The following is a 144179-nucleotide window of genomic DNA, read 5'->3' as shown; positions in this document are numbered from 1 at the left end:
ATTTCAGTTGGTGAAATAGCTCAATTATTAGCGCTACCGTTCTTTTTACCCGAGAGGTACCGGTTCAAAACCCGTATCGGAAGGTTTTTTCCTCTCCATTTTTAACCCAAACTTTTTTATATTCATTTGAAATGTACATATTGCAAGGGGAAATATATTTTGTTTCCTTTTTTCTGAAACGGTATGCGAAAAAACAAAAAAACAAAACAAAAAATATTTTCCGTTCAATACGGGCCGAGCATTGCAGCATGTCAGCATTCGTCATACGAACGGGAATTGTTGTTGTTGCATGCCTACCCAGAATGCAATTCACATATACAAGGTATTGGATTGCAAATTTGGCTATTTATTCACATTTACGCTGAAAATGCTCTCGTTTTTCACAAAGCAGCATAAAGGGGAGATATTTGATATTATTATGTAATTTTAAAGACAATCCATATCCAAAACCAATAGGGTTACCCCCCTTTAATGAAATTATGATGGTGCCATGCCAAAATAAAGACTATAATAAGAAATAGGTTCCTAAAACGTTCAAATTTTTTGTCAAGTTGTCCCGACAAAACAAGCCATAGCTCGAAAACCGGTTGGCCTTTTTGAAAAATTCAAAAAGCATTTTCATGCTGAATTTATGTTCTATCCAATAATGTACATGTACATTATTCTACATTATACCACTGTTTTAAATATTGCCTGAATTGCCTATTTCCATGTTTACTGTGCCATGCTCACTGTGCAATCAATGGATGACCTTGTCAACCAATTCAGTGAGCACACTGAACTACCTACTTTAAAGTGCAGCCTGCGTGTGTGCATGGTTAGGAACAACTTAAACATAAAATTGAAGACAGGTGCGAAATATACAGTGAAAAAAAAATTTAAATACTAGTATTTAGCTGTGACCGGCCCTGTAGGGCGCTGGCCGCAATGCTGCCTGTGCTTGTATTATCCAGGTATTGATTATAATGGTGTTGCCTCGGGGTGCTGCTGTGAATCATGGTCGGAATGCTTGAACTTTAACAATCAATTGACTAGATGTATCAGCATAATCCTCTATAAATCCAATCCAATAATAATAGGACGCAATGCTGTCTTCAACCGCTTGTCTTGATCTAGCTCGAATTCATTTGAAATATCAATCAGATTACAGCATAAGCCAGGGTTGGGACACTTAGACAATATCATATATGTCCCAATCGATATGGGATAAATTAAAATCACCTCCCAGCCATGTTCAAGTTGTCTCTGCTTTGCCTTTGTCAAATCGATTAGTCGGTCAACAAGGACCTCACTACTACCCGAGGCCGAGTCAGGTGGCCTATAAAAGGCTCCGACAAGGATAGACTTAGACCCACCAATTTCTAATTGAGCCCAAAGGATCTCACATTGATCGTCCAAAGTTTAAACTGTCGTCGACTCCAGATCCGGGTTTGTTTACTATAGTGAGTGCAGAATTCGGCAACCATGGACAATCAGCGTCTAGTCAAGGATTTGTAGACTTTTTTGGCTAACCTGGTTATTGATCTACCTACTTCGTTTATGCGCTGTGTTTTTACACCACTTATTTACCTTGTAAAGCATAATGCATCCCTCCGATACCGCTGTATAATTCTAAAACTTTCAGTACATTATTTTCCTGCACCTCCATGGACGCCGCCATTTTTCTTTCTTTCTTTCTTGTGGAAATTCCCCCGCTTGTGTAGGAGCACCTCCGTAATGCAAGGAAATAGTCTGGCCCGTACGCAGTGGTATTTTTCTCTGGGTATAAAATTGAGAAAACAGTGTTCCTGATAAAATGCAGTAGTTAAGCTCTAGGAAAACCTTCATTTATCTGAGACCCGGGATATGACACTTTAATTTGTCTAAAGAGCTAGACTGAGCATTTTTGGTGTAAAGTTGTTGTTTTTTTCTTCTTCTTTTTTTAAAACTATTTTTTGGGTGAAACTTAGTTATCTGAGAAAAACTAAGTTTTCAATTAATTACTGAAATTCTGGCTTTATCGGAAACCAATCTTTATCAGAAAATACATTATTTTTGGGATATTTTTTACACATCAATAGACAATGAAATGGAAAGGAGAAGCAAATTGTGTGTTTTGGAAATCCGAAAGAGGGATGATAGATGATGTATATGGTGACCTCGTGTGCTCTAGTTTTTTAATTTATTTGCATAATATTTTTGTTAGGTCATTTGCATACTTATGAATAATAATGAGCTTATTTGCATATTATATTTTTGTCTGAAATTCCAGTAATTCACTTTGCAGTCGTATTCTGTAAACTCAATAACCGATGACTTCATAGATTAACAGTACCGTATAGGCATACGTGGTGGTATATTATAATAGTGGGGATGTGGCTATCACTTTTTCGCTCATAACATTTAAAACAGAACATATTTCAGACCGTAAATGTTACTGGGAATCTGGGATTATGAGAGATATTAGATTTATATTTCTTTTTTGATGCCAAAATCTCCATTTTGATACGAAAAAGTGGGGGTGGGGTGGTCATGAGGCTGTCGATCTGGTGAAACATCTTTATAGTTCAGCTCATGTACACCATTTTGTTTAAAAATTATTCCCGTTTTCATTACTTTCTTTTAAATAAGAATGAGCTATATTCCTTTTGGGCCTACATGATGACATCATAGATATGGATATCGGAATGTCATTAGGTCTGTAGGTTATACCGTAGACATGGTAGACCAAGTGGGTGTCAGATCTGCCTTCCTGTTTCAAACCAAATAGTTGAACTGGTTATACAGAATTAGTTCCGGACCCGGGGATACCACCTTTAACATTTTTTTTTATAGCAAATGGCCCATTTTTTCTTACGGAACCCGAATTATAAATATATAGACCCTAAGCCACGATCATTTGCCCATCATAAATTTGAATCATGAGATGAACGTATTCCGTTGACCTCAAAATTTGACTGATGTTTATCAAAATTAAAGTGTTCAATAGTAAAATGGTCATAAAGAGTTTATATTTAATTAATGATAGTAAGTTAAGTATACGTAATTACAATGGCTCACGTTAATACTGAACAATACAATTCTGATTTTAGAATCTACAGGAAAGCCCGAGTGAAAAATCCACCCGAGAAGCTAACAAACAGAGGGAGTACGGTGACTGATAAGTTCAGTTGTGAAAATCTATCAATTGCACACAAATTAATACAAATCAGAGCTTTATGCTGAAATGCAATAACCAGAGTATGCAAAATGGGAGTGGACTTCGGAGAAGGCTAACTATACTGCGGAAACATTGAAAATAAATTATTACAGTCTATATTCTTTGCTAGCTTTCTGTTGCAGTTGTTTTCAGTTGATGACAAACGCATATCACATTTCTGCTAAAACAAAGAAACGAACAAATTTACAACATTATGAAATGCAAATGCCTTTCAGATAATTCTATATTTTGCGTTGTAAAATCGGACCTCTTATTCCTGTCCCATCCCGTGGCGTATACAGTAGCTTGGGCGGGACGACTAAGGGGCAGGTTGCCCACGAACATGATTAATTTTGCACCCCTTAATGCCCCCCTCTCCCCTGGCCCTGTGGGATACTAGCCATTTTGTTACCATTTTGATTATTTTCGGCGAATACCCCCCTTCCCCAAGTCACTTTGCCCCTCTTTGCGCCCCCTCCTGAAAAATCATGGCTACGCCACCAGTAGCTGAGTAGTAATTGTAATTTTAAAATATGTATTTATTTATTTATTTGTTTGTCTGCTTGAGGCACTTACACGCTTCCGTAGCCATGGTAGCTTGGATGTATTTCCTGGATGTTGTAGCTTGTTGTGGCTCCCCCTGATTAACAAATTTTCCGGTGTGGTGTCATGAACGGTGAAATACTTTTACGTGTAAGATAATGTTTTTGTATAGTCATCCAAACAGGGAATACAACATTTAACATAATTTTTCATGCGTACGAAAACAATATTAGGTCTAATTGTATTAATGTTGTGTGCTATATAGTATATAGCTGGATCATGGTTACTAAAGTTCCGCGGAAATTTATACTTCATGTCTAAGTTTTGTTTTGATCAAAATTATCTTACATACGCATTAACGTCTAGATGGTGGAAGTGCATTTAAGTATAAAAACAGTAGATTTGGAGACGGTGAAACCTAGCTGAAAACGGACTCAAGATATCATCAGTTTATTTCTATATTGGATAATAAATATCGAATAGTTTGTGGATTCGAACCAGTGACATGGAGTGCAAGAAACGTGTAGCATTATGGTGCAGTGTGGCTATTCTAATTTTTAGCATTGTTCTTCTTAGCCTTTATTTAAGCTGTATGAACGTGTGCGATTATCAACATAAATCTTATTTCGCTCCGATTTGGACAGCAGTATTGGTAAGAATAATATATTATAAACACATAAACAAAAAGTAATTTTAATTACTAGGCGGCCTATTTGTTACGATGCAATAAACTCAAAATATATGAGGGACAAGAATGGTGTTTTTTGGGGGGAGGGGATGAAGCATCAAAATTTGCACAAAAAACTGGGTTTGTTTTTGATATTTCAGTTTTAAAATTGGGATGCATAGATTTTGAGTTATTGTCGCATAAAAAAGGTGGTAATTACTTAGCTTATCCCAGGAAATACAAATGATTGTTCTTAAAATGTTTATTTAAAACGTTTTAATAACACTTAAATGTCGAGTTTACATCAAGGTCATGGAATACGTTTTTAAAACGATTTTGCTCCATATTTTGAGCAAACATTTTTGCAAAATTTTTTGACTACAGTTGAATAACATTCCTATTAGAATTTGTATGAATGTTATTAAAACGTTTTTATACCTTTTATAATAACCTGACATTTAAAAACATTTTCTTTAAAATGTTGAGTGTTTGCTGGGTAGTGTAATGTATATACAGTCGAGTTAGCTCAATCGCTAAGGCGCTATGCTCTTGGCGATAGCAGGGGTATAAGCTTTCTTGGTGTGCAGGGGGGGGGGGGGCAAATAAAAATTTAGGGGGAAAAGACGAAAAAGACCCAGTATCACCAGTGATGAGGAACTTACTGATAATTGTTCCGTTCGATCCACGTACGAAACTCGGGGAGCTGATCATGGTTGCGATGGTTATTGTACGTGTATGTATGATGATTAGGGTTCTGCGCCTGTATAGCGCTACGTTCCTAAATGGTATTGCTAAAAGGCTACATGGTGTTATCTTTGCTTCCCACTTTAATAAGACCATCAACTGAATTCAAGCAATCATTATTCGAAGGCTAGACTAATGTAATTCACAATCTGTCCTTGTTTATTTATCTACAGGGAATATCGTTGGCCAGTTTTGGTTTCATTGTCTCCGCAAGGAAATTAGACACTTTATGGGTAAGTTGGTCAAATTATTTGAGCCCACAAGGCTTCAGCATACTGTATATCATTATGTTGTTGCTGATCACGTTCATGTTCCAAAATAGCTATTTACTCTAGAACTTCTTTATAGTCAAAATGGGGTAAACACTGATATTCGAATCAAGTTATAAAAATATCGGTTCTGGAATCGGTTGCTTTAAATGTACAGCCGTATTTAGATATAGGCCCAGCAGCTTTGAAGTTATACATAATTATTTAAAGAGGTTTAATTTCCAGAAATTGTATCACCCGAATTCCATCTGAAATTCCCAGCTTTGAGGAAAATACCTCATTTTTGCGAAATGATACAATTTTGCAACTGAAAGACCTTAGCCTACTTTCATGATTTTGTAGGCCTATTCAATGGTCTGAAATCCATACACCCCTTATATAGAAGACATGACTTTAATCTCCCACACAAGGGGTGTAAATTTCAAATGGTGTCACCCATTCAGATAACCCCATTTGAAATTCCCTCTCCCTATGTGGAACTTGTGTGTGGAAGATTTAGGTAATGTCTTATACATGTATAGGGGTTATAGTCCGGCTGCCAAACGCAATTATACCACAGAAGCTTGTTTTATTGTCCATGTGTTTGTTTTTGATGGAGATTGTTTCTCAAGGTCAAAACCTGAATAATGCTCCTATCTTCACCATATTAGTCTCAAATTGTTCATCATAGAAAATCCATGCAGAAAAAGAATAGTTTGTATTGTGTACATGGCTAACAGCTGCTAACCATGACAACATAGCAAAAAAGGGCTAGGTATTATGTGATTCAATGAACATTGACCTTTGTCACCACATTACCATAGTAACGAAACACATAGCTATGGCAAACAATTCTTTTTTTTTTTAATCGTTAATAAAAGACGAAGAACTTGAGACTATTTTCATAAAAATCGGAGTATTTTCAGGTTTTGACCCAAGGAGGTCGAATGGTGACCTTTGACCTTTCTGCTTATAACTCTAGAAGGGAATGTCACAGATAGGTAAATGTATACTTTTTCTGGATCGCCATGATATTAAAGAGGAATAATTTGGGGGAACTTTTCAACAGCATTTGAGCAGTTTGAATTTTGACCTCTGTGTGAACTTTGACCCACCATATCTCAAAATGATCAATGCTGACAGAGATCCAGTAAACCTATTTTTGAGGTTGGTGGTCTTGAGAAGCAATATCCATCAAAGACAAAACTATGGACACCAAAACAACGTCATACCCAAGCACTGGCAGCCAGACGAGACTACTATGATTTTCAACTGGAACAGGCCAAATGCGATGGCTTTGTTACCATCAGTGGCGTACCGTGGCCGCCCCAACCCCGGGGGGGCTGAAGAAGAAACAATTTTGCCGCCCCTTTCTTAACAGCCCGAAAAGGTTGACCCAATTTTTTCACGGTCGTTTGAAAAGTGAAGAGCAAAAAAAAAAAAAAAAAAAACCATTTTAGGCGCTAGCGTCCCAAAAGCAACACTTTTTCAAAATTTATTATGCTTTTTCAATTTTTGGCGCCCTTTTTTATTTGCTAATTCGTTTTGCCGCCCCTTCCTTTTTGTCGCCCCTGTTTTTGCCGCCCCTTCTTCTTCCGCCGCCCCTTCGTTTTTGCCGCCCCCTACTTTGACCCCGGGGGCTGGCGCCCCCAAAGCCCCCCCAAAATACGCGCATGACCATGGTTGCAGTATGCTATATAGGCCTACCCCAAAACCCCAATACTGGTCGGAGAATGATGGACCTATTAATTTGATCAAAATTTTTATATCATTTCTAGAGCACTCTGTACGCAGCAGCAAGTGTCATCTTTATGATCTGTGTCTTGATATGTATCTACCTGATCATTGGTGCATTGATTGCTGAAATCAGACACAAGTCGGGGAATAACAACTATATGACTGCCATGTTCTTATGGATTGCGATGAGCGCTGATACAGGAGTCTTGCTTTGTTTTACGATTGCTATAACGTGTGGATTTGTGTGCTGTGGTCATAAAAATCGAGACAAAAACGTAAGTGCTAAAGATATCCAAGTAATTTAGTTACCAATTCAGTGGAAGAGCATAAAAAACGGAATATTGTTTATAAGCATAGGCCTATACTTCCAGAGCTTCAACTTTCAAAGAATCCACACAATTGACAACCACTTTGTACCTATTTGTGAATATTCTTTGGACTAATTGGAAATGACAAACACACAACTATCCACCCCTACCCATGGGCCCAACGCACCCCCACACACACACCTACGCCCCGCCCCAAAACAAACCTCATCCTCGATATTTTAAATTATCCATTCTCTACGATTGTCCACCACATTCAGGGAAAGCTTTTCTGAATCCACCTTTTTCGTAATTTATCACTTCGTTGCCGTTGGCAGCGTTTGGCTCTGCTAACTCCAATTAGGCTGGAGTTAGTGAAGCGGAAAACTGAAAGCGAGGCTAAAGATGTAATTTACATACGCCCAATTATGCAAAGTTAATGATTGTTAATCGTCAAACTTTTCCAAACATATTGTCAAACTTGAACATGGAATGACGAGCAGAAGGTATTTTGGATGTGCTTTGGTTGATTTTATATCTATTTTCACGACGTTTCATTTGAAAAATATTTAACGGTCTTTCTTTTTTTTTACCATTTTATACAGGCAAATATTAATACTCTTGCAGTAAACGCCTGGACGACGCGATCTCCACAAAGTGCCGATTACAAACGGGATTCACATCCACCCAATTCGCCTACAAAACCCGAAGAATCAAACCAAGTTGCCCCGACTGCTCCACCTCTTTTTCTCAGTCCCACTCTTCAAAGAGAACATATGGGCATGCCTACTCCGTCGTCAGATCGCAGAAGTTTTTCGGCCAATCTTGTGGAAATTTCAGAAGGTTTATCCCGAGGTTTATCCGTTGAAGCTCTCACTGCCGAATTGAATGAATACACTGAGCTGCCGACGACATTTTCCGGAAAGCTCGGAAATGTCGAAGTTGATAACCATGACAACGCAAGAGAAGTTGAAGAGACTCAAGCTGAAGCCGTAAAGGAAAACGACATTAAAAATGGCTCAGGATGCGAAGAAACTGGTTTTAATGCCGAAGAAACATCTGTTGCCGAAGAAACATCTGTTGCCGAAGAAACATCTGTTGCCGAAGAAACACCAGTTTCCGAAGAAACGTCTGTTTCTACATCATACGTACAAACATCAGGAACAGTTGAAAGTTCTGCAGAACAGCACTATCATGACTATTCAGAGATCGTGGAAAACCAGGTGGGAAACCCAACTGGAGATCCTGGCCATACTGCAGATAACGCTGAAGATGAAGATGAGTCAGATAATGAAGACAATGACTATCATGACTATGTAGATGTGCCTGACCAGAAAGATATTAAAGCAGATGATTATGACAATGGAGATAAGAAGACAACAAATGCAGACGACAGTGAATATGCCTATGCCACAACTGAACTAAGATTGGTGACGTTGACATCCTTAGATGAAGACAATCCTCCATACGTTAATGACACTAGAGCTTCATCGCCAAGTACATAAGCATGTACATAAGCATGTACAGGGTGTCCCAGAAAAAAATACCGAGCAAATACAATTGAACGTAAGTCGAAAAATAGACCTCAGAATTAAAAAAAAATTAAAATGTAGCGCATAGCTTATTTTGTTGTGCACTACATACGAAAATTTTATTTGATTCGGTTGACTGGTTGCGAAGAAATGAACGATTACATAATGTGTGCATCAATTCAGTTCATTCCAAGTTTGATCAACAAACACTTTTTTCATGCTCGCTCACCGCTGCCTAAAGTGTCTGTATCTCATTAAATTTAGTCCATATTACTTATTTTATAATCGGACGGTGTTATGTCATTCATGCTTTCACTGAAGATGAATAACAGTTTGTCCGTAATACTTTGATTTCTGCTATTGGAAGCTTTCCAACTTCAATTCTTCATGTTGTGCAAATATGTTATATTTTAACTTTCCAAAGAACATTTGAGACAAGAATAACAATGATCAAGTGCTTACAGCTTTACATGTGATTTTTGATACCATGCAACATCATTACTGTTAAAGTTTTAAAATATTTAAACTTTGCATTACAATTTCTTGAAATATTCCAAAAACATTAATGTGTGTGAGAAATTTTTAAGCCAGCTGGAATTCTTTATGCAATAATTCTTTATGCAACATTAACGAAAAATATATATTTACAAGTACCGAGCATCATCTTACATGCAAGCTTTCATTTTCAATATCGTGCAGGTTTTCAAATTTGAACAAAACCTAATTAAATGTTTTGCAAGAAACAGATTTTTAAAAAAAAAGAACGACGATTTCACAGAAGAAAATATGAAGCCCATTGACAGTTAACAACTAGTGTGCATTATGTTAAATAATCGTTCTTTCAAACTTGGAATGAAGTGAATTGACACATGCGTTATGTTATCGCTCTTTTCTTCGCGATCAGTCAACCGATTCCAGCGAAATTGGCGTATAAGATGCAGAATAAGATGGGCTACACGCTGATGTTTAAATTTTTGGATTTTGATGTCTATTTCTCGACTTACGTTCAAATGTGTTCGCCCGGTAATTTTTTCTGGGACACCCTGTATATACACCGGGTATATACAATACCGTAAAACCCCGTCTACAAGCATATAGAGTACTTTTAATGAAAGCTACATTTATCCAGGCGCCATTATGGAGTTTGAACAAATAAATTACGGATCCAAGCATACAAACAAGTATTATTTTAAGACCAATCTATTGTATTGGTATATTTACGCTTGCTTCGAATTAATTTAGCTTTCATAAAAAACACTATATATGCTTGTAGACGGGGTTTACGGTATACATGGGTCAAAAAGATTGATACTGATCAATTTTCAGTGTTAATCTGAAAAATACTGCTTTATAATGTGAAATGGGATCCAACGACATGACCAGGGTTGTAGTTTAAGATTTCTTGCCAATTTGCTAAAGATTATAGGTTGACGACTGTATATACCCGGTATAATTGCATTATGAACACTGGAAACCGGCATGGGCACTATCTTGATAGCCGCATTATGAACACTGGAAACCGGCATGGGCGCTATCTTGATAGCCATGATAGCTGAGTCAAAGTTAACGGCCTTCATTGACCCATCTGCACATTGGGCCATTTATGTGATCCTTTCGGTTGCGTCGGATTTTGCCTCCAAATGAAACGAATCCGTCTAGGCCGCTCATCTCCTCAACAAAGGGTTTCCACACTTCCGGGTTAATCAATAAGACTTGCCAACCAAATATTGGAAGTTACAAAATAAACTCTGAAAACTTAAAAGGGAAAGTGTTGTTATGCAATACGGAAACATTAAAAGATCGAAAGATTCGAGGACAAAAAACAAGATAAAACTAATGCAGTATGATGTAAACCATGGTGGTGTACACTGACACTGCACTAGTAAAAATCAAAAACCACAAGGATAGTAGACAAAAGTAAACAAAAATACAAAAATTAAAAGATCCACGGGCTCGGTTCAAATGTTTCGTATTACATAACTAAGCACTATTATAATACTGTCATGCCGCTTGCCGCTGAGAGGCGTGAAGCACGCGCATTGCAGACACCCTGACCGAATCAAGGCCTGTCATTGTCCATGTTGTCTGATACGTCAAGCTGCTTGCTGCAGCGGCAAGCGGCAGGAATCCTGACTCCACTTCTGCGATGCTTTTCAAACATCGCAGCATCACGCGAACAAATTAAAATGTACATTCAAATTTCATCGCGCGATGTAGCGATGTTTTAAAAGCATGTGGGGTCTGCATCTCCTTTTAAGGTCATTCTACCGACCTTGATTTTCCAGCAGCCAATCAGAAGCGTGCACGGCTGCGATATCGCAGCGCGATGCGAAAAAGTTGAACATTGTTCAATTCCATCGCGGAATGAGAATTTTCACCGCTGAGCTCATAAAAACCTGGCTTATATTACAGTTTTTATAGCATCGCAGCATCGCATCGCGCTGCGATATCGCAGCCGTGCACGTTTGTGATTGGCTGCTGGAAAATCAAGGTTGGTAGAATGACCTTAAAAAGTTAAAAGGAGATGCAGACCCCACGTGCTTTTAAAACATCGCAACATCGCGCGATGAAATTAAAATAATAATAATAATAATAATAATAATAATAATAATAAGAGAGACTTAATATGTACATTTTAATTTCATCGCGGGATGCTGAGATGTTTGAAAAGCATCGCAGCATCGCATCGCTCTGCGAAGTGGAGTCAGGATCGGGCTTTACGCCCATATCCAGGATTGGTAAACCATTTGGACCAAGGACCCACTGCGAAGTTCAGTGGGCTGCATACGTACTATTAGATACTAGTATGTTGATATTAGATTCTAGTATTCAAAAAGTTATGTTTGTAAAAATAGGGTTTTTTTAAATCACATATCATGACCACACCGTCGAGGGCTGCATGTGGCCCACGAATCGAAGGTTGGAAAGTGGCCACCCCGAGTCGTATCCACATTTGTTTTGGCTTTCTGAGTGTATCGTTCTTGGCCATCCTTGGCTGTCACTATATTTTTTATTTTTGGGTTTTTTTGGAAGAAAAAGATGATAATCGAGCGATTCTCCAAAGTTATATAACTATTAAATGAACAACCACAAATCACCTATAAGCATGTTAACAGCTATTTGGTATTTTCATAAACTTTATAGGATTACAATGAAACGCAACCAACTTGCTTTAATAATATGATTTAATTCAAATAAAGAGTGTTTTATATTTTTGTGTGACATGTGATAATGTAAGAGATACAATTGCATTAAAACGTGCTGAGTAAAATATTGCGTTTAAAAAGATTGCAATAATTTTACGATTTCAGTATAGATGGTATATTGTTCTGAATACTCTCAATCATAAAGGAATCGTAAAGGCATGATGCAGTCATGTCTACAGTAGAATTCATCTCGACCTTTGCAGGACTTAAACCCCATTAAAAGCTATTAAACCAAGATAACACTCACTGAAACAGCTCAACTGATTAAATCGGATCTTCTCTGGTTGTGCACATGTGTCTGTTTTCATGTGCGATATCGCAATAAAGCTGGTATTATAGCTTCAGTTGGGTAACCGATTATAAAGGAAACGAAAGGAAACAATGGTATGTGGACCTTTGTTCACGAAATGAGACAATGGTCTGCTTTTGTAAACCAGCATTCTTGAAAATGAGCAACATAATGATTGTTGACTTAACACGGTTTGGAAATAATTTCTTCATATTTTTGGTGTTATCTGTCGTTTACATATCCTTCCTAAAACACAAAAGTGCGACCCTCTCCAAACACCTAAATTAGCTAAAAATTTAGGACATGTTACAAAACTATATTGTCTAGAATTTTAGAAGAGTACTTTTAATATTGGCCGGTTATTTTTCACACAGCGACGTTAACTAGGCAATGTACTATTACCTATAACATTAACTAAAACACCAAAGTACGCATATTTCCAAACATCTAAATTAGCTAAAATTTAGGACATGTTAAAAACTATATTTTCTAGAACTTTAGAAGAGTACTTTAAATATTGGCCGGTTATTTTTCACACAGCGACGTTAACTAGTCATATCCCCATACTTTTAACGTAGGGCTATTTGTAGAGGTCACGCGTCAATGGGAAAGAGCACTTTGTATTGTGTATAGGAAAACGGACAGTAACTGCAGTATGGAAGGAATGAATCAACCAGATTGATTCCATATACCTTGGAGCAACCAATGTTGCGGTCAGTACCACTGACCTTCAGCTGGGTTGTGATGTTAAACGTCAAGGGAACATCAGGAAGTTACCATGAACCAATTTGGTATTTGATATCACAGCTCAGCTGAAGGTCGGTGGTACTGACCGCAACGTTGGTTGCTCCAAGGTATGTGGAACCACAGTATCTGTGGTGGAACCAATTTGGTTGACAAAAATGACAAGCATTAACTTGATTCATTCTTTCGTATTAAATATACTTGCTATAGTCGGTCATTAATTTAGTTAGCTTGAAATTCCCCTGACAAGGTAGCTGACAAGGAACTTACTGCTACTTTGTCTCGTTGCAACCCGTACGAAACTCGGGGAGCTGATCCTGGTTGCGAAGGTTATTTGTGGAATGTCTAGGGCGTGCGCTCTTAACTGAAGCAGCAAAGTCCCTTAATTGTTGTTTAATGGTTTATGGAATGATGTGGGGCCGTAGTGGTCAGCGACAACCTGTAAAGTGTGCTGAGGCTGATGATCAACGTCTAGGCGTTGTGCCTGTGCGTAGCGCACTATAAATCACTAATTTTGGAATCTGAGTATGATAGAGAACCTATTGAACATAATTTTAATGTTACATAAAAATTTTCTGGAGTTTGAGCTCTGAAATAAGAGATTTCTTAATCTTGCATGTTTAAGAAATTCACTCTGTGAGCCTGAAAATAGTATGTATAAAACGAGAATGATGCATTTTGGGTTTAACCATTTAAATAATCTGTGATTTAACCCAACAACATGCGTACAACTTGGCATGGTAAAAATATTAAGTTGTAAATTCTGAGTATTCTAGTACGTTTATTTCATTACTACTTCACCAAAACTTGTAGATTACTATTAAAGCCATAATGTACGATCTTATAATATGAAATTAGTTTTTTTTTTTTTTAAACCTGATTTTTGGCATATTTGTAATGTTTACACATGTCCCAACTTACACCTAAATGGAATCAGCCAAATGTGATGTGTTTGTAGGTCAACAGAGCAATTTTGATAGAACTCCATGTAAAACGACCAAAATAGCCAGTGTGTTTTCTTTCACTTTCCCTTGTTATTGAAGCTTATAATGGACAGAAGGCCTTCCCGGTGGTTATTACTAATAGTATTTCAGCAATTTGGGTAAATAACAAAATTAAAATTTGACAGAAATCGTACATTAAGGCTTTAAAAGTCCATGATGCCACAAATCTTCTCAATGTGTGATTGAAATACACACACACATCTAATCATATTTTAGTCCGTAGAGGAGGCCCTAAATACAATTTGATTCTTACACGTGTTATGTGAAAGTGTGAAGTCAATTTGATGGGATTCAAAAGGTCCGACTGGTTATGATAATTTACAGCGGTTGGACGTTGAAGTGACATGACGTCAAACGTTCACGTACCGCGTCCACGAGCGAAAATCTAACCAAATCTCGGCAGTGCTTGAACGTGTCAATGATGTCATACGGACGTCAACCGTCGCTTACCGTACAGCTTGTGAAATATCCAGAAAATAGTAAAAAAAAATCCAGAAAAACAGCGTGAAATTGGGCAAAAATAACCTAAAATGGGCTGAACATCAATAAAATTGCGTAAAATTTGGCCACAAAAAATCCAGACAAATCACACCCCTGTCGTACACAATCGGCATGTCGACTATACAAGCTCCGAATAAACGTATGAACGTTTAATCCTATTATTTCTGGCCACTGCACATTCCTTCTGTATACTATCTTTAATATTTCCAGACAATTATGCAATTATTAGCCGTCATATAAGATGCGTATCGGCAGGTCTTCCCCGGTGTCTAACAAAACCCCGACATTTGTCGCATGTCCACATTTTGGAATACGCGCAGTAAACGTACCGTTCAGAGTCGAGCCGTGAACGCTCGATGATCGCTGTGATAGTGTGATTGGTTACTGATCCATAACAATCTGACATCTAAATTCCTCGTTCGGGTAACCTAGATCATCTGTGTCCCACATGGACTCTTATTTCACTCTGAGGCCTTTGCTCGAGGAATGAATGAGGATTAGGGATCGGCAATGATTTTACAAAGAAGTGTGGTCAGATGATCTTCTTTCTCAGGGGTAGGGGCGTAGCAAGAGCATCATATCGGGGCCATGGACAAGGAAAACGTGCAGAGCCCTTTTAACATCTCCTTTACCATCCCTATCTCTAATGTCACTTTTGCTTTGGGCCCTTGAACCCTCGGAGCCCATGGACTTCGTCCACCCTGTCAGGGATGTAAATAACAAGTGAAATTATTTTCATCTAGGTGGGCAGCTCCATTGTTACTGCCCACGCAGCTGAAAAGATCTCAAGTGCAATATACCTGCCTGCACCCTGTCCAAACGCTTTCTACGCCCGGTCTTTCCGTATCCTAATTCCATGGTCAAGTTTAAACCGAACACGCTAAAGCTGCTACTCATAATTCCCCGGGCATAATTCATGACTGTGATGAGCACGCATGCGTAAAGATTGATCGCGATGTGATGATTATGTTTATAGTCTTCATAGTCTTCGTGAAGCCAAGGCTTACAAATGCCAAACACCTAAATTAGCTAAAATTTAGGACATGTTACAAAACTATATTGTCTAGAATTTTAGAAGAGTACTTTTAATATTGGCCGGTTATTTTTCACACAGCGACGTTAACTAGGCAATGTACTATTACCTATAACATTAACTAAAACACCAAAGTACGCATATTTCCAAACATCTAAATTAGCTAAAAATTTAGGACATGTTAAAAACTATATTTTCTAGAACTTTAGAAGAGTACTTTAAATATTGGCCGGTTATTTTTAACACAGCGACGTTAACTAGTCATATCCCCATACTTTTAACGTAGGGCTATTTGTAGAGGTCACGCGTCAATGGGAAAGAGCACTTTGTATTGTGTATAGGAAAACGGACAGTAACTGCAGTATGGAAGGAATGAATCAACCAGATTGATTCCATATACCTTGGAGCAACCAATGTTGCGGTCAGTACCACTGACCTTCATCTGGGTTGTGATGTTAAACATCAAGGGAACATCAGGAAGTTACCATGAACCAATTTGGTATTTGATATCACAGCTCAGCTGAAGGTCGGTGGTACTGACCGCAACGTTGGTTGCTCCAAGGTATGTGGAACCACAGTATCTGTGGTGGAACCAATTTGGTTGACAAAAAATGACAAGCATTAACTTGATTCATTCTTTCGTATTAAATATACTTGCTATAGTCGGTCATTAATTTAGTTAGCTTGAAATTCCCCTGACAAGGAACTTACTGCTACTTTGTCTCGTTGCAACCCGTACGAAACTCGGGGAGCTGATCCTGGTTGCGAAGGTTATTTGTGGAATGTCTAGGGCGTGCGCTCTTAACTGAAGCAGCAAAGTCCCTTAATTGTTGTTTAATGGTTTATGGAATGATGTGGGGTCGTAGTGGTCAGCGACAACCTGTAAAGTGTGCTGAGGCTGATGATCAACGTGCCTGTGCGTAGCGCACTATAAATCACTAATTTTGGAATCTGAGTATGATAGAGAACCTATTGAACATAATTTTAATGTTACATAAAAATTTTCTGGAGTTTGAGCTCTGAAATAAGAGATAGATGATTTCTTAATCTTGCATGTTTAAGAAATTCACTCTGTGAGCCTGAAAATAGTATGTATAAAACGAGAATGATGCATTTTGGGTTTAACCATTTAAATAATCTGTGATTTAACCCAACAACATGCGTACAACTTGGCATGGTAAAAATATTAAGTTGTAAATTCTGAGTATTCTAGTACGTTTATTTCATTACTTCACCAAAACTTGTAGATTACTATTAAAGCCATAATGTACGATCTTGCAATATGAAATTAGTTCATTTTTTAAACCTGATTTTGACATTTGTAATGTTTGCACATGTCCCAACTTACACCTAAATGGAATCAGCCAAATGTGATGTGTTTGTAGATCAACAGAGCAATTTTGATAGAACTCCATGTAAAACGACCAAAATAGCCAGTGTGTTTTCTTTCACTTTCCCTTGTTATTTAAGCTTATAATGGACAGAAAGCCTTCCCGGTGGTTATTACTAATAGTATTTCAGCAATTTGGGTAAATAACAAAATTAAAATTTGACAGAAATCGTACATTAAGGCTTTAAAAGTCCATGATGCCACAAATCTTCTCAATGTGTGATTGAAATACACACACATCTGGTCATATTTTAGTCCGTAGAGGAGGCCCTAGATACAATTTGATTCTTACACGTGTTATGTGAAAGTGTGACGTCAATTTGATGTGATTCAAAAGGTCCGACTGGTTATGATAATTTACAGCGGTTGAAGTGACATGACGTCAAACGTTCACGTACCGCATCCACGAGCGAAAATCTAACCAAATCTCGGCAGTGCTTGAACGTGTCAATGATGTCATACGGACGTCAACCGTCGCTTACCGTACAGCTTGTGAAATATCCAGAAAATAGTTTTAAAAATCCAGAAAAACAGCGTGAAATTGGGCAAAAATAACCTAAAATGGGCTGAACATCAATAAAATTGCGTAAAATTTGGCCACAAAAAATCCAGACAAATCACACCCCTGTCGTACACAATCGGCATGCCGACTATAAGCTACTATACAAGCTCCGAATAAACGTATGAACGTTTAATCCTATTATTTCTGGCCACTGCACATTCCTTCTGTATATCTTTAATATTTCCAGACAATTATGCAATTATTAGCCGTCATATAAGATGCGTATCGGCAGGTCTTCCTGGTGTCTAACAAAACCCCGACATTTGTCGCATGTCCACATTTTGGTATACGCGCAGTAAACGTACCGTTCAGAGTCGAGCCGTGAACGCTCGTTGATCGCTGTGATAGTGTGATTGGTTAGTGATCCATAACACTCTGACATCTAAATTCCTCGTTCGGGTACCCTAGATCATCTGTGTCCCACATGGACTCTTATTTCACTCTGAGGCCTTTGTTCGAGGAATGAATGAGGATTGAGGGATCGGCAATGATTATACAAAGAAGTGCGATCAGAAGCTATCAGATGATCTTCTTTCTCAGGGGTAGGGGCGTAGCAAGAGCATCATATCGGGGGCCATAAGTGCAGAGCCCTTTTAACATCTCCTTTACCAGCCCTAACGTCACTTTTGCTCTGGGCCCTTGAACCCTCGGAGCCCATGGACTTCGTCCAGCCTGACAGGTGTGTAAATAACAAGTGAAATTATTTTCATCTAGGTGGGCAGCTCCATTGTTACTGCCGCGCCCACGCAGCTGAAAAGATCTCAAGTGTAATTTACCTGCCTACACCCTGTCCAAACGCTTGCTACGCCCGGTCTTTCCGTATCCTAATTCCATGGTCAAGTTTAAACCGAACATGCTAAACCTGCTACTCTTAATTCATGTGATGAGCACGCATGCGTACAGATTGATCGCGATGTGATGATTATGTTTATAGTCTTCATTGTCTTCATGAAGCCAAGGCTTACAATGCGGAAAACAGGCGCTATTGTGACTCATGATGTCATACGCTTGAGGATATGGAAAGACACTAACCGGCACTTGTTTAAAAGTAGTTCACTTCAGCGGCGTTATTGTCAACAGTTGGGATCACATAGTTTAATGCCGCATTGTTTTGGGTACGGGCATTGTTGTCTAAATTACCACGTGCCAAAGAATTGATATCGTGATCATATGCATAATTATATTCACTCGCGTTGTTATCGGCTATTGGCTCAATATACTGTGATGGGTCTGCATTTGGACGAAGGTATTCAGCGTCAGGCCTCTGCGTCTGTGTTATTCTCTCACGATCTGTTGGATTAGGCTCAACGTAGTCAGGGGGATTAGGTTGGAGGTAATCGCCCGGATTAGCATTCGGACTTTGCGTCCGGATTATTCTTTCGCGATCTGCTGGATTAGGGTCAACGTAATCAGGGGGATTAGGTTGCAGATAATCGCCCGGATTAGCATTCGGATTCTGCGTCCGGATTATTCTTTCACGGTCTGATTGATTAGGCTCAACATAGTCAGGGGATTAGGTTGGAGATAATCGCCCGGAATCGCATTCAGATTCTGCGTCCGGATTATTCTTTCACGATCTGATTGATTAGATTCAACGTAGTCAGGGGGATTTGGTTGAAGGTATTGGTCCGGATTAGCATTCGGACTCCGGGTGATCCTCTCTCGATCTGGTTGATTAGGCTCAATATAGTCGGTGGGTATAGGTTGGAGGTATTCACCCGGAGTGGTATCTAAGTCATTTCGCACTTCGTCAAATGCAGTTGTCAAATGCAGCTCAAGTTCCCGCTGTAAATTAGGGAGACGTCTGCTGGTTGTTATCCATACGAGGAATACTTGGTCTCGGCGTAATCGGTACTTCAGGTGGATTATTATCAGCTTGTCGATTGAGCGTACTTGGTCGTGGCGATGTCGGTACATCTGGCGGATAATCAGCAGGGTTAGCCGCTCTATTTAGTGTGCTTGGTCGCGGTGACGTTGGTAAGTCTGGAGGGGAATCTGGATCCATATTTTGCTGTGATGAACCGCTCCATCCCCCTCGTTCTCTGGCAAGGTCCCGCTGAAGAGTCGCACTGTCGGTGAAATGTGGAGCCGAAGCATGGCCAAAAAGGGTTGCGTCACCGGCAATGTTCCCGGTGACTGACGGTGCATAGGGTGGAGGCCTGGCTTCACTAATTCCTATTGGGGAAGTGATGCCGCGAATGTGATCCATTTGAACAGTCACAGCCGTGGTAGAAGGGTTTGGATTTCCCGCCGGCGCTCTAGCTCTCTGTGTTGAAAGAAACGGATAAAGATATGAAGTTAAATGAGTTTAAATTAAAAAACAACCTGCACGAACAATCTCGAGGCAGATTGTACCTTGCAAGTGTTGTGCATGCTACAATGTGATTACAGTAGGCTAAGTGCTCTTAAAGAAGAGCATTCGCAAACCGAATATTGTGTTGTGTAGCAAAGGTACTACTACTAGTTCGGCCACTGAACCAAGAAAATTTAGGATTACGCCAAACATGCCAAAAGTGCGCACCTTTCTCCAAAATGGAATTGAAGACCGAATTAAAAAGACGTTTGTGTCTGACGTCAATGCAAGGGCGCGGCGTGATTGGTTGCTGACCTGCGCAGTACGGCATTTTGGTCTGATTGACAGGACGTCATACACAAACTAGTCTTTTTAATTCTGTTTTCAATAATATTGGTCTTCTTTCGACGTGCTGAACTTTATGAAACGGCACGTCATTCAATGTTAGTAGAACTTTCGTATTGAACATTTTTGCCCCAAAATTATATCTACAATACGAAAGGTCAAAATTTGCAAATGATGGACGGCTTTTCCTCCCAGCTACATATACTTTAAGTACATATCATTAGATTTATAAAGTTTACTTCGAGGACTGTTTTAACAGTCTATTATCAATTTATATTTTTTAAAGTGTCAAAAATATAAATTGTTAACAATTTGCCATAAAATGTGTATTATATGGCCCGAATTTCAAAAACAATCCAAATTATTTGAAATCAGAAGGACATGCCTCGTATTCAGAATGAATTTGGTGTGTCTGATGTGCTCTCATGTCTCACAAAAATACTGTACAAACGTTGCTATCCGATTCCTTAAGTGAAGTAAAATTTGGGATCAACTTGAGATCTTACATCAAATAGAGTGCACACCAGTAAATGACGTTTTCCGGATCCTGTTTGTACAGAAAGTAAATGGGGGCTATTTACTGGTGTGCAACCCTTACATGGATTTAATTGGATTGGATTCGGACCAGACTCTGGTTTGAGTCCAAATCCTTTTTTGTCCGAGTCTCTTAGTTCGACCCCTGGTATATACATACTGAGCGACGAGCGATTGGTTTCATAATAAGGTAGCGCTTTTTGTTGTTGTTGCGTTGGGAAAAAGCGCGCTATCTCACTGGTCAAATACCAATCGCTTGTCGCTCAGCGATGGCATATAAATTCAGCTTTCTATGCAGAATGGTGATTGTCTGTCACTTCAATGTCATCTTCGCTTAAATTTCACCTTTTTATTTACCTGTTCTGGCTGTCGATTGGGCTGTCGCTCCTGCTTCTTCTTCTTCTGTTTCCTTTGTCGTGGTCGGGGCACAGCCTCATACGGATCTTGCGCTTCTTGGCAGCAGCAACAAAACATACAGCACATTATCAACGAAACCAACGCCAAACAAACAGCTATGCCTGCCATAGCTCCCCAGTGGATGAGAGAATTGCTCCTGAAATCCTCATCTATTGAGGTAAGATTATTATGCATTAAGTCTAATATGAATGGTATTTTAGTTTGGTTGTTTAAATTCAAGTCGAAATGACCAAGGATGGGTCGTGCAGCGAATATTGCACAGACTAGTGAGACTAATAGGAACAGGAACATGAATATGCAGAAGCAGCGTCCCTCCTGTTTGAGAAAAGAGAAGAAAAACGTCAATGAACTATTGATGGTTTACTCACTATAACACACACACAAATAGCTAAATCCTTAAGGGATCTGGAATGAGCGTTTTAAGCGTTTCGACAGTATTTTTTGTGGGACATGAGAGCACATCAGACATATCGAATTACATTCTGAATACGCAGAATGTCTTTCTGATATCAAATAATTTTCATTTTTTGAAATTCATGATATAATACAAATTTTACGACAAATTATTAAAATTTGATATTTTTCATATTTTTGATATATAACAGTCCTCGAAGTAAATTTTGTAAATCTAATGATATATTCTTAAAGTGTATGTAGCTGGGAGGAAAAGCCGACGATTAATTGACAATTTTGACCTTTCATATTGAAGATATGGATTTTTTCCCAAAAAGACCTAATTTTTTTGGTGTTTTGGTAAAAAATCCATTTCTTCAATACGAAAGGTCAAAATTTTCAATTGATTGTCGGCTTTTCATCCCACCTACATACACTTCAAGTATAAATCATCAGATTTATAAAGTTTATTTCGAGTATTGTTAAATATCAAAAATATCAATTTTAATGATTTGCCATAAAATGTGTATTACATTGCGAATTTCAAAAATCTAAATTATTTGATATCAGAAGGACATTCTTCGTATTCAGAATGCAATTCGATATGTCTGATGTGCTCTAATGTCCCACAATAAATACTGTCCAAACGTTCATACCCCACCCTTAAAGCCTGAGAAATACTAGTTTATAATTAATTTTTAACTCATTTGGGGATTTTTACAAAGACACATTTGTAGATGAGCCGGTGGCAGTTTTTAAAAGATTGGTTCAAAGTGTTTGTGCACTAAGAAACTCGGTATCGATGTGTATCCGATTCCTACTCTGTATAGTGATTATTCACTATTAAATTTCTATTTGGTATCAAAAACTGTCTGATATGATATTCATATAATTGATCAAAGTGTTACATCATACATAATTATCAAATGTTTAACATTTTAAATTCAATCCATACCTAATTGATTTTAATTGATTCTAATTGATGTTAAAACAAATTAATTGAAAATATTGTATTTTCGTTGTGCACTTCCCTTGATTAAAATCGGTAAAACTATCTTATGGATGTTCAATTTGTCAACTATAAATCAAGATCTCTGTAAATTGGGCCAAGGTCTATGTAAATTGGAGTTTTGATACCTAAAATATGGGGGGTGGGGGAGATTTTTAAAGGGGGGGGGGGGGGCAAAATCAACCAATCATTGTGCACAATTGTCGCAAGAAAGTGGAAATGTTCGTAATTTTAGGTTTTTACTGATGGACAACTGTGGGCAAGAGTCCTGATTGGAGGCATTTGCCCCCATGCCTCCTGGCGCCGCCACTAGGGACAGTACAGCTTCTACAGAATGAAAGGCAGAGCCGGGGAAATAAAGAAATCAAACTTACGCAATTTCTTTGCCCTCTTGAGCCTTTCGAACACGACAGACCGAGCCCGAGACATGCCGAAAATATCCCCTGTAAAAACAAGCAGTAAAAACGATATTTTAAACAATACGACGGGTAGTATAGTCATACCCCTAAATAATCGCAAACACCGGCACACCCCTCTGAGAAAACACCATACAACCGGGGACACACACACATTTAATTTTTGTGTCAGTTCCTGCAGAACTGACACCTTTAGTACAGGTTTGACGATCACGTGACAAATCGAATCTGTGACGTCAATATTAATATCGATATCAATTTAAGGCTGTTCTAGTTAAATTACATACCCATTGGCATTTTGGCTGTTCCATTTAATTTACATACTCAACATTTCCCTGTGCACTTAGTCCATGAATTGATCCTGATTTGCATTGTCGTATAGAGTCATATTTTTGCACACAACAGGGATGTTACTATTGTTTTAACTAAATGAACATACTTTTGCTAATCTTTCTTGGCCTTTATTAATTATAAATTAGGTGATTTAATTAATATAATTCTTTGTTTCAGCGACCCAGGGTAAACAGACAAACAAAAACATAGGTCAAAATCCTTCAATTTCTGTGAAAATTGATCAAAAAGTACCCAAATCCCTACATTTTATATCTCTCCGTGTTATAGACAAATTGTTTACGTCACATTTAAAATCATTTAAAATGACTTATAAATTGCCTTATGCTATAATGGGGTCTTATACAGGGTGTCCCAGAATGATCTATACCGGAAAAGATGGAATTTTTTAGGTATGAAGGGCATCTTTATTGGTTATATTGTTTTGCATTTTAAGTTCTACATATATTTAGCTTTCTCAGATTTTTTAGATTTTAAAGATTGGACGTTTTTAGTAGAAGTTATAGAAGATTGCGTAAAAATGGTGAATTCTAAGTTTTGACAATGCAACCTATTTTGAAAATCTGTAAAATTACTAAGCGTTCAGCACAAAGTTATTTGGAAAAAGTTATGCAGGTATTTTAGTTGTGCCCCGTTCATATTTCCACTAAATATCCGATATCCATCTAGGCCTATTATTTATGACGTTACGAATCAGTTAAAGAATGAAAGTTGTTTGATTGACATTAAATGTACATAAAAAGATCCATGAGTTGATCAAGTGTGTTGTGCCATTTTTCAAGGGTATGCGAGTCGTTTGCGCTGAAAATGAACAGCAGGTTTTTCATCGATTTTACGTTATTCCATGCCACGCCAAAACAAATAAAGGTAGCGTGCTGAAATTAACAGAATAAGTAGGAGACATGTCCAAGATTATAATACAGGTATCAAAAATAGATACACTGCCCGTCTTCTATTTTTAGTTATTTTTGCAAACACGGTACAAATCATTCTGGGACACCCTGTACATTTGTATTGTGTGAACTTTGTTTTTAAATGCCTTTGGCTTCCAGGTTAGTTTCTCGGAGCTGGTGAGGTGTATCTGGGTGTAACTTGGTAGGGTGGTGGTAAGTGGCTGCCCTAAGACTTGATGCATTTTTGGCGCAAAATATGCAAATTAAGTAGATAATTTGCATATTTAACTTAAAAAATTGTTTTTGGTGGTTTTTTGCCATTTCGAAGAACTGGTGAGGCGTAAGGGATATAACTTAGGTTGTGGTAAGCGGCAGTTTCACCGAGCTGGTGAGGTGTATTGGGGTATAACTTGGTAGGGTGGTGGTAAGTGACTGCCCAAAGACTTGATGCAATTTTTGGCGCAAATTAGGTAGCTAATTTGCATATTTAACTTAAAAATTGTTTTGGGGTGTTTTTTTTGCCATTTCGAAGAACTGGTGAGGCGTATAGGGATGTAACTTGATGAGGTTGTGGTAAGCGGCAGTCGTAAGATCCGATGCAATTTTTGTCGCAAGATATGCAAATTAGTCACCACATTTGCCTATTTTTTTTATTTGTCGAATTGCTTTTGGCCATTTTTCGGAACCATCTTTAACATTACATTCAAATAATAATTACATTGTAAATTGGAACTGGCACCAATTTTTTTCAGGAATATCTTGTTTATTATCCAACCGGAACACATTTGAGAAATTATTAACTATATATATAGTCGTGTTTATGCTTTAACGTGCAATTTGGGCAACCGGGGACGTCCGCAGTTCGATCGGGGGATATGGGTCCGCATTTCAACGGTGGGTTTTCATGAGTGTATCCCTAGTTAGGGGTGGCTACAAACGTAAACGCCAATCATGTCATTGAACCCCCATACACATGATACATACGGTACCCCCAGCAAAATACAAAAATGTTTTAAACGTTATAAAACATGTTATAAGTAGGCTACACGTTTTGGTTTTGGTCAAAACGTTTTAATAACATTTAGCCTAAATGTCGGGTTATGATATCTTGAAGGTCATGAAAACATTTTAAAAACGTATGATGAAAAAACACAACAACCATATTTACCAAAATGTTATCAAAATGTTATTGCAAAATATTTTGTTAACACTTCATAACATTATGTCAGAATGTTCGCGATGTTTTCTGAAGTTTTCAAAAATGTTTTCTGAATGCCGTTCCCTACGTATCGTGACACACCGTTGACGTAACCAGGCAGCTTTCCCCTGTGCCCCCTCCCACATCTTTGTGATGCTGGCTGCCGTGATATGTATATATTTACAGGGCTTCTGTATTTAGACCTTTTTGACCCCCCGTAACAATGTGATAACATGACAGATAAGATTTATACAGAACAGAATATCGTTACACCCATACACCCCCTGAAACTGGTCACATTAGGCCTACTCAAACTCTGAACATTGCAGTTTAGAGAAAACCCAAACACGTATTATTAAGGTAAGGTAAAGGAGGCGATCCTGTAAACAGTGGTAGGAGTGACTGTCCATCCCCCACACCTGCATGTAATGTTGCTACAGAGGGATCGCTACACCTCCTCCACAGTGAGTCTGTTACCTTCCCAGAATTTAAGAAAATGCCAGTACCCATACACCTGGGTGGAGAGGAGTAATCGAGATAAAGTGCCTTACTCAAGGGCACAACACGATGGAGTCTCGAACTCGGGGCTCGAACTCGCAACCTTCCGATTATGAGTCGGAGCCCGTTCCGTTCGGCCACCATGCTCCCTATTACTTATTTTATATTATACCATTCAAAATAAGCAAAAAGAAGGGTCTTTTTTGTACCATATAGGCCCTAAAAAGGAATGACTTTAAATATGATGCATACTACCAGAATCGTCTAAGGAAAATCATCTTGTCAATGATAGGGCGTAAAATTTGGAAACCATTATAATTATTTTCTCATTTTTGTGACGAATAACAAAATTAAAATGGGACAGAAAGCATTGGCCTATATACTTGTTTTTCCAAACCCGATCTTTCATAATCATGATAATGTTTTCTTATGCCTACATAATTAGTAATTGCACTTACCAGTATCGCTGTCCAAAATGATATCCAGTAATGGTCTTGAAAACTATAAAATAAGCAATGATCTTTGCATGATAAGAATACAGCAAACAATGAAACGCTGAAGAAGAGGAGAACGATGCTGGCTTTGGCGGTTGTTCTGGGTTGGTAACCCGCCATGGTGTTTTTTTACAACTGGAATGAAGTAATGCTGATATTGAACACAAATCAAGTTTGTTTTTACAAAATGGAGCTTGTCTAACTGTTCTGATAATCTGTTATCATGACGGATTCAGAAATTGGTGGCCATAATGTCCAATTCCGTTCACAATATTCCGAAGCTTGTCAAAGCTTAACTATGAGATTCGGTCGTCTTTATTCTGTCATGACCAAGAATATTAATGTTATTCCAGAATGAAAACAACTTCCACGTGTTGTAATGACGATTGTCTCCTATAAGTTGAAAGTCGACACTAAACGATGAATCTCGGTTTATATCTATACATAGCTGAGATAATTAATACATGTAATATGATGTCCGATTTTTCCAAATAGCCTAATGTCAAATTAATTTAGGCCAAAATAAAGTTGGCCCTTTAGGCCAAAATAAAGTTGGCCCTTAGTCCTGGACTATGAAGTTTAATAGTGCAGGTTTGTGACGACCATAGTTTCTTCTATATTGGTAGCCCAAAATTGGTAACACGTTCTCTGGTTTTGACACTCATCCAAATATGCAGCAGTAAACAATACCATGAATACCGTCACTTTCACGAAATGAAGTCGGGAATGAAGTCATACAAATGTCCATGATAACAGGATGTTCTCGACTGCAAGGTACTTAATAAACAGGAAAGACGTATGTAACCAAACACTGAATATACTCAGGTATTATAACACGGTTATAAGAAGGAAATACAGGTAAAATACTGATTTTCCCACCATCATACTGCAACCATATTGGTACAATGTATATAGCAGGAAGTGAAATTGCTATTATTTAAACGTATTATATTCTATAGTGTAAATTTCACTGTTTTGTTTCCGATCAAGGTTATTCAAGTTAATTTTATTATTTCAGAAAGAACAAACTCTTACTACAATTACTAGCATTTCCTCCTAGATCTCTCTAGGTTTTGATTTCGTTACTAACCTGGGCATGTAGTATTGATACAAAAAAGTATATTCGTGAATATTATATCGACATAAAAAATATTTAACCAATGACTAAACTTACGATTTACCCGAACAAGGTCAAAAATAAAATCACGCTTGAATGGTTTTATTCAACATTTGTATAACTTAGTTAAGTAGTTAAAAAAGTATTCAAGTTCCTCAATTTTCATTGAACTCTAGACTATGACCTTAACCATGCAGTGGTTCAACATTTCGATATGAGTAATTCTATTGAATAACCAGATTTTTTAGCTTGTTATGACGAGGCACATTTTTATTCTTACAATTGTACTTATTTGTCCGGCTTTATGGTTGCAGTCAAAGCCTGCCTTAGTTAGAAGTCTAGCCCCTTCTTGCCTCCTCTGTGGGATGCTAGCCGCCCTGATATTTTATTTTTCAAGTTTTTTTTGTTTGTACTTTGTTTTTAGCCTATTTAAACAATTTTCGTCAAATTTATTTCCTCCCTACTCGTCCCCTTTTCCCCCTCACCACCCCCTGAAATAGGTCCTGGTCATGCCACTGATTGCAGTTGGCCGAACATCATGATCAAGATCAAAAATATTATAAGCTCTGGTGACCCATATTTATAGAACTTTCACAACTCTAGAATTGTTACTGTCACAATTCTGGAATTGTGACAGCTCAAAAACTTGGAATAATCACCGGGTTCATGCTATTTTCTTATTAAGCAAAGTTTAAAGGGATATTCGGGTGGGAAAAAGCCCCGAGGGGGGACTCAACACAAATGACCATACGGGTAGGCCTATGTTCCCCGGAAAGACCCCCCCTTTTTGGATTTCGCAGCTCCGAAAGACCCCCTATATTTGATCAAAATAGAGCTCCGAAAGACCCTTGATAGCTCTTGATTTTGATAATTTCAGCTCTAAAAGATAAAAAAATTTCTCATTCCTCATATTTCTGTTTTTAGGCAATTTTCAACCAAAAAGCCAAGAAAGACCCTTGATTTTGACTATTCGCGCCGCAGCTCCACAACACCCCATTTTACTTGTTCGCAGCCCGGTTCGCAACTACAAAAGACCCCATTTTACCGGTACGGCGTCAGCTCCCAAAGACCCACCACCTCAAAATTATGGTGGAACATACCCACCAAAATTTGTTGATGTGCCCCCCCCCCGGAGAAAAAGCCCATCTAGTTGCATAAAATGTTACAGGCGCACTGACAAGCTACTTTCAAACCTTTGTTCAAAAGATTTGTTCACCAAACATTAGCACTGCTCTCTTACTATAGGCCCAGGCCTACATGTCGTCCCCACTCATTTGCAAAATTTCTTTGTGTTTTTAATTGAGGATAAATTCTAACACGTTGCACAGGGTATATCGCCTCCCTATGTGGATCTTTGGCTTTCTATTTATATAGGTTGAAATGATTGCATCTGACTGCACACGATATACCCCTATAGCAGGTAAACGTGCAGGTCATGGTTTGATATCTACTGCATGCGATAAACCCTGCTATCTACTGAAGATAACCCTGCCTCTGCAGTAATTCACTTCAAGTGGCTAAATTGGTGATAAACTTATCACAAAGTTCGATCATAAATATAAATATCGCATTTAAAAAAAATCAAATTGTACACAATTTAAACATATATTTCCAATGAAACTGATTTCTTTTTAACATTTAATATCAAAATGTGGTCTTTTATCATAAATAAACTACCTAACATTCAAAAAGCCTACAAAAAATGAAATCTATTAAATCTTTCTAAATTGGCAGGCAAAACACTCTTCAAAGTAGAACAGTTTTCACATAACAGGTTTACATGGTCTTCTTGACGCTTATCCTGAGGCTCTATGTCACAGGGTCAATTGTCCAAAGTTGACCGAAATAGTTAAAAGTTACAAACATTTGCAAAATCGGCAAAAATTGTGTATAAGTGCGCAAAGTTGACATTCGACTTTTTGCCGAACTTTATTTAGGAAAAGGGAGACACTGCTGCAGTGTCGGGGAGCTGAAAATTACCTTTGCCAATTACCTTTGCGAACACCTGCAACCCCGGTTGCAAAGAATCAGTGATGTTTCTGGTGTTGGATTTCCCTTTTGGGTGCTCCTTTGGAGGAGTCATGTTTAGTGCTGAATATTGTATAAAGAGCATAGGAGGAGTTTCATGGCTTTGATATAGGTTAGGGTTAATACTGGTCTCTCAAGAGCACCTTGTGAGTTATGTTATGCTGGAGTTGTTCCTTAAACTGCTGGAGAACAGTGCGGTTAGACCATGTGCTGTATTCTGGTAGGTTTAGTCTTAGTTCCAAGGTATTCTGCCATCATGTCTCATTTTACTATAGCCTTTATCCATTCAGTGTCCATTCAGTATCCTTCATCTAATCCAGCTATGGTTCAAATAGTTTGGAAGTAATTGGAACCACCTATTCCAATGGCGGATGAAGAGAACAACCCTCAACGGCTAATGAGCGGATGAGAATGATTATGTTATTCCAACGGTCAACAGGAAGGGGTTGAACATGTCATCATTGGTCAAATATCTTCACTGGCCACCATGTTCCGGGCTAGGGGCGTGCCACGAAATATGTGGATTTCGGCTGCTGTTGCCTCCGGAAATATGCTGTTCAGGGCTGATCACCCGCTCAGTTGCCAGACACGGACTAAAATAAGTCTGGCAAACTAATGATTACGAAAACTACAAACAAATATCCAAATACTAGATCGAAGTTAGCTGGGCAGACGTCTTCTTCTGACTCTATGACAGGCCAGCGGGAACCTGGCACACCATCACAGACTGTTGGTCCTGATATGTCTCGTCCGGGGTCTCGTCTACCTACCTTCAAACCACTTGTAGTATCCACCTACAATGTGCGTACACTACACCGACAAGGAAAACCCCATCAACTATTTACGGGTTGTAGCGATGCAGGCGCGGCGTCGACATTGTCGGTGTGCAAGAACACCGTCTTATCACATCATCCCCCACTGACGAATTATGGTCAGACGACAAGAATTGGGTACTTATTTACAGTTCTGCCACAGACCAGAGGCAGGGAGGTGTTGGACTTCTGATGTCAAGGCACATCCATAGGTGTCTACAGAGTGTGCAGTCCATCAATCAACGAATATTAACAGCTTCTTTTAACGGGGAACCCCAGCTTACGGTTACAATTATTTATGCGCCAACGGAATCAGCAACCTCAGGAGAAAAGGACAGTTTCTATAATCCACTAGAAGACCATCTTGAAAAGGTGAAGAGGCACAATATCCAACTCCCCATTGGTGATTTCAATGCCAGAATTGGCCAAGATAGCCATGTATCTCATCCAGCTGTGGTTGGTCCTCATTGTTTTTACGACACAACAAATGACAATGGAGAGAGACTAGTGAATTTATGTCAGAAATTCAAGCTCCGTCCTTCACAATCAAGATTTCCCCAACCCAAAAGTCGTCTCTGGACATGGATGCACCCAATGGGCTCAAAACACCAACTGGACCACATCCTTGTCAACAGCAAGTCCGGGCAGCAAGTGCTTTAATTCCCTGCGCAATTGCAGAGCTTGTAACTCTGTAGAGCTGGATTCAGACCATCGAATACTCAGTATACGACTACACACCAGTCTCCGAACCACCAAAGGTAAACCTTGTAAGAGGCCTTAGTACAACTGGAAGAAGCTGCAACATGCTCCTACTAAGAACCGTTTCCAGATTGAACTTTCAAACAGATTCCAGGTCCTCCAGTGTGACGACAACAACCAGTCACCAATTTCTGAGAGGTATGAAATGTTTGAGAAAGTAGTAGAAGAAGTTGCAGAAAAGGTTGTTGGAAAATGTAGCCCTTGTGGAATGCCAAGCTGGGTGACAGACAAGACCCTCAAGTTGAGATCAGAAAGAGATGCGGCCAAGAAGACATATCTACTTGTTAGAACTCACCACGCCAGAGAAGTGCGGAGAAAGCTCAACACCCAGCTCAACGAGTCATATAGGGCTGATGAACTTGCCTCTATACACAGGCAGATGCATGGAAGACCTGCAAGTTGGAAATGAAAATGGCAATTACAACACCACATGGAAAATAATCCATGACATCTCGGGGAAGAAGAAGAGATCAAATCCCAAAGTGAAGAAGAGAGATGGGACAGATGGGCTGATCCCCCTACCCTGGAAGAAACAAGAAAAGCCATTCAAGCAATGAAAACAAACAAAGCTGCTGGACTGGACTGTGTGATGACCACTGAGGCACTCCAGGGTGGTGGTGAAGCTATGGTAGACATCATCCATAAATTCTGCGTAGAAGTTTTTACAAAGCTTACGCCACCGGAACAGTGGATTACAAATGTTATTGTCCCCCTTCCAAAGAAAGGAGACCTCAGCCTCATGAACAACTACAGAGGAATCACACTGATGTCAGTTGCAGCTAAGGTGTATTATAGGATCCTACTGAATAGAATTAGGGACCATGTTGATCCTGTAATAAGAAGTAACCAGGCCGGATTTAGACCAGGCAGAAGCTGTGCACAGCAAACGCATATCCTCCGTAGAATCACGGAGGCTTTCCATAGTTACCAACTTTCACTAACTATAACATTCATTGACTTCAAGAAAGCCTTTGCAGCTTTGATTCAATCAACAGGAAGATGATGGTTTTCTGTTTTGCGGCACTATATGGTATCCCAGAGAGCATGGTAAACATGGTAAAGGCAATACGTGTACTGTATACTAATTCGCAAAGTGCCGTATTGGTAGATGGCAACATCTCGGATCCCTTCCTAGTGACTACTGGAGTATTGCAGGGGGATGTTCTAGCCCCATTCTTATTCATTGTTCTCATCGACTATTTGATGAAGATGGCTACTGAGGGGACTGACAGTGGCGTTGAAACACACCGCGGCCGCGTCGCTCCAAGCGTTATCTTGAGCTTGCCAAGATTTTGAACGACTTGGATTTCGCTGATGATATTTCCTTACTTGAATCTTCCATCCCGCGGGCACAGGCACAGCTGACCAGAACAGCGGCTGCAGCAGAAAGCCTGGCTCTCATCATCAGTGTTCCCAAAACCGAGTACATGACCATCAACTGCAATCTTCAGCCACCACTCCAAGTATACGGAGAACCCATCAAGTATGTCACCAATTTTAAATATCTTGGTTCCATGATGAGCTCTAGCACTAGTGACCTCTCCCGACGGAAGGCGCTTGCTTAAATGCATTTTGGAAACTGGAGCATCTGTGGAGAAGTCCAACAATCACTGTTGCAACAAAAGTCACCGTCGCTGTTTCACACCACTTGTGTTACAGTATTGCTCTATGGTTGCGAGTCCTGGGTGATATCTACTGACATGGAAAATAAGATCAACGCTTTTGGTACATCATGTTACAGGATAATGCTGAACATCAAGCGCACTGACCATGTTAGTAATGAAAGGGTCTATACCATTACCAACACCGTGCCTCTTACCAACTCTGTCAAATCACGACAACTACGATTCCTGGGACATATCCTGAGGATGCAGGAAGATGAACCATGCAGACGATATGCTCTTTATACCCCATTACATGGTAAAAGAAGACCTGGAAGGCAAAGAACATCCTAGAGGTAACTTAAACTTATAAGCGAACCTGGTGAAAAATGTTTATTTAATATATTTCAGTCGATCATGCCACTGTTTTTCTATGTTAAATTATCCATGGGAGGATGGCACTTTGCATTTAAGGCCCAATGATATATCTAGTATGGGTTATTTGCGGGGAGGAGATAAGTTGAAGTGAGCGCGTATGGGTTCGAATTTCAACCAGATTAATCATGAAACTTCCGTGCATAAAAGCACCGATTTTCTAAACCTGAGGTCGTGGGTTCAATTCATGGGCTGATCACTTTTTCTAATTGCCTGAAAATTGTGTATTTTTTTCATGAATCGGACATTCTCATCAAAATGGACAGTATTTATTTTGGGACATTAGAGCACACCAGACATATCGAATTGCATTCTGAATACGAAGAATGTCATTCTGATATCAAATAATTTTGATTTTTTGAAATTTGCAATTTAATACGCATTTTATGGCAAATCATTAAAAATTGATATTTTTGATATTAACCAGTACTTGAAGTAAACTTTATAAATCTGATGATTTATACTTAAAATTATGTAGGTGGGATGAAAAGCCGACGATCAATTGAAAATTTTGACCTTTCGTATTGAAGATATGGATTTTTTCCCCAAAACACCAAAAAAAATTAGGTCTTTTGGGAAAAAATCCATATCTTCAATATGAAAGGTCAAAATTTTCAATTGACTGTCGGCTTTTTCTCCCTGCCATACACTTTAAGAGTATATCATTAGATTTATATAATTTACTTCGAGGACTGTTATATATCAAAAATTTGAAAATATCAAATTTTTATAATTTGTCATAAAATTTGTATTATATTGTGATTTTCAAAAATGAAAATTATTTGGTATCAGAAAGACATGCTTCGTATTCAGAATGCAATTCGATAGGTCTGAGGTGCTCTCATGTCCCACAAAAAATACTGTCGAAACTAATAAACGCTCATTTTAGATCCCTTAAAGGACCTAAAACTTTAGTGACCCCCCACACACAATAGGTTCGAAACTATTTTGACCCCTAATGTACGTACCTTCTAGTAGGCCTACATCAAAGGATATACGTAAAATGGGGGTAACTTTGGGCAGTTTTCAGAGTTTTTAAACCACTGCTTCCAAACAAAACCAATAATATTTCTAATTATCTCTTTTTTTTATGACATTAGGGTTCCATTCTACACTTTTAAGTTGAAAAAGATTTTTAATAATTTTGTAAGAGTGCCCTAGTGGTTAAAAATAGCCTGACCAAAGTTACCCCGCATTTGGGGCAATTTTGATCAGAGTATATACATTCCATGAAGAAAAAAAATCAAAAAAATTAATCTTCGCTATGGGCAAGTTGTTGTTTTTTTTGTGACATTTGACCCCTTGCAAAATTAATCAAGCACACATCCTTGCTCACAAATACCGATTTTTATTTTTTCTGAAACATGTAAAAAAATGCTCATTTTTGGTCCAAAATCCCGATTTTTCGTAAATTTTGAGGAAATTGGACATGAGCGACTATGATTTCATCCAAATATATTTCTTAACTAATTGATACCAAATATGACTAAAAACAATATTGCTGTATGAAAATATGACCATTTCAAAAAATATATTTGACCGACCAAAGTTACCCCGCTGACCGAAGTACAAGTTACCCCATTTTACGGTAGGAAACCTATTAATGATACTAAAATTTGTATTTTATGTGCAATGAAATTGTACCCATGTCATTAAATATAAAATAGGCCTATTAGGCATAATGTAGTATTCCCGGGGTAGTATTGTGGAAATGTTTTATTATTTTAGTAGCTCATTATAAGTATGTTTATGCACGACCATCCATTTATGATTGGAAGTGGCGCGACCCCCTTTTTCATTTTGTTTGTACCCAATGACCCCCCATTTTCCATTTTAAGACAACGTTTTGTACCGATAGGCCTCTACTTCGCGACGCCGGTAGGCACACTATGATACTTGATTGCCCCCTCCCCCCCCCCCGGAGAAATGAATACTGAGAGTGAGAGTAAACTTTTACTGCAGTGCCATCATCCTGTCGTATTGCCTGAACTTTTACAAAATAAATTTATAATTTTTTTTATAGAGGGCGGTTAATGAGCTACGAGCTTGATATACCAATCAACAAACTGAAGCTCGTAGTCTGACCTCGCCAAGGCCAGGGCCAAGATCAGACCAACGTGAAGTAAGCCCAGCCCACTGATCAAAATACACGGTTATCAATATTTTCCTATAATTGGGTGTAAAATTGGGCGCACAACTAATTGAGGGCGTAATCACCTTGAAGATCACCCCAGTCTGACCCCAATAGCTCCCAATAACTGAAGATAATCTTCATAGTCTAAATCAAGGGATCGTCATCAATATAAAAGCCGAATATAATAATGTTGTACGGCTCATAGCACGTAATTCACCTATATAGAGTAGGGGGGCCTTTAAAGGCCTTTTCCCCGCTATTAGATAACCCAATGAGCCTCCAATGAGCTGAAATTCAAACTATTGTGGACAGAATAAGATTAAGAAAAATTTGGGGGTCACCCCAATAACTGAAGATAATCTTCATAGTCTAAATCAAGGGATCGTCTTCAATATAAAAGCCGAATATAATAATGTTGTACGGCTCAAAACACGTAATTCACCTATATAGGGTAGGGGGTCTTTAAAAGCCCTTTCCCCCACTATTATACAGCCCGATGTTTTGAAATTCAAATAGGCATATGTGAACAGAATAAGATTAAGAGAAAATTTGGGGGTTCCCCCCAATAACTGAAGATAATCTTCATAGTCTAAATCAAGGGATCATCTTCATATAAAAGCCGAATATATCGAATGTTGTACGGCTCATAGCACGTAAACCTATATGGGGTAGGGGATCTTTAAAAGCCCTTTCCCCCACTATTAGATAACCCGATGTGTTGAAATTCAAATATTGTGAACAGAATAAGATTAAGAAAAAATTTGGGGGGTCCCCCAATAACTGAAGATAATCTTCATAGTCTAAATCAAGGGATCGTCTTCAATATAAAAGCCGAATATAATAATGTTGAACGGCTCATAGCACGTAATTCACCTATATAGAGTAGGGGGTCTTTAAAAGCCCTTTCCCCGCTATTATACAGCCCGATGTGTTGAAATTCAAATATTGTGAACAGAATAAGATTAAGAAAAGAAAATTTGGCGGGGGGGGGGGGTCCCCGAATAACTGAAGATAATCTTCATAGTCTAAATCAAGGGATCATCTTCATACAGGGTGTATCAAAATGATTGGTACCCATCAATTTTCATGTTTATTGAAAGGCCTGCCTCTAAGTCTTAGAACATTGGATATTTTTGAAATGTCCAGAAGTCGCTGAATGTATAGTTTATGACATGTTTTACAATTAATCTACAAACTATTTGGATCTTATGTTGAATTTAGTTGTGTCAGGCTCATCGATTAAAAATGATGGGTACCAGTCATTTTGATACAGCTTGAATATATCGAATGTTGTACGGCTCATAGCACGTAAACCTATATGGGATAGGGGATCTTTAAAAGCCCTTTCCCCCGCTATTAGATAACCCGATGTGTTGAAATTCAAATATTGTGAACAGAATAAGATTAAGAAAAAATTTGGGGGGGTCCCCCCAATAACTGAAGATAATCTTCATAGTCTAAATCAAGGGATCGTCTTCAATATAAAAGCCGAATATAATAATGTTGAACGGCTCATAGCACGTAATTCACCTACATAGAGTAGGGGTCTTTAAAGCCCTTTCCCGCTATTATACAGCCCGATGTGTTGAAATTCAAATATTGTGAACAGAATAAGATTAAGAGAAAATTTGGCGGGGGGGGTCCCCGAATAACTGAAGATAATCTTCATAGTCTAAATCAAGGGATCATCTTCTTACAGGGTGTATCAAAATGATTGGTACCCATCAATTTTCATGTTTATTGAAAAGCCTGCCTCTAAGTCTTAGAACATTGGATATTTTTGAAATGTCCAGAAGTCGCTGAATGTATAGTTTATGACATGTTTTACAATTAATCTACAAACTATTTGGATCTTATGTTGAATTTAGTTGTGTCAGGCTCATCGATTAAAAATGATGGGTACCAGTCATTTTGATACAGCTTGAATATATCGAATGTTGTACGGCTCATAGCACGTAAACCTATATGGGATAGGGGATCTTTAAAAAGCCCTTTCCCCGCTATTAGATAACCCGATGTGTTGAAATTCAAATATTGTGAACAGAATAAGATTAAGAAAAAAAAATTTCGGGGGGGTCCCCCCAATAACTGAAGATAATCTTCATAGTCTAAATCAAGGGATCGTCTTCAATATATAAGCCGAATATAATAATGTTGAACGGCTCATAGCACGTATAATTCACCTACATAGAGTAGGGGTCTTTAAAAGCCCTTTCCGCTATTATACAGCCCGATGTGTTGAAATTCAAATATTGTGAACAGAATAAGATTAAGAGAAAATTTGGGGGTCCCCCCAATAACTGAAGATAATCTTCATAGTCTAAATCAAGGATCATCTTCATATAAAAGCCGAATATATCGAATGTTGTACGGCTCATAGCACGTAAACCTATATGGGGAGATAACCCGATGTGTTGAAATTCAAATATTGTGGACAGAATAAGATTAAGAGAAAATTTGGGGGTCCCCCAATAACTGAAGATAATCTTCATAGTCTAAATCAAGGGATCATCTTCATATAAAGCCGAATATATCGAATGTTGTACGGCTCATAGCACGTAAACCTATATGGGGTAGGGGATCTTTAAAAGCCCTTTCCCCCGCTATTAGATAACCCAATGAGCTGAAATTCAAATATTGTGGACAGAATAAGATCAAGAAAAAATTTGGGAGGGGGGGTCCCCCCAATAACTGAAGATAAGCTTCATAATCTAAATCAAGGGATCGTGTTCAATATAAAAGCCGAATATAATAATGTTGTACGGCTCATAGCACGTAATTCACCTATATAGGGTAGGGGGTCTTTAAAAGCCCTTTCCCCCGCTATTAGATAACCCAATGAGCTGAAATTCAAATATTGTGGACAGAATAAGATCAAGAAAAAATTTGGGAGGGGAGGTCCCCCCAATAACTGAAGATAATCTTCATAGTCTAAATCAAGGGATCGTGTTCAATATAAAAGCCGAATATAATAATGTTGTACGGCTCATAGCACGTAATTCACCTATATAGGGTAGAGAGGTCTTTAAAAGTCCTTTCCCCCGCTATTATACAGCCCGATGTTTTGAAATTCAAATATTGTGAACAGACTAAGATTAAGAGAAAATTTGGGGGGTCCCCAATAACTGAAGATAATCTTCATAGTCTAAATCAAGGGATCATCTTCATATAAAAGCCGAATATATCGAATGTTGTACGGCTCATATCACGTAAACCTATATGGGATAGGGGATCTTTAAAAGCCCTTTCCCCCGCTATTAGATAACTCGATGTGTTGAAATTCAAATATTGTGAACAGAATAAGATTAAGAAAAAAATTGGGGGGTCCCCCCAATAACTGAAGATAATCTTCATAGTCTAAATCAAGGGATCGTCTTCAATATAAAAGCCGAATATAATAATGTTGTACGGCTCATAGCACGTAATTCACCTATATAGGGTAGGGGGTCTTTAAAAGCCCTTTCCCATGCTATTAGATAACCCGATGTGTTGAAATTCAAATATTGTGAACAGAATAAGATTAAGAGAAAATTTGGGGGGTCCCCCCACTAACTGAAGATAATCTTCATAGTCTAAATCAAGGGATCATCTTCATATAAAAAGCCGAATATATCGAATGTTGTACGGCTCATAGCACGTAAACCTATATGGGGTAGGGGATCTTAAAAAGCCCTTTCCCCCGCAATTAGATAACCCAATGAGCTGAAATTCAAATATTGTGGACAGAATAAGATTAAGAAAAAATTCGGAGGGTCCCCCCAATAACTGAAGATAATCTTCATAGTCTAAATCAAGGGATCGTCTTCAATATCAAAGCCGAATATAATAATGTTGTACGGCTCATAGCACGTAATTCACCTATATATGGTAGGGGGTCTTTAAAAGCCCTTTCCCCCGCTATTATACAGCCCGATGTTTTGAAATTCAAATATTGTGAACAGAATAAGATTAAGAGAAAATTTTGGGGGTCCCCCAATAACTGAAGATAATCTTCATAGTCTAAATCAAGGGATCATCTTCATATAAAAGCCGAATATATCGAATGTTGTACGGCTCATAGGACGTAAACCTATTCGGGGTAGGGGATCTTTAAAAGCCATTTCCCCCGCTATTAGATAACCCGATGTGTTGAAATTCAAATATTGTGAACAGAATAAGATTAAGAAAAAATTTGGGGGTCCCCAATAACTGAAGATAATCTTCATAGTCTAAATCAAGGATCGTCTTCAATATAAAAGCCGAATATAATAATGTTGTACGGTTCATAGCACGTAATTCACCTATAAAGAGTAGGGGGTCTTTAAAAGCCCTTTCCCCGCTATTAGATAACCCGATGTGTTGAAATTCAAATATTGTGAACAGAATAAGATTAAGAGAAAATTTGGGGGGTCCCCTGATAACTGAAGATAATCTTCATAGTCTAAATCAAGGGATCATCTTCATATAAAAGCCGAATATATCGAATGTTGTACGGCTCATAGCACGTAAACCTATATGGGATAGGGGATCTTTAAAAGCCCTTTCCCCCGCTATTAGATAACCCAATGTGTTGAAATTCAAATATTGTGAACAGAATAAGATTAAGAACAAATTTGGGGGGTCCCCCCAATAACTGAAGATAATCTTCATGGTCTAAATCAAGGGATCGTCTTCAATATAAAAGCCGAATATAATAATGTTGTACGGCTCATACCGCGTAATTTACCTATATAGAGTAGGGGGTCTTTAAAAGCCCTTTCCCCGCTATTATACAGCCCGATGTTTTGAAATTCAAATATTGTGAACAGAATAAGATTAAAAGAAAGTTTGGGGGTCCCCCAATAACTGAAGATAATCTTCATAGTCTAAATCAAGGATCGTCTTCAATATAAAAGCCGAATATAATAATGTTGTACGGTTCATAGCACGTAATTCACCTATATAGGGTGGGGGGTCTTTAAAAGCTATTTAAAAGTCTTTCCCCGCTATTAGATAACCCGATGTGTTGAAATTCAAATATTGTGAACAGAATAAGATTAAGAGAAAATTGGGGGGGGGGTCCCCCCAATAACTGAAGATAATCTTCATAGTCTAAATCAAGGGATCGTCTTCATATAAAAGCCGAATATATCGAATGTTGTACGGCTCATAGCACGTAAACCTATATGGGGTAGGGGGTCTTTAAAAGCCCTTTCCCCCGCTATTAGATAACCCGATGTGTTGAAAGTCAAATATTGTGAACAGAATAAGATTAAGAGAAAATTTGGGGGGTCCCCAATAACTGAAGATAATCTTCATAGTCTAAATCAAGGGATCATCTTCATATAAAAGCCGAATATGTCGAATGTTGTACGGCTCATAGCACGTAAACCTATATGGGGTAGGGGATCTTTAAAAGCACTTTCCCCCGCTATTAGATAACCCAATGAGCTGAAATTCAAATATTGTGGACAGAATAAGATTAAGAAAAAATGGGGGGGGGTCCCCAATAACTGAAGATAATCTTCATAGTCTAAATCAAGGGATCGTCTTCAATATCAAAGCCGAATATAATAATGTTGTACGGCTCATAGCACGTAATTCACCTATATAGGGTAGGGGGTCTTTAAAAGCCCTTTCCCCCGCTATTATACAGCCCGATGTTTTGAAATTCAAATATTGTGAACAGAATAAGATTAAGAGAAAATTTTGGGGGTCCCCCAATAACTGAAGATAATCTTCATAGTCTAAATCAAGGATCATCTTCATATAAAAGCCGAATATATCGAATGTTGTACGGCTCATAGGACGTAAACCTATTCGGGGTAGGGGATCTTTAAAAGCCATTTCCCCATATTAGATAACCTGATGTGTTGAAATTCAAATATTGTGAACAGAATAAGATAAAGAAAAAAAATTTGGGGGGGGTCCCCCCAATAACTGAAGATAATCTTCATAGTCTAAATCAAGGGATCGTGTTCAATATAAAAGCCGAATATAATAATGTTGTACGGCTCATAGCACGTAATTCACCTATAAAGAGTAGGGGTCTTTAAAAGCCCTTTCCCCGCTATTAGATAACCCGATGTGTTGAAATTCAAATATTGTGAACAGAATAAGATTAAGAGAAAATTTGGGGGGCCCCAATAACTGAAGATAATCTTCATAGTCTAAATCAAGGGATCATCTTCATATAAAAGCCGAATATATCGAATGTTGTACGGCTCATAGCACGTAAACCTATATGGGATAGGGGATCTTTAAAGCCCTTTCCCCGCTATTAGATAACCCAATGTGTTGAAATTCAAATATTGTGAACAGAATAAGATTAAGAACAAATTTGGGGGGTCCCCCAATAACTGAAGATAATCTTCATGGTCTAAATCAAGGGATCGTCTTCAATATAAAAGCCGAATATAATAATGTTGTACGGCTCATACCGCGTAATTCACCTATATAGAGTAGGGGGGTCTTTAAAAGCCCTTTCCCCGCTATTATACAGCCCGATGTTTTGAAATTCAAATATTGTGAACAGAATAAGATTAAAAGAAAGTTTGGGGGGTCCCCCAATAACTGAAGATAATCTTCATAGTCTAAATCAAGGGATCGTCTTCAATATAAAAGCCGAATATAATAATGTTGTACGGTTCATAGCACGTAATTCACCTATATAGGGTGGGGGGGTCTTTAAAAGCTATTTAAAAGTCTTTCCCCCGCTATTAGATAACCCGATGTGTTGAAATTCAAATATTGTGAACAGAATAAGATTAAGAAAAAATTTGGGGGGGTCCCCCAATAACTGAAGATAATCTTCATAGTCTAAATCAAGGGATCGTCTTCAATATAAAAGCCGAATATAATAATGTTGTACGGCTCATAGCACGTAATTCACCTATAAAGAGTAGGGGGTCTTTAAATGCCCTTTCCCCGCTATTAGATAACCCGATGTGTTGAAATTCAAATATTGTGAACAGAATAAGATTAAGAGAAAATTTGGGGGGGGGGGGGTCCCCCCAATAACTGAAGATAATCTTCATAGTCTAAATCAAGGGATCATCTTCATATAAAAGCCGAATATATCGAATGTTGTACGGCTCATAGCACGTAAACCTATATGGGATAGGGGATCTTTAAAGCCCTTTCCCCGCTATTAGATAACCCAATGTGTTGAAATTCAAATATTGTGAACAGAATAAGATTAAGAACAAATTTGGGGGTCCCCCAATAACTGAAGATAATCTTCATGGTCTAAATCAAGGATCGTCTTCAATATAAAAGCCGAATATAATAATGATGTACGGCTAATACCGAGTAATTTACCTATATAGAGTAGGGGGTCTTTAAAAGCCCTTTCCCGCTATTATACAGCCCGATGTTTTGAAATTCAAATATTGTGAACAGAATAAGATTAAAAGAAAGTTTGGGGGGTCCCCCAATAACTGAAGATAATCTTCATAGTCTAAATCAAGGGATCGTCTTCAATATAAAAGCCGAATATAATAATGTTGTACGGTTCATAGCACGTAATTCACCTATATAGGGTGGGGGGGGGGGGGGGGCTTTAAAAGCTATTTAAAAGTCTTTCCCCCGCTATTAGATAACCCCATGTTTTGAAATTCAAATATTGTGAACAGAATAAGATTAAGAGAAAATTTGGGGGGGTCCCCCAATAACTGAAGATAATCTTCATAGTCTAAATCAAGGATCATCTTCATATAAAAGCCGAATATATCGAATGTTGTACGGCTCATAGCACGTAAACCTATATGGGGTAGGGGGTCTTTAAAAGCCCTTTCCCCCGCTATTAGATAACCCGATGTGTTGAAAGTCAAATATTGTGAACAGAATAAGATTAAGAGAAAATTTGGGGGGTCCCCCAATAACTGAAGATAATCTTCATAGTCTAAATCAAGGGATCATCTTCATATAAAAGCCGAATATGTCGAATGTTGTACGGCTCATAGCACGTAAACCTATATGGGGTAGGGGATCTTTAAAAGCACTTTCCCCCGCTATTAGATAACCCAATGAGCTGAAATTCAAATATTGTGGACAGAATAAGATTAAGAAAAAATGGGGGGGGGGGTCCCCCCAATAACTGAAGATAATCTTCATAGTCTAAATCAAGGGATCGTCTTCAATATCAAAGCCGAATATAATAATGTTGTACGGCTCATAGCACGTAATTCACCTATATAGGGTAGAGAGGTCTTTAAAAGTCATTTCCCCCGCTATTATACAGCCCGATGTTTTGAAATTCAAATATTGTGAACAGAATAAGATTAAGAGAAAATTTTGGGGGTCCCCCCAATAACTGAAGATAATCTTCATAGTCTAAATCAAGGGATCATCTTCATATAAAAGCCGAATATATCGAATGTTGTACGGCTCATAGGACGTAAACCTATTCGGGGTAGGGATCTTTAAAGCCATTTCCCCGCTATTAGATAACCCGATGTGTTGAAATTCAAATATTGTGAACAGAATAAGATTAAGAAAAAATTTGGGGGTCCCCAATAACTGAAGATAATCTTCATAGTCTAAATCAAGGATCGTCTTCAATATAAAAGCCGAATATAATAATGTTGTACGGCTCATAGCACGTAATTCACCTATAAAGAGTAGGGGGTCTTTAAAAGCCCTTTCCTCCGCTATTAGATAACCCGATGTGTTGAAATTCAAATATTGTGAACAGAATAAGATTAAGAGAAAATTTGGGGGGGCCCCCCCAAAAACTGAAGATAATATTCATAGTCTAAATCAAGGGATCATCTTCATATAAAAGCCGAATATATCGAATGTTGTACGGCTCATAGCACGTAAACCTATATGGGATAGGGGATCTTTAAAGCCCTTTCCCCGCTATTAGATAACCCAATGTGTTGAAATTCAAATATTGTGAACAGAATAAGATTAAGAACAAATTTGGGGGGTCCCCCAATAACTGAAGATAATCTTCATGGTCTAAATCAAGGGATCGTCTTCAATATAAAAGCCGAATATAATAATGTTGTACGGCTCATACCGCGTAATTTACCTATATAGAGTAGGGGGGTCTTTAAAAGCCCTTTCCCCGCTATTATACAGCCCGATGTTTTGAAATTCAAATATTGTGAACAGAATAAGATTAAAAGAAAGTTTGGGGGGTCCCCCAATAACTGAAGATAATCTTCATAGTCTAAATCAAGGGATCGTCTTCAATATAAAAGCCGAATATAATAATGTTGTACGGTTCATAGCACGTAATTCACCTATATAGGGTGGGGGGGTCTTTAAAAGCTATTTAAAAGTCTTTCCCCCGCTATTAGATAACCCGATGTGTTGAAATTCAAATATTGTGAACAGAATAAGATTAAGAGAAAATTGGGGGGGGGGGGGTCCCCCAATAACTGAAGATAATCTTCATAGTCTAAATCAAGGGATCATCTTCATATAAAAGCCGAATATATCGAATGTTGTACGGCTCATAGCACGTAAACCTATATGGGGTAGGGGGTCTTTAAAAGCCCTTTCCCCCGCTATTAGATAACCCGATGTGTTGAAAGTCAAATATTGTGAACAGAATAAGATTAAGAGAAAATTTGGGGGGTCCCCCAATAACTGAAGATAATCTTCATAGTCTAAATCAAGGGATCATCTTCATATAAAAGCCGAATATGTCGAATGTTGTACGGCTCATAGCACGTAAACCTATATGGGGTAGGGGATCTTTAAAAGCACTTTCCCCCGCTATTAGATAACCCAATGAGCTGAAATTCAAATATTGTGGACAGAATAAGATTAAGAAAAAATGGGGGGGTCCCCCAATAACTGAAGATAATCTTCATAGTCTAAATCAAGGGATCGTCTTCAATATCAAAGCCGAATATAATAATGTTGTACGGCTCATAGCACGTAATTCACCTATATAGGGTAGGGGGTCTTTAAAAGCCCTTTCCCCCGCTATTATACAGCCCGATGTTTTGAAATTCAAATATTGTGAACAGAATAAGATTAAGAGAAAATGTTGGGGGTCCCCCCAATAACTGAAGATAATCTTCATAGTCTAAATCAAGGGATCATCTTCATATAAAAGCCGAATATATCGAATGTTGTACGGCTCATAGGACGTAAACCTATTCGGGGTAGGGGATCTTTAAAAGCCATTTCCCCCGCTATTAGATAACCTGATGTGTTGAAATTCAAATATTGTGAACAGAATAAGATTAAGAAAAAATTTGGGGGGGTCCCCCAATAACTGAAGATAATCTTCATAGTCTAAATCAAGGGATCGTCTTCAATATAAAAGCCGAATATAATAATGTTGTACGGCTCATAGCACGTAATTCACCTATAAAGAGTAGGGGGTCTTTAAAAGCCCTTTCCCCCGCTATTAGATAACCCGATGTGTTGAAATTCAAATATTGTGAACAGAATAAGATTAAGAGAAAATTTGGGGGGTCCCCCCAATAACTGAAGATAATCTTCATAGTCTAAATCAAGGGATCATCTTCATATAAAAGCCGAATATATCGAATGTTGTACGGCTCATAGCACGTAAACCTATATGGGATAGGGGATCTTTAAAAGCCCTTTCCCCCGCTATTAGATAACCCAATGTGTTGAAATTCAAATATTGTGAACAGAATAAGATTAAGAACAAATTTGGGGGGTCCCCCCAATAACTGAAGATAATCTTCATGGTCTAAATCAAGGGATCGTCTTCAATATAAAAGCCGAATATAATAATGTTGTACGGCTCATACCGCGTAATTCACCTATATAGAGTAGGGGGTCTTTAAAGCCCTTTCCCCGCTATTATACAGCCCGATGTTTTGAAATTCAAATATTGTGAACAGAATAAGATTAAAAGAAAGTTTGGGGGGTCCCCAATAACTGAAGATAATCTTCATAGTCTAAATCAAGGGATCGTCTTCAATATAAAAGCCGAATATAATAATGTTGTACGGTTCATAGCACGTAATTCACCTATATAGGGTGGGGGGGGGTCTTTAAAAGCTATTTAAAAGTCTTTCCCCCGCTATTAGATAACCCGATGTGTTGAAATTCAAATATTGTGAACAGAATAAGATTAAGAAAAAAATTTGGGGGTCCCCCAATAACTGAAGATAATCTTCATAGTCTAAATCAAGGATCGTCTTCAATATAAAAGCCGAATATAATAATGTTGTACGGCTCATAGCACGTAATTCACCTATAAAGAGTAGGGGGTCTTTAAAAGCCCTTTCCCCCTATTAGATAACCCGATGTGTTGAAATTCAAATATTGTGAACAGAATAAGATTAAGAGAAAATTTGGGGGGTCCCCCCAATAACTGAAGATAATCTTCATAGTCTAAATCAAGGGATCATCTTCATATAAAAGCCGAATATATCGAATGTTGTACGGCTCATAGCACGTAAACCTATATGGGATAGGGGATCTTTAAATACCAGAGCTTTCCCCGCTATTAGATAACCCAATGTGTTGAAATTCAAATATTGTGAACAGAATAAGATTAAGAACAAATTTGGGGGGTCCCCCAATAACTGAAGATAATCTTCATGGTCTAAATCAAGGGATCGTCTTCAATATAAAAGCCGAATATAATAATGTTGTACGGCTCATACCGCGTAATTTACCTATATAGAGTAGGGGGTCTTTAAAAGCCCTTTCCCGCTATTATACAGCCCGATGTTTTGAAATTCAAATATTGTGAACAGAATAAGATTAAAAGAAAGTTTGGGGTCCCCAATAACTGAAGATAATCTTCATAGTCTAAATCAAGGGATCGTCTTCAATATAAAAGCAGAATATAATAATGTTGTACGGTTCATAGCACGTAATTCACCTATATAGGGTGGGGGGTCTTTAAAAGCTATTTAAAAGTCTTTCCCCCGCTATTAGATAACCCGATGTGTTGAAATTCAAATATTGTGAACAGAATAAGATTAAGAGAAAATTTGGGGGGGGGGTCCCCCAATAACTGAAGATAATCTTCATAGTCTAAATCAAGGATCATCTTCATATAAAAGCCGAATATATCGAATGTTGTACGGCTCATAGCACGTAAACCTATATGGGGTAGGGGGTCTTTAAAAGCCCTTTCCCCCGCTATTAGATAACCCGATGTGTTGAAAGTCAAATATTGTGAACAGAATAAGATTAAGAGAAAATTTGGGGGGTCCCCCAATAACTGAAGATAATCTTCATAGTCTAAATCAAGGGATCATCTTCATATAAAAGCCGAATATGTCGAATGTTGTACGGCTCATAGCACGTAAACCTATATGGGGTAGGGGATCTTTAAAAGCACTTTCCCCCGCTATTAGATAACCCAATGAGCTGAAATTCAAATATTGTGGACAGAATAAGATTAAGAAAAAATGGGGGGTCCCCCAATAACTGAAGATAATCTTCATAGTCTAAATCAAGGGATCGTCTTCAATATCAAAGCCGAATATAATAATGTTGTACGGCTCATAGCACGTAATTCACCTATATAGGGTAGGGGGTCTTTAAAAGCCCTTTCCCCCGCTATTATACAGCCCGATGTTTTGAAATTCAAATATTGTGAACAGAATAAGATTAAGAGAAAATTTTGGGGGTCCCCAATAACTGAAGATAATCTTCATAGTCTAAATCAAGGGATCATCTTCATATAAAAGCCGAATATATCGAATGTTGTACGGCTCATAGGACGTAAACCTATTCGGGGTAGGGGATCTTTAAAAGCCATTTCCCCCGCTATTAGATAACCCGATGTGTTGAAATTCAAATATTGTGAACAGAATAAGATTAAGAAAAAATTTGGGGGGTCCCCCAATAACTGAAGATAATCTTCATAGTCTAAATCAAGGGATCGTCTTCAATATAAAAGCCGAATATAATAATGTTGTACGGCTCATAGCACGTAATTCACCTATAAAGAGTAGGTGGTCTCTAAAAGCCCTCTCCCCGCTATTAGATAACCCGATGTGTTGAAATTCAAATATTGTGAACAGAATAAGATTAAGAGAAAATTTGGGGGGTCCCCCCAATAACTGAAGATAATCTTCATAGTCTAAATCAAGGGATCATCTTCATATAAAAGCCGAATATATCGAATGTTGTACGGCTCATAGCACGTAAACCTATATGGGATAGGGGATCTTTAAAAGCCCTTTCCCCCGCTATTAGATAACCCAATGTGTTGAAATTCAAATATTGTGAACAGAATAAGATTAAGAACAAATTTGGGGGGTCCCCCCAATAACTGAAGATAATCTTCATGGTCTAAATCAAGGGATCGTCTTCAATATAAAAGCCGAATATAATAATGTTGTACGGCTCATACCGCGTAATTCACCTATATAGAGTAGGGGGTCTTTAAAGCCCTTTCCCCGCTATTATACAGCCCGATGTTTTGAAATTCAAATATTGTGAACAGAATAAGATTAAAAGAAAGTTTGGGGGGTCCCCAATAACTGAAGATAATCTTCATAGTCTAAATCAAGGGATCGTCTTCAATATAAAAGCCGAATATAATAATGTTGTACGGTTCATAGCACGTAATTCACCTATATAGGGTGGGGGGGTCTTTAAAAGCTATTTAAAAGTCTTTCCCCGCTATTAGATAACCCGATGTGTTGAAATTCAAATATTGTGAACAGAATAAGATTAAGAGAAAATTTGGGGGGGTCCCCCAATAACTGAAGATAATCTTCATAGTCTAAATCAAGGGATCATCTTCATATAAAAGCCGAATATATCGAATGTTGTACGGCTCATAGCACGTAAACCTATATGGGGTAGGGGGTCTTTAAAGCCCTTTCCCCGCTATTAGATAACCCGATGTGTTGAAAGTCAAATATTGTGAACAGAATAAGATTAAGAGAAAATTTGGGGGGTCCCCCAATAACTGAAGATAATCTTCATAGTCTAAATCAAGGGATCATCTTCATATAAAAGCCGAATATGTCGAATGTTGTACGGCTCATAGCACGTAAACCTATATGGGGTAGGGGATCTTTAAAAGCACTTTCCCCCGCTATTAGATAACCCAATGAGCTGAAATTCAAATATTGTGGACAGAATAAGATTAAGAAAAAATGGGGGGTCCCCAATAACTGAAGATAATCTTCATAGTCTAAATCAAGGATCGTCTTCAATATCAAAGCCGAATATAATAATGTTGTACGGCTCATAGCACGTAATTCACCTATATAGGGTAGGGGGTCTTTAAAAGCCCTTTCCCCCGCTATTATACAGCCCGATGTTTTGAAATTCAAATATTGTGAACAGAATAAGATTAAGAGAAAATTTTGGGGTCCCCAATAACTGAAGATAATCTTCATAGTCTAAATCAAGGGATCATCTTCATATAAAAGCCGAATATATCGAATGTTGTACGGCTCATAGGACGTAAACCTATTCGGGGTAGGGGATATTTAAAAGCCATTTCCCCCGCTATTAGATAACCCGATGTGTTGAAATTCAAATATTGTGAACAGAATAAGATTAAGAGAAAATTTGGGGGTCCCCCAATAACTGAAGATAATCTTCATAGTCTAAATCAAGGGATCATCTTCATATAAAAGCCGAATATATCGAATGTTGTACGGCTCATAGCACGTAAACCTATATGGGGTAGGGGGTCTTTAAAAGCCCTTTCCCCCGCTATTAGATAACCCGATGTGTTGAAAGTCAAATATTGTGAACAGAATAAGATTAAGAGAAAATTTGGGGGGTCCCCCAATAACTGAAGATAATCTTCATAGTCTAAATCAAGGGATCATCTTCATATAAAAGCCGAATATGTCGAATGTTGTACGGCTCATAGCACGTAAACCTATATGGAGTAGGGGATCTTTAAAAGCCTTTTCCCCCGCTATTAGATAACCCAATGAGCTGAAATTCAAATATTGTGGACAGAATAAGATTAAGAAAAAAATTGGGGGGTCCCCCCAATAACTGAAGATAATCTTCATAGTCTAAATCAAGGGATCGTCTTCAAAATAAAAGCCGAATATAATAATGTTGTACGGCTCATAGCACGTAATTCACCTATAAAGGGTAGGGGGTCTTTAAAAGCCCTTTCCCCCGCTATTAGATAACCCGATGTGTTGAAATTCAAATATTGTGAACAGAATAAGATTAAGAGAAAATTTGGGGGGTCCCCCTAATAACTGAAGATAATCTTCATAGTCTAAATCAAGGGATCGTCTTCAATATAAAAGCCGAATATAATAATGTTGTACGGCTCATAGCACGTAATTCACCTATATAGGGTAGGGGGTCTTTAAAAGCCCTTTCCCCCGCTATTATACAGCCCGATGTTTTGAAATTCAAATATTGTGAACAGAATAAGATTAAGAGAAAATTTGGGGGTCCCCAATAACTGAAGATAATCTTCATAGTCTAAATCAAGGGATCATCTTCATATAAAAGCCGAATATATCGAATGTTGTACGGCTCATAGCACGTAAACCTATATGGGGTAGGGGATCTTTAAAGCCCTTTCCCCGCTATTAGATAACCCGATGTGTTGAAATTCAAATATTGTGAACAGAATAAGATTAAGAAAAAATTTGGGTGGTCCCCCCAATAACTGAAGATAATCTTCATAGTCTAAATCAAGGGATCGTCTTCAATATAAAAGCCGAATATAATAATGTTGTACGGCTCATACCGCGTAATTCACCTATATAGAGTAGGGGGGTCTTTAAAAGCCCTTTCCCCGCTATTATACAGCCCGATGTTTTGAAATTCAAATATTGTGAACAGAATAAGATTAAAAAAAAGTTTGGGGGGTCCCTCAATAACTGAAGATAATCTTCATAGTCTAAATCAAGGGATCGTCTTCAATATAAAAGCCGAATATAATAATGTTGTACGGTTCATAGCACGTAATTCACCTATATAGGGTGGGGGGTCTTTAAAAGCTATTTAAAAGTCTTTCCCCGCTATTAGATAACCCGATGTGTTGAAATTCAAATATTGTGAACAGAATAAGATTAAGAGAAAATTTGGGGGGTCCCCCCAATAACTGAAGATAATCTTCATAGTCTAAATCAAGGGATCATCTTCATATAAAAGCCGAATATATCGAATGTTGTACGGCTCATAGCACGTAAACCTATATGGGGTAGGGGGTCTTTAAAAGCCCTTTCCCCCGCTATTAGATAACCCGATGTGTTGAAAGTCAAATATTGTGAACAGAATAAGATTAAGAGAAAATTTGGGGGGTCCCCAATAACTGAAGATAATCTTCATAGTCTAAATCAAGGGATCATCTTCATATAAAAGCCGAATATGTCGAATGTTGTACGGCTCATAGCACGTAAACCTATATGGGGTAGGGGATCTTTAAAAGCACTTTCCCCCGCTATTAGATAACCCAATGAGCTGAAATTCAAATATTGTGGACAGAATAAGATTAAGAAAAAATGGGGGGTCCCCAATAACTGAAGATAATCTTCATAGTCTAAATCAAGGGATCGTCTTCAATATCAAAGCCGAATATAATAATGTTGTACGGCTCATAGCACGTAATTCACCTATATAGGGTAGGGGGTCTTTAAAAGCCCTTTCCCCCGCTATTATACAGCCCGATGTTTTGAAATTCAAATATTGTGAACAGAATAAGATTAAGAGAAAATTTTGGGGGTCCCCCCAATAACTGAAGATAATCTTCATAGTCTAAATCAAGGGATCATCTTCATATAAAAGCCGAATATATCGAATGTTGTACGGCTCATAGGACGTAAACCTATTCGGGGTAGGGGATATTTAAAAGCCATTTCCCCCGCTATTAGATAACCCGATGTGTTGAAATTCAAATATTGTGAACAGAATAAGATTAAGAGAAAATTTGGGGGTTCCCCAATAACTGAAGATAATCTTCATAGTCTAAATCAAGGGATCATCTTCATATAAAAGCCGAATATATCGAATGTTGTACGGCTCATAGCACGTAAACCTATATGGGGTAGGGGGTCTTTAAAGCACGTTCCCCGCTATTAGATAACCCGATGTGTTGAAAGTCAAATATTGTGAACAGAATAAGATTAAGAGAAAATTGGGGGGTCCCCCAATAACTGAAGATAATCTTCATAGTCTAAATCAAGGGTTCATCTTCATATAAAAGCCGAATATGTCGAATGTTGTACGGCTCATAGCACGTAAACCTATATGGAGTAGGGGATCTTTAAAAGCCTTTTCCCCCGCTATTAGATAACCCAATGAGCTGAAATTCAAATATTGTGGACAGAATAAGATTAAGAAAAAAATTGGGGGGTCCCCAATAACTGAAGATAATCTTCATAGTCTAAATCAAGGGATCGTCTTCAAAATAAAAGCCGAATATAATAATGTTGTACGGCTCATAGCACGTAATTCACCTATAAAGGGTAGGGGGTCTTTAAAAGCCCTTTCCCCCGCTATTAGATAACCCGATGTGTTGAAATTCAAATATTGTGAACAGAATAAGATTAAGAGAAAATTTGGGGGGTCCCCCCAATAACTGAAGATAATCTTCATAGTCTAAATCAAGGGATCGTCTTCAATATAAAAGCCGAATATAATAATGTTGTACGGCTCATAGCACGTAATTCACCTATATAGGGTAGGGGGTCTTTAAAGCCCTTTCCCCGCTATTATACAGCCCGATGTTTTGAAATTCAAATATTGTGAACAGAATAAGATTAAGAGAAAATTTGGGGGTTCCCCCCAATAACTGAAGATAATCTTCATAGTCTAAATCAAGGGATCATCTTCATATAAAAGCCGAATATATCGAATGTTGTACGGCTCATAGCACGTAAACCTATATGGGGTAGGGGATCTTTAAAAGCCCTTTCCCCCGCTATTAGATAACCCGATGTGTTGAAATTCAAATATTGTGAACAGAATAAGATTAAGAGAAAATTTGGGGGGTCCCCCAATAACTGAAGATAATCTTCATAGTCTAAATCAAGGGATCGTCTTCAATATAAAAGCCGAATATAATAATGTTGTACGGCTCATAGCACGGAATTCACCTATATAGAGTAGGGGGTCTTTAAAAGCCCTTTCCCCCGCTATTATACAGCCCGATGTTTTGAAATTCAAATATTGTGAACAGAATAAGATTAAGAGAAAATTTGGGGGTCCCCCCCATAACTGAAGATAATCTTCATAGTCTAAATCAAGGGATCATCTTCATATAAAAGCCGAATATATCGAATGTTGTACGGCTCATAGCGCGTAAACCTATATGGGGTAGGGGATCTTTAAAAGCACTTTCCCCCGCTATTAGATAACCCAATAAGCTGAAATTCAAATATTGTGGACAGAATAATATTAAGAAAACATTTGGTGGGGTCACCCTAATAACTGAATATAATCTTCATGGTCTAAATCAAGGATCGTCTTCAATATAAAAGCCGAATATATGATGTTGTACGGCTCATAGCACGTAAAGCTATATAGGGTAGGGGGTCTTTAAAGCCCTTTCCCCGCTATTAGATAGCCCAATGAGCTGAAATTCAAATATTGTGGACAGAATAAGATTAAGAAAAAATTGGGGGGGGGGGGGGGAGGGGGTCTTCAAAAGCCCTTTCCCCCGCTATTATACAGCCCGATGTGTTGAAATTCATATATTGTGAACAGGATGAGATTACGAAAAAAATATGGGGGGTCCCCCCAATAACTGAAGATAATCTTCATAGTCTAAATCAAGGGATCATCTTCAATAAAAGCCGAATATATCGAATGTTTTACGGCTCATAGCACGTAAACCTATATGGTTAGGCCCGGGGTTAGGTGGTCTTTAAAAGCCCTTTCACCCGCAAACATTGTGATCAGAATAAGATAAATAACGAAATTGCGGGGTCCTTCAATAACTGGAGATGATCTTCATGGTCTAAATCACTGAAGGACCATCTTCAATATAAAAGCCGTAAAGCACGTAAACCTATATGAGGTAGGGGGTCTTTAAAAGCCCTTTCCGCACTTTATCATACAGCCCAATGAGCTGAAATTCAAATATTGTGATCAGAATAAGATACAGAAATAAATAGGGGGTCCCCCAATAACTGGAGATGATCTTCATGGTCTAAATCAAGGGACTGTCTTGATAAAGATGGCATTCAATAAAATTTCAGCAGAGTAATTCTTAAGAGATCTTATTTTGATGACGTTATGTTGTCTAATCTGCTTTTTTACAACCTTGCGGGAGCAGTAAAGTCAGAATGTGATCACTCATACAAATACATATTGTACCAATACATAAAGACCTTATATATCAGTATGTTCATAGCACATAAACTTATGGGGGTGGGTCTTTCCCCGTTATTAGATAGCCCAATGAGCTGAAATTCAATTATTGTGAACAGGATAAGATAAAGAAAAAAAATTGGGAGGTCTAAATCAAGGGATCATCTGCAATAAAAGCCCTTTCATGAATGTCAGTATGTTCATAGCACATAAACCTATATAGGGTAGGGGGGTCTTTACGTGATATGAGCCGTACAACATTCGATATATTCGGCTTTTATATTGAAGATGCTCCCTTGACTTAGACCATAAAGATCATCTACAGTTATTGAGGGACCCCCCCCCCCCACTTTTTTTCTTTATCTTATTCTGATCACAATATTTGAATTTCAGCTGATTGGGCTGTATGATAACGGCGGAAAGGACTTTCAAAGACCCCCCGATTAGTTTATGTGCTATGAACATACTACATTAAGGGCTTTTATTGCAGATGATCCCTTGATTTAGACAATGAAGATCATCTTCAGGTACTGGGGGGACCCCCCAATTTTTTTCTTTATCTTATTCTGATCACAATATTTGAATTTCAGCTCATTGGGCTATATAATAGCGGGGGAAAGGGCTTTCAAAGACCCCCTACCCCATATAGGTTTACGTGCTATGAGCCGTACAACATTTCAATATATTCGGCTTTTATATTGAAGATGGTCCCTTGATTTAGACCATGACGATTTTTTCAGGGACCCCAATATTTTTGTTTATCTTATTCTGATCACAATATTTGAATTTCAGCTCATTGGGCTATATAATAGCGGGGGAATAGGCTTTTAAAGACCGGCCCTACACCAATTAGGTTTACGTGCTATGAGCCGTATACAACATTCGATATATTCGGCTTTTATATTGAAGATGGTCCCGTGATTTAGACCATGAAGATCATCTCCAGTTATTGGGGACCCCCCCCAATTTTTTTTCTTTATCTTATTCTGATCACAATGTTTGAATTTCAGCTCATTGGGCTATCTAATAGCGGGGAAAGGGCTTTTAAAAAGACACCCCCATAAGTTTATGTGCTATGAACATACTGATATAATAAGGGGTTAAATTGCAGATGATCCCTTGATTTAGACAATATTCGGCTTTTATATTGAAGACGATCCCTTGATTTAGACTATGAAGATTATCTTCAGTATTATTTTCTTTATCTTATTCTGATCACAATATTTGAATTTCAGCTCATTGGGCTATATAATAGCGAGGGAAAAGGCTTTTAAAGACCCCCTACCCCAATTAGGTTTACGTGCTATGAGCCGTACAACATTCGATATATATTCGGCTTTTATATTGAAGATGGTGCCTTGATTTAGACCATGAAGATCATCTCCAGTTATTGGGGGCCCCCTCACTTTTTTTTTTATCTGATTCTGATCACAATATTCGAATTTCAGCTCATTGGGCTGTATGATAAAGGCGGAAAGGGCTTTTAAAGACCCCCTACCCCATATAGGTTTACGTGCTGTGAACAGTACAACATTCGATATATTCGGCTTTTATATTGAAGATGGTCCCTTGATTTAGACCATAAATATCATTTTCAGTTATTAGGCCCCCCCCCCAATTTTTTTATTATCTTATTCTGATCACAATGTTTGAATTTCAGCTCATTGGGCTATCTAATAGCGGGGAAAGGGCTTTTAAAATGACCCCCCATAAGTTTATGTGCTATGAACATACTGACGTAATAAGGGGTTTAATTGCAGATGATCCCTTGATTTAGACAATGAAGATCATTTTCAGTTATTGGGACCCCCCCAATTTATTTTTTTATCTTATTCTGATCACAATATTTGAATTTCAGCTCATTAGGCTATATAATAGCGGGGGAAAGGGCTTTTAAAGACCCCCTACCCTATAGGTTTACGTGCTATTAGCCGTACAACATTCGATATATTCGGCTTTTATATTGATGATGATCCTTTGATTTAACCATGACGATCATCTTCAGTTATTGGGGGGACCCCCATTTCAGCTCATTGGGACCCCACCCATTTCAGCTCAATTTCAGCTCATTGCCGTCCTTTCATCTTTTCTGTTTCGGTTTCGGTTTCCGGTTTCGGTTTCGGTTAGTATGGTACGTGTGAACAATCCTTTTATTCTAGTCTTATGTTGACTACAGAAAAGTTGAACGAAGATAACTTCTGTTTCGGTTTCGGGAGTTATGTTAATTTCTGACATGAAAAAAAGTGAGGATGAGAGGGTTGATGCTAATCTAGACAAAAGAAGTGTCTAAATTTTAATTCGCAATAAATTGTACGGCTTCAATTGACTTGCGTTGGGTGTATAGGTACTCCAGCCTAAGCGGGAGTAGATTGTGAAAATAGCCCAGCGTAGAAATATACATTAACATGATTAATATAAATTAATCAATAATAATCAGTATTGCCAAGAATACTTGTTCGTGCAATCGCGCAAAAAATCGGTCATATTATGATTATGTAGCGATTAAACGGGGAATTATTTTCGTCCCAAATACACCTTAAAACTTGGTAATATGCAACACCAGAGAAGTGCGTTGAAGTGAAAATAATAGGATTTGTTTCATTGGGATTGGTAATCTGATAATTGCTTCAGGCAAAATTGTCAGACTCGAGGATCGGGTGGAGGAGAGGGAGGAGAGGAGAGGAGAGGAGAGGGGAGGGGAGGGGAGGGGAGGGGAGGGGAGGGGAGGGGAAGGGAGGGGGAGGGGAGGGGAGGGAGGGAGGGGAGGGGAGGGGAGGGGAGGGAGGGGAGGAGAGGGGAGGGGAGGGGAGGAGGAGGGAGGAGGGAGAGGAGAGGAGAGGAGAGGAGAGGAGAGGAGAGGAGAGGAGAGGAGAGGAGAGGGGAAGGGAAGGGAAGGGAAGGGAGGGGAGGAGGGGAGAGGAGAGGAGAGGAGAGGAGAGGAGTGGAGAGGAGAGGAGATCGAGAGAAGAGAGGTGGCGAGCAGAGCAGGGAGGAGTTTATTCCGTTTATTTTGATTTTTCCACGTTGATCATAGGCCTACTGCTAAAACAGTTAGAGGGGGAGAAAGGTGATATCCACGTAATTCAAAAGATGGCACAGGTGAGAGGTGGGGAGGGGGAGAGACAGACAGACTAGAAAGAAAAGAAAGCGAGAGGAGAAGAGGTAGGGGTCCTTTTTTTTTTTTTTTTAGTCATATGGACCATAATGACACCAAATTTGCGTTCGGACCTGATGTAGGCCTATCAAATGACTGACATGAGTAAGATTGCCCACTTGAGATGCCAGTGTTGCATATAATTGACTTATCCAACCTTTATTGCCAGACATAAGTGTGATTGACAGCACCTATTATTACCTCTTCAAATGAGAAGCATGATGCCCCAAACGTAACAATGAAGTCAACTTACACACCATCCTACTTAATCCCTTCCGTTTTCGTTTCTGAACAATAGAGCTCCCGAAACAGAAAAGATGAAACGAGGGTTGGGCTATCTAATAGCGGAGGAAAGGGATTTTAAAGACCCCTACCCCATATAAGTTTATGTGCTATGAGCCGTACAACATTCAATATAATCTGCTTTGATTATGAAGATGATCCCTTGATTTAACCATGACGACCATCTTCTATTATTGGGGGGGGGGGGGACCCTCCAATTGTTTTGTTTATCTTATTCTGTTCACAATATTTGAATTTCAGCTCATTGGGCTATCTAATAGCGGGGAAAGGGCTTTCAAAGTCCTCCTCATATAGGTTTACGTACGTGCTACTGAGCCGTACAACATTCGATATATTCGGCTTTTATGAAGATGATCCCTTGATTTAACCATGACGATCATCTTCAGTTATTGGGCGGACCCCCCATTTCAGCTCATTGGGAACCCCCCTATTTCAGCTCAATTTCAGCTCATTGGGCTATCTAATAGCGGAGGAAAGGGATTTTAAAGACCCCCTACCCCATATAGGTTTATGTGCTATGAGCCGTACAACATTCGATATATTATATTCTGCTTTTATTATGAAGATGATCCCTTGATTTAACCATGACGATCATCTTTAGTTATTGGGGGACCCCCCCTCCCCATTTCAGCTCATTGGGACCCCCAATTTCAGCTCATTGGGCTATCTAATAGCGGTGGAAAGGGCTTCTAAAGACCCCCTACCCCATATAGGTTTACGTGCTATGAGCCGTACAACATTCGATATATTCGGCTTTTATATTGAAGATGGTCCCTTGATTTAGACCATAAATATCATCTCCAGTTATTAGTTAACCATGACGATCATCTTCAGTTATTGGGGGACCCCCCATTTCAGCTCATTGGGACCCCCCCCCCACCCAGCTCAATGGGCTATCTAATAGCGGAGGAAAGGGATTTTAAAGACCCCCTACCCCATAGGTTTATGTGCTATGAGCCGTACAACATTCAATATATTCTGCTTTTATTATGAAGATGATCCCTTGATTTAACCATGACGATCATCTTCTATTATTGGCTGGACCCTCCAATTGTTTTGTTTATCTTATTCTGTTCACAATATTTGAATTTCAGCTCATTGGGCTATCTAATAGCGGGGAAAGGGCTTTCAAAGACCTCCTTCCCCATATAGGTTTACGTGCTATGGGCCGTACAACATTCGATATATTCGGCTTTTATGAAGATGATCCCTTGATTTAACCATGACGATCTTCTTCAGTTATTGGGGGGACCCCTCATTTCAGCTCATTGGGAACCCCCTCCCCATTTCAGCTCATTGGGCTATCTAATAGCGGGGGAAAGGGCTTTTAAAGACCCCCTACCTCATATAGGTTTACGTGCTATATATGAGCCGTACAACATTCGATATATTCGGCTTTTAGTCCAGTTGACACCCCCATAGGCCCTGTACACTAACCTTGCAATGGTTGGTACTATCATAGGTACTATGATGTTTTTTTCTTGATTTGTGGTCTCAAAGGGTCCCTGAGCAAATTTAGCTTAGTTGTCAAATTGGCAACTTTGGGCAACTCTCGTAATTTGCATAAATCCATTATGGCTGCCATCGGCCATCTTGAAAATACAACTTTTGGGCCCCTTGCCCAAAATTAATGTGCAATATATCATTTTAAGGGTTTTTTTGTGCGAAGAATCCATTTCTGGAGTTACTATTCTCTTAAAAGGTCGGGATCAGCTCAAATCCAAGATGGCCGCCATCCGCCATCTTTAACTTTTGAACCCCTTGGTCAAAACTAATGTGCAATACATCATTTAGTGGGTTTTCTAATATGAACAATCCATTTCTGGGGTTAATACTTTCATCAAAGGATGGCATTAGCTCAAATCCAAGATGGTGGGATCAGCTCAAATCCAAGATGGCTGCCAGATGTCATTCAAAATTTCTCGTAAATAACCATAGTATGAAATACATTTTCCATTTTTATTTTTGTTGTCACTAGTATTTATTCCTGTACTTCGCCTGGTGGGGTAACATCTAGATAACCACCAGACCTCTGCTCTTATTACATGTATAACGTCACTTTAATTCAATAGCTGCATCCGTTCTAGAACTGCTGCAACTTTTATCATTACCTTTTATTTCATAATTTCGGGCCAAATTACAAAGATAGTCATAGTAATATCCTATCAATTCCCTAAATATCTGTGAGCTTTAAGAATTGTCCATAGTCCATACACATAAATTGAAGTTGTCTATTTGTTATATAGTGTAATAAAACCCTTACCCCGTAACTTGATACTAGTATATGTTATGAGTTATAAATATATACCATGGCGTTTACTGTACATTACCACCATTTGTCACTCCCACTCATCATCCAAGTCCATGCCATCGTCATCTTGATCAAAATACTGTCTGTCTCATCATTCTCCTCTTCGGTCTCGTCTTCATCATTCTCCTCTTCAGTTTCGTCCTCGTCGTTCTCCTCTTCAGTTTCGTCCTCATCATTCTCCTCTTCAGTCTCGTCCTTATCATTCTCCTCTTCAGTCTTGTCCTTATCATTTCCATCATTCGTAGCGTCTTCAGTCACTCTTTTGGTGTAATGATTGCAGCACACGTCTTCATCACAGTTGCAAAATGAGGTACATGTATGTGAGATGCTCCTTATGACAGCTGCACGCCTCGGTCATGCACTTTCTCTCTCGTGCTCTACAGTGACACCGGACGACGTCCATCAGCTCAGTTGGTGCTGGATCCACTTGAGCAATGACAGGCACAGGGAGCTACAGGGATGTCATCCTTGATATGTCAGTCAAACTTTGTGATATCTGATGACTTCTCAGGAGGGGCTTGTGATTTGCAGACTTCCACAGCATCACCTGCAGATGAGCACCAGTTACATGAAGTGCAAAACCGTAATTTTGGGTGTTGTCTTCTTCTTGGTAAAGAGCGTGAAGCAAACATGTTCCATGCATGTTCCTTGTGGTTGATGACCATACCATGCCAAGTAGTAGGTTTGGCGGCCTCTTCGACATATTCTGTGGTGGAGCTAACTTCACCAAGCGCCAAGTTCGCCAAACCTGGGAAGTCTCTGGCCAGTAAAGTATTCAGCGCACTTGTCTTGCCTTTGAAAAATTGTGTCACAACCACTAAGACATGCATTCCAAGCAGCTGGGGTGGCACATGTTGCATTGATATTCAAGATTGTTCCATCCCATCGTTCCATATGCACCTTGCATTGTAGCTTTACCCCAATACACGCAGTAGACCAGTAGGACAAATACATCTGTATCATCACAGAGGATCCTTATTGTGTTCTGTCCAGAGGTGGCAGCATCAAGCGCATAGGACACAATGGTAATGTCTGCCTCGCCATGCTCATATTCTCCATCATAATTTGTGACTCTCCATTATCACATTCTCTCCCATGTTAAAGGAACTTAACACACTTCCCAACTTCTTCATGTTGTTTGTGCTCTTCATTACAGCTTCTCTCTTTGGTAGATTACTAGTAATAGCGATTTCATACTCTATGATCCCAGCAAACACAAAACGTTTTCGACGTCGTTCGCAAAAGGTTATAAAAGGTTGTCAGAAAACGTTTAAATGTCGGGTTATATAAAGGGTATATTAAGAGTATAAAACGGTTTCATATCCTTAAAACAACATTTTTTGATAATCTACTGCTCAGCAAGCAAAAATGTTTTACAGAAAACGTTTAAATGTCGGGTTATATAAAGGGTATAAAAACGTTTTGATAACATTGCAAAAACATTCTTGAAAACTTGATACAAAACATTCTAAACAGAATGTTATTTTGGGGTTGATAAAATATTTTGCGAAAAATGTTTGCCCAAAATATTTGCAATAACGTTTTAAAAACGTTTTCATGACCTTTATATAATCCGACATTTAAATGTTATTAAAATGTTTTGAAAAAACATTTTAAGAACATTTCTGTGTTTGCTGGGTTCAAATATTTTAACATAATGTTATTTAAGTATTGACAAAATATTTGGCAAAAATGTTTGCAAAATAGTTGCAAGACTTTTGACAATATTTGACTTGGTTTTTTGCAACCGAATTCATCAATTAGGGGTGAAGGCACAGTGCAGAGCTCATAGTTGAACATAGACCGAAGATCCACCTGACGCCGTTGACTAACCATTATCAACCGGATTCCCAGAAGAAAATTGTCTCTGGCTTGATCTTGTTTCCTCTTGCTTTCTTTTTGAGTTTGTGCATGGTTTTGATCAGACTACTGATAGCATTGTAGAATCCAACTGGAAGACTAGCAATGAATTCCGCTTCCATCTGTTCTCCAATTGTGAGAGAATCTGCTACATTCACATCAGTAGTACATGTAGCAATGTGTCCACTGACAGGATTATACAGATGAGGACGAGTGTCTTCTAGTGGATGAGGGTACTTTCCTACTTCTGCAACTATGCGAGCTCGACCTTTGACATCCAGTTTACGTCGGTGATCCAACTCCTCTTTGTGCTTCTGAGCAGGATGGACTGTTGTAGTATCAGAATAAATAACTGTGTCTACCCTCTCTGAAACATGGACAGTAATAGGAAAGGCATCGATCCATTCCAAGACTAACTCTGGGGATAACGTCATGCCTTTAAGAGCTCCTTTACCAATCTTGATAGCAGTTTGTTCTCCAAAATGATCAGCAGAGACAGCATTCCAATATCCATTATGGTGTCGGCAAACGAGGTCAGCTATGTCCTCAGCATTAAGTGTGCGCATCTCCAGCATGTACTGAGTGAGATACCGGGCATACTGCATATGGCCAGCAAGGAAGAAGTACTTCATCATGCGCTTCATGGTAACGAGCTTCAAGTGGACATCACCCTCTCTCTCTCTGCACGTTCAAACTGGTGGACAAGGAGTATTGGGAGAAAAAGGTTATCCACCCAATGCCGTCCAGTTGGATGAGCATCAAATGCCTTAGTTCGGTTGATAGAAACCATGTCAAGCATGCTACTGATACACTTCAAAAAGCTCGCATTGCTTTCATTACACAAGATGGCGGATGGCAGACATCTTGGATTTGAATTGATCGCGACCTTTGAGGAGAACAGCAACCCAGATATGGATTCCTCATACCAGAAAACCCTTGAAATGACATATTGTACATCAGTTTTGGCCAAGGGATTCAAAAGTGATAGTTTCAAGATGGCGGATGGCAGCCATCTTGGATTTTAATTAATCCCGTCCTTTGAGGAAAACAGAAACCTCAGAAATGGATTCCTCATACCAGAAAACCCTTAAAATGATATATTGTACATTAGTTTTGTCCAAGGGGTTCAAAAATGATATTTTCAAGATGGCGGATGGCAGCCATCTTGGATTTAAGCTGATCCCAACCTTTGAGGAGAACAACAACCCCCAAAATGAATTCCTCGTACCAAATAACTCTTAAAATGATGTATCACACATTCATTTTGATCAGGGGGTTCAAAAGTTATATATTCAAAATGGCCGACGGCGGCCATTTTGGATTTATGCAAATTACAAGAGTTGCCCAAAGTTGCCAATTTGGCAACTAAGCTAATTTTGCTCAGGGACCCCTTGGGACCACAAATCAAGAAAAAAAATTCATAGTACCAACTATTGCAAGGTTTAAGGGCTCATATTGAAATACCCTACCACGCTTTCACACAGAAAGAAGGCAGGATTTCCCTCGCTATGCGTGTGCCTCAGGAAAGCTCGATCATAAAACGGATGGATTATATGCATCAGTGATACATCCTGCCTTTTGAAGTGGTCCATGATGAATAGGATGAAAACAAACTGACTATGGCTCATCGCACAACCCAGGAAAGCGCGCTCCTAATTTCAGTGGCTAATTGCAGTGTTATATAATCACACAGGATTTCAACAAAAGAAGGCTAGCACCGAAAAGATGCAGGATGGCGCACACCTTCCTGTGTAAGGGAATTTCAATATGAGCCCTAAGAAATGTCAACTGGACTATTTTATATTGAAGATGTTCCATTAATTTAGACCATGAAGATCATCTCCAGTTATTGGGGGGACCCCTCAATTTATTTCTTTATCTTATTCTGATCACAATATTTGAATTTCAGCTCATTGGGCTGTATGATAACGGCGGAAAGGGCTTTTAAAGACACCCCAATAAGTTTATGTGCTATACTGACATATATTATAGGGGTTATTGCAGATGATCCCTTGATTTAGACAATGAAGATCATCTTCAGTTATTGGGGGGACCCCCAATTTTTTTCTTAATCTTATTCTGTCCACAATATTTGAATTTCAGCTCATTGGGTTATCTAATAGCGGGGGAAAGGGCTTTCAAAGACCTCCTACCCCATATAGGTTTACGTGCTATATGAGTCGTACAACATTCGATATTCGGCTTTTATTATGAAGATGATCCCTTGATCTAACCATGACGATCATCTTCAGATATTGGGGGACCCCCAATTTTTTCTTTATCTTATTCTGTTCACAATATTTGAATTTCAGCTCATTGGGCTATCTAATAGCGGGGGAAAGGGCTTTTAAAGACCCCCTACCCATTTAGGTTTACGTGCTATGAGTCGTACAACATTCGATATATTCGGCTTTTATATTGAAGATGATCCATTGATTTAACCATAAAGATCATCTTCAGTTATTTTTCCTTTGTCTTATACTGACATTTGTATAAGAGCTTTTATTGCAGATGATCCCTTGATATAGATCATGAAGATCATCCTCAGTTATTTGCGCCCCCCCGCCCCATTTGTTTCTTTATCTTTTCAATTCACAATATTTGAATTTCCGCTTATTGGGTTATCTATTAGCGGAGGAAAGTGCTTAGACCCCTATCCCATATGTTTACGCCCCCCCATTTTTCTTCTTCTCTTTACAATATTTGAATTTCAGCTCAATAGCGGAGGAAAGTGATTTCAAAGTTTCCCTATGCCATTATGTGCTATGAGCATAGGCCAACACAATTTGATAAAGGTTTGTTTTGAAGATCCTTGATTTAGACCGTGGGCACAATCGGGAAAAACTACGTTGTATGGACGTTGTAATAAGATCGGACGTCGGGCAACCAAATTCCAACGTTAACACAAGTAATAATCTAGGACGTCAGTACACCTATTAGTGACGACGTCGCACAAACGTTGTGGTAATGTCGGCCGTAAGACGATCGTCGGACGACTTCAATACAATGTTGAGGCAACACTTCATTGCCGACATCAGTACAACTGACAATAAAGATGTTGCATTAACGTCACCTGTTGACTACCCTGCGACAGTTGTCGTACGACTTCAACATAACGTTGAGGCAACACTTTATTGCCGACATCAGTACAACTGACAATAAAGATGTTACATTAACGTCACCTGTTGACTACCCTGCGACAGTTGTCGTACGACTTCAATACAACGTTGAGGTAACACTTCATTGACGACATCGGTACACCAATGATTGAAGACGTCGCAACAACGTCTGCCGTATGATGGTTGTCGTATGACCTCAATACTAACGTTGAAGCAACACTTTATTGACGACATCGGTACAACTGCGATAAAGACGTTGTATTAAGGTCACATAATGACTGCCGTGCAATGGTTGTTGTACGATCTCAATATAACGTTGAGGTAACACTTCATTGACAACATCGTCTGCCATACGCTGGTTGTCGTATGACCTCAATACTAACGTTGAAGTAACACTTCATTGACGACATCGGTACGACCGACGATAAATATGTTGCATTTGGCTTATATATTGTCTTAAAATGACAGTTTCTTACGCCGAGATTGGGGAAACGTCGTCGCACAAACCTTAATATGACGGTCAGAATGCCGTCCGCGATATCGGACCAACGTTGGTAAACAGCATGACAGTTGACAGGCCTACTGTTTCCAAGTCATCGGAATGGTCAAGTTGGTCCAAAATTTTCTATTTACTAGGCGCATTAAAGTGTAACATTAAATAAAGACTATAAAAGCCCACTAGATAAACTAATAATAATAATAATAATAATAATGAGGATGATGATGATGTTGCAACTCATGATGATGATGATGATGATGATGATGATGATGATGATGATGATGATGATGATGATGGTGATGAATATAATGCTTAGTGATAATGTAATATATAAACCTAATGAATATATAATTATATTTATACTAACAATAAAATTTTGGAATTCAATCGTCAGTAAGATTTTTTATTTTAAAAAAAGAAAAAAATCAACAAATTTAGTAAATGTTATCAATATTTACAGTAAATTTGATCAATATCCTTTAAATAATGCACTTTAGCAGGTTTAGCCATCAAAATATTGCTTATATTAACTTAAAACACTTCATAGAATATGTAAACCCCGTTAGCTCAGTCAGTAGGGCATCAGTCTCATAATCCAAAGGTCATGGGTTCGAATCCCGGCAGGTACATCAAGGTAAGTGTTATGTATAAAATTAAGCTAGGAAATTTGCTTACGTTGTAATATAGACAGTATTAAGTGTAAGACTCTGTGTAAGCAGAGTATATGCTACTAAGTAATATTCTTCTTTCTTTTTTTCATGATTTTTCGTCTCTTTGGGGTTACTTGCCAATGGTTGGATCAACGTTGGATTAATGGTTGGTTTAACGTTGGTCAATGGATGGATTAATAACATTGGCCCAACATCAACGATATTATGTTAGCCCAACGTCACAAATTACATCTTTATTAGGGTTGGGTCAATGTTGGATCGACGTTGGCTAACGTCTGCACAACGCTGAATGTGGACGTCGCACCAACGTTCTATTTTGTCGTCAAAAAAACTTTCATATCCATCCTCCAGGCAACCGTCGTCCAACGTTAGATATTGACGTTGACACAACATAGTAGCAACCAATTGTGCCCACTGGGTGAAGATCATCTTCAATTATTGGCGGGACTCCCCCCCCCCCCCATCTTTTTAATCTTATTCTTTTCACAATATTTAAATTTCAGCTCATTTTTGGGCTATCAGAAATCGAGGGAAAGGGCTTTCAAAGATCCCTTACCAACACCGAATTCAATGAAGTTTTATGAAAACGAGTATTAACACGTTTAAATATGCAACATTTCCTGCTCATTGCCAGCTCGCAGGGAATAATCACAATACGTCAGGGGTAAGGTGCTTTTTAGGGGGGATGCGACATTTTTTGATTGACTTGAGGAGAGGGACATGAAATATTGACCTTAATAGGGGGACATAAAATTATTGGAATGGAGAATTCAAGGTGGGGGGGGGGGCATGACATTTTCCCTTGGGGGGGGTTGCGAAATTTGTGTGCGAAATATAGTATGTTTTTCATGATTTGTTTTCGTATTTTGTTGGTTGTTGGTAACAAAACCAATGATTTTCGATTTTTAGCCTCAAAATCAACTATCAAGTCATTCAATATTCAGTATCAATATTTGAGCTTGTTGGCAACATTAGGTCCTATAATTATGCAATTTAACATAGGCCTATATAAGGCCTAATTTAATTTTGTTTTAGTTTAGTTTTTGTTTCTATCAACAACACATTTAAAGAACCACCGCCCCACTTAACCCAAGTGGATTTGTTTGGGCAGGGGATAGGCCTATATTGGCTCACAGTTTACATTATCAATTTGCATAGGCCTATTTTCATCATGGTTTTCTGCTATCAGGCTTGTAAAAAGCATTCTTTTTAACAATAAATAATTAAAATATAGGCCTACTTATATTATCTCTCAATTTGTTCATAATTCTCAACAAAGATCTTCAAATATTTGTAGCACTTCCACAAACGTGTACATCAACTCCAAAACTGTTTTAGTGTTTAGCCTATTGAACTAGCCTGAATCCATCTGGCCTCTAATGGCGGCGCCTTTTATTTACCCACAATCCTTCACGTTGCCTTATTCGAGGCCTGAATTCCAAACACGAAAAAAAAGGAGCGCTCCAAGCCCAGATTTTGGGCTTGAGTTTGCGCAGTATGCACTTGTTTATATGACGTAGTCTCTAACGCCGCCAGTTTTATCCCGCTCATGGCGCTAAATTACATGGCGGCTAAGGAGACTATATCATGAATAAGTAATGAGCTTGCGTCATGGCTTGCATATTGTCGAAGTCTGGACAATCATGACATTGTTATCATCTGCCAGCGGGTAGCGGTACTGAGACAGTAGGCCTAGGCTAGGCCTACTTTATAGATTTTTGGAAAGCAACAGCCGAGTTTGAATGGTTTCGTTATTTATTCACTTTCATTGCCAGAATCATTATTATTCCAAGTTATTCTTTAATATTCTTCTTCGTATCATTATTATTAGGCCTATTAATGTTTTGGCACAGAAACACGTTTTTCATTTATAAACATATATTTTTCTTACTTTTAACTTTTTGGTTAAAAATAAAAGACTCGATCACAAAAAGCCATGACTCTCGACTTTAACTGATTGGGTATCATGTCCCCAAAAACCAAGAACAAAAAATCACGCTGTCCTACTTTCAACAAAAGAATTTTGCCCCCCCCCCCTCCTTCGTGCCTGACAAGATCTTTCTTTTAAAGCAACCGCTAAAAGTGAGACAGAATGTCGGGTTTATAATGGGCATTGAACGTTTTAATAAAATCAATAATTTACAAAAAATATTTTGACATTTAAAAAGTGTTTATAGGCCTATTGTGGAGTTTTTAATAAATTTAACACATTTTCATGACCTTTATAGGCCTATATTAAATCAGACATTTGAATGTTCTTAGGAAGTGTTCATAAATACCTTGGGGCGGAAATAGGGGATCAAAAACATTTTGGGTCCGAAAAAGGGGGAACAAAAATTCAGTTCTTAATAGGGGGATCAAAATATCAAGAAAGTTTGCGCACTTCACACTTTGGGTGTAAAACACTAACGGTAATTTTTGGCTAATGAGTTCTTTTTTAGGACATGAAGGGGGTGGGTGGAATAAAAAAGTTTAGACCATGAAAGGGAAATAAAAATAAATAAATCCACGCTTTTTTAGGGTATCAAAATTTTTGATGTCCGAGGTTCCAACACCCCCGCCCACCAAAGTATTTATGAATCCTCCCTTTTAACGGTTTTCTTTTCTGTAGGCTTGCAATTTGACCGTTTTTGAAATGCAAAGAAAAATTAATGAGTCGAGTAAAAAGTATAGAAGTATCATCATGCAAGCAGGACTCATAATAAAGTAAAGTGGAAATAAAATAATACATAAAAGACACAAAAACAGAAAAAAACATGCACCTCACGATATAAATTAAATTGTGGCCCAGAGTAATGCAAAAAAACCCTGAAATTCACCCTAAATCTTGGGGCCCCAAACCCGTGCGGACACTCACTAAAATGCTTGATGGGGATGTGTGGCCACATTTTTCAATTCCCTCTCACCCAATGAACCCTTTTTGTTTGCCTGTCACCAAAAGACCCTCTTTTTTCAAGAATTTTGGACAACTTTCTGATAATCTCTCACCGAATGACCCCGTTTTTTCATTATTCTTATACTTTGACCAAAAGAAAAATTTGAACAAATTTTGTGTCTAAGTTGTTTAGGTTTGGGAATTCCCAACAATTTTGTCAAAAATTCGCCTGTCTTCTTTAGGGACACTGGGAATTCCCAGTTTTATTAAGCATATTTTTCTGGCAGTGGGAATTGCCAAAAATAAAAGGTCATTATATTGATGAAACCCTAAAGAAGACATGGGAATTCCCAAGAAAAAGACCCTTTTTTTGGCTTGGGAATTCCCAAAAATGTTGGTGAAAATTTGCCTGTCTTCTTTAGGGACACTGGGAATTCCCAATTTTTAAGCGTATTTTTCTGGCAGCGGGAATTCCCAAAATAAAGGGCAGCATACTGATGAAACTCTAAAGAAGACATGGTAATTCCCCAGAAAGATACCCCTTGGGAAATCTTCGTTAGGGTCACTGGGAATTCCCAAATTGTTTAAGCATTTTCTGATCAAAATGGGAATTCCCAATTTTTTTGGACAAAATTTTGGCCAAAATTTGCATGTCTTCTTTAGGGTCACTGGGAATTCCTAATATTTTTAAGCATTTTTTTTTTATCAAAATGGGAATTCCTTTTTTTTTTGGATTATTTTGGTCTGGGAATTCCCAAAAATATATGGTACAAATTCACATGTCTTCTTTAGGGGGGGGGGTGCCATTAATTTCTGGAATAGCCCAATACTAGTCTTGCATCAAGTTGTGTACGGTGTAAGCCCAAGCACAAGACCGCCGGTCTAGGCTAGTCTTCGCGATAGTATCATTGTGATAATAAGACGGTAACCGTGTTAGTACGGTAAACCGTGAAGGACAACAGCTTATGCACATCTACCTCCAACTCCCTATAGAATTAAGTCGCTGGTAGAAAGGGACGAGGTTGTCAAGCGTTAAGCCTGCAAGGCCACTAAGACCAGGTTGAATTTGCGTTCAAGAAATCCGGCTACAGTTAAGACTCCGGGTTCGAGAGCGGGCTGTGCTTAGTAGCCTCAAGGCCAACTTAAGCCTAAGGCTTACTAAGACTCCTATCGAGAAATTCGCCCTAAAGGACAAAACAAAAAAAGAAAACAAGCACACAGATACTGGTACATGATACTTCTTTTCATTTTATTTTTTTATCACATGACTGACATGGTGCACAAAGCACACACAAAAAAAGGATTACAACTTGATATGGTCAATATGATTCAAACAAGCATCAGTTTATTTTAATTGGAAAAATACACTAAGAAAATTTGCATTTTAAATAAAAATCAATAAAAAACCTGCTTTTAACATGAAATAACTGGTATTCAGATTACTCAGTTAACTTATTTTTGAGAGACGCTAGTAAATACATAATTGAATTTATTGATACAGGAGATAATTTTTTGAGACAGGCTGTAGAACAAAATTAAAACAAATAATGTCTAAGGCCATCTTAATTACATCCGTGTCTCAAAGCTACCGCGTTAGTAAAATCGTCTTGCGTAGTCCTCTTTGAAAATCAAAAAATTAATTTTTTTTATCTCTTTATTTTTTTTAACAAAAAGGCGAAAATAAAACTCAAAATTCGTATTTGATTTCAAGTTTTTGATTTTTTGAACACAAATATATTCAATTCAATTCAAGAAACATTCATTTCACAATTCACAACTTCAATAATACATGATATACATTGTACTGACTGATATACATTGTACTGACAAATGTACAAATATAATAAAAGAGAAGAATAATAGTTTGTAGCAGTTACTTTTTTGTCTGTTATTCCAACATTTGCAACATTGGATATACTGTATTTGCACAAAATGCTTGTCCGAAATCCTGTACTGACACATAAAAATACAGTAAAAACACAGCATTCCGCATTAGGTTTTCAATTTCTCACAAGCTTTGAGACACAGGATTTAATTAAGATAGCCTTAGCTTCAGTGTCGTACACAAAATCATGCATACCTCACAAATGCAAAATTGGAATCAACTGAAATTTTGGGAATAAACCTCTTTTGTGGATATCTACTTAAGGGATCTAAAATGAGCGTTTATTGGGTTTCGACAGTATTTTTTTGTGGGACATGAGAGCACCTCAGACCTATCGAATTGCATTCTGAATACTGAAGCATGTCTTTCTGATATCAAATAATTTTCATTTTTGAAAATCACAATATAATACAAATTTTATGACAAATTATAAAAATTTGATATTTTTCAAATTTTGATATATAACAGTCCTCGAAGTAAATTATATAAATCTAATGATATATTCTTAAAGTGTATGTAGCAGGAAGGAAAAGCCGACGGTCAATTGAAAATTTTGACCTTTCATATTGAAGATATGGATTTTTTTCCCAAAAAGACCTAATTTTTTTGGTGTTTTGGGAAAAAAATCCATATCTTCAATACTGAAAGGTCATAATTTTCAATGATCGTCGATTTTCATCCCACCTACATACACTTTAAAGTATAAATCATCAGATTTATAAAGTTTACTTCAAGTACTGTTAAATATCAAAAATATCAATTTTAATGATTGATTTGCCATAAAATGTGTATTAAATTGCAATTTCAAAAATCAAAATTATTTGATATCAGAATGACATTCTTCCTATTCAGAGTGCAATTCGATATGTCTGATGTGCTCTGATGTCCCAAAATAAATACTGTCCAAACGTTCATATTCATACCCCAGCCCTTAAAAATGATATAAAAAGAGTATGCTAGGATCACTAAAATTAACATTGTCTAATTATTGTCCACTGTTTAATACATACAGGTACATGTCTAACCTACAAGGTTATTATTATTAATTATTTATTTATTATTATAATTCAGTCTGTAAAATGGGCACATACAAAAGTCATGTAGCCTACCAGGGTAAGGGACTGTTCACAAACACTTGTAAGGGGGGGCCTGATGCAAAAAAAATTATCGCAAAATTTTTTCGGGGCCCCACCTTTAGACCTCGAAAATTTCAGGGCCCCCTTTTTGACATGAAAATTATGGGTCAACCCCATAGAAAAGCATATAAACTCAATTTTTCCAGGAAAATTTGTGGTCATTTTTTCAGGGCCCCCTAAGGAGGGTTAAAAAAATTCAGGCCCCCCCTTTTGCCCCTTACAAGTGTTTGTGAACGGTCCCTAAGGGGACAGCTAATTAATGGCAAGTTAAAAATGGGCGAGTTAGATTGAAAGAAAATGGCGTGTTAGATAAGTTACTCCCCTGGCCCCTGCAGAGAATACGGGAAGTCCCATCGATGAGTTAAAATTTACGGCAAGTCCCATCAGCGAGTTATGGCAAGTCTTATCAGCAAGTTAAGATTACAATCTGATTTAGGGTAAAATGGATTTTTTCTCACCATCATGAACCTCAACTAGTGAAAGCAATTTCCCTGTCATAGTGTCATCATATAACGGCATTGCTGTAACTATCTTGATAATGTTGTCATAACTCAGCGACTTGATTGTGTTGTTGTAACTCGCCGTTCGGACTTCATGGCTTTGTCGTAACTCGCCTTTAGCTTACTTTATGGGAGTAATTGAAAAAATCCCTAATCTCTGTGGGGGGTAACTTGCCTTTTCTTTAAGTCGCCTTTCTTTTTAACTCGCCTTTTTTAACTTGCCTAGTTACCACTGTGTCCAGGATTTGTTGACTTAATTGTAGTCCACATTAGCATAATTATAAATTATGAGTTCCACTGTGGTAAAATATCAAATTATCAGTAAGCGATGGCTACCAGCTAGCTAGTCCACCAAACCTAATTAATAGGTAGGCGTAGGCCTACATGTAGGCTGTAACAGCCATTATGTTGACAATGTCTTTTTCTGTCAATAGTTAAAGTCACTTGAACTTAGTTGAAGCGCCGACATTCTATATGGCACAGGTGATTGCTATGGAGCATTTACTTAACACATCATCACTATATCTTCATCTCGATCTGTCTCTTGCTTTAGCTTGTTGCTGCAAGTGGTTCCTTCCAATAAGTTCAAATTTCATCTGTAAAGAAATAACCAAAATATCAATTGAAAATATTTAGATGTTTTTCTTATCAAGATTTTAAAATTAACAACCTACAGATCCCCCAAAAGTGACATGGAAAGAAAAAAATATCTTGGGACCTGACTTAATAGCTCAGGCCTGACTATAAATTAGGGGCCTGTGCCACTAAGTCAGATACTATCTTGGGGCTTGAACTTGAAGTTACTATCTTGGGGGCCTGAGTTACTTAGTCGGGTCCCAAGTTACCAAGTCTGGGACCCAAATTACCAGATTGGACCCAAGTTACCAAGTCAGGGATAGTATGTAGGGCCCAATGATTATTTTTTTCTTTCCATGTCACTTCGAGAGGTTCCTTCCGGAGGGGGGAGGGGCTGAAGAAAATTCAATTTTGCCGTCCCTTCCTCAGTTTTTTTTTCGGTGGTTTGAAAAAGTGAAAAAAAAAAAAAAAAAGGATTATAAGCACTAGCACCCTAAATAGCAACACATTTTGATGTATAGTACTTGCCGGGGTCACTCCCATTGTGGCCTGTACATCATCCACGATAATCAACTTTTGAAAAGCACCCTAAACAAGGATCTAACCCTTGGCTAAAACGATACCCTAAACAGGTAACACGCACCTCACACCATAAATTAGGCGGGCCTAAACAGGGATTTTATTCATTGCATCAAATTTCATACCCTTAAATTTCATTTCAACGTATCAGCAATTGCAATTTTGCTACCATTTTTTCCAATTTTTCATGTTTTTGACACCCTAAACACGATACGCGCCTACTCATGAAAAACTACCCTTTTTACACATTTTTATTACCGCGGATGGTGTACAGGCCACAATGGAAGTGACCCCCGAGTACTTGTAATTTTTCTAATTATTTATACTTTTTAAATTTTTTCCGCCTTTTTTCTTTACCAATTCTTTTTGCGCCCTTCTTTCGCTGCCCTTGACCCCTTGATTTGGCCGCCCAAAGCCCCCCAATACACGCATGAAAATCAAACATCACTCTCTTATATCAGATTTAAGGAGAGCAGTAGAGAGCAATGCTCTTACTCTCCTCAAAAGGCAGTCCCTGGTTAATCATAGTACATACCAGCTTGTCCAGTGCTGTTGAGTTCATCACTATACATTCTGATTAAAAGCCACCATCTCCTGAAAGCAGTTGCTGCACCTGTACAGTTCACATCAAGTTGACATCACTGGTATCACCTAGTTGGGAAAATTCAAGAAACAATATCTTAATTTGGAGAAACGTTTTACAAGAACAAACATGCTTTGCCTCCTGGTTTCTGAACTTGGGCTTCTCCATGCTGCAATCCTAGCCCCAGAGTTACATGGGAGGCCTAAGTACCAATTCAAAATATATTTTTGGAAATTGTTTTACCATACCATTTATTTGCACACAAAAGTAAACTGCGGATTTACTGCGCACCTTTTAAATAAAAGTGCCGCAAATTATTTGATCATTGCATCCATATGTGATGTGTATAGCATGTGAGTTGTGTTGAAGAGATCAATGGTGGTGCATTTGAAGTGTAACACACATATTGTAATTTGGCATTTTGCCCATTCATGCTTTAAAGGCTAAACTATGATCAGCTGGTCATCATGTGTGAGATGGGAGTCAGGACTAACTACATGTATAAAAAAAAAGCCCAAAATTTTCCGCTTTACAAAATGTCAAATTCGCTTTTTCCCGCTTCAGAAATTTTATGATAAAAAATTTTCACAAAAAACCCTTACGATCAAATATAGGGCCTATCTTGGCTAAATGATGGTTTATTAACAATTTATTATGTTGAATTTTGAAACTGTTTTTATTACCGGTATTTAAGGTTGGTCTGAACCCTGGAATTATGGAAACTTTCGGGCCTCATAAAGTTCTGCTAAATTGTTGGTCTAAAGACTAAAGTATATAAAAGTACCGGTATACATATTTAGAATTTGGCAAAGACTTGATAAGTTCATCTGTGAGGTCAAATTTGGGCCAAAATGCTCATTTTTGGCCCAAAATCCCAAAAACCTGTTTTTTTGGCCCACTTCTTTTTCGTGCATCCTACCAAAAAAAATTCTTGGGCCAAAAAAATGGCTCCTAGATATTTTTATCTAGTTTTTAAAAATTAATAAAAAAAAATTTGGCCCAAGAATTATTTTGGTAGGATCAGATGCACGAAAAAGAAGTGGGCCAAAAAACAGTTTGAGCATTTTGGCCCAAATTTGACCTCACAGATGAACTTATCAAGTCTTTGCCATTCAAAATATGTATACTTTTATATACTTTAGACCAACAATTTAGCAGTTATGAGGCCCAAAAGTTTCCATAATTCCAGGGTTCAGACCAACCTTTATAAAGGAAGTCTCCAGTAATCACAATGCCTTTGTAAGAAAAATTATTATCAAGCACGAATCACATGGTTTTCAACAAATTCATAGTGACCATGACCATAACCATAAAAACGAATAAAAACATCCGTCTCTCAACACGCGATATTCAAAATTCCCGGGCGCTGAATTTGTCGAGTGCAATGACGTCCCAGACAATGAAGGCTGACAACAATTGAGCACAAATAACCATTACGCCATTGGACTTAGACAATTTCGGTGCGGGAATTTTGAATATCGCGTGTTCAGAGCCGACAGTTTTTATTTGTTTTTATGGTCAATATGAGTTTGTTTTAAATAAAACCATGTGATTCGTAAAAGGCATAATGTTATGATTGCCGGAGACTCCTTTTTTTTTCAATTTTCTTTTTTAAGCTTTTTCAGTTCATTTTTTCTTTTTTAGCAAAACTACTTTTTCCGTTTTTTTTTTTTTTTTATGAGATTGTCGCGGAAAATCCGCAATGCAGAAAAAACTTCTGTCTTTTTATAGTCAGGAGCAGGACTCATCATGGTCTATCGTGGATTATGCATACACAGCTGGGCGCAGCGCCTTTTTAGGCGGAAATTATTCGGCTTTTGTTACTGCGCTCGTCAATAACGTCCAAACTCAGTCACTCTCACATAAATTCACATTTAAGCGTGCGACGCGTGCGCCAGTCACGCATTACGCAACTCACAACTAGCATTTGATTTAAGCATTGCTTACGCCCACGATTGCGCTCAACTGCGTGGGCTCGTGGCAGTGCGTGCATGCCATTCTACATGTAACTAGTTTATTGTATTTAATCAATACAGCACATTGACATTGGTCGTTGTTACGAGTCATTTTTTTCAGCCTTAACCAAAAAAACTTAAAGTGCCTTCAAACATCATGTTGTCCGCCCGGGGTTGTCCGTGTCCGAGAAAACATTCACAACACATCACACATGATGAAAAGCAGGAGGATTGTATTTGTTATTTTGTAAATCATGTACCGGTACCAGTAAATCTAAATTAATGTCATGCATGCCGTGTCTGTATACAAAAAACATTTACAATATTGAATCAGTCATGAGTCACGACACTGCTCTTGTTTTAGTGTAAAAGATGCATATTCTACGTGAAAATAATTGAAATAACTTCAGCTTTTATACTTACATTGCTTTATTATACCATGCATGCATAAAAAAAAAAAGCATGACCACCGTGAATACCGAAGCTGTGCTGTGCATATAGTCGGTGCATGTCACTACTGCATGACTGTGTGGTCCCGGTGTGTGCTCTGAGCGGGGTTAGTGTGACGATCTTTCCTTCTCAAAATCAAGTTGAATATTGCGATCTGTCGGTGTGCAATGGCCTCAATGTGTTACAAATCCACATAAGTTTCACCATGATGACTAAAAATCGTGCAAAGTTCAATATTTTGGTATAAAAATAGGAAAAATTGTAGAAACCACTAATGGCGGACGCAACAGATTTTTTTTTTTAAACATCAGCTACCAAATTGCAAGCAAGAAAGGTTTATTCCCTGCGTCGGTACTCAGCTGTTTGTTTTCAAGCTCGCTTTATGTATAGCGAACGAAAGCTAGCCAAATCAGCCAAATGTCGGGTTTCAAAAGTGTCAGATCAGGGCTCCGTTTGTCTTTATATTCCCATAGTAGCATGATATGAGATACATAGTCGCTGAAACAGTGACGTAATCAAATTCTACTAAATATTCATTTTTTTTGCTCCTGATTTGGAACGCAGAACAGTTCAGTCTTCACCAACAGCACAACCCGATGACCGTGCGTAGTTGTTGAAAGACTGAAGGATCCAGTCTACTATTGAACCATGGAAATAATTATACCCATTGTAAAACACAGACCCAAGCCTAGGTATGAACTCCCCTCGAACTCCCATCGCGTACGCGGTGTGTGGAAGTTTATGCCGGAGCTTGCCGATCATAATCAAATGTGGCATTGTTCGAACGGAATAAGTGCACCCAATAGTTTTCCTATAAATTGATTATCGCAAGTGATCACTGGGCTGGGCTTACTTCACACGGGTAAGATCAGTGAGCCAGAAAATACACGTAGATCAGGTAATTTTGAAGAAGTTTTTTGTGTTTTTAGAAACGTGTGACACAAGTTTACCAATTTCCAAAGTCAAGTTTACACTTCAAAGTAAGTATGGGGTTGAGTTGAGTGTAATTTAACGGAAGATGTGGTAGCAGCTGTTTGACAAAAAAGTTGCGTCAAAAAATGAGAAGAAAAAAAATCGCAGTTGCACATTGCACACGTCACTCATTAATAAATATGAGCTGACTGCACTGACTGTGAACTCCCGGAATGAACTGCATGCAGCAGGAACAACAGTTTCAACTTCATCATGTTCATAAAAAGTTCATTACCAGTCAAGTCTCATGATCGTCTTTGGTTGCATATATTAGGTAACCCAGGCAAACCTTAGACTGTTAACACATTTGCTAGTCAGCCAAATTCGCCGATAATGTCAATGCATTTTTACATAGAAATTTAAAACAACTGCCCGAAGAAAGAAACCTACATAAATATGTTTTCTATACTTCACTTGACCCAAATATATGATTTTTATGGTGATAAGTCACCCGCACATGGAATTTTAGAGGGATTTTGATAGCAGTTCCATTAAAAAAAGCTGCTATCATAATGAGACTAAGATCTAGAAACACCCCCGAAATGCCGTTTTGGGGAATTTTGCTAGCTGAAACTTTTTGATGAAAGTCAATCTTTGACAAGATGTAACTTTGCTACGGAAAGTGCTATGAAAAAATGGTTTTCAGTTTTGGCTTTATTTACTCAAGGGCTTTAATTTGATATATAAAATGATGCAGTTTGATGGCAAATTTGAATTCACCTAGCATACCTACATATATTGCATGTGGTTCCGAGCGTTGCGGAGTAACGTCAAAGAAGAAGAAGAAGAAAACTTGATGTATCATGTTACCGGTAGCTTCCTATCTATCTATGACACCCTATTTTTAAAATGTTAACAAAATAAATAGGTCGAATTATATATCAAATTAAAGCTCTTGATGAGACAAATACATTGTTGAAGAAAAAAAATGTATCTTGTTTCATCTCGGAGAAATTTGCAGTTAAATAATGGAAAATTGCAGTTTTTGCTTTTTTTGTGTCTCACATTTTTACGCTTCGGTGATTTACAGCCTACCAAAAATAGCGAGATCAACACAATTTCGCCATCTAGACATCGTATCTGAAAGCGTGTGAAAAGTACGGAGAAGTACTTGCCATTAAAAGTATTTTTTGAGAGTCAAATTGAATACTTTAAAAAAACCTTTGGTAAGAGGAATAATGTATCTTCCTAGCGACATACTTTTTTCCGCATAAAAAGCAAGTTAAAGTCGGACACATAGCCGGACAGACAGACACACACACAACCACACCCCCACACACACATCCACACCCCCACACACACTTCGCTCGTTATTTTAGTATATAGTAGAAATATTCCTGGCGATAACCCCATGTTGACAATGGCTAAATATGCTGTATTAAGTCTGGAAAGGGTCCGGCGACGGTCCGCCATTTTTTTTCTTCAGATTTTGAGGCCATTTAGTAGACTTGCTTACCAGTCGTTTTCATTATCCTAACTGCAGTTTGCACAAGTGAACTTTGATGTACGTGATGCGAAAAATTCTTGCTGTACCTTTTTTGGTTCATTTTTCAGCTGGGACGGTTACGTTTGCGGCCACGCATCAGTATACAGATAACCAGTTGAACAGTTCTTGTGTATATTAGAATTCTGTGCCCTGGGTCCTATTTCATAAAGCTTCTATTTAAGATGATCTTAAGTATTCATCTTAACTGCAATTCATCTTAAGTCAAGACATATAATTCATCTTAGGATAAGATTAATCTTATCTCAATTCCTCTTAAATAGTTTAACAGTATACCATGTATTTCTTGAAGAAGCTAATTTGCATATTCATGAGTTTGGTCATCCAGGATGATCCAGAGAAGAAAACCAAGATGGCCGCTTTTTCAATGTCACACAAAAGTGAAAATGGTGAGTAAATTGCCTCAAATCATGGCTTATATGTATGAATTGAGGATTTTTCTTCATTTTTCTGTAAGTAAATGACATTATTTTACCTAGGTGCTTTTGTCTGCTCATAAAAATGTCAGTAAAGATGAAATTTTAAGGCATTAAAATCGCGTCAGTGGAGGCACAAGAAACCCTATGTAAATGTATAGGGATGCATGCAAGCTTAATGGAATTGTCTTTTTTAGTGTTTTCACAGCAGAGTATTTTATTGAATAAGCCTATATTTTTGCCTAAACAGTTTACCGTTCTCACCAAAATGTTAGGGACTGTGAAGTTTTTAAGCAATTAATTGCGAGAGTAAAATATAGCCTTTTTTAAGTTTTTAATAGGCATGCCGACTGGCCCTGGCTGTACTCATGAACTGCCAATGCCAATGAGTGCCATGTCCATGAATATTGTTCCACCGATCAGACCGATAGCTTTCACACATGATACAGCAAGAACTGTCTGCTAGCCGTTTCTTTTCAAGTTATGCTCGTATTGATGTTTCAGGCTTTGCCGTTTGAGCTGTTTCGCGTTTGAGGAGAGAATGATTGCTCCTCATCACTCCCCTCAAATAAAGCTGAAATTTGAGCTTTTAATCGCTCTCCTTGAGTGCTACAGGAGAGCGAGTTACGTAAGCTATCCACCAGTGGATCTTCTGCGACCCCTACGTAGAACTTCCGATAACTGCGCATACGATGGACGCAAGGAATCCACATGCGCTGAAACAACACTCCATGTATAGGCGCCAGGGTAATTCTGCGCGACGATCGCAGGGAATCCACTCACAGATTTTCGGGCACATGCACAGAAACTCCCCTCTGTATATAGGCGCCCGGTGGACTAATTCTGCCCACGGTCGCAGGGAATCCACTGACAGATTTCCGGCGCACATGCGCAGAAACTCCTCTCCATATAGCGCCCGGTGGAGTGTTTCTGCGCCACGGAATCCACCGACTGATTTTCGTCGCACGATGTGACTCTCTTGAATTACTACTCTTTCTAGGGTATATTTTCTATATTTGGGCCTATTGTGTTTACATCGTGAGCCGAAAATCCGTCAGTGGATTCCCTGCGACCATGCGCAGAAATAATCCACCAGCACTAATATGCACAAATGGAAAAAAATGCAGATATTCAGCGTACCGTGCGTACGTTAGCCGTACGTGCGCCGAAAGTAATATTTTAATTCTAGGGTAGGCCTATATAAATTATTCGTCTCAGATTATATCGTGGCGCTGAAAATCCGTCAGAGGATTCCCTGCGACTGTGCGCAGAAATATACTCCACCGGGCCCCGGCGCTCTAACCCATTCATGATTTTGTACACCTCTATCAGGTCACCGCGCAATCTTCTCGTCTCCAGTGTAAATAGACCCAGTGCCTCTAATCTCTCTTCATATTGAAGATCTTTCAGTTCTGGAACTAATTTGGTGGCTCTTCTTTGCACTTTTTCGAGAGTAGTAATATCTTTTTTCAATCCTGGATTCCATACTGGAACACAATATTCAAGATGAGGCCGTATGTATGATCTATAGAGAATCTGGAAGGCATCTTGGTCAAAGTGCTTGAATGTCCTTTTAATCACTCGGAGAGAATTCATGGCTTTCTGAGCTGCTTTTGAACATTGGGTGCTGGGCTTGCAGTCATTCGTGATGTACACTCCCAAATCCTTTTCACTCTCAATTTCTTCAAGTGCTGACCCATTCATCTTGTAGCTTCCACCTGGGTTATTGTATCCCATATGCATCACCTTACACTTTGCTGTGTTAAATTTCAGGAGCCATGTTCTAGACCATTCAAGGAGGTTGTCTATGTCTTTCTGCATCGCTTGTACATCATCATTTGAGTTCACACTACTAAATACCTTGGTATCATCTGCAAACATCTGCGCCTCTGATTCAATAACTTCAGGAAGGTCATTTATGTATACTATGAAAAGGAGTGGCCCTAGCACGGATCCTCGAACTCCACTTGTAACTTCTGCTTCTGCTGACTTGCCTTTCCTTACAGCTACATACTGTGATCTCCCACTGAGAAAGCCTTGGATCCAATTCAGTATATTTCCTCTGACTCCATATGAACTTAGTTTACTCAAAAGTCTCTTGTGTGGCACCGAATCAAAGGCATTCTGACAATCAAGAAAAACAACGTCTACTCCATTTCCTCTATCAAGGTTGTCTGTTATGTCTTCCAGAGTCTCCAATAAATTTGTAAGGCACGATTTCCCTTTGAGAAGCCATGTTGTTTTTCTGAAAGTGCACTGTGTTCATCAAGATGCTTTTGAATCTTGTCTTTGATGATCGATTCCATGACCTTGCAAGGGATGCAAGTTAAACTCACAGGTCTGTAATTGCCGGGTTTTGTTCTCGATCCCCATTTGAAGATGGGTGCAACCCTTGCTGTTTTCCAGTCTGCTGGCAAAATTCCTGTGTCAAGTGTTTTCCTGAAGATGAGGTACAAAGGAGTTGCTAATTCTCTGCTACACTCTTGCAGAATTCTTGGATGAAATTTATCTGGTCCCGGGCATTTATCACCCTTAAGCTTATTCAATTTCTCTTCAACATCTTCTATACTAAAATCAAAATCACTCAGTTCATCCTCAATAACACTTGGTAGAATTGGTATCTCTCCATCTGGTTCTTTAGTGTACACTGATTGAAAGAAGGAACTCAGTACTTCAGCTGCCTCTGTGTCGTTGTCGGTTCTTGTCCCATCTCCTTTTTCAAGCTGTGTTACTCCAACTTTCACCTTTTGTTTCTCTCTAACGTAACTATAGAACTTTTTCGGTTTCGTCTTGAACTCCTTCATGAGTTCTTTTTCATAGTCTGCTTGTGCTTTCCTGACTATTTGTCTGGTCCTGTTGTTTTGCTTCTTATAATCTGCAAAATCACTATCATTTTATGTTCTCTTGTATCTTTTATAGAGTTCATACTTCTTTTTGACAGCTCTTTTGACTCCAGATTTCATCCATCGTGGTTTGTTTTTCTTTGCAGGCTTCTTCTTTGGCACATGTTTATCAGTCACACTCTGATACTTGTGTTTCAACAGTTGCCATGCACCTTCACTGTCAAGAATGTCCATTTCTTCATTCCACTTGATAGAACTGAATTCGGCTCTCATATCATTATAGTTTGCTTTGTTTAAATTTGGCTTTGACTCATTGTCATCCTGCAGAGTCTCTATGTCAACATGGCATGTAAAATTCCAAAATAAACCGACATGATCGCTTTTCCCTATGGGGGGTATTTCCTCTATTTCTCCATCAATCATTGGTTCTTCGTTTGTAAAAACAAGGTCAAGCAACGATGGTCTTTGCCCCTCTCTATATCTGGTTGGTTTGGTAACATGCTGAATCCAATAAAGATCTTGAGTAACATCGTAGAATACACTTGCTGGATGTGTGTCACTCGCTTCCACAAAGCCTTCTGTCCACTTGATTTCTTTGAAGTTAAAATCGCCGAAAACAAGGATGTGGCTTCTTCTCATATTGTCAATACTCTTCAGTTGATCAAGTAATTTCATTATTTGTGTCTGTACTGTTTGGGCTACGATAACAAAGTCCAACAAGTAGAACTTCACTGTTACTTAACTTCACATCACACCATAGTGATGATTCAAAGTTGTTGCTGACTACTTCATGACATTCTGAGACTTGTAGATTGTCACGGAAATACATTAGTAGGCCTCCTCCTTTTTGCTGTTTTAGGCTTGTCCTCTCTGAAAAGATTGTACCCACTTAAATTTACTTCTCCATCTAGTACAGAGTCGCCACACCATGATTCTGCAATGCCGATGACATCAGGATCAAGTCTGTCTATGTGCACTAGTAGTTCACTCCGCTTATTCATAATACAGCTGGCGTTTGTGTAAAAGCATTTCAGAGAACTAGGATTGCTACTACCTGTATTTCTGCAAGTCGAACCATCATTTCTTAAGGTAGGACCATCTTTCTGGGTAGCGCTAAACTTCTCATCTGGTTCTGATTCTTTATTGTCTATTTCAATATCACTTATCTTTAGTTTCATAATCTTTGAAGAATCACTTACCTTATGTACTTCTTGTCCAGTACTTCCTGTACCTGTCATTTTGTGCTTGTGGGTAGGTTTGATATACAATGTTTTCTCTTTCTCCTTTGAAGGATTTGGCTTAACTTTTGCCTGCCTTGTCATCATATCATTGTCACTAGTACCGAACTTCCAGGGGTTGGTCAGTCTGCACATCGCCCCTTACCGTAAAGTTCTGGTTTAAACTCACTTCTCCACTGGTCCCTTCTGCTCTTCTGTCATCTGACACTGGCTGGAACTCAGGTGGATAAAAACTTGCTCTCCTTGCAGCAATATCTTCTGACATAGGCAGGTCTATGATACTTGTGGTGCATGGTGCGGTGCTAGTAAAAGTCTGTATCTTTGTAATTACCATTCTTTGAGCCTGGCTCCTTTTTTGTTGCCACGAAGGAGCTACTTGTAGTACTTGTGGACGGTACTATTTTTCCTCCACGTATTACAACATCCTCACCATTAAGTCGTCTTTCCTTAAGATCGCCTCTCAACTTTCTGTTCTCTTCACGTTCCTTTGGTGTCATATCAGGTGTGACGTAAATGAAGGATAGAGTATCGTCTTTACTACTGTGAAGTTTCTTGGCATTTGATAACATTTTCTTTTTGTCATTTATGTTATTTAAAGTTACTTTCAATAGTCTTGACCTTCCAGTTGCCATGTCTGACTTCTTACCAAGGCGTATTGGTTTTAGGTTGACTTGCTGATCAGATATGTCAAGATACTCTAGTACCTTACCAGTTTCCTCGGCATCATGTTCTTTTCGTTCTTCAGGATCATCTTTATCACTCTCTGGTACATTGTGTAAAATGATATTACATTCTCTTTTTACCTTTTCATCCTTTTCATCCATGTATTGGTACACCTTTCTCTCAACTACATTATCGAGGTTGCTTTCTCTTTGGTTAAGTGTTTCTGTCAAATTGTTCAACTTATCAACCACTTCTTCAAGCTTCTTCACAACTTCAACCATCGAAATACTATCATAGTTTAGTGGATTTTGCTTTGATTTCCCTTTTACCATCTTCGTAATCTCAGCAGTGCATGAATTACAAAACCACATTATATTGTGTCTACCTTTATCTAGAGCTTTCATCTCCTGGTTATTGAGATTGGCACATGATTGGTGTGTCCACGACATACATTTCTGACACATGATGGCTTTTTCACTATGACCTGTGATCTCTTCGGCACATAATGTACACTCGGCAGAGTCATTTTGATCGTTTAATGCACTTGGTGTATCTACATTACCTCCTTTTGCACCTCTGAGTTTGCTCAAATCATCACCAGCGTCGTCGCCATTTTGATTTTTGTCAATGGCTTTTTGCTTTTTCAATCCGGTACCATCCTCACTGACAGATTTACCTCTAGTATTTGGCATTATGATATAAGATAATGGGGTTTTAGGCTTAAATGAGACCTTATTACTACCATCAAACCGTTTTGGATTCCTCTTCTTTCTTCACTTTTTCAGTCAAAAACGGGAGCAAAACAAAATCACACATCCACCATCTTGAATAGCGCCACCACAAAAGAATAGGCTGTATTCTTTTAAACAGCTATTATGAGACCAATGCAGGCGCAGCCTAATTGTGTCTGGAGACATATTGCCTAATTTAGATCATGGTACGGGTACAGTATTTTGCTGTAAACCTTTGAGTGTATTTTTGCAATGTTGACAAGTCGCATACGACAACACATGTAAATACCAAATGATTTATGCCATGTTAAATCTGCTATGTTCGCATTGTGGGACCTACGTCTACGAGTTGCGAGTTCCATACATCGTGGAAGTACGCTCTCAGCAAAGATTATTTACAGCAATGTACCGTACACATTGTATTTTCACATGGTCAAAAACACTTCAGCGGTGTGTTTTTTTTGTACAAATATACACAAATTGCACAATAAAGGTCCTGCACACATGCGCTGGAATGGGTACACCCTGTCAGTCTGAAACACCGTCAGTCTGAACCACCGTCACTCAGTCCGAATTATTAGGGTGAGGGTTTGTTACAGATCGAGCTACATCAGTACATGGCTCTGTTTTAGGGTTCCTAACCCTAAAAATTCAGACTGACGGTGGTTCTCACTGACGGGGAGACCCCGCTGGAATCATGCTTTATCAATCACAACACTTCGCTTGGCCAACCAAAATTTCAGCACTGTGCATGCACAATGTGCAAGGAGAGCTTCGAACTGGCAACACACATGAATGAGAAGCAACCAGTCATATAACATTGTGTGTAAAGTTATGTAATTATTCCTTTCATGTGATATGTCAGTCAGTTTGAGTGCAAGTAGTGAATAGGCCTTGGCATTAAATTGTTCTAAGCTCTTTTACATATTTATTTGCAAAGACCTTTCACATTGCCCTGATTTGGTGCAGTTTACAACTGAATTTATACTTCATCGATGATCGACGACGATTGGTATTTGACCAATAAAGGCACAGTGCAATTTCCCAATGCAAAAGCGTGCTCTACCATTGGCTAAAAACCAATCGCTAGCCTATCGCTCAGTGATGTAGTATAAAACATGATGAAGTTGGGTCACGCGGGTTGTTGTTCGGGCATATTCTCTAACGCATGAATGCGAGGGCAATCCATCCGTGAGCAAATTTGTTGCTAGTGTTTCTTGAGCAAGCGGGTTGTGATTCTCAATTGAATCACAACCATCGTAGACCCAGCGCCGCATGCGCTGGCATGACGCAGGTGTAACTTGCTTTTTATGCAAACGCAATCGGTCCACCGGAGTGCTAAAGGTCTTTGCAAAACAGTGACGTCAGTGTAATAAACTTTTAAACCCCAACTGAAATTAAGCTTAACCACATAAGGTACAATTAAGCTTAACTGATTTAAGCTTACTTGCCATTTATAATTTAGTTTAATAACCAAGTTTAATAATAGTACCTTTCCTGTTGATAATGGCTGTAGACTTTCGACTGCATAACTGTCAAGTTCAAGTGAAACCACAAGAAACTCCAAGTCTGCTGTACCGTACGTGAGTGCAAGCAGTGTGCAGTCAATGTGATGCATGATGATAATATCGAATCACTTAGGGACTCAACCTCAATTATTCCATGACTCAACCAGAGCAATTTTTCTGGGCCATTCCATTTATCCAGTGGGTGAATCCAGTCTCCTATACTCTCTCCTTTCGTGTATTTTTAGAATTTGCAGGTGATTCCCCAAAAACATTGCCATATTTGACAATAAAATCCAACCTTCCTATTAGTAGTGCATTTGTTTTGATTAACAATTTCCGCCAAAATTTGACCTCTGAGACTTAAGATGAATCCCCACAAGTTAAGAGGCCCCTGACCCCTCTTAAGTTTAGAGGCAACTTAAGAAGGATATTCATCTTAAGTTGTTTTATAATATAGAAGATAAGATTAATCTTAAAGTTAAGAGGAGTTCAAGACTTAAGATGAATTAATTCATCTTAAGTCTGACTTAAGATGATCTTAAAGTTTTATGAAATAGGACCCTGGACCTAGAGCTAAAATGCTAGGATCATTCATGGTTGATTTAAAAAAAAATATAGGCAGGTGTTTTGAATAAATTTGTACTCATGTCATACTATATTAATGATTTCAAAATGCATTGCTGAATCTGGTGATACATCGCACTGTGCTGAGGTAATACCGTACCATAAAGATTCGCCTAATGGTACACTTGGGCTCCTTTGCCTGGGGTAAATTTCATGTGCAATAAGAGCTCCCTCCTCTGAAATCCCAACAAGAATTAAGGTTCTGTCAGTAAAAACACCATCGGTCAAGCTAGATGTTATTTAGGAATTCGTCCAAAAAAAAAAAAGAATACGATAATGTAAAATACATGTACTGGTCACTGTTCAGTAACATCCATTTCCATTCAGTTTATTGGTTTTTTTATGGTACTCAATATACAATCAGCAAATTTACATTAGATGTACAGATAGGATATAGAAATTACTTAGTGCAGAAATTGGAAAAAATGGATCAAACTCCATTTCTTGATCCTAGCATCCTCTTTTTATGACATTTTTCAGTAGATATCCACGAAAAAAGCTTATTCCCAAAATTTCAGTTGATTCCGATTTTGCATAAATTTTGCGAGTTATGCATGATTATGTGTATTACACTGCTCCATAGACAATATGTTGTAATTCCGTTCTGGTATACCAGTACGAAATTCAAATTTCACGATAAAAAAGCTAAACAAATTAATCTGCAAGAAATTTTTGTACACATGCATTATGTAGCCAGAGGTTTCTAGTGATATAGAAATCTCAACTTATTTTGAGAAAAGTGGGGGGATGATGCTGTGGATCACGAAATGCCCTTTTAAGTTTATAGTCCAATTGAAACACTTACTGTATAGGACATTTCATTGATTTCAAGAGCTAAGGTCTGCTCTTTTCATCAGCCAGATGATGCACTGATCTGGTTGAGTTGTTGTTAGTTGATACTAACTTCCTGTTGGTATCAATGCATCATAAAGGTGGCTTAATTTGAATGTGCCATCAACTCTGTTCATAGATTGGGTGCCCGCCTCGGATCCAGATGGATTCCTTGACCCATCTGATGATTTCTTATACTTTTGTTGACTTTCATCGCTTGGAGAGGGCACAGAATCAATCTAGGAGGTACTTCAGAGCCTCCCTTACCTCCTCTACATGTAGTAATTTGGTTATAATCAAGTTGAATTTTGGGTCATAAAAATGGTCTGTCAAATGAACATTTATTTATAATGCGCACGAAAATGTTGACTTTCATGGCTTGGAGGGGGCCTGGAGGGAGCTTCCAGAGGGCACTGTGCCCTGGACCTCCGATAAAGCACCACTGTACCTTGACATGTAGGCACTTTATGATCACTAACATTTCCCAGTTGTTACTTCAAACATGTTTCAAACTAGATCATTGAGGTCGGCAAATATGCAAATTGGGATCCCAAAAATTTGGCATGTGCAAAGGGAGGGGGGAGGCAAAGATTTTTTGGCAGGCCAAAGGGAGGGGAGAAATTTTTGGCACATCATTTGGAAATTTGATTCATGATGTATGACAAATTATTACTAGTGTGAAACTTTAATGTGATGCATTATAGTGTTCAAAAGGTTTCCAATGTCAACAAGCTGAATTTACAGCAAGGGGCTTAGGCAGCCAGCCATGTCAGGGAGTGTTTTACACACCCAAATTTGTAAATACACATCCAGTTTTTGCCCACATGGCCTATACTTTGTACACAAATCTTAAATTTACACACCCAGTTTTTTAAATTTACAAACCCAAACCATCAAATCCTGCCTAAGACCATGATTTACAGTTCACACTCAATTGCTGAGAAATTGTGATGAATTTTACTAATTACGGCTATCAAGATTGCAGACGACAATTAAGATATTCAAAATACCCTATACTGCAGAATACATTTTTAAGGATATCCATTGATTTTGACAATTATTATTTTGTGTTAGTTCATTTCTGAAAATTCATGATCAAGAGAGTAAATAATGTAGCAAATTATGTTTTACAAATATATTATCCAGATTCTGACAAATTTACTTGCAATATACACAAATGTACAGTCATAATTTACATTTTTGCTTTGAAACTTGCGATCACACGTCACACATGTAATAGTACACGCAAGCCTGGAAACAAGCAGGCGCCGAGCGATTTTTACCCTACGGTTACTGAGTTTTAACGCCTGGATCCAACCAAAATTACACGCCCAGGCGCCAGAGAAAATCTGTATTTTGCGCCCGGTATCAGTGCTCAGGAAATGGCCCAGTAAAACTTCGTCAGGCAAGTTCATTTCCGCTCAAAATATTGGCCATTTCCAATGTATGGGTATTTTCAACAAAATGCAGTGCCAAATCTTATCTTTTACCTAATATTTCACCAATTTTCCTTGATATTTGCCTTCAGGGCTCATAATTTTGGCAGTATTTTGCCTTTTTTTCAGGTTAGATGATCACCACGATCGCTAAACATGAAGGCGGCCATCATGAATTTTGGCGACATTGTTTCTAGATATTTAAAATTTTCCTAAAATCACGAAATAAAAGGCCAAAATGAATAAAATAAAATAAAATAAAATAAAATAATATAATATAAAATAAAATAAAATAAAATAAAATAAAATTAAATTAAATTAAATTAAATTAAATTAAATTAAATTAAATTAAATAAATTAATAAAATTAAATAAAATTAAATTAAATTAAATAAAATTAAATATAAATTAAAAATTAAATTAAATTAAATTATATTAAATTAAATTAAATTAAATTAAATATAAAAATAATTTTAAAAATAAAAAAATAATAAAATAAGACTCAACTGGTCTGTTCAGATATAATAACATTCATTGTATAACTTGTTATTTGTTAACTTGTGACAATAATTAATAATATAATAAGTTAAATAACAAATAACATGGATCTAAAAGTCTCAGGTGAGCATCGAAAGCTGTAGAAATAACAAAAATAAGCATTTTGATACTTTAAGAAAAATTACTCCTGGCTCTTTAAAAATGGCTCCTGGTTCACTAGAAAATTACAGGACCAGGAGCCGCTTTTCCAAATGTTTGGCTCCTGGTTCAGACCGACTTATTTCCAGGCCTGAGTACACGTACAGTGTATGTCGCCATTTTGAATTCTTCACATCCTGGGTGGCGCAATATATTACTGGGAGATAATGAGTCGCTTGATCATACTTTATCAATGAATCTTTAAAATGAAACATTGATACAGCCTTTTTTTTATTGCAAACAAGATCAAGGTATCATACCTGCCAACTACTCCGATTTTCATGGAGTTACTCCGATTTCGAGTTTTAAACCCCGAAAATCGGAGTACTCCGATTTTCTGAAAAAAAAAACAAAAAAAAAAAAAAAAAATTTAATTTCTTTTCCAAAGTTTTCGGCGACTTTGGAGAACCACTGGACCTATTCTGAAGTGCTAGGATCATTCACAGTTAATTTGAAAACAATTGGAAAAAATTACAAAAAAAAAATTACAGTTTGTTATCCTTAAGGGTAGACGAGGTATTGTTGGTCGAAGCAACCTAAAAATCGATTTTCATTATCTATATCAATATATTATTGAAAATTAACGCCTTGGATGTTTTGCAAAAGTTCATTCTACAAATCATATACTTTGCAAACTTGCTTAATTTATTGTTGTTAATGAGTTATGTACGTTTTACAAAAGTGTTGTTGTTTCAGCCCTCTTTACAACGTAACTCAAGAACCGCAGCACCTATAAAAGTGTATCTGTGATATTTTAATTCTTCTACACGCTCGCTATGAATTGAGCAATGCAGTTTTTGCCAAAGCTCACTACCATTTGTAAGATGCTGTGAACTACCAAATCACAACAGTTTAAAATAATTAATAACCTTAATATGCAAACCACTAACTAATGTTTACCTCTTCATCTAGCACATATTATAAAATGCATGGAAAAGTGAAACCAATGCATGTATAATATTGTGATAGATGAAGAGGTAAACATTAGTTAGTGGTTTCCATATAAAGATAACAAACTGTAATTTTTTTGTAATTTTTCCAATTTTTTTTTTTTTTCAAATCATCTGTGAATGATCCTAGCACTTCAGAATACGTCTAGTGTTTCTCCAAAGTCAACAAAAACTTTGACATGTTTTTTGTTAAATGTTTTTTTTTTTTCTGAATTTTTAACTTTGTATTGTGCATCATATCAGTGTCCTATCAGTCACGTAGGCCCTGTTATAAAGCCAAAAAATCGCTTCAACGAATGATCGTTATGTACAAAAGTATAGGAAACTGCATTTTTAAAAGCACATTTTCTATGTGAAGGAAGCATATTTTTCAAATTTGTAAAAACAAGTCCCAGAATGTTTTTTCACATTTTTTCAAAGGTTGCAGTCATCAAATATGTGTTGAAATTGTTGCCAGATATGGAGTATAAGTCCCTCCTCAAATGCAACCTTCAGAATAGGTCTAGAGGTTCTCAAGTTGCCAAAAACTTTGAAAAAAATAAGAAAAAATGGATTTAAAAAAAAAAATTTCACCTTTGTATTGTGCATCATATCAATGTCCTATCAGTCACTTAGGCCTTGTTATAAAGCCAAAACATCGCTTCAACGAATGATCGTTATGTACAAAAGTATAGGAAACTGCATTTTTAAAAGCACATTTTCTGTGTGAAGGAAGCATATTTTTCAAACTTATAAAAACAGGTCCCAGAATGTTTTTTCACATTTTTTCAAAGGTTGTAGTCATCAAATATGTGTTGAAATTGTTGCTAGATATGGAGTATAAATCCCTCCTCAAAGTGTATAAAAGCCTAGGGCTTAATTTTCACCTTGTTGTTTTTATATAAAATGTCTAATGTGAAGGGGCTTATAAGGGTTTTTACAGTGTAGAAACCCTCTAGCTTTGGGGGGCTTCGATACTACGGGCGCTTCGCGCCCTATGTTCGCCATGTACTCTGTTTTCTAGGTTTTCAATGTTGGCAGGTATGAGGTATGCATTACTAGTACAAATGTATACTCTGATCATCTCGTAATTGGTGGGCCTTATAACATCGGTGATTAATATCAAAATATTTTGAGAATTGTATTGTGACATCTCGCCAGAAGCATCACAAATTATTAATTCAAGTCCTATGCTTTGTCTAGCATCACCTGATAACAGTGTGGTAAATAAGCAAAAATGACCACGGGCCATTTGGGCCCTTGTTCTTGAATCTTTAGGGGCCCTCACAAACTTTTGCGGGCCCAAAAAAATTGAGAGTGGAAAATAAACACATTTTTTGAAAAAAAATCAGCATTTTAAATGAATCTCCATTATGAATTAGTGTAGTATGGACGATGTCTTGGAATATTTTTTGTATTTTCAGTCCCGTTTTTCAGTAAGCTTAAATTTATTTATTTATTTACTTATTTTTTTCATGGGCTAGTCTGGCCCTCATGGCACATTTTCGTCGGGCCCGCATTGATTTTCTGAGGCTATGGGCCCCGGCCCGCCTTATTTACCACGCTGCCTGATAATGAGCGTAAAGTCCTAACACAAAATAAAGACACTACTTTTTTGGCATAGTGGTAAAAGCCTAACAATTCCTGCCTATTACAAGCTGATCAAACTATATACCGGTAATTACTGCACTTGTGAGGGCACTATTTACACAGGCTTAGTCATAAAACTGCCACTTTCTGATTGTAATCCACAGATCGTCAATACTTACAACACCATGGATACACCCAGTGTTCGAAATTTTGGTTGTCCGTTCGCCCGGGACAACCAAAACATGCACCGGACAACCAAAAATAATGCTCTAGTTGTCCGGCGGACAACCAAAGATCTACAGCCAAAAGTCACTTTTTCAGCACATGTGTCAGTTTGCTCAAACCTGACACAACTGATGAATTAAATATTTAAGAGTAATTGCTTATAAATTGACTACACTCACTCCAATTTGATGGCCACATGTAGTTCTTTCAGATTGTGGCAGCTTACGAACAACCAAAAACTTTGGTGGACAACCGCTTTTATTTTCTTAATTCAGACACTGGATACACATTCATGTACAATTGTACATGGTTACATTGCATTTGTTAAAACCATTTAGTGATACTGCATGATTTTTGAGTATGTATGAGCTACATGTGCAAGGGTGAAATTAAGTGGGAGACGGGAGCCGTTTGGTCCCCAGAAACTCTGAAACGGCCCCTGGTTCCATCTCAATTGTAGTTGACCAGGGGACACTTTTCTCACAAAACTGGCCCCCTGGATAGTGAACCAAAATATCAAATTCAAAGCAACTAGTGCTTATTTAACTCATCCAGCACATCTTTATTTTTTATTGGCCCCTTGGTAATTGGAAATGGCCCCTGGTTCCTCCCAATCTTGGTGAACCAGGGACCACTTATTTGCCAAAGTGGCCCCTGGTTCAAGCTCTCTTATTTTCACCCTTGTACATGTATGTACACATGTATGTGCAACATAGAAACAATAGATTACAAATGTAGCCATTTAAATGCACAGTGAATAACATTTAAAAAAACACCTTCAGGACATCATAATGGTGATTATAACCATCGACTCATACATGTAAGAGGTGTGTGACATTAGCTATGGTTAAGCTGCTATATTAAAAGTTGTTGTAGTAGGGTCTTTCCACTGTACAGTTAACTTAGAACTAGATCAGTAGACTTTAACCCCAGCCTTGGATCAAGTCTAACTTTTAAAATGCATGCAGTTGTACCATTTCAGTGTTGATTTCTTGTTCACAAGATACATGTAGTGTCCATGAACCTATAGAATTGATTCATGTAGGGATTTACATGTACGTTTGATTGGATGGTTGGAAGCTGCTCACATACTTCAGAAGAATATCCAATCGGAAGAACTTGATCGTTTTCCATATCTTGGTGGATCAGCAATTGGACGCCTCCCTGTAACACATAACAGAAAGGAAGTGTTAATATGATAGGCTTCATTACTCCAGTGCATTTAGTGCTGACATTCAGGGGTACTGTATAATGCATCCAGGGCTGCCTTTTGAGGAGAGTAAGAGCAATCGCTCTCTACTGCTCTCCTTATAGGAGAGGGATTTTTTAGCTCTCCTTAGTTGACCATTCTCTCCTTACATTCTATTGTAAATGCTCTAAACAGCTCTCATTGAAGGTTCCAGAAGAGCTATTTAATGCTCTCCTGCAAATACCAATATTGCATGTATGGTACATATGATTAAAAATTGATATTTTTGATATTTAACAGTCCTCGAAGTAATGATATGTACTTATGTAGCTAGGATTAAAAGCCGACGATTAATTGAAAATTTTGACCTTTCGTATTGCAGATATGGCTTTTTTTCCTCAAAACACCAAAAAAAATTAGGTCTTTTTGGGAAAAAATGTATATCTTCAATATGAAAGGTCAAAAGTTTCAATTGGATCGTCGGCTTTTCATCCCAGCTACATACACTTTAAGTACATATCATAAGATATGTATACAAAGTTTACTTTAAAAAAAAAAAATCAAATTTTAATAATTTGTCATAAAATTAATATTGTATTGCAAAATTCAAAAAATCAGAATAATTTTATATCAGAAGGACATATATGCCTGATGTGCTCTCATGTCCCACAAAAAATACTGGTCAAACATTGATACCAGAGCCCTTTAAGGGATCTGAAATGAGCGTTTCGACAGTATTTTTTATGGAACATGAGAGCACCTACGACGTATCGAATTGCATTCTGAATACGAAGCATGTTTTTCTGATATCAAATAATTTTCATTTTTTGAAAATCACGATATAATACAAATTTTATGACAAATTATAAAAATTTGATATTTTTCAAATTTTTGATATATGACAGTCCTCGAAGTAAATTTTATAAATCGAATGATATATTCTTAAAGTGTATGTAGCAGGGAGGAAAAGCCGACGGTCAATTGAAAATTTTGACCTTTCATATTGAAGATATGTATTTTTTTCCCAAAAAGACCTAATTTTGTTTGGTGTTTTGGGAAAAAAATCAAAATTATTTGATATCAGAATGACATTCTTCGTATTCAGAATGCAATTCGATATGTCTGATGTGCTCTAATGTCCCACAATAAATACTGTCCAAGCGTTCATACCCCTTCCCTTAAGATTAAGATGAAAATTGGTATGATTTGAAAAGTGGTAAATTCAAACAGATTATGGGGTAATTTGTAAAGATGTTGTACTTGCCTGAAGTGAGGCTGAAAAGTGGTAAATTCAAACAGATTATGGGGTAAAGATGTTGTACTTGCCTGAAGTGAGGCTGAAAAGTGGTAAATTCAAACAGATTATGGGGTAATTTGTAAAGATGTTGTACTTGCCTGAAGTGAGGCTGAAAAGTGGTAAATTCAAACAGATTATGGGGTAATTTGTAAAGATGTTGTACTTGCCTGAAGTGAGGCTGAAAAGTGGTAAATTCAAACAGATTATGGGGTAATTTGTAAAGATGTTGTACTTGCCTGAAGTGAGGCTGAAAAGTGGTAAATTCAAACAGATTATGGGGTAATTTGTAAAGATGTTGTACTTGCCTGAAGTGAGGCTGAAAAGTGGTAAATTCAAACAGATTATGGGGTAATTTGTAAAGATGTTGTACTTGCCTGAAGTGAGGCTGAAAAGTGGTAAATTCAAACAGATTATGGGGTAATTTGTAAAGATGTTGTACTTGCCTGAAGTGAGGCTGAAAAGTGGTAAATTCAAACAGATTATGGGGTAATTTGTAAAGATGTTGTACTTGCCTGAAGTGAGGCTGAAAAAATAGTTGACTTGCCCTTTAGGTACCAACACCTGGGTTGGTCGGTCGATATATGTTTTTTTTTTCAATTTCTGCAAAATGCGATGTGACGCCTAATACTTTGCATCTCGAGAATTTGAGAGTAATAGAGACAGTATGCGCTTTAAAAATTACGCATCTTCAGGTGCGTATTTTATCAAAAATACTACGGAAAATGTGATTCAAATCAATGCAGGAAACGTGACAACACAATGTCCATCTCACATTTCCCTGTTAAAGTTACAGTGTATGTTTATGCTGCCAAAATTAACAAAACAAATGCAGAAATCAAGTCAGAATCCCTGTCAGAATTTGCAAGAACTTCATGATTTTATGCATTTATACTGCAGTTTAACATAAATAAAACACATGTATATATTTCCCTATAGTCAAATGAAAAAACAAACAAAAAAACCGCGACCATGTTTTTTCAGATTTTTGGGTCGGTCGATAAGGACAAGTCAACTTATTTTTTTTCAAAACCTGATCGGTGTTCAACATGTGTCATCGAGTGTAAGACCTTTCATTGACCATGTTTTTGTTTTGTTTTTTCAATTTGGTGAACATTTTTTTCATGGTTGATGCCAAAATTATATTCAGTCACTAGTATCACAATCAATGTGAGTTTGTGTTACACATGCATACTGAAGCTAACAAAATGATCCCCACTGTCACATCCATATAAAGTGTTGCTTTTAATTAAATTGTACTGATTATGACCACTTCAACAAGTAGTGTATTTTGGGTATAATCACACATTTTAGGTCTGACCGCGAATTTTAAGATTTGCCCAAAGAACCATTTTCAAGTACTCCTTTTCCAAAAACCCTAAGTTTTCACTAAAATCAAAGAATCCATAATGATCTGCAATGCAATCCATGTTAAAAAAAGTGCAGAAAATAGGCTGTCACAAAAAATTGCAAGAAAATATAGAAGAAAAACAGTCAAATTTTTAAAAAATATATTGCATATATATTTGAACTTTTTTTCGAAAAAAATCACACATTTTTGTAAAAAACGTGCAAATTTGTGCAAATTCAAAAACTGTGCAGTGTTTATTTACTTTTCCTACTTACGATCAGCATCTCCAGTTTGGTCACCTGTTTGTCCCCCATTGGCCAGGGTGCTGAGATAATGTCGGCATGCTCTTCTCAAATACGGAGGAATGGGTTGAGGGCCTGTGCAGTACTCCACCAACCATGCATTAGGACTCTCTGATGAACAGAATCATAAGTGCTACAAGAGCTGTTGCAAGTTGCATTGCAGAACTCATAGTTGAATGAAGATGGAATTGGTTACTTCAGTATCTAAACAATAAATAGTTTAACTATAGTTTTCAGCACAGTACTTCAGCGGTCTGCCAAGAGGATGTTGAGTGGCGATGGATTGAGGAGGTACAGTAGGAAAAGCAAAGCCTCTGCCCCTTTTATACAATCATTTTCAATAGGTATTGGTTGGCTTCTGAAGCCCCACTCTTAATTGGTTGTACAAACAATAATTGATAGATATCATATCTCATTGATATATATATTTTATACCAAAACTAAGGGAAAAAACCCATGACGTACACCCCTTGCTGAGTTGGCATGGAATGACCCTTGAGTTTTACAGGCATACAGTGTATGTGATATCCTACCCATTAGGGTGGGGGGGGGGTGAGGGTGGGGGCTATCTTTGTGAACTAAGAACTGATTTTTGTGTGCAAAATAGGGGCTTGCTGAGCTGAAATGTCAGTTTTTGTCATGGGGGAGGTGTAATGAAATTAAAATTGGCCAAATTATAGGCTTTGGAGTAAAATAAAATCAAAATTTAGGCCAATGAGCTACAATTGTCAGCATTTGAGACTAAAGAACTGGAACATGATCCAAATGTGGGTCCAAAAGGAAGTACCCGGAGAGCCTGAAAAAGATCCTGTACCACCTAATTACAGATTTCCCCATTGCTGTTTTTACCCTGATTTTCATTGCTTTTTTTCCTGCTACATTTTCAAACCCAGGGAATGCAGGGGATTAGGTACACATTCAAATCCTCCAAATTGTACATTTTTGTGATGAACATATTAAAATGTGCTAAAAACTATCCTAATTTGGAAGAAAAGTTCATCTATGGTCCACTCTTTTATAATTGCAAATCTTAACAAAAAAGGACCTCAAAAAATCACATTTCCCCGAAAAATGTCCACAGTTTGGAAGTCCCTGGCTATGGGCAACTGATGCTGTTGCTTAACCCTAATTGTACTGTGTACTACAAAATACTACTTGATATATGCGCTGTTCGTGCGTGCATCCCACGTGGTGTGATGACGCATTCGCCCTACGTGATATATAGGCACGGTTTCGCTGGCCAGCGAAGCCCAAGACACGTAGCAAGGTGTCGCTGACCCCGTGTGCTTGGCATGTGAGGGGTCTCGGGTTCGAATCCCACCCAGAGCAATTACAATGATTTTTTCAAACATAGTGGCCCCATACCAGTTCCTTTTGGTTTTAATGGTTAAAGGGCATTCAAGGCTACTAATTATACATCAAAAAATCATTTTCCTAAAATTTTATATTCATTTTAAGTTCAGATTTCTGGAAATTCCCTAAGATTTCCCAAACAGGAAATATACGATATCTCCGGAAGGGAAGATGGTATGAAGGTCAAACAACCACCAAAATGTGTATTTTTTCCCACATTATAATGTCATGCCAATAACCATAGATACTGCAACAACTCAATTTCAGCCAGAGGTGGATGTAAGGGCTTTTGCAACAGAGCTCTTCATTTAGAGAGATTGATTTTGATGAGCTTAATTGTATTGTATATTGTATACAATACAATATACAATACCTGCCACCCACACTGAAGCTACAAATCTGCAACCCTGCGTGTGGTCATTTTGGATATTGTTCTCACAAAGTGGTATGTTGAATGATATATGTGAAGCTGGAAAAAGCAACAAAAATGCAGAGTTACAATAGTTCAGTCCAATTGAAGTCTAAAATTAGTTTTATTTCTATTCCTATTTATAAAATTTGTGGAAATGTGAGAGAAAAGAAAACTTTTGATGCATATCTCATCATCCCCTGAGCACAGTTAAGTCCTGCAGATCCCTGAAATCCTGAAAATCTGTGAACCGCTGGCCAAAGCCTGTGTGCATATTCGTTGCTGTTGATGTATATTTTTGATGGTGCAAGGAAAATTTTGGGGAACATTGCAGTTTCTGTGTAGTCTGAGCATTACTCATACTGTATTAGCCCTAACGCCCCAGGGGCTTTGTGGCGAAAAGGGAATGTAAAAGAAGGGAAAGAAAAGAGAATGTTTGGTTCAATTAAGCTACTCATATCTATACGCTGGCGAAGTTACGTAATTAATCCGATTAATTATAGCAATAGGTAAAAACAATTTTGAACATATCGCGCTGCACTACAAGCAGGTTACACCCATCACCTGTGTATGTCTGCAATCATAGATTGAATACAATACTGGTCTTTTCAAAGATACTAATCTCCTGTGTAAGTGATCAGCATGATATGGTTCAATGCAGAAGTAACGCGTGAACGTATCAGTGCAGCGCGGTATATTACAAAATTGCTATGCTATATTGCTATGGTAGTTACTAGTTAATCCGATTATTACGTAACTTCGCCAGGTGGAAAATTAATGTGTTATTAAAATTTTGTTTGTGTGTCCTTTGTCTTTTTTGTAGGATATTTTAAAATGATGAATCGGTTTAACAGGTGGCAAGCTGTTATCTTCGCTGCCATTTTTATTGGCTATGCTGCATACCATATAAATCGCAAGTCATTTACCTATCTCATGACTTTTATTCTGGATGATACCAACTTGGACAAGAAAGATTTAGGTGAGTCATCAGGGCTTAAGGTGGTACTACACCCTCTGATAAATTTTGTGACTAATTTTGCATTTTTCTCAAAAAATTACTACACACTGGTAACGAAAGTTATGTATATTTATAGGGGCAAGGAATCCAATTACTTCACTGAAATTTCAGTGATTCAAGACAAGTGGTTCATTATATATGTTAAGAAATAAGGTACATTCTAGCGGTACCTCTTTTCTTATCATAAATAATGTACTTTTGTCTTTAGTCACTGAAATTCCAGTGTAGTAACTGGATTCCTTGTCCCTATAATATACATTACTTTTGTAACCAGTGTATTATTATTTTTTGAGAAAAATGTAAAAATAGTCACAAATTTATCAAGAGGTGAAGTACAACCTTAATTCTTAAGGTTAGCAACTATTTTAAACTGTTGCGATTTGTTAGTTCACAGCATCTTGCTAATGGTAGTGAGCTTTGGCAAACATTGCATTGATCATTTCATAGTGAGTGTATAGGAGAATTAAAATATAACAGAGATACTTTAGTAGGTCCTGTGGTTCTTGAATTATGTTGTAAAGAGGGCTGAAACAACAACACTTTTGTAAAACGTACATAGCTCATTAACGACAATAAATCAAGCAAGTTTTCAAAGTAGAATGAACCTTTGCAAAACATCAAAGTCATATTTTCAATTAATATATAATGAAAATCAATTTTTTGGTTGTTTCGACCAACAATACCTAGTCTACCCTTAGGAAGTTTTCAAACACTCCCTGAATACGTTCATCATTTATACTGTTAGGTGCCATAGTATTGGTGAATTTTGTTTTAAAAGTCCAATAATCATTGTTGCCAAATCTTTTTTTAAAGTGTCAAGGCACGCCCAACACTGGCGCATGATGCGCTATCGCGGAGTATCAACGGGCGTGTGCGCAGAGTACCGACGGGCGCAGTGCGTGCATCGGAAAGCATTAAAGTGTGACTAACGGGTGCATCTCATCGGAACAATAGGCCTATTTTCAACACATATGCCTATTTCAATACGGAACACATGCATAGGCCTAGGGCTATTTCAGCAGAACAAGATTATTTCCAGGGTCCTCCAAAATGGTTAGCATATAAATAATCAGTTATGGTATACTAGGCCTATAACCTGTTAAATTTGCGTTCACATTTCTCCAGATTGATTTCATTACTTTAGCAATGGCCTACATCCAGATACAAATTTCTGGGTATTTTCAGGGTCCTCCAATGTGGTAACAGGACAAGGGTTGGAAGAGGCGAACGAAGGGTTTCCAGATTATGGGTACCGAAGTCCCGGGACTGAAGTAAGCGTCACGGCTACAAAACAGAGTTGATTCAAAGTTGTGTCAACAGTGAAGTGGAGTCTTGATCATTGATAGACGTACTATACGTACATCGTAGTAGTTTAAAAGGTCAGGGGTAACGGGTGTTGGGTAATCAGTGATAGGCCTATCACGAGAACCGCCCAATCCGAGAACCGCGAAGTGATGCAAAAGTTGTGCAGTTAACTTAAAAACTTGGATATTTCGAAGCTAACTTTAGCCAACAGCATTTTCTTTTAAAAGAAGAAAATCATCTGTAAACTTGTAACATTTATAACTGTTCATTCCTGCATCAATGTTTACAATAAACTTGGTGTCTTATGCCTGCAATGCAGTTGTTTGAATGGAATCCATTTCTATGGTGTATCTTGCATATAGTCTGAAGTGAAGTATTGATAAGGACAGGGAAAATATACGATGCGCAAAAAAACGCTGAAATGGGCGCATTTTGGGTATAACTGCGCATTTTAGGTCCAACTGCGAATTTTAAGATTTTCTCAAAATAACCATTTTCAAGTACTCAATTTTTACATTGCATATATTCAAACTTTTTGGGAGAAAAGTCACGCATTTTGGGAAAAAATGCGCAAATTGTGCAAATCTTGAAATTTCAAAAACTAGCGCATATTTTACTCTCAAAAATTGCGCATTTTCCCTGTGCTTAAGTATTGATTTGTCTTTACCCCGACGTCTTTACTAATGTTCATTGCGTACAGCAGTGAGTCATTAAAAAAATTATATTTTTCCGACCTACCGACCCACCCCAAAAATCCCACTGGATGTCAAGCAAACAATAATTTTTTTGCCTAATGAATCGGTTTCAAAAATATTAATTGAACCTTTTTTACAGTCAAACGTTACTCATCGTTAGGGCTCAACCGATATGGCATTTGTCTACCGATCCGATATTGGTTTTACGTGTCGGGAAGTAGTCAAATCATCCAACACCGAGGGACCAATAGTTTTGACTACTTCCCGAAATGAAACATGTTGTATTTGTTTTACTATACCTCATAAATATTTTCATTATCACGGTAAAATCGTTAACAAAAGTCAAAACACACACCAGTCAACGTGCCGGCCGGCATGGTAAATAAGTTTATTATTTTGCTTACCTGATTTTATTGCAGGATTTCTGTTCAATCAATATTTACATTTTGACCTACTAATAATTCTTTCATAATATTTGTTATTTGTTTCTTGTATAATGCAATTCGGTTAATTAGGTTAATAAAATCATACCGTATTATAATTTTCTTTTTAACTTTCCATAAATAAATATTTTCACTATCACGGTAAAATCGTAAACAAAAGTCAAAACACACACCAGTCAACGTGCCGGCCGGCATAGTAAATAAGCTTTTTATTTTGCTTACCTGATTTTATTGCAGGATTTCTTTTCAATTAATATTTACATTTTGACCTACTAATTTTCTTTTTAACTTTCCATAAATAACATTTTGTTTCATAAAACGTCAAATTCATGTGTTATTATCCATCAGTAATCTCGGCAAAAACACTACAGCAGGCGCCATTTTCACGATAAACACATCTGCAGAATCGCCGTTTTGTAGCAAAACACTACGTCTGAAGGAACGGTGACGGGCGGGGTTGAGACACCGTGTGGTAATAGGGGTGCGGAAGTAGTCAAAATACCATACTTGGACGCTGGCGTTATTAGGCCAAAAAAAAAAAAAAGGTTTGTCTCAAAGCTCACGAGAATTTAAAAACAAATTAATGCAAAATGCGATTTAAAAAAAAATTATTATTATTCCCGGCTTTTTTCATGGTATTTTGAGAAAAAAGTCTGATTTTACCGATTTTTTCTGGAAAAACTCAAAATTTTTTTTTTTGAAATAAAAAATTTCTGCATTTGTTTTTGTCAAATCATGGGATTTTACAAGCGCGCAAGCTTTGAGACGAACCTTTTTTTTTTTTTTTAACTAATAAGATGCCTGGATAACCTAATAAATATTTATGAGGTATAGTAATATCGGCCAATACCCAATCCGATCCGATATTGGCAATAAAAAAATCAGTGACTTTGTAAGTGATCCTAGCACTCCGATCCGATATTGCAAATATCGGGCCGATACGATATCCGATACGATAATCAGTTGAGCCCTACTCATCGTTACACATGTTACGTAAAAGGAAAATAATAAGCATTTTCAAATTAACTTAACTTACATGTAATAGAATGAGGTATTAGTCATTACTTACCTTACTGATGATATTGATTGAAGTTATTAATATCAAGATCTTCTTTGCGCCTACTGCCACTGAGAAGTCAGCTCCGTCTGACTGGTCTGACAATCATAAACCGATGATACCCAATTGAAAATGATTGTGTTTGTGAATCAAATTGATATCTAAGGATATAACTATAGTTCAATATCAGATTTACACCCTCAAAAACAGGTGCACGTGTAGCGATTTTGATAATAAGGAATTAGATAATAAAAATATCTTCAATGCTATGTATTATAAATTAAATGTCATTTCTTAAAGGCAGCAAATCAATTGAACTTTCTCTATCTCTCATTCACTACAACTTTATTTACAGTGCTTTCTCTACACACGATCAAAATTTATAACGCCAACGCAACACTACTGGCCAGTAAAATCAGCAGAAAAGGTCAAAAAAGGGCAATATGGAATTTTTTTCTGGAAAACACTTCTATTAGGTACCTTTATTAACATGCTAAAAGTGTACTAAAATCAACCTCTGCAAAAGATGGATAAATAAACTTTTTCAAAATGGCCTCCAAAATTGATGAGCAAAATATAGAAAACAGATGCACTACATGTATGTCACTTATTAGCAGGGGTAGCATAAAATATTTTGCAGTGTAGTCAGGGTAAGGTAAGGTCCAAAAGTAGAGGGTCAGAGTTCACCCCTGAGCTTGCACATATTCCCAATATGGAGGGTGAAAAATTAATATTTTTTAAATTTAGGGGGTCAATCATCCCCTATCGGGGGTTAACGCTACCCCTGCTTATTAGTAATAGTAACACGATTTTTATGTCTCAAACCATACTTAGAGGGTCTGAAATATGATTCATCACTTTTTCTCATTTGTAAGTTTTTCAAAATGGCAGCCAAAATAGCTAGAACGTTCATAGGGGAACAAGGTAAAAATGGAATTGAATTATTTGGGATTACCACTTGTAATTAGCGCAAAACAATAGTTAAGGAATACAAGAAACCCCCTGTTCCACAGAAAAATTATTTGCAACCTGGAGGAATGGGGATGGCAACACCCAGATGTTGGTATCGTTCAACCCTAAGGAGATATCGCACAGTGTCGACACCCAGTATTATAAACTTAATACTCCGTTTGTGAGCGACGGGCGATTGGTATTTCAAGAAAATCGATCGCTAGATCGCTCAGTGGTGGGGTACAAACTCAAAATGTAGACATGTATTCAATTCGATTGAAATCAATATTCTATTATTGACGAGATAAAGAAAGTGGTATAGTGTGTCGATAATGTACATTGTATTATAGATACAGCACCTGGATCTTACACAGGTTCCTTTATATAATTCATTTCTCAAACAGTTGAATATATCACAATTTTGACTTTTGATTTCAAAATCTTTACTTATAAAATGCAGTCAAATATATCCACAGCAAACGGCAAGGCCCCGCTAATTAGTGTAGTTGCATTTCGAGTTAGTGTATTGGAAACAATACCTGACAACAAATTGAATTTTCTATAATGGCAACACCATATGTGGTACTGATCATGCGCAAATCGTAGAATAGAAACTCTGGGGCAGGCTCTGTGGTATCTCATATTGTGTAAATGGTATGCTTAGCCTGAATCGCTTGGCCTATCTTGAACAAAATCGCCATGCGTAGCTTTTGAAAAACAAGAAGATGTGCCGTAGTATCACAGCAATTTTTACACAAAGATATAGGGATGATGACGCTGTGTATCGCCCTCACCAACACATGTTTCTTGAGACCCTCTACGTATGACAATCTTGAGGGGTAGAATGCCTAAAACGCCCAACTCGTTTGATGTAAGTACCATGCTTTTTGTATCGCCCTCTCACCTCGTACTGAGAGGAGAAATACACCGACACATTCATGTAGGTCGCCATCTTGGTAGTCAGATATTAAGGGCATACATCACTAAATGATTATGATGATATCAATACACCTAGTACCTCCCATTATTTCCCCGTAACGTTAAAGGTACCTTCTGAGGGCCATGACCGGACACAACAGGTTTTCTGTGTGTCCCGTGACTAGGACCAGATCAGGGAGGAACACTAGGGATGGGATAAAGGACAGGCAGGGTCTGATTCTTGGCCAGGAACACACCCCTAGGAAAGATTAAGACTACCCTGCGGCGTAGGTGGTGCTTGTCTATAGTTAGCGCCAGTATATGCCCTATATCTGACGACGTCGACCAAATGCTAGTGCCATCAAAACACACACCTCCTGCACCAAGAGGTCCCCATGGGCTCGCAGGCCTCAGCTAGATACTGCAGCACCAACAGGAGGGAACAGACTGGGGCCTTTCTGCGAACATGCCATTAATTAATGAAGGCAGAAAGTGCTTGACTCGGTGTGTCCATCATACACCCCCAGCCATGATGAACCGCTATACAACGTTGGCAGTCCTGTAGGCTTGAACAGTACGAGATACAGCCGCCGTGGAATAAAGAAAATTCACAAAATGCACCTACGGGGGCAGAATGGGGGCCGATTTCTCGATCGACCGGAACACACCTGTAGAATTGGTGAAGTCATGAATTATCAGTCTGTCTAGCCAACTGTCACCATGCCTTTGCAGCAGGCACAGCAGCTGAGGACTGGCGAAAATACGCCAAAATTGTTACAATTCTTATATGACTCACTCATTAAAATATGTGTGAAAAATTCTTTTCTTTTTATGATTAAAGATTTAAATGAATAATTAGCATTTTTGAATGAGGTAGTAGTCATAAGTTATCTTCAATACTACATACAATAAATATCACTTCTTAAGGTAGTATGAACGGCTACGGTGTCATGCTCAGATTTGCTTGAAAATGATACAGAATGTGGAGATTGGTGAGAAAAACTCACCTGCCAATTTTTGAGCGTTTTTGACTTATGTAATTTTTTGTGATTGGAAAACTCCATAGACTTTGCACACAGCATGTTTTTGGCATGTTGCCAAGTTCTTCAAATCAGCTTAATTTTTGAAAACAAGTAATTTGTTTAAATGTAATTTTTTCTCCTTTATACCCAATGCATAAATCTGTTTTTTAATTTATTTTATTGCAAAAATGCTACTTAATAAAGGACAGCAATTTTTTCCAAGATATTAGCCTTAACAAAGGAGATATAAAATGGTAATGTTAGTACTTTTTTCAATTTTCTTGACTTTTTCTAGAAACACTAAATTACCTAAATTCTAGATTTTTTTTAGAGCTAACTACAGGTCCTATTTCAACAAACAAGGTGTCTTATGAAAGATAATCAAATTTAGAAAATTCTCTCGCCAGCTTTTTTTCAATTAAGTGTTTCTATTTTAAGTTATAGGTGTTTCTAAAATTCCCTAAAATCAAAAATTTAAAAATTAATTTTCTAAAAAATTAAACACTTTATCCAAAAAAGCTGGCGGGATAATTTAGATATTAGAGTCATGCGGTAGCTTGACCAGCAAGTTTTTAAAAAAACGACTGATAAAGAAGAATAAACAGATGCACCGCGAGACTATATTTACACGGAACAAAACGCTATTGTTCTATGATATTTTTCGCTGGGTACAAAATATATCTAAAACCATGCTAAATCGTATTTACTGTCCAAAGTGTCATATTTTAATAACTCTTTATTTCAAAAAGTTACACTCTAATCTTACAGTCAATCCGATTGTTTGATAATAAACAAACATTCTTGCTTTATTCCACGCGTATTTCATAGCCAAAATTAGTGGCAAATCATAGCTAATCATACTGATATCCACAATCTTTCGACACTGCTACAGCCATACATGGCTGTCACTGTCGCACTAATTTTTCAGATTCACTTTCAAATATACCCAGGCATTTTCCTGGATACCCTACATACAAATTCTGGACCCCATTCGCCAAAAAATCAAGTTTTTCAATTCTTTTATTCTTTCCGGACCACAGCATATATTCATATTAATAAATACTCCACTTTCACACATCGTAATAACGGGGCGTCCCCCGTGGCGAAGTGGTTAAGGCCATGGACTTCTAATCCATTTATGAATTTTTGCTCAAGTTCAAACTTCCCACCACTTTTTTTAAATGTTTTATTAATCAATTTATTGTCGGAAATCAAGAATAACACCATTTCGAACATCCATTGCTATTGTGATATTATTATTTTTTTCACCAAACAAACATGTTTGATTTTTTATTCACATTTAGGCCTAGGCATTGGGCCTACTTTCACCATCCAGATGCTATCACCATGCCTGACTATCATGGCATCTTCGTCATTTAAAACACCGAAATTTATTTATTATTTATTATTTATTCACAGCTCAGACTGAAATTATATTTGATATAAATATCATAAATGAAAATCACAAACCGCGAAAGATCGCCAACAACTGCCGCTGAATATTGATATCCAACTAGATTTCCCCACAGGGCTAAAGGGCAGGACTTAATTAGGGGAATTAAACTCACAAACCGCGAAAGATCGCCGACAACCACCGCTTAATAGGGGTATCCAACTAGATTGCCCCGCAGGGCTACAAAGAACTACAAACCGCGAAATTTGGATATCCAACCAGATTGACCGCAGGCATATCGATTATATGGATATCCAACAAATTAAGACCACAAACCGCGAAAGATCGCCAACAACTGCCGCTCAATATTGATATCCAAGTAGATTGCCCAGGGCTATAAAGAACCACAAACCGCGAAATTTGGATATGGAACTATTGCCCCACAGGGCTTCAAAGAACCACAAACCACGAAATATGGATATCCAACAAGCTTAAACTACAAATTAGCTCCCGATAGAGAGCAGGACTTGATGAGGGAAATTAAAACCACAAAACATGAAAGATTACAAAGAACCACAAACCGCGAAGACTAGATTGCCCGCAGGCCTATCGATTATAAAGAATCACAAACCACGAAATACGGATATCCAACAAGCTTAGACTATAAACTAGCTCCCGATAGAGGGCAGGGCTTGATGAGGGAAATTAAAACCACAAACCACGATATTCAACTATATTGCCCGCTGGGCTACAAAGAGCCACAAACCCGACATTGGGATATCCAATTAGATTGCCCGAGGCCTATCGATTATTCGATTATAAAGAACCACAAACCGCGAAAGATCAACAACAATTGCCGCTTAATATTGATACCAACTAGATTGCCCCACAGGGCTATAAAGAACCACAAACCGCGAAATTTGGATATGCAACTAGATTGCCCCACAGGGCTACAAAGATCCACAAACCACGAAATATGGATATTCAACAAGCTTAAACTATAAATTAGCTCCCGATAGAGTGCAGGGCTTGATGAAAACCACAAACCACGAAAGATCGCCGACAACCGCCGCTTAATAGGAATATTCAACTAGGTTGCCCGAAGGGCTACAAAGAACCACAAACCGCGAAATTGGATAACCAAGTAGATTGCCCGCAGGGCTACAAAGAACCACCAACATTAAAACACGATTATCTGGGGCATTTAGACGCTTCCGTAGTATAGGCTTAAATATATGCGCATTTACCAGTTCCGACATGAAGTAGGCCTAAATCGGATTTACTCTATGTGTCTCTCTGGCATTGTCAACATTGGGTGTGTGTTGTTCATATTTACATTTTATTTACATATTTACGTAGCCTTGAATAATTAAAGTATATTAAAATGTTTATTGATCATTGTGTACGCCTCTGAACATTACAGTCACGTAAAATAAACGACCGATAAAGTTTTGTTTAATTATTTATTGTCATGAATCAAGAATGGCAACTTCAAACATCCATTTTTCGTTTTATTCGCTTTTATGGTGCACTTCATAACCTGACTTTCCAAGCTTGGAGCTGCTTTGCTACATTCATAAAGAAAAAAGAAATCTACCAAAAAACGTTGACAACGTAAAGAAATCAGCAAGTTTAAAAAACCCACCTCGGCTCACTTTTTGAAACTTGGTCCCATTTGAACACCAACAGCAAATCAGTGTTTTTATTTTATTTCAGCAGAATACAGCGTTTCCAACAAGATTACAAACAAGCCTACTTGTTATTCGTTTAATTCAATCATTAATCATGATATTATAAAACAAAACACAAAAAGATATTGGCTTATCATGCAAGAACAAGATAATAACCGTTCAGGTCGTTCCAGAAAGCTTACAAATTAATATCGCATCTGCACATTAAAGATACATAACACTTCTGGAAATATTTTAAATTGATGTAAATATGATAAATTTTAAATCAGTACCTTTTACAAATGGGACCAAGTTTCAAAAACTGAGCCGAGGTGGGTTTTTTTAAACTTGCTGATTTCTTTACGTTGTCAACGTTTTTTTTGGTAGATTAGGCTTATACACCATCCCTGAAAGTTTGGAAACCATAGCATATTGCATGTAGGCAAAAAAAATTATTATGTGGAAAAATTTAGGTAATTTTCAAAAAATAAAGAAATACATAAGAAATGGTAGAATTTGCATGAAACTCTAAAAATAGGTGGAGTGAAGACTTATCTTTAGTTTGTTCTAAGTTTTAAATTAATACACAATTCCAATTTGCTATTGTGGCTATTTTGCTGCAAGCTTGATTAGCCGTTCATACTACCTTAAAGATAGAAGTAAATTGAACTTTCTCTTTCTCTCCTGCAACTTTATCAGTACTTTCTCTAAATTTATAACCACGCACAATCAAAATCTATATCGCCAACGCAACACTTCACCCTCCGTCATTCAAGTTTGTTTTAAATTGCTGAAAGACAATAAGTAAAAGTAACATGTCGAAGTAATATGGTCATTTTATACAGTCAATTAACGCAATATTGCACCGTACATCACAGATCACAATAGACTGTCTGACCTTCCTCTATTCGCCGTATACATGTAAGTGATGATGTAACAGAAGTACCATAGCAATAGGTGAAAGATGAAAATAAATTTCCTTTTCTTTTGATATACGAGATATTATGTCGCCATGTCGGGGTATGGCTATGTCAATATAAATATCATCCACAGGCATTTCGACCGCAGGCTTATTATATATTAATATTAGGATCAAAGACTTCAGATTCACTTCCAGGATTGCGATGTAATTTTCAGCAATTACCAATTATGTTTGGACATGTTTAGAGGCTTGTTAATAATTGTTGTACTTGTTAATAAAAGTTTTACTTGTCAATAAAAGTCTACATTGTATTTTCAGTGACAAATGTGACATGATCTAGGGAATTTGTCACATGTTGACCCTGGTCCAAAATGAGTTTTACATATGTTTCGAAAGAGGATATTTAGAGCTTTCAGAAACTGAAAACCCCATGTTGATATGACTTTTCTTTGCAAAGTTATGTTATCAATCGCTGAAAACAATATAAAACAAAAGAATGTTGACACCTTCTTTGCCAATATCTCAAAATCAATATTAGCAAATATGTTGACCCCTGCACTTTTTTTATAGGTGAATGAAAGCAAGTTACAGGGAAAAAAGTACTGATACCAATGGATTTTTGTTTATTTTGCAGGTATTGTAACAAGCAGCATCACTTTATCGTATGCCTTCAGCAAGTTCGCCAGCAGTATTGTCTCTGACAGTGTCAGTCCACGATTTCAATTTGCATCAGGGCTAATCATTGTTGGTCTCTGTACGCTGCAGTTTTCTGCCAGTAGTAACATTACAACATTTGCAGTGGTGTACTTCATCAATGGTCTGGGTCAGGGGTCAGGATGGCCACCCTGTGTGAAATTTCTAAAGCAGGTAAGGCTTGGTGCAATTAACAGGGTTGTTGATTTAAAAAAAATTTAAATTGATTTTTGTTATTTTTTTATTCCAAGAACTGCTATACCCCATGATAAAGTCAAGAGAGTACCAGTGGAATGCTATCATATGCACAATCCTACCAGGTATTTACAAAAAAAAAAATCAAAACATGTTTTTACATGTGAAAATTTGGTAAAATCATGGGAAAAAACCTGTTGAATTCTGCACTTTGAAACAAATTTTTAGCAATAGATAAAGTGACATCATAATGAGGTATTTTAATTGTATCCAAAAGTTGTAGAAACATTAGGAATGAAGTAAAACAGTCAATTTAAGAAAGAAATTAACTTATATTGATCAAAAATGGTAAAAAATAAAAAAAATCAAGTGATTAAAATCGCGATTTAAATTAAATCGGTGTGATTTAAATCAAACAACCCTGGCAATTAATAATGGCCCTTCCACTCGCAGCTAGTGATCAAATGCTGGTTCGCAAGAAAATAAATGGCAGAAGCACCCACGTGTTCCATTTTGGATGTATTTTGAAGTTATTGAAACATTTAGGTCTTTTGGGGAAAAAAATGTGTATCTTCAATACGAAAGGTCAAAAATGTTCAAATGATTGTCGGTTTTTCATCCTAGCTACATACACATATCATTAGATTTTTAATTTGCCATAAAATTATTATATCACAAATTTCAAAAAATCAAAATTATTTGATATCAGAAGGACATTCTTCAGTATTCAGAATGCAATGCGATATGTCTGATGTGCTCTCAGGCCCCACAAAAATACTGCGCAAAGGTGGTGACCGACTCCGTAAATGGGCAACAGTGATTTTTGTCCCGTGGTTCAAGAGTGTGGTGTCCTGTATGAAAGTTACATACAGGACATAGCCTAAACAACAGGCAGTATTCTATGCTTGGAAACAGATTCTGTGTTTGTGATGTAATTTTTAAAAAATACAGAAATTAATTTTTCTACTGTTTGTATACATGTATATATCTTTCAGTGGTATTCTCCATCCCAGCTTGGATTTCTGTGGAGTGTTTTATCTGCTAGTGGAAATGTTGCAGGCATCACTGGCCCTCTGTTCTTACCATATCTTGCTGTGACCTATGGATGGAGAACTGCAATGTGGTGTGCAGGTATTAAAATACTAGGGTGGGTGGGTGGGTGGGTGTGGGGTCTGATGTTATGTGGGGGGAGGCTTGGTTGTAAGCACCCTGAATTAATCTCATTAATATAATGATAACTTATTCACAAACTGTGGACACACACCAAACAGAGGATTTACACAGCTTCCTGATAACTGCAGGTGGCAGTGGCGACACTATGGTGGGGGGGGCATTTGCCCAAAATATTTTTCTTGCCCCCTTTTTGAGGCAAAACCCTCAAAATTTGTTGAAATTCACTTTGCCTCCCACCGAAAAAATTCCTGGTGCCGCCACTGACAGGTGGTCACAAGTAATGTAAAATTTAGAGAATAAAGGTATTGTTTAAAGTTTTTACTGTCAGATAATTATGTCCTCTTTTAATTTTGGTCCAAAAACAGCTGAGGCAGTACAAAGAAAGGCGCTATTTAATACCAGCGCATAATGTCGCCAATTCGAGCCACTCCTTTGAATGTGAGTCGGATCGGTGCTTTTGATATATGACTTTAATTACAAATTCCTCCATCAACACACACATTTTGTGTGAAGATTTGTAAATGTTTGCTGCTGACAGAAGGGTAGCTCTCTGAACTTGATTGTGTAGAAATGTGTATTGCCTTATTACCATATTCTTCCGAGTATATTCCCACGTTCGAGTATAGTCCCCCATGCATTGAATTTGTATCCATTTTGAAATCATTAATAGAGTTAGTATGACATGAACACAAATTATCACTTTGTATATTAAAAACACAATTTGTTTTAAATCAGTCAACCATGAATGATCCTAGTATTTAGCTCTAGGTCCAGGGACACTCCAAAACCGAAAAAATAAGTAACTTAAAAAAAAAAATCAAGTATAATCCTACCCCCCAATTTTGAAAATTATAAGACCTAAAAACAGGGTGGGACTATACTTGGACAAATATGGCATTATAAAGATGAATTAATATATAGCAAGCAATTAATACTCTTGCTATTTTGTTGTCCATATCATTTTATATAGGTGTTGCTGCTATCACTATTGCATGTGTTGTTGGTGCTACAATTCAAAATAAACCATCTGATGTTGGACTAACACTAAAAGAAGATGGTGAAATGTCAAAAAGTGCCAAGACTTCAGAAGAAGATGAAGAAACATCAGAGAGTAATGAGGTATCAAAACAAGAACATGATGTGAATCTGTTGGGGAAAGAAAATGACAAAATGGAGGCAGAGAGAACTCTGGAATCAAGGAACGAAAAAAGTGACTCTGGTTATGCAGAACCGGAGCAAAAGAAAGATGGTTTATCATCACATACCAAGAAATCAGGCAAAAAAGACCAATTATTAAACAATGATAGAATAAAGAGAAGAAAATCTCCATCTAAAAACAGTGCAAGGAAAAATGCTTTGAAGTCATTGAAGCCCAAAGATGAGCCTAAACGTAAGTATGTCTTTGTGATGCGATTCATTAAGCTTAGCCTAACCTCACTGTGCTTGGCCAAAATAATACATGTACAGACTGGGTGTCTCCCAGTCAGTGGGGTGGGGATGGGCAACATAGAGGCAGTGGCAGCACCACAGGGGGCATGTGGGGGGAAATGTCCCCCAGTCGGAACTTTTTTCCCTAGTTTAATAATAGTTTAATCTGTCTGTTTGACATGTGCTGGTCGACGATTGTCTACCTTGGTCTGTCGGGGTGATTTTCGAGTCGGACATCATTTTTCCTGGGGATTCGAGTAGTGATTAGGATTTTAGTGTGTTGTTTATATCATGCCATGCTTTTGTTCATTATTAGATATTTACTCTGCTATTCTGTTTTTCTTATCAAGTGTAATTGCTTTATGATGTTTTTAAATGTGTTTACTATAATTTGTATTGGTTGTATCTGTTTATTAGAATGTGTACTTTTGTAGTTTTTGCATAATGTATTAATGTAGGTTTAGTATCTCTGTTCAGCGCATTGAGGCCTGGCATAATGCGCTATATAAATTACTTTATTTATTTATTTATTTATTTATTTATTTATTTAATAAATATGTTTTTCTTGTATGTGATACAGGTAGTACCAAGAAAGATGTATTTGGAAGTCCATTTCTATGGATAATTGCGTTTCTATTTTTCATGGTGCGGTTTATCGCAAATTCCTGTGAGGACTGGTCACAGCTATACTTAGTTCAAGAAAAAGGTTTTCCTGTTACCATAGGTGAGTCCATTATCCAAGGCAGGGGTGGAAGTGTAACAATTTGGAAAATGTCATGTATAAAATTAATGTTAGTTTGTAGGCTTTTGCACATAAATATTTCATGACAAATACTAAATTTAACAAAACCACATAAAGCAATCAGGCCAGTATGCAGGATTTCATTTGGGGGGGGGTGCTGATTTTGAAAAAGTGGACTTTTTTCAAAGGGGGGACGACTTTGTGAAAAGTGGACTTTCTAACCAAAATTTGGACCTTTTTTGTCCAAAAAAGCGTAAAAACATGATTTTTTTTTTGCACGCTACGCTCACAAATTCTGAAATGATGGGACTTTTTGTATGCTTTTCCAAATTGGGGGGTGTATCGTAACTCCCCACACCCCCTGCTTATGGGCCTGAAAGCAATAAATGGACAGTGTTTTAGAGAGGCAATGCAAACTTTTTAGTTATTCAAGGTAAGGTTTTAGTGTTAGGATTAAGGGACTGAGAGACCTTTTTTGCATGCTATATCAAAATTGATAATGTGTATTTTTTTATTCAGGTAGTACTTTCCTAAGCACCCATGCTATTGGGGCTGTATTTGGTAGCATCAGCTCAGGTTATATAACAGATAGACTGGTTGCTAAGGTACGTATATTCAAAACCCCTGAACTTTACCAAAAAGTGCCGAAAGACCCCTAATTTTGATCATTTCAGCTCTAAAAGACTCGTAAATTGCTCATTCCAAACATTTTTTCACACTATTTTTAACCAGAAAGCCAAGAAAGACCCTTGACTTTGACTGGTCACAGTTCTGGAAGACCCACATCTCCAAATTCTGGGGGAGCAATTGATGAACTTGGGGGGGGGAGTAGTGAACCCTAGAGATCTGTGTTTGCACTGTATTTAAATGTAGAGGCATCCTAATTGAAAATTTTGACTTTCATATCATTGTTACAATATATGCCACCCCCAAAAGTGACTTACTTTTGCACCCAGTGCGCTAATTTGGTGGACTACGGTAGTTAATTTATTTCTCCATTTTAATTTCAGCATGGTATATTAAAAAGAGGCAGTGCTCGTTACTCACTAGTAATAATGATGTTTGCAATTAATGTATGTGCAATCCACTGTTTCAGAAGCTATGTAACCAGAGAATCTAGTCTGGTAAGTTAATAAAAAAACAAATCGTTGTTGGTTAGGGTAAACCTCCTATGTGCTTGTGGCCCCTGAACATGTTTAAAACAAAACTGCCAACAGGTTACATAGGAGGTTTTACTTTAAACATGTTCAGGGACCAATGACACATATGTTTTTCCTACTCAATGACAAAATGCAAGATTTTAATTGTGACCTGTTCCCACAAAATGAGCCTCAAGTTGCAAGTTTGTGGTTTCAAAACCTTCTGTTCTTTGAAGACATCTGTATAGTCAGTGGTACGTGTGTGTCCTTTGTGAATGGAGACATATGCTGTACTCTGTATTCAATTCTGTAACCATACACAAAACCACTGCCAATACAGGTGTCTTTAAGCAAAGAACATTAAATCAACAGTTGGAATGTCTCGGAAATTCATCACCGACTTAACACTCATTTTGTAGGAACAGATCACAAATTATAACCATTAGCAGCCAACAATGACGGCGCCGGTATGGCTACCCCCTAAGAGCTCCCCATTTTAAACCTGGGTAGAGTAGACAAGTGAAGTAAAGTGTCTTGCCCCTGACAGGGTTTGAACCCACAACCTTAGCACTCATGAGACGAATGCTCTAACTATTAGGTCACTGTGGTCTCTCTATTTTAATCTCTTTCGAGTGAACACTTGCATATATTTTTCTATCTCTTGGAGCACATAAATAATAGAAGTGTGTTCTGGTGTTGATTGTTTTTAAAGTTGTCCTGCCTACCTGGGATTTGCACAAGGCATCGTTGGCTCAGTTATTTACCATTTTTTTGTTCTATTTTGTATTTCTCCAGTCATTTGTTCATCTGCTAGCAGTACTAATGGGAGCATGTCAGTACAGTTGTTTCTCCATCTATGGGGTACTTGTGGTAGAGCATTCACCCTCACACTTAACAGGGACATCCCATGGCATGTGTGCCTTATTTGCAAATCGTAAGTATTTACCGTAATTTTACACAAAATTAGGGTTAGGGTTAAGGTTAGGGTTAGTTTAGGGTTAGGATTAGGGTTAGGATTATGGTTAGGATTAGGGTTATGATTAGGGTTAGGGTTATGATTAGGGTTAGGGTTAGGATTAGGGTTATGATTAGGGTTAGGGTTATGATTAGGGTTATGATTAGGGTTATGATTAGGGTTAGGGTTATGACTAGGGTTAGGGTTAGGGTTATGATTAGGGTTAGGGTTATGATTAGGGTTATGATTAGGGTTAGGGTTATGATTAGGGTTAGGGTTATGATTAGGGTTAGGGTTAGGATTAGGGTTATGATTAGGGTTAGGGTTATGATTAGGGTTAGGGTTAGGATTAGGGTTATGATTAGGGTTAGGGTTAGGGTTATGATTAGGGTTAGGGTTATGATTAGGGTTAGGGTTATGATTACCTTACACGAAATAATTACATGAAGGATTGACCATTTTGACCGCAAAATGTGTAATTGTGTAAGTAGTAGTAACCTCCTAGCACGCACCATGTTGGGCATCGAATAAACTGCTCGTGTGCTTGCCTTCCTTATTTGAATTGCGCCCTACCTTATTTGCAAAGATTGTGATTTGCTCTTTTGTTATTGGTCGTCCTGTTTTAGCTTGTTCGATTTCTGGAAAGGCAAATGAAAAAAATAGAAAATCACTCAATGGATGGGGTGATTTTAATAAAGAAAATTGTTAAAAATAGGCCAAAAAAAGTAGGCCTAAATCCTCCAGCATACATTTTGAGTCAATGCCTGATATACCACAGGAAACTATTTTGCATACCTCAATCATAGAATTTAGTCTTGGGACAGTTAAGGACCATGAACTAAAATCGGTCCCCCTTCCTCCCGTAACAATGTTGATCGGGGTCTTATCATCAGGCTCCGTGTTAGACTCTGCAACATTGATTGGTGGGGGATGGGGAGGGATATAGCTTACAGGACGGTTGAAGCTAAACATAGAACATTATTTGAAAAACGTCCATCAAAATTTATTTGACTGGGGATGGAAACAAGGGAATAAAATTGACCACATGTCCCAACACAATGTTTCTAAGATTGCTGGCTCCAAAATGGGGAAAATGGATACCTTAAATGACCATATTACTGCTGTGATTTTGATTTGCAGTTGGTGGTGTCATGGCAGGCTACCCTATGAGCTACCTCTCCAAGCAGTATGACTGGTCAACAGTATACCTCTGTGTAGAATTGGCATCACTAATGAGTCTTGTTACATTACTACTGACACGGAATATTCCATCAACTATCGGCAGGAGAGGCAAACAGCGCAAAGATTAATCGGGTTGTGGCAATCGTAAGGTGCAATTTAATAAGCAGGGGCATAGAGCCATGGTCTGTTTACACAAAACAAGTTAAACCAGGTCTAACTTTAAAGTTTAGACACAGTTGAACTTTAGACCTGGTCTAACTATGGAGGCTAGACTCAGGGAGGGATCCCTTTAAATCATTCCTTTTCCTCCTTTACTCCTAGTAAAGTCCAAACATTAAACTGCAGCTATCTAATATAAAATAAAGCTACATATATTTGCAGGATGAACAATTTTGATAGAATAAGGTATGTAATCCTAAATGCCAAAAAGTTCCTTCTCCATAGAACTAATCCCCATAGTTAGATCAGGTCTAAAGTTAAACCTGGTCTATGTGTCTAACTTGTTATGTACATACAGATCCATGGGGTTTAATTTTCTTGGCAAGTTGTATATTACCGTTGCTATTGAAAACTTGCTAAGAACAGAACAAACAAAAACATAAATTATATTGAACTTCACAAATCCATTTTTATAAAATATTGGATGAAAATGTTACCATATTTACTTGATTAAGCACTCTATATGCCCCTGGCTATCTATTTTTGACTCAAATGTGTGAAATTTTGTTCTTTTATAATGTTTTTTTTGCATTTTTTTGCATTTATTAACTCGTATAGTACAAATATTATTATTTATCAACTCAATTTTTCCGTTAAGCCTAAATGATCTAAACTCACAAAGAATTTCAGAGAAGTTGTCTGAAACTGTCAAAAATTGCAACTCTGCAGCCCCTAGAGCAGTGAACTATCACATTTTAAATGTTGTTTTAAATAAACAGGCCTAGAAATCCGTGGCAGTGAGGGCGAATCCATTTGGATTCCCTGATTCGCGTAAATCTACATCCTGCTCCCGCTGCACAATGATTGAAAAAAATACTGCCCTTATGACAGTCTGATTTAGTCATTCAAGATGGTGGCTCTGGCGAAACAAAACATCGGTATGCAACCGATGGCTGTTTTTGCTGTTTAAATGCCCTCTCAAATCAGTATTATTGTACAAATTATTAATGATTTAAGTAAATTATACCATAATTCGTCATTTTGGGGGTTCAGTTGCTTAAATAATGAGGTATAAATAGTCAAACCGGGACTCAAACTGGGTACATATTTTTTTCTTTCTGTACACTGCCAATGCACTATGCGAATCAATATGGATTCTCCCGCTTGATGTTTTACGAGAATCTTTGCGCGAATTGATTCGCGTCGGATTTCTGAGCCTGATATTATAGTTTTAAAAGCATGCTACCAAAGTAACTTTACAACACAAGTTAACATAAGCTGCATATGGCAGTCCCTGTGGTGACCATAGTTCTTTCATAAAAGTTATTCCTACTTACGGGATAGTTTCTAGAAACAATATACACAAGTTTTTACTTTTTAATTATAAAGTACTTGAATTAAAAAAAGTCCTTGCAACTCAGTCAAGTACATTGAAGATAATCTTGCCATATTTGTTTACAAAATAATTTTTTTGTGATATGAAGTATTTTTCAGGTACTTACCATGTTAACTTGCCAAATGTATACAAATGATTACAGTATAAAGGCCATTTTGAAATAAGTAAGGCACAATAAGATGCCAAACGGTTAGTGATCGCATCAAAATGGTTCCTTTAACTCCCTGTATTCAAACAAGTCCAACTTCATACAACACATCTAAATTTCTGAAACAATTTCTTGTCATTTCTGGCAGTTGACAAAATAAATATTTTGGAATAATATTTGCTTGATAAGTCACAATTTATTGTCAATTTTTTATAAAATTCCAATTTTGACAGTATTGTTGATGGTTGTTTAAAAATTTTAAGATTAGTTGTGCAAGATGAAAGCTTGTATATCTTGTATCATGAAATTTCAAACCTCATGAAATGACATGTGTTAGTATTTTAGAATCAAAACTACTATGGGCTGAAAATTGCTTATTTTTATACTTTTGTACATATATTCACCATAATGGTTAGAACTATAGTTTTTGGCAAGGTTCTTCAGCGGTCTGCCAATTTTGGCGCTGTTTATAACATGAACACAGAAGTGGGGTTCTGATTGGCTAATTGAATCACATCATCACATCGGCATGCTGATAAGCATGGTGTGACCTAATTCTTTTTGTGCGATAATTAGGAAGAACAGTCGGACACCACTGAGGGACCTTGCTGAATATTATAGAAAACATGTTCAAGGGCCACAAGTGCATACGGCAATTGGAAGTTTCTGTCCCTACTGAAATAATAACGCCATTGAATGGAGCTTGACAGTTGATCATGATTCATTTCCCACCTCGTCAAGTTTTCATGTTCAAAAAGTCAAATTTTATTGACTTGGGGGGCTGGCATTTTCCTCGGAAGGGGGGAGGGTCCCAAATATACTGGGGGTCATACATTTTTGGAAAGAAAAATAGGGGGTCATAAAATTGTTGATGACCAAAATGTAGGGAGTCACAAGATGAACACATTTTGTTGCCAAAATAGGGGGTCACAATTTTATTGACGACAACTTCTTGTAAATTTGGGACCCCCTTCCGAAGAAAATGCCAGCCCCTTATCCTTATTGACCAGTCTAGACCTACACATTTCAAATATTTTGTTACTTTCCCAGATCACTGATAGTGTCTTTAAAAAGATAAATAGAGATGTTTTTATCTTGTATTTGTTTGTTTTTCGTCATTTTAGTGAACACAATGATCTATTTTACCACAATGGCACGGGTTGTTCTGACACCATAGTTGTTCACTATAATACGCTTTCTATCGCAATTTGAAAACTTCCAACAGTTTTAAGTGATTGGTGCTGTTTATTTGTTTTCATTCATGGATGTTCAACAATTTGCATGGAACTGAAATGTAAAAAGTGTTGGAAATGACATTAGTAATATGGCTGAATTGGTATAATTGTACGTATATGTATGTATGCTCCTTTAGCTTAGGGTTCAGATTGAAGTTTGGGTTAGGGTTTGTCTTTAGGTTTGCATTAGTGATTTTCCAGGTGTATAAATGTAGCAGCAGTGCAGGTAAAAAAAGATTCAAACCCAATATCTACAGGCATGAGAATTTTCCTGCTTTTGCAGGATTTCCTGCTTTTTTATGGTCAAAATTTCCTCACTTTCTTTTAATTTTAGCCCGTTTTTGGCCTTTTTAGCCTCATGTCATGCACTTTTTCAGGCTTTTTCAAACTTATCAGGTTTTGTCATGGATGATCATTCTCATGAAACGATAGCTATACGTTAGCGGGTTTTTCCAAGTCAAGTTGTAGATTTGTGAACATATCCTGTAAGTATTCAAAACTGTAAAACTGAAGTATTCATTGGCTATCCTATCTGATCTAATTAGCCCCTTCCCTAATAAGCACCCCCTCCCCTAATAAGCACCCCCTCATACCTTACTCTTATATACATTGCTTTTCCTCATGAAATTGGGTTAAAACCTATAATTGAATCAAAAAACTGATCTGGGCATCAAGTTTCTTTCTTCTTCTTCTTCTTGGATACTGCTCAATCCTCCTTAGGGAAGCTGACGAGCAGGGATTGGCTGTACCATTAATTTGAAGGGGGTACTACACCCCTGCCCAATTTTGTGCCTATTTTTGCATTTTTCTCAAAAATTATAGCGCATTGGGGACAACTAAGATATGTATATTATAGGGGCAAGGACTGCAACTACTGCACTGGGAATTTTATTTCAGCACAGACAACAGTTGTGGAGTTACAGTCAAAAATGAGGGAAAACCAATATTTGATCAATAAATTAATAATTACTTGCTTTGAGTTACTGAATTTTCAGTACAGTAGTTGTAGTCCTTGCCCCTATAATATACATATCTTACTTGTCACCAATGTGCTATAATTATTGAGAAAATGCAAAAATAGGCAAAAAATTGGCCAGGGGTGTAGTACCCCCTTAATGCAGATGCAGTTTAAATTCTTGATATTGAACTGCAGTATTACTTTGATACTTAAATAATTAAGCGCTCCTTTAAAATGACTAGCATTCCATGGTGTTATGGGTGCTAGTTGGGTTGAATACCGCAATTGAATTGGAATGTGAGCAGATCAAGTCACCATTGGGTGAATATTTTATGCAAGGACCAAACTTTGTGTGAGTTACACCCAATAGCTGTGTTAAGATTTATGGTTGTAATTGTGCCCTCCGAATGAAATACTCTTTGAAAACCTCTAAATCGGTCATTTTTTGTTGCACCATTTCTTCTTTGGATGTTGTTGTGTCGATGTTTATGATGAAAATTATTACTGGCTTATCTATACCACTGAATATACGTTGATCGAACCCACCTTTCTCCTTGCATAAGCCACACAGTCTGACAACATTGTTCGAGTCAAATTTCTTCAAATCCAGCTACATATCGTGGATTGCTAGAGATAATCATAATGGCTCAGCTTGTCAGATTGAACATGTACAAGTAACTGGCACGGTAATAGGCCTAGAAATCTGTGACAGTGACAGGAACTCATGTAGCAAAGCCAGCCGGGGGCAGATCGGGCAGATCCTCCTCCCTCTGACAAAAAATGAAAGGGAAAACTGCCCCTCTGACAAAAAAATGAAAGAGAAAATAGGGAAGGCGAAAGAAAAGAAAAGCCTGTTTCTGACCAAAATTCATCCTGATCATGCTCCAAAATAGTGTAAAATACAAAAATAATGATAATAAAACTAAAACTGAGGTCACGGTATAATTCAGTATTGACAAGCCGAATATCTTATATTGAAATGTGAAACTAAAACTTCTAAATCGGTCATTTTTTGTTGCACCATTTCTTCTTTGCATAGGCTGTTGTGTCGATGATTATGATGAAAATTACAACCGACTTATCTACACCACTGAATATACGTTGATCGAACCCACTTTTCTCCTCGCATAAGCCCCACAATCTGACTACGTTGTTTGAGTCAAATTTCTTAAAGTCCAGCTTCATATCATTGATTGCTAGAGATCATCATAATGGCTCAGCTTGTTAGTTATGATTGAATATGTACAAGTAACTGGCAAAGTTATACAGGCCTAGAGATCTGTGACAGTGATAGGAACACAGTAGCAAAGCCAGCCGAGGCCATTTCATCTGTGGATAGGCTGTTGTGTTGATGTTTATGATGAAATATTACTGGCTTATATACTCCACTGAATATATGTTGATCGAACCCACCTTTCTCCTCGCACAAGCTCCACAGACGTACTACGTTGTTGGAGTCAAATTTCTTCAAATTGTACAGGCCTAGAAATCTGTGACAGTGTTAGGAACACAGTAGCATAGCCAGCCGGGGGCAGGTGCGGCAGACCGCCCCCAACAAAAAATGAAAGAGGAAACTGCCCCTCTGACAAAAAATGGAAGAGAAAATCAGGAAGGCGAAGGAAACTAAAACACTGAAGTCACTGTTATTATGTTTTGAAAAGCCGAATATCTTAGTTGTACAGTGAAACTAAAACTTCTAAATCGTTCATTTTTTGTTGCACCATTTCTTCTTTGTGTCGATGTTTAAATTATTACCGGCTTATATATACCACTGAATATACTAAATATACGTTGATCAAACCCACCTTTCTCCTCGCATAAGCCCCACAGTCTGACAACATTGTTCGAGTCAAATTTCTTCAAATCCAGCTCCATATCGTTGATTGCTAGCTCTAGATAATCATAATGGCTCAGCTTGTTAGTTATGATTGAATATATACAAGTAACTGGCACAGTAACAGGCGTAGAAATCTGTGAGGGCGATAGGAACACAGTAGCATAGCCAGCCGGGGGCATGTGGGGCAGATCCCCCCCCTACAAAAAATGAAAGAGAAATCTGCCCATCCGACAAAAAATTAAAAGAGAAAATCAGGAAGGCGAAGAAAAAGGAAAGCCTGTTTCCCACCGAAATTCATCCTGATCATGCATAAAAAATTAAAACTGAAGTCACTGTAAAATTCAGTATTGAAAAGCTGAATATCTTATAGTTGTACTGTGAAACTAAAACTTCTAAATCTGTCATTTTTTTTTGGACCATTTCTTCTTTGGATATGCTGTTGATGTTTATGATGAAAATTATTACCGGCTTATATATATACCACTGAATATACGTATTCGCACAAGCCCCACAGACGTACTACATTATTAGAATCGAATTTCTTCAAATTGTACAGGCCGCGCCTATAAATCTGTGACAGTGTTAGGAACACAGTAGCATAGCCAGTCGGGGCAAGATGGAAATTATTCCCGGCTTATCTATACCACTGAATATATGTTGATTGAACCCACCTTTCTCCTCGCATAATCCCCACAGTCTGACAACATTGTTCGAGTCAAATTTCTTCAAATCCAGCATGTAGTTTTGCGTAGACGAAAGAAAAGAAAGCCTGTTTCACCAAAATTCATCCTGATCATGCTCCAAAATAGTGTAAAATACAAAAATAATGATAATAAAACCAAAACTGAGGTCACTGTATAATTAAATATTGAAAAGCTAAATATCTTAGTTGTACTGTGAAACTAAAACTTCTAATTCTGTCATTTTTGTTGCACCATTTCTTTGGATATGCTGGTGAGTCGATGTTTATGATGAAAATTATTACCGGCTTATATATACCACTGAATATACGTTGATCAAACCCACCTATCTCCTCACTGCGTTATTGGAGTCAAATGTCTTCACATTATACAGGCTGCGCCTAGAAATCTGTATTAGGTATTGAAAAGCCATTGTACTGTGAAACTTAAACTTCCAAATCAGTCATTTTTCTTTTGCACCATTTCTTCTTTGGATAGGCTGTTGTGTCGATGTTTATGATGAAAATTACTACTGGCTTACATATGCCACTGAATATACCTTGATCGAACCCACCTTTCTCCTCGCATAAGCCCCACAGTCTGACAACATTGTTCGAGTCAAATTTCTTCAAATCCATATCGTTGATTGCTAGAGATCATCAAAATGGCTCAGCTTGTTAGTTATGATTGAATATGTACAAGTAACTGGCACAGTTATATAGGCCTAGAAATTTGTGACAGCGATGGGAACTCAGTAGCATAGCCAGGTGGGACAGATTGCCCCCCTGACAAAAAATGAAAGAGAAAACTGCCCCTCTGACAAAAAATGAAAGAGAAAATTGGGAAGGTGAAGGAAAAAAAAAGCCTATTTCCCATCAAATCAAGTTCATCCTGATCATGCACCAAAATAGTGTAAACCAAAATAATAATAATAAAACTAAAACTGAGGTCACTGTAAAATTCAGTATTGACAAGCTGAATATTTTAGTTGAACTGTGAAACTAAAACTTCTAAATCTGTCATTTTTTGTTGCACCATTTCTTTGGATAGGCTGTTGTGTCGATGTTTATGATGAAAATTACTACCGGCTTATATATGCCACTGAATATACCTTGATCGAACCCACCTCTCTCCTCGCATAAGCCCCACAGTCGGACAACATTATTAGAGTCAATTTTCTTCAAATTCAGTTACATATCATTGATTGCTGGAGATCATCAAAATGGCTCAGCATGTCAGTTATGATTGAATATGTACAAGTAACTGGCACAGTAACAGGCCTAGAAATCTGTGACAGTGACAGGAACACAGTAGCAAAGCCAGCCGGGGGCAGATCGGGCAGATCCCTCCCCCTCTGACAAAAAATGAAAGGGAAAACCCCTCTGACAAAAAATGAAAGAGAAAATAGGGAAGGCGAAAGAAAAGAAAGCCTATTTCACCAAAATTCATCCTGATCATGAGTTACACCCAATAGCTGTGTTAAGATTTATGGTTGTAATTGTGCCCTCCGAATGAAATACTCTTTGAAAACCTGTAAATCGGTCATTTTTTGTTGCACCATTTCTTCTTTGGATAGGCTGTTGTGTCGATGTTTATGATGAAAATTACTACCGGCTTATATATGCCACTGAATATAAGTTGATCAAACCCACCTATCTCCTCACTACGTTATTGGAGTCAAATTTCTTCAAATTATACAGGCTGCGCCTAGAAATCTGTATTAGGTATTGAAAAGCCATTGTACTGTGAAACTAAAACTTCCAAATCGGTCATTTTTTGTTGCACCATTTCTTCTTTGGATAGGCTGTTGTGTCGATGTTTATGATGAAATTTACTACCGGCTTATATTATGCCACTGAATATGCCTTGATCGAACCCACCTTTCTCCTCGCATAAGCCCCACAGTCTGAAAACATTGTTCGAGTCAAATTTCTTCAAATCCATATCGTTGATTGCTAGAGATCATCAAAATGGCTCAGCTTGTTAGTTATGATTGAATATGTACAAGTAACTGGCACAGTTATACAGGCCTAGAAATCTGTGACAGTGATAGGAACACAGTAGCAAAGCCAGCCGGGGGCAGATCGGGCAGATCCCTCCCCCCTCTGACAAAAAATGAAAGGGAAAACTGCCCCTCTGACAACAAATGAAAGAGAAAATAGGGAAGGCGAAAGTAAAGAAAAGCCTGTTTCCCACCGAAATTCATCCTGATCATGCATAAAAAATTAAAACTGAAGTCACTGTAAAATTCAGTATTGAAAAGCTGAATATCTTAGTTGTACTGTGAAACTAAAACTTCTAAATCGGTCATTTTTTGTTGCACCATTTCTTCTTTGGATATGCTGTTGTGTTGATGTTTATGATGAAAATTATTACCGGCTTATATATATACCACTGAATATACGTATTCGCACAAGCCCCACAGACGTACTACATTATTAGAATCGAATTTCTTCAAATTGTCAGCAGAAAAAATCAACAGGTCGCGCCTATAAATCTGTGACAGTGTTAGGAACACAGTAGCATAGTCAGTCGGGTCAAGATGGGGCAGATTCCCCGACAAAAAAATGAAAGAGAAAACTGCCCATCTGACAAAAAATGAAAGAAAATCGGGAAGGTGAAGGAAAAGAAAAACCTGTTTCCCACCAATATTCATCCTGATCATGCAGCAAAAATACTGTAAAATCCCAAAATAATGCTAATAAAACTAAAACTGAAGTCATTGTATAATTAAGTATTGAAAAGCCAAATATCTTACTTGTACTGTGAAACTGAAACTTCTAAATTGGTCATTTTTTGTTGTACCATTTCTTATTTGTGGCTAATGTGTTGATATTTATGATGAAAATTATATATACTGGCTTATATATACCACTGAATATACAATGATCGAACCCAAATTTCTCCTCACATAAGCCCCACAGTCTGACAACATTGTTCGAGTCAATTTTCTTCAAATCCAGTTACAGATTGTTGATTGCTAGAGATCCTCATAATGGCTCAGCTTGTCAGTTAAGATTGAATATGTACAAGTAACTGGCAAAGTTATACAGGCCTAGAAATCTGTGACAGCGATGGGAACTCAGTAGCATATAGCCAGCCAAGGCCATTTCTTCTTTGGATAGGCTGTTGTGTTGATGTTTATGATGAAGATTATTACCGGCTTATATATTCCACTGAATATATGTTGATTGAACCCACCTTTCTCCTCGCACAAGCCCCACAGACATACTACATTTTTGGAGTCAAATTTCTTTAAATTATACAGGCCTAGAAATCTGTGACAGTGATAGGAACACAGTAGCATAGCCAGTCAGGGGCAGGTGGGGCAGACCCACCCGACAAAAAATGAAGGAGGAAACTGCTCCTCTGACAAAAAATGGAAGAGAACATCAGGAAGGTGAAGGAAACTAAAACACTGAAGTCACTGTTATTATGTTTTTAAAAGCCGAATATCTTAGTTATACGAGGGTTGGTCAATAATATCCCGCAACCATTATTTATCTCCGCTCATGCATGACTTAGATGACTGTTACTTACGATCAATAAAGTTTGTACCTTTGTCTTTCAAAACGCACAACAATTAGTATCAGAGTACCTGTAATTACGTAATCTCATTTGCATAAAGTCATTGCTATAGGTACACTGACAATTGTCAACATTGGCGGAAATTTGAATTGACGTTGAGGAACGTAATAAAAAGAAGCAGAAGTAAGGACCAAAGCATTTTACAAGCCTTATTTTTGGTATGAGGTAATCTGAGTATATTCAATTGATAATTGTGAAAGAAGAAATGTATCCGTCAGCAGATGAGGAAAAGGACCGTCTTTGAACTTTACCAAAAATAGGCCTGTAACAACAAGCAAAAATGGTGTGAAAATCGCGAAAAAGAGCCCACACGGCAAAAGAAAGAATCCAAATTATCTCCAAAATAAAACAAAACCAAATATGGTTATTGGTATGGTATTAGAGATCATAGTCAGGACAATAGAACTTGTTGCAACAAAAATGGAAATATGCGCATGCGTTGATGGTATGCATGATTGAATGTACCAAAAATGTATGAAAAACGTAAAATTTCATCCAAAAAGCGCTAAAAATATATGACTAATACAAGGTTTATGGAACAGTAGCTTTGTGAGTGAATCGCAATACCAAGTCTTATGCTAAAATTAAACACACCTTTCGAAATTCAAATTTCTCATTCAATCCAGAGCCTCTCTATGGTGTGCTACTTTAATTACAAAAACAAGACCTTTTGAAAACAAGGGTTCATTAAGAAAGAAATGTTTATGATTTCACCACTGGGACCTCCCTTTTTAATAATCAGTAGATCCCCAATCAAACCAGGTACCATTGGTCAAATTTTGTCATCGATTAATCTTTCTATCTCTTATTATGTAAAGAACAATGGATGATAAAGCCTACTCAAAATTGGAGATATTCAACACGATTTCTTTTCTTTAATAAAAATGGCATATGTCTAAAAAGAGTCCACCATCATGCCTATGTTATCGGTCTATAAAGCTGCAAAAACCGGGCCAGATTCCATACTTTTATTCTCAAGATATTTGGAATTATGTAACAATACTTCAATTTGGCGTGAGATTTTCTTGACTACTTTTCACCATAAATCAGGCAGTGCCCATACGCTATTGTGTTTATGCTAATGTCATTACGTAATCAAGCATTCAGCATCGCTAATACATATTTGTTTTGAAAGACAAAAGTGCAAACTTGAATTTAGCGTAAGTAACAGTCATCCAAGTCATGCATGAGCGGAGATACACCTTAGTTGCGGGAACTTATTGACCAGCCCTCGTACAGTGTAACTAAAACTTCTAAATCTGTTATTTTTTGTTGCACCATTTCTTCTTTGGATAGGCTGTTGTGTTGATGTTTATGATGAAAATTATTACCGCTTATATATACCACTGAACAGGGTTCAATTCAGTCAATTTTTGGCATAGCTGTTTGTGCTATGCAAAACACATGTTTGTATTGCAGTTTCCAAATTTTGCATCGCAGTTATTTTGCTATGCAAAAAAAAAAAAGTAGCATTTGGCCATGCAATATTTGTGTTTATGCGTGTTGAGGATATCCCACGTGCTTTGTGTCAAAATGACAACAAAAAAATGCGATGTGGAATTTGGCTCGAAAATCGCGATGCGTTGGGGAACTTTCGAGGTAAATACGACATGGAATTTAGCTCAAATTTATGTATAGCACTTTTAGCTATTCATTTTGGAAAAGTGCATAGCAGTTGATGAAAATTGCATCGCATTTTGCGATGCGATACCGTCAAATTCGACCGCTGCCACTGAATATACTAAATATACATTGATCGCATAAGCCCCATAGTCGGACGACGTTATTCGAGTCAAATTTCTTCAAATCCAGTTACATATCATCGATTGCTAGAGATAATCAAAATTTCTCAGCTTGTCAGTTTAGTCGGGCTCTCATTCACGCGCGGATGCGAAATAGTGTTCACTTTATGTTTGATACGGTTTCTAGACTGAAATTTTATGTAGAACACGCCCCGTAGTCCACTTTAATTAAAAATGTGCCCAAAGTGCTTTTTCCGGGGGTGCCCTACAATGGGGGTCAAAATTACTAAAAATGTATTCTAAGGCCAATGGTGGTAATTTTGGTGTCTAAATATATGTTTATGGACATGAGAAAGTCATTTAGACAGTTTACTGAAATCCAAAATGGCTTCCTTATGTTCCAAAATTCAAAATGGCGGCCAAAATGGTGAATTTTAGCCAAACTTATTTGAACGGCTTTTTCAGGCCGATGGTGGTGATTTGAGTGTCTATGAATATGCCTGTGGACATGAAAACGTTATTTACATAGTTTATCAAAATCCAAAATGGCTGCCTTATAAAAAAAAAAAAAAATCAAAATGGCCGCCAAAATGCCTAAAATTATTCTAACTTATTTGAACGGCGCTGGCGGGGGCCGATGGTCGTGATTTGGGTGTAGGTATATGTTTGAGGACATAAAACAATAATTTATATTGTTTAAAAAATCCAAAATGGATGCCCTATGCCCAAAAATTCAAAATGGCGGTCAAAATGTCGAATATTAGTCTATATCATTTGAACGGCATTCTCAGGCCGATGGTGGCGATTTTGGTGTCCAGTTATATGTTTGGGGACTTGACAAAGTCATTCAGCTAAAATAAAATTTACAAAAATTGCCCTATGGTCCAAAATCTCAAAATGGGGGCTAAAATAGTGAATTTTAGTAAAAATTACTTAGGCTGATGGTAGCGATATTGGTGTCAAGGTATATGTTTGTGACATATAGGCCCCTATAGTGTACATGACAAAGTCATTTAGATAGTTGATGAAATCTAGAATGGCTGCCCTATGCTAAAAAAATCAAGTGGTGGCCAAAATTGCAAATTTTATATTGATTTTATCTAATTATCATATAGACACCCGAGCTCTTGGGACACAATTTTTGTTTTAAATCTAAATTCGCCGTGTCACAATATAATCACTTATAAATGGAACATAGATGCCCAAAATATTCAAAATTAACCAAATTAACTAACACTATAAGGATTTACATTTGATGTCCATTGATCTATTATGATTTAAAAAGGTAGTCCAAAGACGATTGAAAATGTAAAATGTAAACTATTTCTATCTCTAAACCTGGGCATTTGATGACCTTGGGGGCCATAATATGAAACATCAAATAATAACCATTACAACGTAGAACTAAGCAGGGGGGTTGTACCACCCGAAAGGTTTTTCATCCGCCATAAAAAAAAACACGCGTATTTACGTCCAAACGACTTAAGCTAATCGTAGATCCATCCATCCATTGCGCTCATTTTAGTGATAAAATGTTGGCCCAAGCACCTTACCCGGGAGTAGGACCGACCATCAAAGATGGCCATGAGGTGGGGGAGGCGAGGCCCATCATGATTTTCATTTCACTCTTGTAAAATTATTCCAAGATATATTGACTTTTTACTTGTTAGTTAGGTTGAAATAGTCACTTCCTTTTATATTTATGGGAAAATTCGGTGAAAATCGCACTTTAGATTTAAAATAAATTATTGTAGATTTTTTTGCCGAATCTATTTTGCCTATACTTTTGTAGATAGCCAAAATTTCCCAATTTTACAAGGGTGTGCTCACATTATTACGTCATAGCGATATTATGTGATGAATGTGGACTTTTTTTTAATCACTGGAGAGAGTAGACATATAGCTATATTTTGGTACCAAATATAATGGCATATGACGTTTGTAATTGAAAATGGGGGACGGGCGGGGTTGCAACTCACCCCTTTGTAGTCCGTGTATATGGCTCAGTAGTTCTAGGGTTCTGGGGGGGGGGTGTTGCCCCTAATTTTCAATTGTATTTGGTACCAATGTATAGCTGTGGGTCTCGTCTATCCAGTGATACCAAAAGAAGTACAAACATTCCCCACAAAGTTGAATATATGAATGCACAACCCACCGAAGTCCATACTTTGGCCAAACTGAGTTAAGCATGGAAAATATTTGTTGCTTATACATAGGCCTATCATATGTATAAAAGTTGAACCCAAATCAACCCTATATGTGGGTCTAGTATTAGCAGGTGAAATCCAAAATGGCCTATACCCAGTATGTATATATGATACACATTTGTTTTTTAGTTTTCTCAAAATCACTTTCGATGCACTTGAGTGGGTTTTGTATTCGTGTATTCAATTCTGGGTATGTACAAAAGTATAGGCAAAATTGATCTTCTTTCAAAAATTCTACGAACATGCGATTTTCACCGAATTGTCTCCTAAATATAAAAGAAAATGACTATTTCAACCTAACTAACAAGTAAAAAGTCAATATATCTTGGAATAATTTTACAAGAGTGAAATGAAACTGTATTTACTGTAGAAACCTATGGTGGGCCTCACCCCCCTCTATGGTCAATCATCTTTGGTGATCGTGATCGGTCATACCCCGGGTAAGGTGCTGGGGTAAAAATTGTATCACTTAAAAGAGCGTACAGGATGGATCTACGATTAGTTTAAGTCGTTTGGGCGTAAAGACGCGTGTTTTTGTTTTATGGCGGATGAAAAACCTTAGGGGTGGTACAACCCCCTACGTAGTTCCAGGGTTAATTACTTCCCTTAATTGCGTAATAATGATTATTGTTTCATATTATGGCCGATCTTCAAATACCCCGGTTTAAAGACCTTTTACGGGATATACAACAGTTGGCCACCTTTTTAAATCATAATAGATCAATGGACATCAAATGTGATTATTTGGTTAATGGCGCCATTTTGAATAATTTGGGCATCTATGTACCAATTACAAGTGATTAAGTCCCAAGAGCTGGGGTGTCTATAGGATAATTATGTGAAATCAATATAAAATTTGCAATTTTGACCACCACTTGAATTTTTTTAGCATAGGGCAGCCATTTAAGATTTCATCATCTAAATGACTTGGTCATGTACACTATAGGGCCTATATGTCAGAAACATATACCTAGACACCAATATTGCTACCATCAGCCTAAGAATGATCTTTCAAGTAATTTTTACTAAAATTCGCTATTTTAGCCGCCATTTTGAATTTTGGACCATACATGTAGGGCAACTTTTTTGGATTTTGTAAACTAGCTGAATGACTTTGTCATGTCCCCAAACATATAACTGGACACCAAAATCACCACCATCGGCCTGAGAATGCCGTTCAAATGATATAGACTAATATTCGACATTTTGACCGCCATTTTAAATTTTGGGGCATAGGGCAGCCATTTTGGATTTTTATAAGCAATATAAATGACTGTTTTATGTCCGCAAACATATACCTACACCCAAATCACGACCATCGGGCCGAGAGCGCCATTCAAATAAGTTAGAATAATTTTCGCATTTTGGCGCCATTTTGAATTTTTTTGTATAAGGCAGCCATTTTGGATTTTGACAAACTATGTAAATAACTTTTTCATGTCCAAAGACATATTCATAGACACTCAAATCACCACCATCGGCCTGGAAAAGCCGTTCAAATAAGTTTGGCTAAAATGAATCCAACTAAAGGCAGCGTAAGAGTGAATGACGTCATTTCCAAATATGGTCAGAGTTGATATTGACATAGGACAAACGCACGGCGCATGCGCGGACCGGGAACTTTAAACAAATCGGAAATGTCACTTTTTGATGTAAACAAAGAGTTCGTACATGGAAACTATACTGACATTTCACCTTTTTACTGTCTATAAATAACGCGATCGGATGAAACTAACTTGTTGAATATAATCACTACAGTCATGACTTTTATCAGCATTAATGGTTTGGCTTGGTTTGAAAAAATAATATCGAAAAACATCGTTTTACATTCCGCCTTCATGTCAAAAAAAATGAACATAAATTTCCTCATAATTTTAGTGTAAAAATGTTGCCAAAACCATGCCAGTGGCAAGCTGAGTTTTTCATTTTAGGACCTGAAACTAAGAAATAATGTTTGGAGTGGTGTTTTCTTATTAAAAAATTCTGAGACGGAGGATTGGTTCACTGAAAGTGAAGTTACAAAGCAAAATACGGCCGGGCATGATTTTCCCAAAACGACCCGTATTTGCTCAGTGCACAGTAGGTAAGCTTAAACGTCTCACAAATTCAAAATGTATCTAAATGTAGTAGCTTGTAGTGAAGCTTCAAATTTTACAAGGACCCTGTTTACTCATAGATTTTTTTTTAATTTACATGACTTTGCATCTTGCAAAATGTGAATAAATTCAGTGCATTTTACATTTTTCTCCATTTTCAATAGGTTTGAAGTCCGAAAGTTTGCCTATTTCAGTAGGCCTATTTGAGTCTGGGCAGTCGGACATTGTCATTGGAGTCTTTTGGAGATATTGTAGGCCTATTTTATATATACTGGTCTGTACAATAATTATGAGCCTTTGGATTGGAAGGGGAAAATTAGGGAAAAGATTTTCGGCAAGCCTCCATTAATAAGTTTGAATGCCAAGTTTGCATCTTTGAGCCTCATGGTCTGTACAATATAAATTATGAGCCCTCGGGAGGGTAAAATTGGAGGGTGGGCAGATTTTTGGCAAGTCGAATAAATAAATAATTTTTTTTCTCCATTTTCAATAAGTTTGAATGTCAAGTTTGCATCTTTGAGTCCTTGGCGATATTGTAGGCCTATGGTGTATTATATGAGCTATGTACAATAATTATGAGCCCTCGGGGAGGGTACAATTGGGGGATAAGTTTTAGCAAGCTGAGAAGGGCACAAGCAATTTTTGGCAGGACGGGAGGGAAGCAATTTTTGGCACATATTTACTGGCACCTTTTGGAAAACACTTGCAGAAATATTAAAAATTTCCTGCTCGCTACACTCCCATCATATTCTAGCACATTTAGGGGGCTATCATTTTCTTCGGAAGGGGGTCCCAAATTTTTTTGGGTCGGTGTTAATAAAATTACAACCACCTGTATTTCGGGAACAAAAATTTTATGACCCCCACAGCCCACACCACCAATACACTTATCCCCTAAACAGGCTAAAATTGTATTGAAATCAGTCTTTTGAATAAAATAAACACACTATTTGTGGTCATCTTGTGACTCCCTACATTGTGGTCATCAAAAATTTTATGACCCCCCTCCCCTATATATTTGGGACCCCCTTCGAGGAATATGATAGCCTGTTAAAGTTTGCAAATTGGGCAGTGCAAATTGGGGGGGGGCTGCAAAGATTTTATTTTGGCAGGCCAAGATTGGGGGAAAGCAATGTTTGTTGGCAGGCTAGGCCAAAGGGGAGGGGGCAATTTAAAAAATTACCCCCATATTACCCCCAATTTTACAATTCCACTGATTCAATTAAGGTACATGATTCAAGACAACAAGAAAAGCACAAAGTTAAAGTCACATGCATTGCCATATGACAACATAAACAAAGTGGCAGGACGATCCTCCTTGCACTGCTTGGGAGAAAAAAACCATGGATGCACCACAGCAATTTATAGGCCTAATGCTGGTTTTGTACCATGCCGCTGAGCGGCGTGGCGCATACATAATGTAAGACAAGCGGATTTACAATCAAGGCTTGTCATTGGTTGATATGTCTTGCCGCTGAGGCAAGCGGCATGACGTATGAACCATTGACAAGCCTTGATTGAAAGTCTGACAGGGGCATTACACTAGCAGTGCTGTAGAGCTTGAGCCATGGACGTGGACTTGAAACTGGACTTAAGTAGTGTTGCCAAAACTTTTCAGCATTAAGGGGTGGCATATTGGCTCGCCAGGCAGCAGTAAAGGAGTCTCAAGTCAGGGACTGCCTTTTGAAGAGAGCAAGAGCGATCGCTCTCCACTGCTCTCCTTAAATCTGGACTCTCCTTAAATCTGGTATAGGAGAGTGATTTTTAGCTCTCCTTAATTGACCATTCTCTCCTTACATTCTATTGTAAATGATCTAAACATCTCTCCTTGAAGGCCCCAGAAGAGCTATTTAATGCTCTCCTGCAAATTACAAAAGACAGTCCCTGTAAAGTAGCCTTTCTTTTAAGCTTAAAAAAAACCCATCCAGGTGCTGTCGTAGACTATACAGTTCTCTAGCTTTCTGCTCAAAATTTACTCCACAATATAACAGGCACTACATATTATTGTTATCCTGCACTACAATTGGTTTGATAGCTTTAATATGACATGATGAACTGAACAAGGGTCATGTGCTATTCACAGGGTCACAGGTCACACAATGAAACAAAGTTGCAAAGTTGCATTCAACATGGTACCTGAGGATTATATTGATCTTAAAACCAAATAATCATATGGGCTATTCCAGTTGAATTTCATACACTAGTATTTCTTATGGAAGACATGACCTTAATCTTCCACACAGGGAGTGTGAATTTCAAAAGGGAACCCTAAATGGGTGACTACATTTGAAATCTACAATCCCTTTGTGGGAGCTTAAGGTCATGTCTTCCATGTGTACCATATAGATTTGGTAATCCCAATGCAGTTGTGTTTGTCAGTTTTGAACACTAACTTTGTCCCACCCCTCAACATGGACTTGCCCCCCCCAAAAAAAAATACCAACCTCATCACCTGTAGGTTGGTGTACATATTGGCCTGTAATAATTTTCACTACACTTGCCCAAGGTCCTGCCATGTTTCCAACACTCTTCAATATGCCCCTGTCAGCAGTAAAGATACAGTGGCAACTCGTTAACACGAACCCTCTTAACATGAAGTTCCTGATAACACATATGTATACATTCCCAAGCATACATTTCACATGTTATTAGAACTGGATAACACGAACTCCTGATAACAAGAAGTAAAATTTGAATTCGCACAACTTTGTGTTAATGAGTTTCCACTGTAGCATTAATTGGTAGTCCGCAATATGCCCCCTCCCATCAATCAGCAGCCAATCACAGGCGCGCACGGCTGCGATATCGCAGCGCGATGCTATAAAGTTGAACAAAATCCAACTCCATCGCGGACCGAAATTTCTACCACGCGATGAGAATTTTTACCGCCAAGGCTCAGATTTCAGTGTTTATAGCATCGCATCGCGCTGTGATAGAACCAGACTTTAAATGCACATGTAGGCAGTGAAAGGAAAATACATTTTCAAAATTTCCCCCTGTCCCATCAATACATTAAAAAAACTTTTTAACTTAATTTTATTTTTTGTACTTCACTTGCACATTAAAGCACCAAAAATATTTTGCGCAAAAGCTATTGTTTTCTAGAAAAACAAGCTAAGCTAAGTACTACTGGGTGTGTTTTATGGGTGGGTGTTAATGTATGTATAACTTTTTTTTAAAGGGCCTGTACAAAAGGCACAGCATATAGTGCTACAGGTAAGTAAAAATAGCACATGGGATCTTTTTAACTGTGTGTGCAACAACAAGAATTTCAATTTTATTTACCATGTTTACCTCACTGTAGGGCTATGTGCTAAAATGGCTTTCACATACTTGTGTGTGTGAGTTTGAGATACAAATTTTGGGGGAGGGACATATTATATAGATAGGTCTATGACCGAAAATTCATGTTTAATTTTGCTACGCAAATAAATTTATACAAATGTGGTTTGACACCAAATATTTCTGCTCATGGACTCTTTTACTTATAGATAAACATATTATGTTACACACACAATTTTAAAAGGTGAACATTAAAACATATTATAAGAGTGCCTGGGGCACAGACCACACCCAATTAAATTGAGGGGCAAATTGTCTGCAAGCCAATCTGCTAATTCCAAGTTGGATCAGTGAAGGTTGGAGTACTACTGAGTTGGTTTAAAATTTTACATTGTATCCCTACAGGGTTTAGCTTGATTCAATTGATTTAAATCAAGATTTAAATAATTTTCATGATTTAAAATCAAATGATTTTTTTAAGTCACTGATTTAATCAATTTCAGTTCATTTTTACCATTTTTGATCAATTTAAGTTAATTTCTTCCTTAAATTGACTGTTTTACTATATATACTATTAAATGCTTCTCGCTTTTTGATTACAATTAAATTACCAGTGTCTCTATCATGTCATTTTATCTATTGCTAAAAATTCATCTTCAAGGTGCAGAATTCAACAGGTATTTTTTTCTGGAAATTTTTCCATGATTTTAAATTTTTTTTGAAATTTTCACCTGTAAAAACATATTTTCACCTGTAAAATATAATTGTGATAATTTTTGTAATTTTGGGTTTTTACTGGGGGAAGAGTACTGACTGGGTGATTTTGCCTAAATGCCAAGTTGCTCTTCAAATTGAAAAATTTAAGGGTCTTTGGGTGACAGATCAAATGGAAAAATAGGGGGTCTTTGGGTGACAGGGCATGTGTTCGAAAACAATTAATATGGGGTCTTTGGGTGACAGAGATGCTGAAAAGGGGGGTCTTAATAGCCCTACATACACATCACCTCCACAAAGTTGGTGTGCCTCCCTTCCCGGGGCTCAGGGCGGAGTTACCCCGGAGTTACCCTTTTGGGCCCCTCACCGTGAGGAAGGCATGTGCCAAGGATTGAGTTTTAAGGCATGCCAGTGTGATCACACATCTTAATTCACCTGCCCGAGTGTGATTTATAGCACAGCTCAAATTTCTAAATTTACAGAGAGCAATTTAACAGCACACCCAATAGCCAAGCTGACAAGCCCCAGAAGTGTGATTTGTATTGTAGCATGTCAAGCCTGTATAAATTTTCAAAACTCATTGCAACCCCTGATGATGTGCACTCAAGTGGTCAAGTTTTAGTTTCCATATAAGATTGAGTGGCGTTGGAAAGATTTTTTAGGAGGACGGGCATATTTTGTTTCGATAGGACTATGCTATTTAAAGGGCCAGTGACAGTGTGCAAGAAACCGTCAACACAAGCAGAATTTTTGGCTGCTTGCCCCCCTCGGCCAAAAATCTTTGCCCCCCTTTGACGTGCCAAAACCTTCCCCCTTTTGTCGTGCAAAAAAAATCTTTGCCCCCCCCCCTTACACATGCAAGATTTTGGGGAACCTTAAATTGTCTTATCATAGTAAGACCGCAGTGAGCTGGAAATTTTGCATATTTTGAATGTGTTCCTAATCCTAACCTTTTCCTACACTTTTTAGGGTGTAAGCCAAAAATCGCTTTACCCCCCCATTTCGACCTGCCAAAAATGCTTGCCCACCTATTGGCCTGCCAAAAATCTCCCCTATAATTCACCCCCCCAGGGGTACAGTGCAATTTGAGGGCCCTGGGCCCGGGCTCATCTCATATTAACTGAATCCTGCTCTGGATAGAGTTGCTGTACCAAAATACTGAACAGGTTTCAAATACTTCATAGCATTATTATAAGGACCGCTCACAAACACTTGTTAGGGGGACCTGATGCAAATGGGCGCCTTAAAAGTTTTGACCCTCTTAAGGGGGGCCCTGAAAAAATTGACCACAAACTGGGAAAATTGTGTTTTTGCCTTTCTATGGGGTTGACCCATAATTTTCGTGTCAAAAAGGGGGGCTGAAATTTTGAGATCCGGGGGGGGGGGCAAAAAATTTTGTGATGAAATTTTTTGCATCAGGCCCCTCTGAACAAGTGTTTGTGAACGGTCCCATACAGTTTTAACTTTTAAGCTTACCTGTACAATTGAAGGCAAATCATTGCACTGTTCGCAGGTCTTGCCCGCCATATTTTGCTTTGTAACTTCACTTTCAGTGAACCAATCCTCCGCCTCAAAAGTTTTTAATAAGAAAACATCCCTCCAAACATTATTTCTAAGTTTCAGGTCTTAAAATGAAAAACTCAGCTTGCCATTGGCATGGTTTTGGTAAGATTTTTATACTAAAATTACGAGAAAATTTACGCTCATTTTTTTGACATGAAGGCGGAATGTAAAACGATGTTTTTCGATATTATTTTTTCAAACCAAGCCAAACCATTAATGCTGATAAAAGTCATGACTGTAATGATTATATTCGTCAAGTTAGTTTCATCCGATCGCGTTATTTATAGACAGTAAAAAGGTGAAATTTCAGCATATAGTTTCCATGTACGAACTTTGTTTACATCAAAAAGTGACATTTCCGGTTTGTTTAAAGATCCCGGGCCGCGCATGCGCCGTGCGTTTGTCCTATGTCTAGAGTTGATACGAGCTGCAAATGTAGCATGCAGCATACGGGCTGTCCGTCACTTGTCATTTGCCGGGAGATACAGTTGTTGGTAAACAAGGAACATTTCAGTGAATAATGCAGTGCTGAGCACATAAAAGTATTGTCAAAATTGATATAACGTGGAACTTATATTTCTAATCAATTATTGTAAACAGTTGCAATCCTACAAATCTCATCACTCTACGAGAAATGGCACGGGTTCGTGACACAGTCCCCAAGTAATGAATTGCACCATACCACCTACCGCGTACCGGGAATACCTAGTCGGGATTATGCACTCTCAGTTTCTCACGCGTTTGAACGGGAATTGGATTGCGTACTTTTTCGATGTCTAGTGAGCAAATTTCTTCAATATTTTGAGAAAATGATGTCAAATTTTCTATTCTATATTGTTTGGTAATAATGTCTTTTGCCAATAGTATGTTTAAAGTTGTAATTTTGTGTTTTTGATCGCAAAGATCGGATATTTTCGTCCGATTCAATTCTGAACCCTTCGCAAGGGTGCCGATTTCGCAGAACTTTGACGATAATTTTGCCTTTTTGGACACTAAAATGCATTCGATCCTTAATTTTGTTTCAACCGAGTATTAAATTAGCAAGCACAATAAGGTTGGTACCACTTTTATATACATTGATAAAATTTTAAAGATTTTTTTTTTTTTTTCTAACCGGCGCAAATCGTTAAGTGTGTATTTCCCATTGACATCCAAAATGGGAAATACGAGTCTGATGGACATAGGAACGGCGTCCATGAGACTCAGCGAGTCTAGGAATACCTTGCCAGTTGCATTGTAGTAAACTACAAATTTAGCTAAATTTCGAATGTTTAAGCACTTGTTCTCAAGTTGTAGAAAGAGCCATGTCTCCAATGCAAACTGTTAAATATTAGTTTACATGAATATGAAAACCTGTTTGAACTATCCGACCATATATTCATACATTGCTTACCTACTGTGTTTTCAAATCATATTTTGTGGTTAAAAATAATTACAAATGTGTAATTTGCAATTAATTGTAGAGCAAAGATTTCCTTGTTCTGACTGCTACAGATGTGAATTATAGGTTAATAATAATAATAAACATGTTTCACTTGTTGGGAGTGAAATTGTACAAAATAATGCACACATACTGAGATATTGATGCATCTATGATACACTCGCCCTGAAGGAGAGATTGCATTAGATGCATCAACATCTCAGTACAAGTACTTTATTTTGTACAATTTCTCTAGCACCAAGTGATACGCATTTATTAACCTATTTTATACACGAGAAAAAACTCCTGTTAATTTTGCAATTTTTATAACAAAATTGTCACTAAAAAAGGTTGGAAAATGAAATGTTTCAGTTCAAAATATGACGAATTGTAAAAAATTCTAACATACTTTGGGACACCCTGTATTCCGAGATTACCAAACAGCTGTGATTTTTTTTTCTTCCAAAGTCTGTAGGCTCCCCCTATCATCCTCTAACTAAATAGATGTTGTTTACTTTCAGTTTATTACTGCAAGTTAGTAATAAGCAACGACACTTTTCACTTTTTTAAATCAATTTACGCCGCATTTTCTTCTTTTAATTTGAAAACAGAACTCTTAACTTTATCTGTCGCTTTTCCCTGTAAAATATCGATTAGCTCATTAAGGAAATACGGCTAGCGACCAATCATACTAGCACACAATCATGCGATGTCCAAATATAGACTGCTGCCTCAGTCGTCAACCGCCTGGATTGACGACTGAGAAAACTACGATGGAAAAAAAGTGACGGATTTTGCAACAGGATTCCTGTGGCATAGAGCGTCTTGCAGTTGTGTCCAAATTGACCTTTTGACCGAGTTTGTTGTTTTAGAAGTTCAGAGCGCGATCTTGTCACAGCGGCGCGGTACAGCGACGCAGTACACGGGCGCCGCTAGTCAGTCGCGCTATGGCGCATAACCAAAGTCGCATTGAATAGTTTTCAGAAGTCCGTCATGATTTGGGCTGTAAGATAATCAGTCGTCACTACGAAGCATGACAGTACATGCGAAGTGTAGACGGCTGATTGGAATTAGTCTAGTCCAAATACGGCAGCCAGTGTAAATTGTTCGAACGCGTAACACATCACGTAACGCCGGTCATTGTAGAGCGTACTTTTTAGCTACGTCACGAGACGCGGTCATTATACTTTTTCAATGACCTGCATTTGCGTCCGCGTATTTAAAAGTTATTCTCTGTGATTGGATCGCACTTTGCTGCGTATATTAATGAGGTTATGAATAAGTTTTTATAATATAAAACCGGAGATTTATTTAGAGTTCACCAATCGAGTGGTGGCTAAACATATCGCTTGCATGTGTATTGAATCTTATAAACTGTTTGCATATCGCTATTCGTCTTACATCTTGACGTATAAACTGTGTGCATATCACTATTTGCTTGTTCGTCCTAGCTGTGTGAAGCTATGCCAATATTCATGATAATAATTCAATCAGCGAGCTAATACACGCATTGAAGGCGCTGGAAAATAGCAATTTTCTTCGTTTTACCTCATTTGTTTGGCTCAAAATTAAAAGGGGACAATGTGATCAGTGAAAACTAACATTTAAATAGGAATCCTATTCTGTATGCAAATCACACATTATGGCTTTAAAATATGGTAGTATCAATATAAATGAAAATGTCATACCGATAAATGACACACCTGTTTTGCCTGATTTGTTTAAGTTTGCACTGCAAACTAGTGACAGATATAAAATAAAATCTGACAATTTTGTCAATCATATATAGTCAGGCTTGTTTAGCATGAGGCCTAGGTTTACTGTTGCTGACATCGTTATCAAATAGACGAATCCAACAACCCAAGTCATGGTCAGGATTTGGTTAGCCATATACCCGCATGCACCAAACAGGCGTTGTGAGTACCCATTGGGTGGATTAAACCCGCTTAAAATTCAATGTTGGATTCTTTTGTGTTGTAAACTGTCATCATTCTTTTGTCTACGTGTAACACGGTGATAGAATGCGGTTTATAATACCCTTCAAGGTCGCATCATCCCACATTCTAGGTGGGATAGTTGGGTACCCGTTATGCTAATGGCTGCCATTGAGGAGCAGGAATGCGTGAAATTGGATTCGTCTATAACGACAGATGATAAATGATGGCAGGGAGGGGGCGGAGGTTCCCCTCTAATGTGGGGAAAGAGAGAGAATGATTACATTTAACCTGCCACAATCCGCTGTGCTTGCTTCTGAACTCTTATTGCTTTATATTGTATGATGCTACATCAATTTCCACTCAATTTTGATTTTCTTGTTTTCAGCCGATTGAAAGTTTGTTATACTTTTTTTCCCCAAACAAAATTTCTTGTTCATTGCAAATGATATGTGCATCTTTACTGTTTGAACATTTTCAGTTTATATCATCATGTTGATTAGAACCACGTACCCCATATTACACACATAATTAAACAAATAAAATTCAATGCAAGTTAATCTTCCCAGATAAAAGCACTTCCCCATGCCATAAGGTTGGCTGAAATACTGAATGAAATTTGTGAACTACAAGTAATTAGCCTGTTTCACGATTAATTGATGAAAAAACACACTTATTGTCCATTTTAAAAGTATAATAAACTGAAAACCAGGGTCTGTTTTTTGCATTTCATGCCCAAACCGAGCTTTTATTTCATTGCAAACAAATCCAAAAAAAAAAAAAAAAATAACGATACCATCAGGTGATGGAAAAAACCTGTTCTACAGGCAAACAAACAAACCCTTCAAGTATGCAGGGTCAGTCAGGCGCATTTATTTCCTTTCTCTGAAAATCACAAAAATCATTAAATAAAGTGCAATTCATTGGTAATTTACTTCACACATTTTCATTTTTAGACAAATCTACATTTTGACCAAAACAGCTAATTTTACATTTATACAGTAATTTTAGTTTCCACTTTTGTCCAACAAACAGAGAATTTATATAACATGCTTACAGCGAGTTGAAACAATTACACAATTGACATAGCAGTATAAAAACTGAAATGCAACAATTTTACAAAAGTACACACATATAAAATATTAAAATACATAAGTATAAATGCTAAAATACAATG

General features: G+C 37.7%; 4 protein-coding genes across 5 annotated transcripts in view; 2 read left to right on the top strand and 2 right to left on the bottom strand.

Moving 5' to 3' along the window:
- LOC140166194 (tRNA (cytosine(38)-C(5))-methyltransferase-like) overlaps positions 1-1722 on the bottom strand; it is a 13481-nt gene extending 11759 nt beyond the window's left edge. The window contains exon 1 of the mRNA XM_072189594.1: positions 1570-1722. Within this exon, the coding sequence (XP_072045695.1) occupies positions 1570-1660 (91 nt within the window). The 5' untranslated portion in view covers positions 1661-1722. The remainder of the gene's footprint in view (positions 1-1569) is intronic.
- A 2160-nt stretch (positions 1723-3882) lies between these two features.
- LOC140166193 (uncharacterized) lies at positions 3883-12898 on the top strand. Its single transcript, XM_072189593.1, has 4 exons — positions 3883-4373; positions 5306-5365; positions 7159-7392; positions 8028-12898. The coding sequence occupies exons 1-4, from the start codon at positions 4227-4229 to the stop codon at positions 8925-8927; spliced, it is 1341 nt and encodes a 446-aa protein (XP_072045694.1). The 5' UTR covers positions 3883-4226; the 3' UTR covers positions 8928-12898.
- Positions 12899-15789: 2891 nt separating this feature from the next.
- On the bottom strand, positions 15790-27018 carry LOC140166191 (uncharacterized). Its single transcript, XM_072189592.1, has 4 exons — positions 26489-27018; positions 23049-23117; positions 21213-21587; positions 15790-19949 (listed from the first exon to the last, which is right to left on the bottom strand). The coding sequence occupies exons 1-4, from the start codon at positions 26642-26644 to the stop codon at positions 19476-19478; spliced, it is 1074 nt and encodes a 357-aa protein (XP_072045693.1). The 5' UTR covers positions 26645-27018; the 3' UTR covers positions 15790-19475.
- A 50891-nt stretch (positions 27019-77909) lies between these two features.
- LOC140166190 (glucose-6-phosphate exchanger SLC37A4-like) lies at positions 77910-120503 on the top strand. Of its 2 annotated transcripts, none has more exons than XM_072189590.1 (10): positions 77910-77937; positions 99966-100121; positions 111171-111403; positions 112420-112555; positions 113568-113987; positions 114606-114749; positions 115287-115372; positions 115778-115891; positions 116702-116840; positions 118002-120503. In XM_072189590.1, exons 2-10 carry the CDS (start codon positions 99977-99979, stop codon positions 118169-118171), a joined length of 1587 nt encoding a protein of 528 aa, XP_072045691.1. In that variant the 5' UTR covers positions 77910-77937; positions 99966-99976; the 3' UTR covers positions 118172-120503. The 2 variants fall into 2 exon arrangements, with proteins under 2 accessions (XP_072045691.1, XP_072045692.1); XM_072189591.1 differs by having other exon boundaries at positions 77910-78019.
- The last annotated feature ends 23676 nt before the right edge of the window (positions 120504-144179 follow it).

This window comes from Amphiura filiformis, chromosome 12 (genome assembly GCF_039555335.1).
Source record: "Amphiura filiformis chromosome 12, Afil_fr2py, whole genome shotgun sequence".
Classification (NCBI taxonomy): domain Eukaryota; kingdom Metazoa; phylum Echinodermata; class Ophiuroidea; order Amphilepidida; family Amphiuridae; genus Amphiura; species Amphiura filiformis.
Note: the sequence above shows the minus strand (reverse complement) of the source record. Positions and strands in the feature narration are given on the sequence as shown.

Coding starts and splice junctions, on each gene's coding strand:
- LOC140166193 (XM_072189593.1), top strand. CDS start 4,227: ATGGAGTGCAAGAAACGTGTAGCATTATGGTGCAGTGTGGCTATTCTA. Junction 4,374..5,305: donor CGATTTGGACAGCAGTATTG/GTAAGAATAATA, acceptor ATTTATCTACAG/GGAATATCGTTGGCCAGTTT. Junction 7,393..8,027: donor ATAAAAATCGAGACAAAAAC/GTAAGTGCTAAA, acceptor CATTTTATACAG/GCAAATATTAATACTCTTGC.
- LOC140166191 (XM_072189592.1), bottom strand. CDS start 26,644: ATGGCGGGTTACCAACCCAGAACAACCGCCAAAGCCAGCATCGTTCTC. Junction 21,588..23,048: donor CAAGAGGGCAAAGAAATTGC/GTAAGTTTGATT, acceptor TTTCTCAAACAG/GAGGGACGCTGCTTCTGCAT. Junction 19,950..21,212: donor CCAATCGACAGCCAGAACAG/GTAAATAAAAAG, acceptor CTTTCAACACAG/AGAGCTAGAGCGCCGGCGGG.
- LOC140166190 (XM_072189590.1), top strand. CDS start 99,977: ATGATGAATCGGTTTAACAGGTGGCAAGCTGTTATCTTCGCTGCCATT. Junction 112,556..113,567: donor AACTGCAATGTGGTGTGCAG/GTATTAAAATAC, acceptor CATTTTATATAG/GTGTTGCTGCTATCACTATT. Junction 116,841..118,001: donor GTGTGCCTTATTTGCAAATC/GTAAGTATTTAC, acceptor TTTGATTTGCAG/TTGGTGGTGTCATGGCAGGC.